The following is a 141,729-nucleotide window of genomic DNA, read 5'->3' on the forward strand; positions in this document are numbered from 1 at the left end:
TTTAGCATCCCTTGCTAACCTCAGCTCGTTCTCAGTTTTAGCCTTCCTGACGCCATCCCTGCAATTCTGTGCTATCTGCCTGTACTCTTCCTTTGTTACTTGGCCTTCTTTCCACTTCCTATATGTGTCCTTTTTTGTTTTCAGGTCATCCCTAAACTTTTTGTGAAGCCACATTGGCTTCTTCTGTTGTCTTCCACCTTTTCTTCTTGTTGGAATTGTGATTGTGCCTTGAGAATTTCCTTTTTTAAAAGATCCCACCCATCTTGGACTCCTTTTCTTGGTAGCTTCACTTGCCATGGGACCTTACTGATCATTGTTCTGAGTTTATGAAAATCAGCTTTCCTAAAATCCAGGGTACGCGTTTGACTATACTCAGCTTTTGCTTCCCTTAGAACCAAGAACTCAAGTACAACATGGTCGCTTCCCCCCAGAGTTCCTGTAACTGCTACCTTACCCACTAAGTCATCTCTGTTGGTTAGGATCAAGTCAAGGATAGCCGATCCTCTAGTTCCTTCCTCTACTTTCTGTAGGAGGAAGTTATCTGCCACACAAGTCAGGAATTTCCTGGAGGGGCCATGTTTTGCAGAATTTGTCTCCCAACAAATATTGGGGAAATTGAAGTCCCCCATTACTACTACATCATGCTTCCTTAAAACATTGGCTATTTGCTTTTCAAAAGTTTCATCCTCGTCTTCTCCTTGATTGGGTGGCCGGTAGTAGACTCCGACCACCAGGTTCCTTTTATTCTTTGCTCCATTTATTTTGATCCAGACGCTCTCGATGGGGCTACCAAGCTCCTCCTCCTGTATTTCTGTGCAGAGATATTTATGTATTTTTCACATACAGCGCAACCCCACCTCCCTTTCTGTTCCTCCTGTTCTTTTTGAACAAGTTCTATCCTTCAATTGCTGTATTCCAGTCATGAGAGTCATCCCACCAAGTCTCAGTTATACCTATCAGGTCATAATTTCCCCCTTGTATTAAGAGTTCAAGTTCGTTCTGTTTGTTTCCCATACTCTGGGCATTAGTGTATAGACATCGAAGACGATGTGCTTCATAGTCTGGCTTTCTTTCACACTGCCCAGGGGTGTGCCTTTCACTGTGACCCTGGTCAAGGGGTGTTTCCTGTGTGTTTCCCATCCCTGCACAAACCAATTAGTGTCTACTCAGAAATAACTCCCTTTGTGCTCAGTGGGCTTGTCCCCTGAATGCCCACACCAGAATTTACAGAGATCTCTTTCAATTGAAATGGCACAGTTTAAAGCACAGATTCCCTAAGTGCAGCTAAGCTTGATCTCGAGGCTCCGATCCTCCGTAGTTTGGTTTATTGCCTTAGGAAGTAAATACCTCACAGCTTCGTTATAGAGATCCTGCGCATCATCAGGTTAGAAAGGGGGCTGGTTTCCCATCTCTGTGTTCCCTCCCCCCCACTCTGTCTTTCCCAGCACAAGCATATGTGGGTCTACTCGGAAGTAACTCCCATTGTGCTCAGTGGGGCTTGTCCCCAAAATGTGCACTCCAGGGAGTCATCGGGATTCCTGTGAATCGAAATAACGCATTTAGGAGCCTTAATGTTGAAGCTTCAATTGATCCAGCATGGCAGCTAGAACACTGTTCTTTTAATGATTGTCGCTTTAAGGAAGTCCTTCATGCAGGTGCAGGGAGGGAAGGGAGAGAGAAGGAGTGATTTTTATTGAGACAAAAGGTGTTTCCCATTTCCCAGTGCAAACATATGTGTGTCTACTCGGAAGTAACTCCCAACAGGTGCTCAACAAGGCTTGCTCCTGAAATGCAGGTGCATCTGGAGCTTCAGGGGAAAGGAGAAAGGAGGGGGAGAGGGGGGGAGCCTCTCTTATTGGTTGAGCAGGCACTGTCAGTTCACGCCAGCCTCCACTCCTACCAAGAAGTATGTTCTGTGAAGCGATAATACATCCCCCAAACACCAATCATTGGGTGGTATCACGGCTTTTGTACATTATTTTGCCCCATTTTAAAAGGTTGAAACGCCTCTCTGAAGGCTCAGTTATTGGCAGTAAAAGCTTTAAGCTAAAATAGGCTGGTTGGTTTTTTTCCTTTGGCTCCACCCCTTTTTCCTTTGGCCCCGCCCACCACTGGAATGCAGCCCCCAAGAGCTTCTCCCAAATGGAATTTGGCCGTGGGGCTGTAAGAGGTTCAACACCCCTGCTGTAGATGGACCCAACTTAGTCTGATGATCCAGCAAATTTTGTATGTGTCTGCAAAGGGGGAAAGGAGGTGTGTAGCTATGGCCATAAAGCAGCTTTCCTTAGATGAAATGCGGAGCTCATTTGAAGTTTAAAGGTCGAATTCAGACAACCAGGAAAAGCTTACTTACCATGTGGGACCTGTAACAGCGAGGGAAGGTAGCTGTCTTAGATTCTGGTTCCATGTGGTTACTGGCTACTCATTCTTTGCAGCCAGTAAATCCAGAGGAGAAGAAGTAGGAATCCTGGGCTGAATCACATAACTGAAGGCCGCAGAGGGCCCCATGTGTGTAGCTCTTAAGTGGCTATCAGATGGCCCCCACTTGTTCAAACCTCCCCTTGGTGAGTACCAAACAGCCAACCATTGGAACAAAAGGAATATTGTAACTGCACAACAAATGTGGACCAAATATCCAAATAAGTATCCATTTGAAGGTGGTGTCTATATGCTGCCCGTTCAAATATTGAAAGCACTGTGAAGTCCTCAGTCCATTGCATTAGAGGAGGGGAGTGTTTATCCTTCCAATGTTGAAATATCTTTGAGCTGTCAAAAGGGTGCAGAGAATCCATTTTCACTTAATTTCCATGAAGCAGGTAAATAATTTTAAAGAGCGTGTACATCAGTGAATATTAAAGACTGTTCCAGTACAAAATTTATCTGTGTAATGTTGTTCAGTCATTAAGTTGTGTCCGACTCTTCGTGACCCCATGGACCATGGCATGCCAGGCCTTCCTGTCCTGTGCTCTCTCCCGGAGTGTGCTCAAGTCCATATTCATTGCATCCGTGATGCTATCTAGCCATCTCATCCTCTGCCGTCCCCGTCTCCTTTTGCCTTCAATCTCTAGCATCAGGGTCTTTTCCAGGGAGTTTTCTCTTTGCATTAGGTGGCCAAAATATTTGAGCTTCAGCTTCAGTATCTGTCCTTCCAATGAGCAGTCAGGGTTGATTTCCTTTAGGATTGACTGATTTGACCTCTTTGCAGTCCAAGGGACTCGTAAGAGTCTTCTCCAGCACCACAGTTCGAAAGCATCAATTCTTCGGCGCTCAGCCTTCCTTATAGTCCAGCTCTCACAGCCATACATTACTACTGGGAAAAACATAGCTTTGATTATACGAACCTTTGTCGGCAAGGAGATGTCTCTGCTTCTTACTATGCTGTCTAGGTTTGCCACAGCTTTTCTCCCAAGGAGCAAGCGTCTTTTAATTTCATGGCTGCAGTCACCGTCTGCGGTGATCTTGGAGCCCAAGAAAATAAAATCTGTCACTGCTTCCATTTCTGCCCCTTCTATATGCCAGGAAGTGATGGGGCCAGATGCCAGGATCTTAGTTTTTTTAATGTTGAGTTTCAAACCACCTTTGCATTCTCCACTCTCACCCTCAACAAGAGGCTCTTTAGATCCTCTTCGCTTTCTGCCATTAGGGTGGTATCGTCTGCGTATCTGAGGTTGTTGATAATTCTCCCGGCAATCTTAATTCCAACCTGTGATTCATCCAACCTGGCGTTTCTCATGATGTACTCTGCATATAAGTTAATTAAGCAGGGCGACAATATGCAGCCTTGCTGTACTCCTTTCCCAATTTTGAACCAATCGGTTGTTCCATGTCTGGTTCTTACTGTTGCTTCTTGGCCCTCATACAGGTTTCCCAGGAGACAGGTAAGGTGGTCTGGTACTCCCATCTCTTTAAGAATTTGCCACAGTTTGTTGTGATCCACACAATCAAAGGCTTTAGCGTAGTCAATGAAGCAGAAACAAGACTTTTTCTGGAATTCTCTTGCTTTCTCCATGATCCAGCGAAAGTTGGCGATTTGATCTCTAGTTCCTCTGCCTCTTCGAAACCAACTTGCACTTCCGGTAGTTCTCGGTTCACATACTGCTGAAGCCTAGCTTGTAGGATTTTGAGCATAACCTTGCTGGCATGTGAAATGAGCACAAGTGTACGGTAGTTTGAACACTCTTTGGCATTGCCCTTCTTTGGAACTGGAATGTAAACTGACCTTTTCCAGTCTTGTGGCCACTGTGGAGTGTTCCAAATTTGTTGGCATATTGAGTGCAGCACTTTAACAGCATCATCTTTTAGGATTTTAAATAGCTCACCTGGAAGACTGTCATCTCCGCTAGCTTTGTTGTTAGTAATGCTTCCTAAGGCCCACTTGACTTCACTCTCTAGGATGTCCGGCTCAAGTTCAGTGACCACACTGTCATGGCTATCAGGGACATTCAGATCTTTCCTGTATAGTTCTTCTGTGTATTCTTTCCACCTCTTCTTAATCTCATCTGCTTCTGTTAGGTCCCAGCCTTCTTTGTCCTTTATCATGCCCGTCTTTGCACAAAACGTTCCCTTGAGATCTCCGATTTTCTTGAAAAGATCTCTAGTCTTTCCCATTCTAGTCTTTCCCATTGTTCATTTAAGAAGGCCTTCTGGTCTCTCCTTGCTATTCTCTGGAACTCTGCATTCAGTTGGGTATATCTTCCCCTTTCACCCTTGCTTTTCGCTTCCCTTCTTTCTTCATCTACTTTTAAAGCCTCATCAGACAGCCACTTGGCTTTCTTGCATTTCTTTTTCTTTGGGATGGATTTAGTTGCTGCCTTGTGAACAATGTTACGGACCTCCGTCCATAGTTCCTCAGGCACTCTGTCTATCAGGTCTAATCCCTTAAATCTATTCCTCACCTCCACTGTATATTCATAAGGGATATGATTTAGGTCATACCTGAATGGTTTAGTGGTTTTCCCGACGTTCTTCCATTTAAGCCGAAATTTTGCAAGAAGCAGCTCATGATCTGAGCCACAGTCAGCTCCAGGTCTTGTTTTTACTGACTGTATAGAGCCTCTCCATCTTGGGCTGCAAAGGACATAATCAATCTGATTTCGATATTGACCATCTGGTGATGTCCATGTGTAGAGTCACCTCTTGTGCTGTTGGAAAAGAGTGTTTGCTATGATCAGCGTGTTCTCTTGGCAAAACTCTATTAGCCTTTGTCCTGCTTCATTTTGTACACCAAGACCGTGCCTGCCTGTTATCCCAGTGATTTCTTGACTTCCTACTTTGGCATTCCAATCCCCTATGATAAAGAGTACATCTTTTTTTGGTGTTAGTTCTAGAAGGTGTTGTAGGTCTTCATAGAACCGATCAACCTCAGCTTCTTCGGCCTCAGTGGTTGGGGCATAGACTTGAATTACTGTGATGTTGAATGGTTTGCCTTGGATTCGTACTGAGATCATTCTATCATTTTTAAGATTGTACCCCAGTACTGCTTTTCCCACCCTTTTGTTGACTATAAGTGCTACTCCATTTCTTCTATGGGATTCTTGCCCACAGTAGTAGATATGATGGTCACCTGAATTAAATGCGCCCATGCCTGTCCATTTCAGTTCGCTGATTCCCAAGATGTCGATATTCAATCTTGCCATCTCATGTTTGACCACCTCCAGCTTACCTTGATTCATTGATCTGACATTCCAGGTTCCTAAACAATATTGTTCTTTACAGTATCGGACTTTCTTTTCACCACCAGACACATCCACAGCTGAGTGTCCTTTCGGCTTTGGCCCAGCTGCTTCACTCTTTCTGGAGCTACTTGGAAATTCCCTCTGCTCTTCCCCAGTGGTATATTGGACACCTTCCGACCTGAGGGGCTCATCTTCTAGCGTCATCTCTTTTAGCCTTGTGATACGTTCCATGGGGTTTTCTTGGCAAGAATACTGGAGTGGGTTGACATTTCCTTCTCCAGTGGACCACATTTTGTCAGAACTCTCCTCCATGACCTGTCCATCTTGGGTGGCCCTGCACGGCATAGCTTATGGCTTCACTGAGTTACGCAAGCCCCTTCGCCACAACAAGGTAGTGATCCATGAAGGGGATCTGTGTAATACCCTCCCTGCAAAAAGAAGCAACTACTGGATATGGCCAAAGCAAATGTTTAAAAGAAGCATTAGCTGTATTGCACTGCCACCAATTAGCTGAATTAGACAATCCCTTATTAAAGAGACGTTGCGGTGTCCAATAGACACGAAGCAAACGTTTTTGCTGAATAAGATGCAGCCTGAGATCCATAGAGGCGACAGGTGGATGCCAAAGCAGCGATCCACTGATTAGGCATTTTGTGGTTGTGCCAAAAGCAGTTTCTCAAATTCCCAAATGCTCCCACAGCTCCAAAAAGGTTGAGGAGCCCTGATGTAACCTCTAGACCACACTGGCATACGATGATGCAAGTAACAGGTTGTTACATTCACAGTACATCAAGAAGTGGTTGATGCTAGAATGTTAGACAGGCTTTCCCTATCTGGGGAAGGTCCACGTGGAGTGCAGCCCACCGAGGTGCCAGGTTCACTCTTCCTTTGCATTCTCCACACAGGGAACATGGGGGAGGAGCTCTGTTGCCTTCTCAGGTTCGCCTGGCACCTACATTGTATTCCTTTCGGTGCCAGGTGAAGACCTTTTTATTTCCCCAGGCATTTTAGCATTTTAGCTTTCTAGACTTTTAGCTTTGCTGTTTTAAATCTGTATTTTAAATTCCTGCACTGCTAGGTTTTATTGTGGTTGTATTATTATATTATGGTTTTAATGTTCTATATATTTTATATTGTTTTATTGTATGCCATTTGGTTTTGATTTTTGTGAACCACCCAGAGAGCTTCGGCTATTGGGTAGTATAGAAATGAAATAAATAAAGAAATGGCGATGGAGGAGCAAAGCTGGCTGAGCCATGGCTCATTGGCTCCCCCACTCCCTCTCCCATCTGATGGGATGGAGCTTCAGGGAGGGAATTTGGCTCAGGCCCCGTGGGTCAGATGGGATGGGCTGGCAGGTCAAATTTGGCCAGAGGGTTGTTTGTTTGTTTGTTTTATTAGCTGCCCATCTGGCCGGCTACCCAGCCACTCTAGGCGGTGTACAATACTAATAACAAATTTACATAATCAACTGAACAACAACAACAACAAAAAACATACCAAAGCAACACTGCTGTAAAAAAACCCCTAACCCACCCCAAATCCCCACCTGAACAGCCAGGTTTTTAAAGCCCAGTGGAAGCCCATCAAAGCTTCCCCCTGCCTGGTTTAGGACATTTCTTAGTTCTCTGAGACGCGCTAGCCGATTTCAGGACAAAGTGGCTACTTTATGTTGATACGGTAGTTAAGGAGTTGTTAACCGGTTTTTAAATCATTAAGTTGGAGTCCTTTTAAATACAACTCAGTTTGTTTGGTTTTTGGTAAGCTGTGCCTATTTGGCTCCACTATTGGATGAGTGAAGTGGCGTTTTTTACGAGCATAGGCTTTTTAGCTAAGCACTTCCCCCATTTGGGGGTCATTTAGACTACTGTTCCTTCTGGCAGTGTGTCCCCCCCCCCACACACGCCCAATTCAGTGAAATTGAGATGTAAATGTGTGTTTTATTTTATGCAGATAAGGGCTATTTGCATAAAGCTCTCAACTCCTGGGGGGCGGGGATTCTCATAGCAGAAGAGATCCAACTGTTCCCATCTCTGGAGCTCGTGCAGACACTCAAGGTGGCTCCCTAAAAGGCACAACATCTGTTCTGCCATAACACCTCTTTTTCCTTCTTCTTTTCTTCCTTCCTTTTCTGATTTTGACTGCTTTTTTTTTTGCATTTATCCATTTATACCATGTAATCCAGTGCAGGGGGAAAGATAATCACTCTCTGCCATCTTTTCCAAGGACTGTTGTATGCCAGGTCTCCCTCCCAGCTGGTACAGCTCCCTGTTGTGACCTACAGCTGGTATAAACACTGTGTTAATTTGTGTCTTGGCAAGAGACCCCGACACACATGGTTCTGTCTCTTTACATTTGCGTCCTCATGACTAACCAACCCAGGGATTTGCAGCGAGTAACGTGACCTCACTGCAGGGGGCATAATTTATCTATTTTATCATTTATTTATTTACAGCATTTATATACCACTCCGCAGCTAAACAGGTTCCAGAGCGGTGAACGATAAAAGATAAAATGATAAAAAGAAAAAAGAAATAAAGCACCATATTTTAAAAAATGCTATTTTTAGAAACACAGTCCCGATTAAAAAAAAAAAAAAACTTGCCTGGTCTGTCAAGGAAGGCTTCCTGGAATAAAGATGTTGTCATAAGGTGCTGGAAACAACAGTGTTAGTCCCTGCCTGAGCTCCAGGGGCAGGGAGTTCCACAGGAAGGGGGCCACCACACGGAAGGCTTTTCTCCAGGGGGACTCCAATCGAGACTTAGGTATATGCAGAACCACCAGGAACATCCCATCTGATGACCTCAGTGACTGGGCAGATTGATATCATTATTAATATGATGATGATGAACATTGATACAGGACCTTTGAGTGTTTCAAAAGCGCTTCTGTATATTAATTATTTACCACTCATTCATTTTTAAGGGTTATAACCCATCTTTCCATCCAGTGATCTCCATTACGGTACATTGCAGTACATTACAACAACCACTGGTGTGAAGGAGTCAGGGCTCACAGAGACACAGGGCTGGTACCTGTTTATGAGCAGGGATGCTAACACCATCTGTCATCCCTCCCAGAATTCCCTCTGAAGCTTAGCTGCAACCCTCACAGTAGCTGTGGGGAAAATGAATTCCCTCAGCAAGAATAGCAAGGTTGTGAGCTATCCCTGTTGTAATGCGAAGTATGGGCGGGGGGGGGGGAGTGTCTGGTCCTCTGGTCCCAGTTCTGCTGTTTTAAATATGTCCTGATTTGTAACTTTTCCTGCCAGATGAATTATCTCTACCCGGAACCTTTCTATAACTTCACAATCCCACCACATGTGTTTAAAGATCCCTCTCTGAGCACAGTCACTCCAGCATTGGGAGCTGCTCCCCTTGTAAATATAGCTGATTTTTACAGGCGTGAGATGCCATCTATATATATTTTATTTATTATTGAATATAGAGCTGAACCAAATATTTTGGCCACCTAATGCGAAGAGAAAACTCCCTGGAAAAGACCCTGATGCTGGGAAAGACTGAAGGCAAAAGGAGAAGGGGACGGCAGAGGATGAGATGGCTAGACAGCATCACCGATGCAATGAATATGAACCTGAGCATGCTCCGGGAGAGTGCGCAGGACAGGAAGGCCTGGCGTGCTATGGTCCATGGGGTCACGAAGAGTCGGACACGACTTAACGACTGAACAACAACAACAATAAAGCTGAACTCCCTGGTGGTATTATTATTATTATTATTATTATTATTATTATTATTAACATTTCTATACCACCCCATAGCCAAAGTTCTCTGAGTGGTTTACAAAAGTTAAAACATTACAATACAATATATGACGTTTAAAAGCCATTTACCTAAAAGTACACAGACAACATACACAAACAACATATAACTAAAAACAAACCGTTTGACAAAAAAATCCAGCAATAAAACCAACACAGCTTAAAAACAACACAGCTTAAAAACAACCCAGCTTAAAAACAGCATGCAAGAGTCAGCACAAGGAACCAGAGTTCTGAAACGGGAAGGCCTGCCGGAATAACAGCGTCTTTAGTGCCGGCTCAAAGACTTCAGCGAGGCCAGCAGGCGCATTTCAACCGGCAGGCCGTTCCACAGCTGAGGGGCGGCAAAGGAGAAGGCTCACAATAGGCAGCCACAGCAGAGAGCCCGCCGAGGACCTGAGGTGGCGGACTGGGATGCAGGGGAGAAGGCGCTCCCTAAGGTATATATTGTTTTAACTGCATTTTCCCTCAGCTTAGATTAAATTGATTTGTGCAGGGATATTGCCCACAAGGAATTCCGGTGACCTTCAGTGGTGATACTGAAACCTTTTTCCCAAACCAGCCTTATGCCATTCGTGTCTCCCACTGACATTTCTATATGCATTTAGTATATTTGCGAGACCAGACCTTTTGAGATGAGGTTAATTTCTTTCAGTAGGAGTTCCAATGTGGTTAGAGGTCTTACCACCTGTGCTTTCACTTGAGGAATCAAAGTAAAATGTGTAATTTGGGCCAGTTGGGGACTGTCATGATGAACGCTGGCACTTCAGAATTAACTACTGCACTAACAAAAATACAAAAAACAATACCTAGCAGTGTCCAGCCTTTCCCCCTCTTGCAACTTCGTGTTTGAGTCGGGGGAGGCTTAACATCAGAACATCAGAAGAGCCCTTCTGGATCAGACCCAGGGTCCATCTAGTGTCAAGATTCCCTTAGCCCCCACTTCACTTCAATGCCCAAACATACACAGACGAGAGGCTTCAGTCTGCAGCTTTTACTCCATTACTTCACAGGGTCATACAGATGCAAATTCTCAGAGAAACTCTCCGTCTACCAAGGAATGCCTTCAGGGGATTCAAATGGGATTTATGAGAGTTTCCTGCTGTTTGAAGAGGGAGGCGGTCTGGCTAGCCTAACTTAAGGGGGGGAGGTCCCTCTCTTCCCGTGAGGCTTCTAAGCGCAGCTTCTCACACAAGATCAATCAGGTAGACCGTCTAAGTTCCGCCCCTGCCTTCTCTCTCTTTGGTCTGTGCCTGCGTCCGGCATCTATTAGGTCAATCTCTGTCAGGGTTGCCTCTGAGCATATAGAGTGCCACAGCAGTTAAGATTCTGAGGAAGAGCTGCAACATGTGGGGGAGGAACTTTCCCAGGCTTCAGAGGCACAGCTGGATGGAGAGGCCCTCCCTTCACACTCCCCTGTGAGTGATAGCGAATGCGGGGAGGTGAGGGAAGGACAACCTGAACTCTTAGACGCAAGGCGCAGACGCAGGCACAAGCGGGGAGTCGCAGGAGCTGAACTCAGGCGCTCTGCTCGATTGGCTCGGCTTCGACAGCTGTGTCACGGGAGAGGGGGAGATCTTCCCCTCCCACCCCTTAAGTTGAGAGTTTGCCGCCTTTTCCAAAACAGAGACCAACTTTCGTAGCTCCCCTTTGAACTCCTTGAAGACTTTTCTTTTGTAGTCTGTGAGTCTCTAGCAATTTGCATCTGTATGCCTCATTAGGGTAAATGGGATTAAAGCCTTAGAAATTAAGCCTCTTGTATGAGTGTTGATTTTGTCTATCAGAATTCTCAGCAGGGAAAAAGGGGAATCCTGACAATCTCCTGTTCGCTGCCTCTCACAGGGGTGGGTGGGTGAGGAGGGACCCTCAAGCTCAGCCATCTGGATGTTTGCAACCTGGGAAGCAAGCCTACTCATGTCTGGACTAGCCTGGGAAAACACCTCCGCCATGTCTGGCGGTTCTCCTTCAGAATCTGAACTGCTATCCCACTCCCTGCACGCAGAAACACCCCTGACATCTAGTCCCGCATTCTGTTCACTCAGTGGCCCACCAGCTGCCCACAGGAAACCCAAAAGCAGGACATGAATGCAACACCACCCTCCTGCCCATGTTCCCCAGCAACTGATGCACAGAGGCTTAGCTCATCTTAAACACAGTGCCAATCTTCCCCCTCAATTTAAACTTAGAAGAAGCCTTGTATGGGTGCCCAGAGTGGGCACAAAGCACACCTCATTTTCCCAACCCCACTCTGTTTCCTGCTCGGTGTAAGCCAGAATGCCTATGGGAACCCCTTGGCAGCATGTTTAAGTCAGCCAACCCCCACCCCAATTAAATGCTGATGGACATTTGTCCACCCCCACCCTCAAAGCAGTAGAAGCTCTCTCCTACCTTTCGCGCGGGATGAATGGTCCCCTGAAAAGAGGGTGGGTAGGTTTTGGTTCAGTGTTAGACAGTGGGGACTAGTGGCTTCAATGTCAGTGGAGCAGTGAATCTGCTCTGGGTTTTACTCAGAACCAGTCAGAACTCTAAAAGAGCTATCCAAGGTGTGGAGCACGTTGGATAGCTCTTTTAGAGTTCTTCATGAAATTTTATTTCATTTTGAAATAAGGTTAACAAAATAAAGGCAGCAAAAAGAACATATGAACTAATAAACCAAAATCACTACAGAAACAAAGGAATTCTCTAATTATCTGTCTAATGAAACTAAAAATACAAGTTCTAGAACATATAAAAGGAGTGTGCATAAGTGTATGTCATTTTGTGTGCTTGTGCATATTCATCAGAAAAAACAGAGGCAACTGTACTTGGTTGGAACTTTATCAGAAGTTTGAAGTGCCTCAACATGGGAAATGAATGGAAACTGTGGTGCCCTAATATCATTCTTCAAGTTAGGATTCCTTGCTCACCACACTTGCTGAGTAAGTTTATACATACTCGTAGCTTCCCAAGTTTTATTAATCCATGGCTCTTTAGTTGGTTGCTTTGGGGATTACCAGTTACATGCTATACATAACTTTGCAGCTGTATACAATTGCTTATCTTTATGGCAGAATCCAGGAGCATTAGGTTAAAAAAAAATGAAGCAGCATTGCTTTAGGAGTTACCAGTGGTCTTACATGAAGAAATTCCTGACGCTAATCAGCAACCATGTTCCAAAACTCCTGTACTGTAGAGCGTTCCCACCCAAGATGAAAGTATGAACCAATGTGACCACAGCCCTTCCAACAATATTGGCTATAATTTGGATGTATTAAGTGAAGCGTTGCAAGGGTAATGCCCCAGTTACTCAGAACATGGATGGCTTCTTGAATAACTTTGACTGGTTCTGACTGAAACCTGGAATAGATTTACCGCTCCACAGACATCAGAACCGCTAGCCTCCACTGGCATTAGACAATACAGACCTAGGTCTGATTCTGTATAAGGCAGCTTCCTATATTCCCCTGTCATGGTGCTTAGATTGTAAACTCTTTGGGGCAGAGACTTATCCTCCTACATTCCTAAAGTACCATGGACATCACTGGCTGTGAAAGGCCTACAGAGGCAAAGAGAAAAAAGGTCAGGCTTAGAGGCCTGGAGTTTTCTGGTGGGAAGGGATATCCCTGAGAGGAGTAGTCTCATTTCTCTGGTTAAGTGTCAGTTTCATTTCCCCAGTTAAGTTTCATTTCTTCAGGTTTGCAACTTCAGTGTTTTTGCTTTTGAGGGAGGAGGGTAAAGAGAGCAAAAGATCCAGTAATCGCAAAGACAGCCAGAGCATGAATTGGGAGCAGAGCCTGAAGAGTGAGCAGGAAGAAGCAGCTTTTCAGGGTACATAAAGAGAGCGAGAGAGCCAGTAAGAGAAGAGACAGCCAGAGCCTGAAGTGAGAGCAGAGTCTGAAGAGGGAGCAGGGAGAAGCAGCCTAGAAGTGTCTAAGAACAGCTAGGGTAAAGGAACTTGTGTTTTGCAAATTTTCTTTTCTTTTAAGGCCTCTTGTATCACTCAGCTCTATTGTGTAAATACCTTTAGTTGTGATTTGCTTATTTTAATTTACTAGTAAACTGTTGTGGTTAAACCCTGTGTCTAGAGTGTCAATCACCCCACATTTACAGCCGAAACCCCACGTTACTGGAAAGGAGAAGGTAAAAGAAGGAAGGTGGGACTCTTAAGGAGGTCAGAGATCCTTAAGGAGTTGCTCAGAGGGTCCAGGTCATAAGGGGAACTTTGACACTGGCACCGTACAAACAAACAAACAATCTTTCCCACCCTCTGCTCTCTGAGATCCTTTTAACAGGAGATGCCTAAGACTGAAGCTGGGACTGTGTACTGGGGGTGGGGGGGAGTATGTGCTCTGCCCACTCTTCTTCTTCCTCCATGTAATAAAAATGCTCCAGGCGAGGCCTTGAACCCACACAGTCTCTGCGTTAAAGCTGTAAGCACTACTTTGTCAGCATCACACTCCAGTTTGTGCCACTGAAGTGCATTGTTCTTGGGCCCTCTTCACAGGAGAGTCAAGGCTGAGCGAGAAGGAGGCTTTCAGAAAGCGGCTGTTGTGCAACTCTGAATGCATTTGAATGTCTCTGTGAAGTTTTTATTTTCATCTCTCTCTCTTCTTTTTCCCCAGAGGGATCTGGTTCAAAGCGTCAAGAATGGCAACACTTTCGGGTGCCCCAAATTGGGAGGGGGGGGTAAAACCTTTTTCACAGAGACATATGTTGTGTAAGCAATTGGTACGTCTATAAACGTTTAGATGTGACAGCTGAATGCCACTAAATCAGCAGTGCGTGGGGGGGGGCAGGGGGGCGTGTGTCAAATTAGCGTTGCAATCCTGCCAGGGTGCAATTTTTGAACTGTGCTTCCATTATGGGTGGGTGGGGGAGGTGGCAGAATGAGTTTGGCCCCTTTACCTTTTGTGCCATCCCCTTAGCAGCTGTTTTTAAAAGAGTATTGTAGTGGGGAGGTGGCAGAATGAGTTTGGCAGTGGAGTGGGGGCACGATTTAGCTAAAATTGGAAGGAGTCTGGGTTGGGTCTTGAGGATTTCAGAAAGGGCCACCTACCTTTCCCTCCATAATGTGAGCACTCAAAGAAATTGTAGGGTGCATTGAGATGTTTTTGTTATTTAGATATCTAAGAGAGCAATCCTATGGTCGCTAGCGTCTGGGGGACCTTATGGTATTTCGGATTCCTGGATCTGAGGCCAGAGACAGCGCTCGGACCTCAGACCTGGGAGTCCGAGCTCCCTGCCTCTTCCCTGTCCCAGTTGGCATGGAGAAAACTGTGCAGGCTGCCTCTAGGAGCTCGCAAATGCAAAGGGAAAGGGGGTGGTTCTGTGGGCAGGGAGGGGAGGAGACCGGGGTGGCTGGCTTATGAAGAGTCCTCTGGCTGCCCCAGCCTCCTTCCCTTCCTCTCCACAGAGCCCATTTAGCGAAAATGCAGGGCAAGGGGAGCACCGAGGTTATGATCACTTCCGTGCTCCTCCCATCCTGCATAGGATGCCGGTTAGCCTCAAGTTTGGAGGCTGATGGGCATTCGGATAGGATTGCCCCCTTAGATGCCATTCTCAAAAGAGAGTCGAGGTGACGTATAACAAAATTTAAACATACAAAATTTAAAACAGCTCAAACAACCCAGCGTGCGGCTGCTGTAAAGAAGGCAAATTCCATGTCAGGCATAATTATAAAAGGAATTGAGAATAAACCTGCCAATATCATACTGCCCCTATACAAATATAGGGTGTGGCCACACTTGGAATGTGTACAGTGCTGGTCACCACACCTAAAAAGAAATATTGTAGAGCTGAAAAAGTGCAGAAAACAGCAAGTGGCCGGAGCATCTCCCCTATGCTCCCCTATGCTCCTATCTCCCATTGTAACCTATGAGAGAAGGTTACAACAGCTGGGATTGTTGAGCTTGGAAAAAAGGAGGGTCTGGGAGACATGAGAGAGGCGTACAAAATTATGCCTGGTGTGGAGAATGTGGACAGGGAGGCATTTTTTCTCCCTCTCTCAAAATAATAGAACTCAGTGAGGTCATCCTATGAAGCTGGTGGGAGATTCAGGACAGGTAAAAGGAAGGACATCTTCACACAGTGCATAGTCAGACTATGGAATTTGCTACCATAGGATGTAGTGATGGCCACCAATTCGGATGGCTTTAAAAGGGGGCTGGACAAATTCCTGGAGGAAAAGGCTATCCATGGCTACTAGTTGTGATGGTGATGTGCTACCTCCAGTACCAGAGGCAGTGTGCCTATGTGCACCAGTTGCTGCGGAACATGGGCGGGAGGGAGCTGTTGCACTCATGTCCTGCTTGTGGGTCTCCCATCTAGAGCTGGTTGGCCGCTGTATGAACAGAATGCTAGACTAGATGGACCCTGGGTCTGATCCAGCAGGGATCTTATATAATTATCCACTAAAATACAACCACTTCATAACAAGCCAGTACAACCACCCTAGTGGTACTTGGAGTAGACCCCGTGATATAAGTGAGACTTAAGTCATGATTGCTGTGTTATCACACGTTTTCATTCACACATGCACAAACTCACACAGTTCTGGTGTCCAAACTCTGAAATACAGGGATCTTCTACAAAGGTGTGGTGCCCACACAGCAGATTGTGCCCCACACTTCAAAAAAATGAAGTGAGCTTCGGCTATTGGGTGGTATAGAAATGTAATAAATGGAACAAATCAATGATAAAAGGGGATGTTTGCTCCCTGGCAAAGCTTGCAAAGAAATAACACAGTTAGGTTTGATTACTATACCAGACCTTTAGCTCTAGACTGGCAAATTATTCATACTAGCCATAATAGAGGTTGCGAGAGTTGAGAGTTCACGAAAAGAAGAGTGGGGAGGGAGCTAGGGAAAAGGCAAGGGGTTGGGGTTGAGAGCTGATATGCAGCAGGACTTCCTTCATGTTTTGATGGCCCACATGAGGGGCAGGATGAATGGATTAAGAGCAATTTTAGGAGAAAGACAAGGAGATAAGAGTCAAAATCTGTCTATTTTCTGTATTTCAGAGTAAGGGGGACACCAAGGAACTCACTTCTTGGTTGGTCACAGATAGTTAGAAACACAGAGGGTGCAGACTACCCCCCTGGTCTACCAGGTCAGAAATTCAAAATGGGACCATCCCCTCTCCCCGGATGTTTGAAAACACATTATCAGTAAACATCAAAAAGAGAGGCTTTGGGATGGGCAATGCTGGGGGAGACTAAGCCATTATTAGGAGCCCTGGAGCCAAGCAATTTGGTTGCTAAAATAGAATTCAGAATGGAAAGCCCCAAAACAAGGTCTGTCCTTGGACCCTGAGGAAAATCGCAAGCACAGAGAGAGGGAATTGAGGGGAAGCAGGAAAGGAAAGGATGGGGGTGCACTTGAGACACTGAAACATCTTGGCACAACACCCCAAGCTCCTAGCTTGTCCACTGAAAGAGTTGGTGACTCATGAGAAGCAATGCTACTCCCTCGGCTTGGCTCCCTGGGATTTTGAGGGGGCCTCGCTGAGGTCTGTGACCAGGAGGTTCTGATCACATGCCCAGGGCAGGGGGGCCTGGAAGCGTCCAAGGCAGAAATACTGAGCTTACAGTGAGATCAGGCTGCACAATGAGAAGTCACAGTATATCTAAAAACAACTTGCTTGAAGACATTGTTAGATAGATGTTGTCTTTGTGTATATTGTGTGTTCGTGGGTTTTTTTTATGTCAAAGGTGTTTAACTTCTGTATACTGTATTTTTAATGTTTTTAATCTTTGTAAACCACCCAGAGAGCTTTATTTTTATAAACAGAAATTTATTTTTAATTTGGCTATGGGGCGGTATAGAAATGCTAATAATAATAATAACAACAACAACAACAATAACCACCACCACCACCACCAGGGAGTTGAGCTCTATGTGGACACGCAAGGCAACAAGGTGGTGCAAGCGAAAAGGGGGAGAAACTCTCTCTGGCCCTGGGAATGTGGGCTGGCAGGGTAGGAATGGGGAGAGTGCTAGGATGGATGACAAGGCATGGCCTCAGAGCCAAGTAAACCCCAGCTCATCCTTGTGCTGTGTGACAGGGAGCCTGTTCCCACCCTGTGTGTCCTATGAGTGAAGAGTTAGGCAGTAGAGAGGCCAAAGGGTGTGCAGTTTCAAAGGACGTGAGGATAGGACCAGAGAGCCCCTGACATAGGTAGCTGTCAGTCACAGAGCTGGCCAGAGAAGACAGCAGCTGGTGTGAAAAAGCAGCTCTTTAGACCAAGGGGGGTGTAGGAGGGACTGTTGTTTTATTTAAAATAAAGGCCATGGAAATCAAAAGAAAACATGTTTCATTTAATCAGATAGGGAGGAATGGTTTTCAATGGACAGGTCCCAATCCCATGCAAACTGAAGCATCCTCTGACCTTAATCCGACACAACCGTTACCACTGCTAGCTGAGAATATCTGCCAGGATCTAATGGAAAGCTAACATTTGCACATATTTACACCAGCACTGGTCTCCGGTCTTGTGTGTGCAATAGAACCCCCTCAGAATCTGACTTTGCCTAGCAACAGTGATGTCACAGGTGGGTGTGTAGGCACAATATACCTCTTCTCCAAAGATGGAATTGCTTTCTCCATGGTAACAGCAGCACTGTTGTTCTCCCCCCACCCCCACCGCACACACATCCAGATGCACCTGCCCTGTGAGCCCACAAGTGTTGCATAATGGCACCTGAAATCTTTCGACATAAAGACCGCAAGCATATTTTTTGCCTTGTTGCTAGTGAGCGCTGTGCATTCTTTTGATAACTCCTTAGCCCTTGATGGGAGTTGGGAGCTTTTTCTATCTGCTCTGAAGACTACACGGTTGTTAGAAGCAGCTGTTTCAACACTGGCAGTCTTACTCAAATGCAGTCATTTGCCAATAGACCCAGGAGTACCCTTGCCTCTTTGGTTAATTGCTTTCATCTCCGTTTGAATCCAGCAAATGGTGACTGTGATTTTCCCAGAGACCCTGCATGAAAGCTTTGGGCTGTGGGGGGCGGGGTTTTTACAATCCTGTTGCTCAGGGACTAGCACTATTTTAATATTAAAAAGCAAGGGTTGTTTTTTTTAAAGTGTAAAGCATCCCTGACTCCAGGGAAGAGATCGAAGTGTTCCCACTCGGAGTCCATGTCTCTAAAGTGCTGTATCTTAATTTTTAACCTTGGGCTGAACCCAGGGAATTCCCACGTGTAGGATCGGCACAGCGGCTTGTAGCAAGATCTCTGGGCTGTTGCTGCCAAGCGCAGCTTGTACAAGATAGCAAATATTAAAGAGCGGAACGCACATTAAAATTTCAGGAGCCCCAAACCACCATGCAACACATTTTAAGCAGCGTTTCCCAACCTCCCAGAATCAGAGGCAGGGAGGTTGTGGGTTGTGGGAGAAAGCTGGGATTTCGCTCTGTGCTTTCTTTCTCAGGGAGCCGCTAAACAAATAGAAAGCACTTACATGTAGGGAATAAGTTGGTAAAAGGCACGTTGTCCGTCTCATCCACATGTCATCCATGGTACACACATGTGCCATCGTCAGGATGTTCTTAATTTAATACCTTAAAATATCACAGTGCCATCCCAAGTGGGATTTCTCCAGCAAACTAATGAAACAACTAAATTACACACAGCAGCGATATTAAAATCAGCAGACCAGCCCAAATGCAATCAATTCAGCACGAAGGGTAACCTGATGCAGTGGCTGTCTGCACCCTGAGGAAACACGCATCCAAGCAATGTTGTTTTGGAATAAATACACAAAGGGAGGGGGTTCTCAGGGGGCAAGGAGCTCCGGAGTGGAAGGGCCACTGCTGAGAAGACTCTTTCCAGCGCTCCCATCCTCCACAACCCAGAAGATATGGAGCAGGGCCATTTCTGATGGTCACAGTACAGAGTTATGATCTACATCAGGGGTGCACAGCATATCTCCAGTGTGGGGTTAAATTGCCCCCACAAGGCCCTCTGTGGGCTGGAAGATGTCAGTGAGTGTGGCCACGCCACTAACATCATCACCCCGCCCCATATTTGCTTAATTCAGGCTGAGTTCAGTGCCTCGCTCAACATGGAGAAAGGGGCTTAGCCAGTGCTGGGAGGAGCCCCCACTTCTCCCAGCTCTGGCAGAGTCCTCCACTTTGTGCACAGCTAGTCTCTGAGGGGACCAGCTGCTTCACCAGCTGAGTCAAGTGCTTAGGCCACTCTTCCCAGGTCCAGCCGAGTCCCTCGCTGCCCACATCACCACGGTTATCTCCAATCTGAGATAACAGCAGGGGATTCCCTGAACATCTCTCCCCCAGTTGGGAGGGGGAGTGGCGCACAGAGGAATTCCCATCGTTATCTCTGATCAGAGATAACAGCAGGTAATCCTCCAGGGACTGATCAGAGGTAACAGCGGGTAATCCTCCAGGGACCGGTCAGAGGTAACAGCGGGTAATCCTCCAGGGACCGGTCAGAGGTAACAGCGGGTAATCCTCCAAGGACCGGTCAGAGGTAACAGCGGGTAATCCTCCAAGGACCGGTCAGAGGTAACAGCGGGTAATCCTCCAAGGACCGGTCAGAGGTAACAGCGGGTAATCCTCCAAGGACCGGTCAGAGGTAACAGCGGGTAATCCTCCAAGGACCGGTCAGAGGTAACAGCGGGTAATCCTCCAAGGACCGGTCAGAGGTAACAGCGGGTAATCCTCCAAGGACCGGTCAGAGGAAACAGCGGGTAATCCTCCAAGGACCGGTCAGAGGAAACAGCGGGTAATCCTCCAAGGACCGGTCAGAGGAAACAGCGGGTAATCCTCCAAGGACCGGTCAGAGGAAACAGCGGGTAATCCTCCAAGGACCGGTCAGAGGTAACAGCGGGTAATCCTCCAAGGACCGGTCAGAGGTAACAGCACGTAATCCTCCAAGGACCGGTCAGAGGTAACAGCAGGTAATCCTCCAAGGACCGGTCAGAGGTAACAGCGGATAATCCTCCAAGGACCAGTCAGAGGTAACAGTGGGTAATCCTCTGGGGACTGATCAGAGGTAACAGCGGGTAATCCTTCAGGGACTGGGGCTTGGTGGGCAAGCCCCCCCCCCGGAGGATCCAAGGAGGCTCCGCTGGTGGAATTAGGTTGGGTGGGGATTCTGCACTCTGATCTACATGCAAGTCTACCTGTTATTTCTCAAGTGGAAATGCAGTCCTCCTCACAGGAATTTCACCAAGCAGGGAAGTGTCCTTGAATGGGATGAACAGACATCTTGCCACTGAATGCACTATAAGAATCCTGCTTTTTAATTTTTAAAAGCCATGCTTCTAGCCCTCAAGGTTTGGCAGGCTTTGGAAATGTGTGGGCTGTGTCTTGTAAAGGCTCAGAAGCTGCATGGGGCCTGGGCACTTGGGTGGGTGAGTAATCAGCAACGAAAATGTTTTTTAGGACCTGTGTTTTGCTGTCGCTATAAATTACAGTGGGTGACAGAGAAAGTAGATCAAATGGCAGGTGTTCCAGGAACTGGCAAAGAGACACATGCATTATCCTTCTTGGCAGCAAATATAGTGATCAGGGTCTTGAGAAGGAACTCCCAAGGAGTGTGGAGGGAGGAAGACTGTTTGAGACACAAGAAATGTGGGGACAGGAAAAGGACTGTGAAGAGAAGACAAAAAGCTTCAATGGGTGGGAGCAAGAAAGAAATAAAGCATAAGGGCAGTGGTGTGGCGGAGGCAGGGCTCGCAGGGACGCAGCCCTGGCACTTTTTCGTTAGCAGGGGCTCTGATGTCATCTGCCACCCCCCTCAGAATGCCCTGGTCCCTCTGAGCTTAGCTGTGATCCTCGCTGCAGCTGTGAGGGAATGAATTTTCCGAGCAACAACATAGTCCATGTTGGAATACAAAGTCTTTGGGATGACTTGGTCTGGAATGGGCAGTTAAGACCTCTTCGCTTTACGAAAGATGTGCTCCTGGTAGAGATGAAAACTCCTATAACTGGTTTGTTGATATGGATCGACACAGCTGCCTGAAATTTTTGGACCGCCCTTGGAGACTGTCATGATGAGCTCCCGCATTTCCAAATTTCCCATGACACCACTGTGTGTGTGTGTGTGTGTGTGTTTCAATCCAGCTGGGTGTGTGGACATTTCTGTTGGAGGGGGAGGGGAGAGATATAATGAAGGAGCTTAGGGAAGGCTAGTGGGTACTAAGGGAGTGTGCAAGGGGGCTGTTTAAATGAGAAGGGATCTGTCCATGAGGGCTCAGTTGAGAGGGTGAAGCTTCTACAGAATATCATATTTTGAAACCTAAAATGTTTGTGTGTGAGTGAGTGAGTAAATGGGTGAAAAAGATTTTAACACCCCTGCATTTTTTCTCAGATGTCCAATTGAAATACCCCTGCCTTACTCTCAGCTGCACTATTTTTGGATCCCAGTTGAAGGTGGTATATCTTACAAGGTTGTACAATCTTAGAAGGGGGCATGGCTGTGGGGCGGGGGGGGCTGTGACTGTCACAAAGGGGCCCTGCACTTCTGAATTTGCCACTACACTACTGCATGAGGGTGTAGAGAACTTGACAACATGTGGACTAGAAACTTGAAGTTGAAGAGAGTATGACAGTGAACCAGTTCAGAGACTTTAGGCGAAGGCTGGCATGGTTGCAAGAATGAAGGGAGGAAGGTTAGTGTAGCAGAGGGCTAACCACCCTGGCCTTCTTTTATTTATTATTTGTTTATGATTTATTGTATTTCTATACTGCCTTTCTAAAGCCAACCAGGGCCAGCCACAATCAAATAAAACCATGGCCAAACATTAAAAACCATAACCACGGTTTCAAAGATGTGTCTTGACCCCCTTGCTGAATGCTGTCTTTCTTGTTCAGCAAAGACCAGAAGGTAGCCCGTTGCCCTTGGTAGCAGCCCACGTCTCAGCTGCACCTCACTATTCAGCCTTGCAAACTCCTTCTGGGCGTTTAATGGGAGCCGCCTGCAGTGGGAAGAGGCCAAATATCTCTTCCGTGCCGGCGTGCTGGTTGCTTTTAATATGACAGCCGCTGATGGCAGGCTCTACCAGTGCCAATCTGTCGAAAAGGCTGACGGGGGAGAATTTTGTGTTATGATGGCTGTCTATCTTCTTTACCCCCGGGGGCAAGAGACAGGTTTCATGGCCCCAGAGCGTGACCTGTCAAACCAGACATGTGCTGAGTCCACACTTCCAAAGAGTGAGTTCACAAGACTGTGGACCCGGTGAGACAAGAGCAACCCCCAGATAATCCAAATAATTCACTTTAATTACCATTATTTATTAAATTTCTATACTGCCCCATAGGCAAAGCTCTCTGGGCAGTTTGCAAAGATTAAAAAACAAAAATACAGTCTACAGAGGTTAAAAGCCACATACATTAAAAATAACAACAACAACAACAACACACAAACAGACAATATACACAAAGAGAACATATATCTAAAAACAACCTCAAGCTCAACCATAACCATAAGACAAATCCAGGATCAATTGGAACTCATCGTATGCTGCCAAATGCCTAGGAGAAGAGAAAGATCTTGACCTGGCACCAAAAGGATAATAATGTTTGTGCCAGGCAGGCCTCATTGGGGAAATCATTCCATAATTGGGGGCGGGGGGGCACCACTGAGAAGGCCCTCTCCCTTGTTGCTGACTTCTGAGCTTCCCTTGGAGTAGGCAGCTGGAGGAGGACCTTAGATGTCGAGCGCAGTCTACAGGTAGCTTCGTGTCAGGAGAGGCTGTCAGGTGTGGTCCCACGCTCTGTAAAGCTTTATAGGTTAAAACCAGCACCTTGAATCAAGCTCGGAAACATACAGGCAGTCATTGCAAGCGGGCCAGAGTTGGTCTTATATGTTTGGACCTTCTGGTCCCCGTTATCAATCTGGCCGCTGCATTTTGCACAGTCTTCAAAGGCAACCCCATGTACAGTAATCAAATGTGGAGATTACCAGAACATAGACAACTGAAGCTTTTGCTTTTGAGCGCTGCCTTTGTCTACCTTTTCCTTTTCTTGCTGTCCTGGAACATTTACAAGGGCCACTTGTCTCTGCTCTGGAAAACCACTGGCAGGAGGTCGGCAACAGCCAAAGTGGTTAAATTGGGAAGTTCAGAGCTGAGCCTGAAGCAAATGGGCTTGGCTTGGAAAAGCTCGACTGTATGGGCCATCGCCACCTCCGCCAGCGAATTAGCCCCACTGGTGAGTTCCTCCAAAGAGAGGCACAATGCAAAAGTAAAGCACAGCACCAACCTAACCAGGAGCAGGGTGGTTTGTGGCTCTTCAAACTGCCTGGTCTCAGATGAAGACCAAATTCCCAATAATGGTCATGGAGTATGGTGGCGACAATGGAGGGAGTTCAGCATCCCCTAAATCCCACAAATGGGGTCATGTATATGAGCTCCTTTTAGGACTTTTAAAAAAATCTCTTCCCTCCTCCCATTTTCAGAGGGTTTTGAAAAATACACATTTTGAAAGCAACATTTCTACTAAGCCTTATTCCTTTTCACATGACATTCCAGCAGTACTATGTTTCCCATGTTTTCAGGCTGCTGTGGCTAGGAGGTAATATTTTTGTGGCTAAACCAGCCTTCCCCCAGATGTGTTGGGGTGCAACCCATAGCTGGCTAGGGGATGGTTATGTGAAGGTTTGAGGCCTACAGAGGCAAACAGGAAACGGTCAGGCTTAGAGGCCTGGAATTTTCTGTTGGGAGCGGGAAACCCTGAGAGAAGTAGTTTCTTTTCTCTGGTTAAGTGTCAGTTTCATTTATCCACTTAAGTTTCATTTCATCAGGTCTGAAATTTCAGTACTTTCAGTTTTGAGGGAGGAGGGTACATAAAGAGAGCAAGAGAGCCCATAAGAGAAGAGACAGCCAGAGCCTGAAGTGAGAGCAGAGTCTGAAGAGTGAGCAGGAAGAAGCAGCCTTTCTGGGTACATAAAGAGAGCAAGAGAGTCCGTAAGAGAAGAGACAGCCAGAGCCTGAAGTGAGAGGAGAGTCTTAAGTACAGACTCCTAGAGGAGTCTTAAGTACAGCTAGGTTAAAGGAACTTGTGTTTCGCACTTTTTTCTCTCTCTCTTAATGCCTTTTGTGTCACTCAGCTCTACTGTGAAAATACCCTTAGTTGTAATTTGTTAGTTTTAATTTACCAGTAAACTATTGTGGTTAAACCATGTGTCTAGACTGTCAGTCACCCACATCTACAGCCTAAACCCCACGTTACTGGGAAGGGGAAGTTTAAAAGAAGGAAGGTGGGACTCTTAAGGAGGCAAGAGATCCTTAAGGAGTTGCTCAAGAGGTCCAGGCCATAAGGGGAACCTTGACAGATGGGAATTGCAGTTCAACACATCTGGAGGATGCCAAGTTGGGGGAGGTTGGGTGAAACAAAAGCTGCTTAGCATTCTCTGTTTGTAGTGCAGCTGTTTAAAACTGGGGAGTATCATATGTGAATCTCGGGGTGCTCACAAAGAGCAGTTTCCTTTTTATGCCTAGAAAAACTTCTTTTATGGAAGGGACTGTACTTTTTGTTGTCAGCTTATATCTGTTTGTTCATAGGTCCCTTTCTTGCCTTTGTGTGAACATGGCATTCTCTGCTTTTGGAATGGTCACTTTCCAGATTACTGGTTTCTGAAGCATGCTCTGTCATTCACCCCCACTCCCCCCAAATTAGAATTAGAGACTACTCTTATATTGGAGGTTTCCTTTAAGAATATGTGGGGGTAAAAATGACTCGCCCTCAGAGAAGGCCACCCATCATGTTGGTCCATGAATCACTGACTGGGGACAGGCTGCCTGTCTGGGAGGAATCCCAGAACAGTGATTCATGAAGAAATGCAAAGGGTAACATATTTCTTAGGGCAGAGATTCTGCTCCCTCTTTTACATCAGAATTGACTGACCCAGTTGCAGACAGAATTGCCTACCTCTACAACAGAGGATGATGATTAGAAGGAGCAGTAACTCATTCAGGGTGCAATGGGCAGCCTCCTCTGAAAGCAGGTAACTCTGCTGTGTGTCTGCATTGGGAATGACTGAATGATGCTGTCATGCAGGAACATGGCAGAATTATCTGCCCTCTCTCAGAGGAGTCTGATTAGAAGTACACATGCCTAGAACAGGGTCTCATGCAGAGATGCAGCATCAGAGGGGATTCCTTCAAACTTTATTTCTTGTGGCAGACTAGCAATTCCAGATGCTGTGATGGATCAAAAAAAGTATGAGGGAGTTCCTTTAAAGAAGGCACAGTCAGACAAAGACGCTGAAGGTGTTATGGGCGCCCCGTGTTGCATTTTAGATCCACAGCAATCTCCCTTTCCCTTTTCCCTCTCCATTTTCACTGTCCTTTTACCACCGCTGGTAAGAAATAGGCTAAACTCGAAGCTCGAAGCACGCCAAAGACACCTTGGAAAGTAGGACAAACAGTACCCTTGACCTGTTAGTGGTGGGCTAGTATTGACAGCTCTTTTTAGAAACTAATTATTTGGCACAGGGCAGATTAGCTTAATTGGGTCAGCAGGAACTGGAACAAGACGTGAACATCACAGGCCTCGTTCTGGATACCATCCTTGCCCTGTCTTGCTGAGAATCAGAAGTGCATCCTCCAAATTTGGTGACGGGAAATTTCAAGGGGCGATTTTATTTGGGGCATGAATTACTCAGCCGTTCACAAGTTTCCACATGAAGATCTCGCCATGGCTTGTGACTCAGAATCCTGAGATGCTGTTGCATGAATAGGAGGCTGGGCTTGCTGAAATTCTTGTTCCCCAAAGGCAAGGTGGGTGCTGAGACCATGGCCTCAGCGGGGCCTGTTTGAAACTACTGCCGCATGCCTTTGACCTCTGAAATGAGAACAGCAGATGCCTTCTCAAATGGGGACAGTGAGAGAAAACCCACACTGCTTCCTGAGCTTTCTTTCCTTATTGATTTATTTCATTTCCGTACCACCCAACAGCCAAATGTCTTTGGGTGGCTCACAAAAATTAAAACCCTAAAACACAGCAGGGGAAAACGTAATATAAACTCCTTGTAAGTTTGAAACAGAATGAAAACAAAGTAAAAACCAGAGTCAAGGCCAGCAGCAGGGCAAAGATCTAAAAACACAATGACTCGGTTCACACGTAATGGCAGCGAATTGCGGGTTAATTAGCCTACGATTGGCCGAGTTGCGTGCCGCGCTTGCTTTGCATAATCAAACTCCCATCAGCCCAATTGTAGGTTGAGGCGTGACGTGTGAACCCTAACCCTTTGGATTATTTGTGGGTTAACCAACCCAAGCAACTACCGGAAGTATAAGCTGGGTTTCGAAGAGGCAGAGGAACTAGAGATCAAATCGCCAACATTTGCTGCATCATGGAGAAAGCAAGAGAATTCCAGAAAAACGTCTATTTCTGCTTCATTGACTACGCTAAAGCCTTTGATTGTGTGGATCGCAACAAACTGTGGCAAATTCTTAAAGTGATGGGAGTATCAGACTACCTTACCTGTCTCCTGAGAAACCTGTACGAGGGTCAAGAAGCAACAGTAAGAACCAGACATGGAACAACCGACTGGTTCAAAATTGGGAAAGGAGTACGACAAGGCTGCATATTGTCACCCTGCTTATTTAACTTATATGCAGAGTACATCATGAGAAATGCCGGGTTGGATGAATCAGAGGTCGGAATTAAGATTGCTGGGAGAATTATCAACAACCTCCGATATGCAGACGATACCACCCTAATGGCAGAAAGCGAAGGGGATCTCAAGAGCCTCTTCTTGAGGGTGAAAGTAGAGAGTGCAGAAGCTGGTTTGAAACTCAACATTAAAAAAACTAAGATCATGTCATCTGGCCCTATCACTTCCTGGCATATAGAAGGGGAAGAAATGGAAGCAGTGACAGATTTTACTTTCTTGGGCTCCAAGATCACCGCAGACGGTGACTGTAGCCATGAAATTAAAAGACGCTTGCTCCTTGGGAGGAAAGCTATGGCCAACCTAGACAGCATAGTAAGAAGCAGAGACATCACCTTGCCGACAAAGGTCCGTCTAATCAAAGCTATGGTTTTCCCAGTAGTAATGTATGGCTGTGAGAGCTGGACTATAAGGAAGGCTGAGCACCAAAGAATTGATGCTTTCGAACTGTGGTGCTGGAGAAGACTCTTACGAGTCCCCTGGACTGCAAGGAGGTCCAATCAGTCCATCCTAAAGGAAATCAACCCTGAGTGCTCATTGGAAGGACAGATAATGAAGCTGAAGCTCCAATATTTTGGCCACCTAATGCGAAGAGAAAACTCCCTGGAAAAGACCCTGATGCTGGGAAAGCCTGAAGGCAAAAGGAGAAGGGGACGGCAGAGGATGAGATGGCTAGATAGCAACATGGATGCAATGAATATGGACTTGAGCACGCTCCGGGAGAAAGCGCAGGACAGGAAGGCCTGGCGTGCTATGGTCCATGGGGTCACGAAGAGTCGGACACGACTGAACGACTGAACAACAACAAAGCAACCCAAAGTTAACCGACGATTACTTGTTAGGCTGAGCACATAATGGCACACAGTCATTCACATTCCCACCATATATCTCACCTGGACAGGGCTTTATTATTTATTTGTTTATTTGAAGTATTTTTATGGCCGAAATGGCTCCAAGAGCAGCTTACATGCAATCAATAGAACAAGACAGACCTTGCCTGCAGGCAGGCAGGCAGGCAGGCAGGCAGGCAGGCATTTATTTAACGATACAACATTTGTATACCACTCCACATCTAAACAGAATCTGGAGCGGTGAACAACAAGAGATAACATGAACAAAAGATAAAAAGAAAAAAAACACAATATTAAGATTATTCTTCAAAAAACAGAGTGCCAATAAAATCGAGGCTGGTTAACCAAGGAAGTCTTCTTGGAAAAGAGCTGTTTTCAGGAGGTGCTGAAAATAACCTGGTGTTGGCACCTGCCTGACCTCCAGAGGCAGGGATTTCCATAGGAAGGGGGCCACCACAGTGAAGGCTCTTCTCCAGGCGGACTCAAGTTGGGCCATAGGTCCATGTGGAACTACCAGGAACATTATGCTTACACATCCCTGAGTCGGGCCCCTTACCTATGCCAGCAGACCCGCCAGGAGAAAAAGAGAAACATTCCCACCCGCCATTTGTTCCCTCAACTGTTGCAAGCCAGCAGAGGTTGGGAAGTAGAGGACCATTTGCCACAAAACTCCCCATTCCATCTTGCTCTGTAAATGACCAGAAGATGTGGTCTCTCAAGAGCTTAGAAAATAGCTGGACTGTTCTGACTGAGGGGATAAAAGGAGTTGGATTTATGGATTAAGGCTGGATTTATTATGCTATTATGGCAGCATTCCTCAACCAGGTGGCCTCCAGATGTCTTGGACTACAATTCCCAGCACCCCCCAGTGGGGAGTCCATTTATATATTTTATTTATTTAGAATATTTTTATAGCTGCTCCACATCAAAAAAATTTGGAGCAGTGAACAACAAAGATAAAATAATAAAACACCATGTTAGAACAATTAAAACATTTAAAAAGAAACACACTCTGAATTTAATAAACCGTGGCTGGTCACTCAAGGAAGGCCTCTTGAAATAGCAATGTCTTCAGGAGGTGCCAAAAGCAACACAACATTGGTGCCTGCCTGACCTCCAAGGGTGTAAGGGGGCCACCACGCTGAAGGCTCTTTTCCTGGTGGACACCAACTGGGCCAATGGTCCATGTGGAACCACCAGGAACATGTCCTCTGATGACCTCAGTGACCGGGCAAGTTGGTAAGGAAGGAGGCGCTCTCTCGGGTATCCTGGTTCCAAGTTGTTTAGGGCTTTGTACGCTAGTACTAATACCTTAAACCTGGCCCGGTAGCGAATAGGCAGCCAGTGCAGTTCCCTCAGCAAAGGAGTTGCACACTGAAAAGAGGCAGCTCCCGACAAGAGCTGAGCTGCTGCGTTCTGCACTAGCTCCAGCTTCCAGACCAGCCTCAAGGGCAGCCCCACAGAGAGCGCATTGCAGTAATCCCGTCTTGAGGTTACCAGGTTTTTCTCCAATCTAAAAAGACACGATGCACAAGGAAAAAAGGAATGAGGAAGGAAGAGGGGGGGAGAATTAAGGTCGTCTTTCAGCAGGGTTGGTGAAATGGCCCCCTTCCCCTCTCATGTCCTTCAGTTCAGCCTGCTAGCAGTGACAGAATGAGGTGGTTGTCTCAGGCAGAGGATTACTGGAGGAGCTGGCAGCTGTGTGTGCCATGTGGCTGGCGGAGGGGTGCAGTGGAGGGCATTGTCTCGCTGCCACTACTGAATGGCCAGTCAGCTTCTGTACGTGGAAATGGGTAGGGACCGTCACCATCTTGTCTTTTGCCTCAGGCAGCAAAACGTCTGGGATGGTGCTGAGTTTTCTTCTTTTTTACAATTGTCACAGCTGGTTAATGGTGCCAGCTCCAGGTTTTTGAGTGCCCTTGGCAAGACTCCCTCCCCGGGCCCCCTCCCTCAGTGGGTCTCCCTTCTCACTGCCGTGGTCACCAGCTGCCCTTGCGCCTCTTTCTCGTCATTGCCCCCACTTGCATGCCTGGCTGGCAGAGAGCCAGGGAGCAAGCGGCCCGTGGCGTCTCCTGCTCACCGCCTCCGTTGCCTGGGCCAGAGCGGGAGGCAGGGGAACAAGCCGGTTGCGACGGTGGAGAGGGGGAGCCACTCCAGAGGGCTCTTGTCAGTGGGCCCCTGCTGCGGTGTGGGCCCTTGGCAGGTGCCCGACCAGGCCTACCCTTAAAGCCAGTCCTGAGTCTTCGTGTGTTTTAATGATAACTAAGAAGGGAGCCTTTGAATCCCAGTTGCTGAGTAGCAAAGAGACAGGAAGAACTATCGCCTTTGAGTTCTTGTCTGCCTGGTGCTAGAAACAGGAGGTTAGATGGACCCTCTGTGTCTGAGCCAGTTCTGGGCACCACAGGTTAAGAAGGATCTTGACAGGTTAAGAAGGATCTACTAGGTCTTGTACCATCAACTGTATAATTGGGAAGGAGGGAGGGAGGGAGGGAGGCATCTTCTGTTGTTTAAAACACAGCCTCAGGAAAACTTGCAACGATAAATAACATCAACAGGAAGGAACGCACAGCTCTGACTGATAGTTCCCTGGGACTGCAGACTCTGGTCTCATCCATCAGCCAAAAGCCAAGGGCCACTGGGAGGGTCCCCCCTGCCCTGCCCCTGTTGCATCTCAGGATAGATATCACAGCATGGGGAAGACCATCCTGGCCCCATACGTCAGCCAGAGAAGGAGCAACTACAGGGAGCTTGTTTGGTCCTTCCCTGCCAGAAAGAACACCAACAAGAATGTTGAAACGAAGAAGTGGTATTCCTTCCGGTGCCAGGTGAGGGCCTTTTTGTTCTCCCAGTTTTAGCATTTTAGCTTCCTAGTCTTTTAGCGTTGGTGTTTTAAATCTGTATTTCAAATCTCTGCATTGCTGCTAGGTTTTATTCTGGTTATATTGTGGTTTTAATACTTTTATATTTTATATTGTTTTATCTTGCGCTTTTTGGTTTTAATTTTTGTGAACCGCCCGGAGAGCTTCAGCTATTGGGCAGTATAGGAATGAAATGAATGAATGAATGAATGAATGAATGAGTGGTGTCTGCATTCTGCATTTTTCCTCCTCCCTCCCAGCCCCTTTTCCTTTGGTGTCGTGTCTTTTACATTGTAAGCTTAAGGGCAACAAGGACTGTCTTAATATTAATTGTTGTAAGCTGCTCTGGGAGCCTGTTTTGGCTGAGGAGCTGGGTTAAAAAGATTGTAAATAACAAAAAGAAGGATTTTAGCAATCTGGAATGTATCCGGAAGAGGGTGGTGAAGATGGCGAGGGGCTCGAGACAAAGTCCTTTGAGGAAAGGTCGAAGGAACTGTGTATGTCTGGCCTGGAGAAGAGATGACGGAGAGGCCATAGGATAGCCATCTTCAAATATTTGGAGGGCTGTCCCAGAGCCAGATGATGGAGTGAGTTTGTGGGAGCCAAATCAGCAGGGTCCAATTGCAAGGAAGGAGATTTCAACAAAACATTCCAATGAACTTCCTGATGGTGCGAGCCTTGGAAATTGGTGGAGTCTCGTTTGTTGGAAGCTTTTGAACAGAAGCTGAACCACCTATCGGGGATGCTGTGGTAGTTTTCCTGCATAGCAGGGAGTTGGGCTAGGTTGCCTTTGAAGTCCCTTCCAATGTATTTATTTGTTACATTTATATTCTGCCTTTTCCTCCAAGGAGCCCAAAGTGACACACACAATCCTCCTCCACCACCTCCTCCTCCAACTCCCCATTTTATCCTCACAACAACCCTGTGAGATGGGTTAGGCTGAGCGTCAGTGCCTGGCCCCAAATCTCCCCGTGCACTTCATGGGGACTTGAACCCAGATCTTCCGAGCTCCAGCCCAGCACAGTAACCACTACACCACACTGTGCTTTCTAATGTTCTATCTTTAAGTGGCGTTTTTAGCATCTACTCTGTATCCTACGCTGCCTGGAAATACCTTTCAATTTAAAACTGGGCCCTCTGTCTTGCAGTAACTTTTGGCCCCTGGTGGTTCGACCCAGGTATCCTGAACTCCGCTTGCGAAAACGTCCAGAGCTCCTGCAAGAGGGTCTCTGTGTCTTTCAGTAGGTGGCGCCGTGGAGCTAACAAAGAAGACCCCGCTTTGGAAACAACTCAGAAGAAATGTGATCGAGAAGGAGCAGAGTTGGCAAAGGAAGGAAGAGAATTTTAAAAAATAAAAATAAAAAGGAGAACAAAGACACGGACAAAGAAAAGGAAAGAAAACCCCCACCACCACTCCACCACCTTCCACAAAGGACACAAACTGGGTAAGCAGCCCTGCTTTATTCTGATTTATTTTTAAATTTTGTTTAGGCTGTGCAGGGAAAGCTATTGGCTTGCCTGGAACAGTGGAAAGAAAGGAGAAATATTTGCACACACACACACACACACAAAACCAGCTGACAGCTTCCTCCTGTTTCCGCCCTCTTCCTAACACAAGAGGGGGAAAAGAGAAGCTGTTAGCAGGAGACCGAAAGTTCTTATCTGTGGGGTTCCCCAAGGATATGTGAAAAGGGAGACCCTCTTTTTGGGGGGCGGGGGCAGCTGTCCTAGTCTTCAACCTTCCCTTCCTGTCCCAACCCACTGGGAATGTAATGTATACATGCATTTATTTGTTTGTAATCTCTCCCTTTCTTTCAAGCACACATCCTCCCTCCTCTCTTCCTTGCCCTTAACAAACTAATGGATTTCCAAAGTGAAATTCCGGAGGAAATTTGAGGAGTATCCGGATCCGGGGAAAAAGCGAAAGAAAGGGGGGAAAAAGAGGCAACGTGGAGAGAGGATCAAAGCAAGAGCGGAAAGAAAAAGACAGGCTGGAGAAGATGGGGTGAGACACAGTTTTGACTTTTGATACTGAAGAGCCACATTTTTGCCATGTTTGGGGTGGGTTGTGTATTTGGTTTGTAACAGCATGAATGAACAGATTGTTGGCGAAGGCTGGACAGTAATGGGATTGATTTAAACACGTCCTAAAGTTTAGAAGTCCCAGGAGGAGATTTTCTGAAATTCTCTACTACAAGGTTTTCATTTGGGGAGGGAGATATTCTGGGGTGGAGGAGGGCGAGACTGGGATACTGTGTGTTAGAAAAGGGAGAATTTTCTTTTCTTTTCGGGTTTGCTCTTTGGCTGGGGTGGCCTTTAAATCTATAATGCCACATGCTTCTTCCCTCTCCCCCTGCCCCTCTGCTTCTCTGGCACACTGGTGCACCGCAGCATGCAGATAGTTTGTTTTAAAAAACAGCTGGCCAGTCAACTCAAAACAATCACCCTTTGAGTTCTTCCTTGCTGAACATCAAACCTGAAACACTCCATCACACCCCATGCATCTGATGAGGTGGGCTATAGTCCATGGAAGCTTCTGCTAGAATAAATGTGTTAGTCACGAGAGTCTCTTCTTGTTTCCGTGGGCATCATAGGGCGTGCAACCCCTGGTCGGCAACTAGTTTCCTGGGTGCCACTGCTTTGGGAAAGGGGTGGAGCTTTGTGGGCCTGGCCTCTTTCTTCCCCGCCCCCTTTCCCACTATACATTCCTTAAAGTGAGCGGCTAGCCAGGCCCACTGGTATACCTGGCCCGTCTCTCTCCAAGCCTCTCCTGACATTGGATGTGAAACTTGGCAACCCCCTGGAACCCCCAGTTGGTGACTGCTCAAAATACTAGGACATGGTCTGTGTGTGGCTCTGTGTGTCTGCATGTCATGTCTGTGTGACTCAATAAAGCTGATGGGCAGTATGTTCAAGCAGTGGCACAAGGAAGTGTGTGTATTTAACTCTTTAATTTAATGGGGCGGGCAATGTGGTGTAGTGGCTAGAGTGTTGGACCGGGAGTCGGGAGATCCGGGTTCTAGTCTCCACTTGGCCATGGAGGCTGTGTGGTGTAGTGGCTAGAGAGTCACTGGGTGACTTTGGGCCAGTCACAGACTCTCAGCCCAGCCCACCTCCCAGGGTTATTGTTGTGAGGATAAAATGGAGAGGAGGAGGATTCTGTATGCCGTCTTGGGTTCTTTAAGGAGGAAAAAGGCGGGATATAAATGCGATAAATAAATATATGAAAGACAGAAAGACTAACAACAGGGTATTCAAAAAATATATTTTAGGCTTGAACGTTTCGGCTTCTGCCCCCATCAGTAACTGTGCTGTTAAATGGATATCAGGAGTGCCAGTCTGGAATGCCTGGAGAGGAAAGTTCCTGAAAAATATATACTGTAGGCTTTAAAAAGTATGTGAGATGGGGAGAAAGTGAAGATTCACTCATAATCCGAAGAGAGAGGCCGGCAGAAGGTTCTGGGCTGGTTGAGAGAAAATAGTTCCGAACTTTACACCGTGATTAATCAACTGGCTGATGTGGCTTTGAAAGGAGATGGGGCAGATTTGTGGGGGAGGAGAGGGCTATCAAGAGTAATTTGTTGTGATGGCTCTGTGGAGCTTCCAGTTTCAGTGGTGGTCTACCACTGAATACCAAATGCTGGCAAGGAGGGCGTTGCCTTTGAGCCCCACTTGGCGGCTTCCCAGAGGCATTTGATTGGACATGTGGCGAGTATGATGTGAACTGGATCAGGGGCGTCAAAGCTCCAAATGTGAAGGGATACTGTTTCTCTGACTATATTATCCTTGCCGATAACTCAACCTTCAGAGAGGCATTTCAGCCTTTTAGAATGGAGGGAAAACTGCACAAAAGCCAAGAAACTGCCAAGCAATTAGTGATTGGGGAAAGGGGCGGGGTTAGGGAAAGGGGCGTGGTCATCTGGGGAACCCTGGAGGACCGGATTGGGACTACAGGCGGGCCAGATATGGCCCATGTGCCTGAGGTTCTGCACCCCTGAGCTAGCTGGTCTGATTTAGAAGGCTGCTTCTTGTGTTTAACTTACGGAATTCACTGCCACAAGATACCACAGTCATAGGTATTGGAGCCAAATTCATGGATGATAGGTCTATCGGTGGCTGCTGGCTGTGCTTGCAGATGAGCACGTACATGCTCAGGGGCACTCTGCCCCTGAATACCAGCCTGATGGGGGCAGATGACAGGGGAAGGCAATCCCTTCCATGTCCTGCTCCTGAGTTTCCCAGGTGCGCCTGAGGAATGTAGCCTGCATTTAAAAGCTGAACGTGTGGTTTGCCACTGAAATCTGGTGGTGCGGCCTTGGCAAAAAGGGGCCACTTTTTAAAAATATCCACTTTCCCTCCCTGTCACCACTGTGTCAGTAAACCATGCTTTTAAAAGCAGGTTATTTTCCTTACTACCATGCTGCTGAATTTCAGCAGGCCCCGAGAGGCAATGCAGCCCCTGAACCTTCAAAGTTACCCACCCTTGGACTAGATGGACCGTTTGGTCTGATCCAGCCAGGCTCTCTTGCATTCCTATTATTTGTTTATTATTGACATTTATGTATCGCCTTGTTTACTGAAAAGCCCAAGGGGGTATCCAGCCATTTAAAACAATAAAACCTTAAAATAACTTTAAAAAAACCCCAAGAACATTCAAGGCAGTGTAATGTTAAAACAATGACACCATTTAAAAGGCTAAATTAAAAAGAGGCGTCTTTGCACTCTTTTTAAAAGCCAAGAGCGTGTATGGGGATCATAGTTCTTGTGGGAGTGTTTCCCATCGTTTGGGAGCGACATGGGGAAACATGCATGCTTGGGTGCTGGATGGAAGTGTCTAAAAATGCTACAAAGGCCCAAACCTAGTCAGTTGCCTTATGTAATGTCAGTCCATCATCCCTCCAGCTAACAGAGGATTGTCTACAGTCAACTGTAACTTGATGGGCAGCAATCTGGGGGTTTAAACAGGGAGGGGTCTTTCCTAGCCAGACCTGGAGATGGGACTTTCTACGTGGAAAGCATGTGCTGTCTCTTCCTCTAAAGAGACTTCCCCTCTCTTTCGCTGGTTTATGTCTCTTCCCCTATTTTTTTTTAAAGGTACAGCCCTCTTCTCATTCTCATGGATTTGTCATAAGATCTTTTTAACCAAAATCTATCCAGCAAGGCAGTCCTCAGTGGTGGGTTGGTTTCCCCTGTAGGGGGAGGGGTGGCAAATGCGGTTCAGTGCAAGCAAGTGTAAAGTGATGCACACTGGGGCAAAGAATGCCAACTTCAAGTATAATCTGATGGGATCTGAGCTAGCAGTGACCGACCAGGAAAGAGATCTTGGGGTTGTGGTGGGCAGCTCAGTGAAGATGTCGACCCAGTGTGCGGCCGCTGTAAAAAAGGCAAATTCCATGTTCGACATAATTAGGAAAGGAATTGAAAATAAAACTGCCAATATCATACTGCTACACATCTATGGTGCAACCACACTTGGAATAGTGTGTACAGTTCTGGTCACCACACCTAAAAAAAGATATTGTAGAACTCGAAAAAGTGCAGAAAAGGGCAGCTGAAATGATCAAGGGGCTGAAGTAACTCCCTTATAAGGGAAGGTTACAACAGCTGAGATTGTCTAGCCTGGAGAAAAGGCAGGTAAGGGGAGACATGATACAGGTGTGCAAAATTATGCGTGATGTGGAGAATGCAGATAGGGGGACATTTTTCTCCCTCTGTCCTAATACTAGAACCCAATGGGGTCATCCCATGAAACTGAACAGTGGGAGGTTCCGGACAGATCAAAGGAAGGACATCTTCACACAGTGCAGAGTTAAACTATGGAATTTGCTACCACAGGAAGTAGTGATGGCCACCAGTCTGGATGGCTTAAAAAGGGGATTAGACAAATTCCTGGAGGAGAAGGCTAGCAATGGCTACTAGTCTTGATGGCCATGTTCCAGTACCAGAGGCAATAAGCCTGTGTGCACCAGTTGCAGGGGAACATGGGCGGGAGGGTGCTGTTGCACTCATGCCCTGCTTGTGGGTCCCTGGTTGACAGCTGGTTGGCCCCTGTGTGAACAGAATGCTGGACTAGATGGACCCTGGGTCTGACCCAGCAGGGCTCTTCTGACGTTCTTACAGGCTGTAGAGGTCTGCACATAGGTCTCTCCAAACAGCACATAGGTCTCTCCTCCAACACTTTGCTGCTACCTGAGGCGACAGCTTCACTCTGCCTCATGGTAGGGCCCACCCTGAGAAGGTCCCAGGTTCGATCCCTGGCATCTCCAGGTAGGGCTGGAAAAACTCCTGCTGAAACTCTGTAGAGGCATTGGTACCAGTCAACATTGACAATACTGGGCTAGATGGACCCAGGGTCCGACTCCATATGAGGCAGCTTCCTATCTTCCTTTGCCAGCTTCTCCCAGGCCAACCATATTTTGGAGGGTGTGTGTGTGTGTACATTTCTGCTTTCAAGGGTGTTTCCCACATGAGTCCACATGAGCTGGAGGAAAAGAGAGAGAGCGAAGCAAGCAAACCATCACCTTGGAGGATTCAGCCAAGCTGACTCAGCACGGCACTGGGCCGGCTGCCAGCCCTTGGCCACGTTTCCCAGGCTCAGACATGCTGCTTCTTGTCAAGGAGGCAGCCTCGGAGTGAGAAAGCAGATGTTTGAGAGTTTCAAAATACGGAAGTGAGGCTTCCCCCACTGCCTGGGGGATTCATAGGGGGCCAGGACCCAGAGATAACTACCGGCCCAGCCCCAGCTAAAGCTGAAACTGAAGGCCCAGCCCTGGCAGATTCAAATACTCTACTCTGAGCAGAGCCTTTGGGCGATGTGTGTTAGCAGAATGCGAAGGCAATGGTGAACCTTGGCTTGCACATCCAGCAGCTGCAGGCGCAACATTTCCACCAGTGAAACATTGGTGTCTGGCCTGCAAGCAGGAGACAGAACGTTGGACAAAATTGCAGAGGGAAGGCTCTGGTTTCATCCCCCCAATGGCCCCTCCCTCCCACTGGACTCTGGGCCCAGGTGAAACATCCCAGGGGCTCTTATTGTCTTTGCCACGAAATGTTAAGAGCATGAGAAGAACCCTGCTGGATCAAGCCAAGGATCCATCTAGCCCTGCATCCAGCATTTGCCCTGTGGCCAACCAAATGCCCCAATGGGAAGCCTGAAACAGAAAAGAAAAAGAGTTCTCAGGTGCCTGAAAAAAATATATTCTGCTCAACGTGTCTTGGACATTTCCTTCCGCAGGGGCCGCTTGTCGTTCTTCAGATGTACTGGAAAAAATCCTTCCAACATTTCTTCTATCTTGAAGTGCTCAAAAGCCGACAAGCAGGACATGAGCACAACAGCACCCTCCCACCCATGTTCCCCAGCAAGTGGTAGTAGTAATTCAGCCGTTTCTCACTCTGTTTGGGAAGATGGCCTTTTCTTGGGTTTTCTCACCTGAACGCCAGCTGAGAATCTCTGGCATGGCTCTGGAGGGAGCATTGTTTTCAGTGGAGGCGGGTGGGTCTGATGTTAGTGGGGTGGTGAATCCACTCCAGGTTTCAGTCAGAACTCTAAAGGAACTACCCAAGGTGTGAAGCACCTTGGATAGCTCCTTTAGGGTTCTGACTGAAACCTGGAGTGGATTCACTGCCCGAGTGACATCAGAGCCACCAGCCTCCATTGATTGTTTTGAAGAACATATTTTGGTATGATTTCAACTTTCTCAATTCTGCCTCACCTAGATGACCCAAGAGTGTCCCTTCCAACTCTGGTTTTCCTTTTAAGGCAGCTGGGGAAACACAGCCTTGCAATGCAATCTGTAGGAGGCGTGTGTTGAAAGGTGCTAATCAAATCCAGTGTGAACTGGATCCTGTAGAACATAGAGGTGGAAGGGTCCGTCAAGGCCATCTAGACCAACCCCCTGCTGTGGACATGAATCCACAGCATCCCTGACAGATGGCTGTCCAGTCTTTGCTTGAATACCTCCAGGGACGGAGAGCCCACCTAGGGCTCTCCCTAGGCAATTGGTTCCATCATCCATCTGCTCTAACCATTAGGAAGTTCTTCCTGATGTTCAGCTGAAATCTGTCATCCTGTAACTTCAACCCATTATTTTGTATTATGTATGATAGAAAACAGGTTGCAGACCTCTTCAGTGTGACAACCCTTTAGGGACTTGGAAAGTGCTATCATATCCCCCCTCCCCCCTCAGTCTTTTCAAGGAAAAACAGAGCCAGTTCCTTCCATCTTTCCACATAGGACTTAGTTTCTAGTCCCCTGATCATTTTTGTTACCCTTCTCTGAACTTGTTCCTATTTATCTGAATCCTTCTTAAAGTATGGTGTCCAGAATTGGACACAGTATTGGAGATGAGGTCTGACCAGTGTAGAGTGGAGTGGAACTATCACTTTCTGTGATTTAGAAACTGTACTTCTATTGATACAGCCTACAATTGCATGTGCCTTTTTTGCAGCCACATCACGCAGCTGGCTCATATTCAGCTTGTGATTGACTACAACACCAAGATCCTTGTCACACATATTATTGCTAAGCCAGGTATCCCCCATCTTAGACCTGTGCATTTGATTTCTTTTTCCTAAATGAAAAACTTCGTGCTTGTCTCCAGGGCCGGCCCTGCCATTAGGCAAAGCGAGGCGCTCGCAGTGAGGTGAACAATGCAGCCTGTCCTACACACCCTGAGCTAGCGTGCTATCAGCATTGAAGAAATGTTCAACTACCAGTCCATTCGGCTTTTGTATATGGAGTGGGAGGGGGCACCTCAGGCAGCAAAATGTCTTTGGCTGTCCTCACTTGTCTCTGTTAAATTTCGTTCTGTTCATTTCTGCCCAGTTTTCTAAGCTATCAAGTGCAGCCTTCTGCAGCCCAACAGCCCTCCAAATGACTCCCCAGAGAGGGCAGCAGGGCAGCAGATGCAAACTCCATTTCAGTCCCGCAGTCATGATGATGCCATGATTTTTAAGTGAGGCTAAAATACAAAACTGCACAGGCGCAGAGCATTTTTTAAAATTGGGGTTGGCAAACAGTTTTGTTATTGTAACATATCAGGAATGCAGAAGGATTGAAAAGCATGGAACTGCAGTTTGAGCAGGGGGCAGGGGAGAGAAATATTAGTTGTGTGCTTCACAACAGAAGGAATACACATGGCCATCTAAAGTCACCCCCCCCCCCATTTTACCATGAAGTCCAAGGTCTAAAATTACCTGGCCGCATCCCTGCTTCTGAGGTATTAGCTATCCCACCCAGTTTTGTATCACTTGCAAATTTGATAAGCATCCCCCTCACCTCTTCCTCCAAGTCATTAAATAAAATGTTGCAGAGTATATGGCCCAGGCCCAAGCCCTGAAGCACCCGTCTCAATACTTCCAGTTTGATGAGAAACCATTGAAACCATTGACGAGTGCTCTTAGTGTAGTTCTCCAGCCAGCTGTGGATCCACCTTGATGGCCTTTAAAGGGAGTGGGGACTGGGAGAAGTCTCTGTATGGCTCTTGGCCATGAGAGCTTAAATTGCATCCGCAATTAAACAGAAGCAGTTTATCTCTGAAAAACCAGTTGCTGGGGGATACACAAGGCACGGCTGTCTCCTTTGTGCCCTGCTCACGGGCTTCTGGCTGGCTAACAGGATGTTGGACTAGATCAGGGGTGGGCCATATGTGCCCCTTCTGCTTTTTTTTTTTTGTTTTTTGCAGCCAGTCACAACCCTCACCACCGAAACTGCTGCCCAAATTTGGTGGGGTGGCAGTGGGAGCAGCAGCGAGGAGAAATGCGCTGCTTTTAAAAGCCGAAAGTGCAGTTTGCCACTCCATTTTGGTGGTGTGGCAGTGGCAAAAAAGGTCCATTTAAAAAAATTGCCACTTCTCCTCCCTACTCCCGCTATGTTGGAAAACCACACTTTTGGCTTTTTAAAAAGCAGCCTATTTTTCCTCACTGCCATGTTGCCGAACTTTGGCGGAGGGTGGTGGCAGGGCAGGAGGGGGTCTGAGTGGGGCAATGCAGACCCCCCCCCAACCTTGGAACATACCCACCCCTGGACCACATAGACCTCTTGATCTGATCTAGCAGGGTTCTCCTGCATCCCTGTAATTTCTTTATTTTTGTCATTTATATATCGCCTTATTTTCCCAAAAGCCATCCAGGCCATTTAAAACAATACAAACTTAAAACAATGAATAAACCAAGAAAGAACATTAGAAACATTAAAAGAACTACATTATTTAAAAAGGCGAAATTAAAAAGATGCATCTTCAAACCATTTCTAAATGCCAAAAGAGAGGAGGCCAATCCTAGTTCCTGGGGGAGCAACGCAAGAGGAAGCCCTTTCACTCTGAGGGGCCATGGTGCTCTCAAAAGGGCCTCTCCTGCAGATCTTAATACCTGGTTCATAGCCAGATAGGCAATCCCTTAGATAGCCAGGTCCAAAGTTGTTTAGGGCTTTAAAGGTTAAGACATGTTGAATTGATCCCGGAAAGCAATTGGCAACCGGTGCAAACCTTTCAAGACAGGTATGGATACTGTGCACTGTTTAGCAGCCTAGCAACTGCATTTTACACCAGTTGGAGCGTGTTGCACACTGCCATACCTATAAGTAAATTTCTTTGAATATCTCAACTGTTGGCTGATACTCTTGCTTTGCACACTTCCCCCAGCAGCATCTGCTGCTGACCAGCGTCAGCAACAGGATACTGGGCTTATCTGAATGACAGGACCAAGCTGACAAAGCTGCTCTGATACCATTCTCTATAGATAGCGATTCTGTGCAGCGCTTTGGCATTTCGGCCAGGTCGAGACACCGTAAGCCTCTCCGGTGGCCCGGAAGCAGCAGCTGTGGCATCTGCAGACAGGCCTTTTGCCAAGGCTGGGATAAAATTTAGCTGTGCACTCGCTCAGCAGAGAGGGAGGGGAGGGCAGAGCAGGCACAGAAGACGTGAGCAGCAATTCAATAAACCAAACACACAGCCCACAGGACCCAAAGCGAAGTCGGCGGGGCGGGGGGAAGCAATGAGGAAAGAAAGAAAAGAGGGGTTGAATGGAGAAGGACAAGTGTGAGATCTATTTTAATCCACTGGTTCTACACACAACATGTTATCTATCTTTCTTAGCCCTCCACCCCACCCCATGCCACCCCAGCAAAGCAACCCATTGGATGGGTGAGATGGTCAATTGTAACCAATCAGAACATCCTTTCTCCCCTCACACCCCCTTTAGACTTGGCAGGGGGGCAGATTTGGAAAGGGAAGGGGGGAACTATTTTAATAAGTGATGTCTCTGTTGCCAGGGATGCTGCAGGGAGATATGGGAAGGTTGGGTTTGCAGGGCAGGGGGGAAGAAAGAGAGAGACTGGAAATGAGAGGCCAGAATTCCCCAATGGATCCCCTTCCAGCACTGGTGGAGGAGAGCAGATCAGAACAAGGCGAATGGAAAAACAGGCTTCCACTCCTCAAAAGGGATTTATGAGGGTGGTACTTCTAAAAGACAAAAGAAGATGAGATAGGGCTTCACAGCAGACACGGTTAATTTACAGAACTCACCGCTGCAAGATGAAGGATGGCTGCGAGCAATAATGCCAGTGCCAAGGGTAGGCATGGTTGGGCACTTGCCAAGGGCCCGCACCCCAGCAGGGGCCCACTGACAAGAGCCCCCTAAATTTGCTCCTCGTCTTCCGCACTGCAGCCTGCTTGTTCACCTGCCTCTCGCTCTGGCCCAGACAACGGTGGTGGTGAGAAGGAGGAGCGGGAGATGCCATGGCCTCCTGGCTCCCTGGCTCCCTGGCTCCCTGCCCATCAAGCAAGCAAGTGGGAACAATGATGAGGAAGAGGGTGAGGAGCAAAAGCAGATGGTCACCATGGTGGTGAGAAAGGAGTCCCACTGAGGGAGGGGCTCATTGAGAGGATCTCTCCCAAGCACCTTCAAAAACCTGGAGCTGGCACTGACTAGCTCAGATGGGTTTAAAGCGGGATTAGATTTCATGGAGGAAGAGCAATCTATTGATGGCTATTAGCCATGGCAGCTAAAAACCTTCATGTTCTGCCTGGGACAGTATACCACTAAGTACTGGCTGGTGCGCGGGGGAAACAATAGGGCAAGCTGATGGTATTGCTTCTATTTCTTGACTGATGTGTGACTTGTTCTTTACCTCTGTCGGCCCGCACTCCTTCTCTACCTCGCAAGGTCGTTGTGCAGACCAAACCTGAGAGCAGAGACATGTACGCTACCCTGAGTTCCTTGGATGAATCAGTTCTCAACCCTTTGCTTCCAGGGCTGCTAAGCCCAGTATTATTTTCCCCTTTCCTTAATGTGGGGTGTGTTGGTTGCTAGACAAGCAAATAGGTCTTAGATGAGGAAAGGGATCGGTGGAGCAATTGCTGAGGTCACAAGGGAAGAAGCGGGAGAGGCAAAAGTGATGGGGAGAGAGAGGTGAGGTATGAATGTGAGGAAATACAGTTGCACATCAAGGTTTTGTTGAGCTTAGAGAAGATGGCCAGACATTGACAGTTCAGCAGGGATGGGTTTTGAGGACTGGTTTGAAGGCAGAATTAATGTGCTTCCTATGCACTGCTTGTACATATCTCTTTCATGTTCCTTTTTTACTTGTTCTTTACCTCTGCTTTAAAGTTAGGCACTGGAAAAGCCAAGGGAAACGAGGACAGGGGAACTTTGCCCGTGGAGTAGCCATGTGGTGGCTTTCTGTACAAATGCCCATTTCTTTCCACGTGGCCTTGCCACATCTCTCTCTGTCTTGCATGCACACAAAATGCTCTGGCAGTCAGGCGTTGTCAGCGTCAACTGATGTGTGTATGACATTTAAGCCTCTGCGTTCAAAAACGGGGAGACGGGAGGGAAGGAGAGATCCTTGGTCTGACCTGAGAGCATCCAGAGGCTATTTTCAAATGGCTTGAAAGTTACCGTGGCAAAGGCAGGCCCAGAAAATCAGCGTGTGGATGGACAGCTGCTGAATCTTTCCACCAGGAGCAGGAATTGCCACTACATTCCCTTTCCCCCTGATTCTGTTGATTTCCTTCCCCTTGTTTTATGTTTTCTTTAAACAAATTCTCTGTCTCCTTGTTCCAGCTCCAGTTTTCTCTGTCTCAGTCAAGACTGGCTAACCTTGTAATGTAAGTTCATAAGAATTGCCTTACTGCAGGGGTGGGCAGTGTATGACTGTCCAGATGGTTTGGCCTACAACTCCCATCAGCTCCAGCCAGCATAGCCAGTGGTGAAGGATGATGGGAGCTATCAGCCCAAACATCTGGAGAGCCACAAGTTACCTACCTCTGCATTCCTGGATCAGTGATCATAATCACCTGTTTCCAACAATGCATAGCACTATAGAAAAACAAGAACACAGATCCCTGCCCCCAAGATCATACAATCTAAAATTTGGCACAACAGGAAATAAAGAGAGGGAGGAGAGGGTAAATGGGGGAAGAATATGCATTCAGTTCAGTTGCAGGCTTAGTTCCGGTACAGAGTGAGAAGTAAGGAGAGCCAGTCTGGAGTAGTGGTTAGAGTGCTGGACTGGGACTTGAGATCCGGGTTCTAGTCAAGAAGCTCATTGGGTGACTTTGGACTGGTCACTGAACTCCCAGCCTAACCTACCTCACAGGGTTGTTGTGAGGATAAAATGGAGAGGAGGGGGACCGTGTGAGCCGCCTTGGGTTCTTTGCAAGAGGGAAAACGGTGGGATATGAATGTAATAATAAGGGGTTGTGCCAAAGGTTGGTCTCTTTCTCTCTCTCTCTCTCTCTCACACACACACACACACACACATGCACACTGGAAGGGAGGGAGAGAGAGAGAGAGATGTAGTGTCATTGAGCATAAAGTATGATGACTGATTTAAATTTAGACCGAAAGCCTATCTAGCCTAGCATCCTGTTACCAACGGGTCAGCTAGAAAGGCCTCTGGAATGCTCCCAGTCAGGTCCTGATGGAGACAGTCTTCTATTTGTTTGTCCCCATTAACTGCTTATTCAGGGGTGGATTTTCTATGGATGCAGGGTGGTCCCTTTCAGCTTTTCGGTGGGGGCTCCCTGGTTGTCAACCACCCTCCCCGGAGAAGCTCGCTAGGCACCTAGGCTGGCGTGTTTTCGGCACAGGATGAAAATATTTTTAATTTCCCCAGGCTTTTCAATCTAAAATTTTCTTCAAAATAATTTTTTTTCTTCAAAATAAAAGGGTGCAATGGCATGTTTAGATAGGAAAAAAAAAGTCCTCCAGCACCCACCATTGCACCCTTGGTGCGTCTTCTTAGATATTTTGTACTAATGTTAAGTACTGCTGCTCCTGTTTACTTTGGTTTTTAGGCTGTTGCTGGTTTTTACTTTTGTTTTAGGCACCTAAAAAAGGAAATTGTAGAGTTGGAAATTTGGATGGCTTTAAAAGGGGAGTGGGCAAATTCCTGGAGGCGAAGGCCATCAATGGCTACTGGTTAAGATGGCTATATGCTACCTACACTATAAGAGGCAGTATACCACTTGGTGGGGAACAGGGGCAGGAGGGTGCTGTTGCCCTTGTGTCCTGTTGCCCTCGTGGGGTGGAGAAAGTGGACAGGGAGACATTTTTCTCCCTCTCTCAAAATACTAGAACCCAACGGGGTCATCCCATGAAGCTGACCGGTGGGAGATTCAGGACAGATCAAAGGAAGGAGTTCTTCACACAGCGCAGAGTTAAACTGTGGAATTTGCTACCACAAGATGTAGTGATGGCCACCAACTTGGATGGCTTTCAGAGGGGATTAGATAGATGCATTCTTGGAGGAGAAGGCTATCAAAGTCTACTAGTCCTGGTGTCTCTATGTTCCCTCCAGGATCAGAGGCAGTGTGCCTTTGTATTCCAGTTGCTGGGGAACATGGGCGGGAGGGTGCTGTTTCACTCATGTCCTGCTTGTGGGTTTCCTGTGGGCAGCTGGTTGGCCACTGTGTGAACACAATGCTGGACAGGATGGGCCCTCTTCTGACATTCTTATGATGATGAAAGCCAGCCACATGGGGGATGCAACGCCTTTCCTCAATGAAGAAGTAGAACCGACATCGGTAATGCAGCTATGTAATTTTGGACGTAATGGTTCTGTGGCAGCCCCTTTGAAGGCTAGGTATATCACTTCACAGGTGAAGCATGCATTTTACTTGGGAATCAGCAGCATTTTGTGGCCGAAAAAGGGAATCCATTTTCAAAGTAAAAAGAACAAAATGAACACCTGTCACCTGGTCAGCGACCCCCAGATTATAAAATGATTTTATAATCGTTTTTTTAAAATAAAAAAGACAGCTGTGGTGAGCAGCAGCATCCTTGCCATGTGCAGCCCAGGGCAGGCGCTGGGCCTGTTTCCCACTCCCTGCATCACTCTCTGGGGGTCATTTTGCTTGCCCCTGGGCTGCGGGCCCCTGGATATTGGCCCTGCTAGGCAGCCCTAGCAGGACCACTGAGCAATCAATGTAAGGATGTTGGAACTGCCTTGCTGGAGGAGATCAGTCTAGTCAAGTGTTCCCATCTCCAGTATTGGCCAACCAGTCAGGAAATACACAAGCAGGGCATGACAGAGAGTGCCATCCCCTGTCCTTTGGAGGGCCCTCCAAAAACCTGGCACAGGCACTTTGATGCAAGACAACTTGCTTTTTTCCTCTTCCCTCCCCGTCCTTTTTTCCTTGTGGCTTTTTAAATTGTAAGTCTGTGGACAGGGAGCGTCCTGTTTTACCAATTATATGGATGCCACTCCAGGAGCCTTTTCCTGGCTGACAAGCAGGATAAAAATATCTTCAATAAATAAATAAAGCCAGACAGTGAAGACAAAGACGTGATGCTCTTAGCAAAGTAGATGGAACTTAAGTCTGTTCCAGCAGGACTCTTCGACTTATGTTCTTAATTTTGTTTGTTTGTTTGTTTGTTTGCAACATTTAGATAGTGCCCAATAATGAGAGCTCTCTGGGCAGTTTGTGGTAAGTGTTTAAAGCTGTAAAATCAAATAAAAACACAAATGTCATAAGAGTATAAGAAGAGCCCTAATGGATCAGACCCAGAGTCCATCTAGTCCAGCACACAGTGGCCAACCAGCTGCCCACGAGAAACCCACAAGCAGGACATGAGTGAAACAGCACCCTCCCGCCCATGTTCCCCAGCAACTGGAGTACAAAGGCACACTGCCTCTGATCCTGGAGGGAACATAGAGACATCAGGACTAGTAGACTTTGATAGCCTTCTCCAAGAATGCATCTATCTAATCCCCTCTGAAAGCCATCCAAGTTGGTGGCCATCACTACATCTTCTGGAAGTGAATTCCACAGTTTAAGTCTGTGCTGTGTGAAGAAGTCCTTCCTTTGATCTGTCCTGAATCTCCCACCAGTCAGCTTCATGGGATGACCCCATTGGGTTCCAGTATTTTGAGAGAGGGAGAAAAATGTCTCCCTGTCCACATTCTCCACACCACGCTTAATTTTGTACACCTCTCTCATGTCTCCCCTGACCCTCCTTTTTTCCAAGCTAAACGGTCTCAGCTGTTGTAACCTTCCCTCCTAGGGGAGTTGCTCCAGCCCCTGGATCATTTCATGTGGGCTTTTCTGCACTTTTTCTGACAATCAAGAATCGTGTTTTTTCCCCTTCCCATTTCCGCCCCCTTTGTTGTCTTGCCATTTTCAGACCATTTCCTTCCTCCTTCTGTTCCTTTCCTCTTCTCCTCGCCTCCCTCCACTTTTGTTTCTGATTGCTCCGCTCCCGACACCCAGTTTTTCCTCCTTGCTCAGCGAGCAATCAACATGCAATCGTGGTCTGAGTTGTAAGACGCCTCAGAGAGCTTTGAGAAAGGGAGATTCCCATCTCCCATGACCAGCCCTTTGTCTCTGTGCCGGTGGCTGGGAGTTTTTAAAGTGACTCTTAAGCCTGCTCAAGCAGACCGTGAAGTTCTCCCGTTGCCTGTGGGCAACTGCAGGCTGCTGGCATGAACGCCACAGTGCACAAGGATGTCCGAAGCTAAGCCCATGAGACTCGATGTTGCAATCCCAGCAGCTGCTTTGAGAAACCCACATCCTCTGTGAGCCTCTCTCTGTAATACAGGGATGGAGAATACCAAGCTCCACCAGAGTCTTCACCTTTCTGGTAGGGATTAGAACAACCAGCCCCAAACCCATGCCTTCCAGATGTCTTGGACTACAATTCCCAGCATTCCAGAGAGTTATAGTCCTGCGACTACAATCCTATGTAGTCCTCTAGTCCTATGACTAGAGATCTTCAGCTATGTGGTGGTATAGAAATGTAAATAATAATAATAATAATAATAATAATAATAATAATAATCAGTAGCAGCAGCAGCAGCAGCAGCAGCAGCAGCTGGAGGGCACCAAGTTAGAAGGCTGGATTAAAACCTTTTCCTTCTCCCCTACCTACCTTGTCCAATTCTGTTCCTTTATTAATTTGTAATTTTGCTTGGTGGGCCACTCCTGATTAATATCTTTAATATCTTTAGCAGTATCCACTTCTCCTTAATTTCAGGTTATCTACAAGATTTTCTCTACAAGATTTAATTCTAGCATCGGGGGGCACTACTTGTCACAGCTTTAACTCAATTTGCATCTCCACCAGCAGAACCAACATGTATTGGATAAATAGGGTTTGCGTTTGTGAATCGCAGAAAAATGAGAAGAAAAGAGGACGCCGATTTACATAAAATTTGCACGTTTATACATGTAAATTTAGAAATAATAATTATCCTTTAAATAGAAATGCGGTACATCTTGCCATAGTGTGGAAAGTGGCGACGACATGACCTGTGTGCCTTGCTCAGATGCTGGTGATGGGCCACCTTCAAGGCCCTTCTGATGGTTTTTTAAATTTTTATACCAGACCTGGACCAGGCAGCCTTTCAAATAGAGAACGGTCCTCCATAAAAGGGGACACACGGCCACCCTAAAAAGAAAGCCAACAACCTTGATGTGGTTGTATGCACAGTTAAGAACATTAGAAGAGCCCTGCTGGATCAGACCAAGGGTCCATCCAGTCCAGCATTCTGTTCGCACAGTGGCCAACCAGCTGCCCATGGGAAACCCGCAAGCAGGACAGGAGTGAAACAGCACCCTCCCGCCCATGTTCCCCAGCAACTGGTGTACATAGGCTCAGTGCCTCTGATACTGGAGGTAGCCCATAGCTCCCCAGGACTAGTAGTCATTGATAGCCTTCTCCTCCAGGAATTTGTCCAACCCCCTTTTAAAGCCATCCAAATTGGTGACCATCACTACATCTTGTAAAAGTGAATTCCCTCTCCATTTTCTCCACACCAAGACAGCTTTGTTTTGAGATTTTCTGTTGAGTTCTGGGTTTTACTCAACCTTCGATAACTCCTTTAAAGTTCTGACTGGTTCTGACTGAAACCTGGAGCGGATTCACCGCCCCACTGACATCGGAGTGACCAGCCTCCACTGGTTTTACTCATGCGCTCCTGAGCATTGCTAAAGCACTGGAAAAGAATCTCCAGAAGGCTCGACAGAGGGAGGTGAGAGGCTGAACCAGGGCCATTCTACCAGTGCTGCTGGAAGACGCTTTTTTTCCTCTTCCCTCCAGGATCCTTTTTCCTTGTGTGTTGTGTCTTTTTAGGTTGTCTGCAAGCAGGGCCGGTCTTGGTTTATGGATGATATGTAAGCAGCTTGGGGAGCCTTTTTGGCTGAAGACTGGGGTAATAATACTTTAAATAAATAAGTCAAGTGCCTGGCTGTAATCATATGTATGATCACATCAAAGATTGCTCTGGGAGAGGGGTGTTTTACCACGTTCCTGTAGCGGACTGGAAAAGAGGCACACAAGCTGAACGCTGCAGTAAACTCCACACGTGGCACTCTCTACACAAAATTTGAAAAATGAAACAACAACCAGGAATCAGTGGAAGATTCCTAACACTTCGTTTCCACTTTGGCCAGATAATTTGAAACTCCCGAAATCTGAGGAGGGTTTTGGAGCAGCCTGGCTTCTGCAGCTTTGCCTCCCACATAGGGTTGCCAACTGACTAGCCGAAGAATGGCTGGGCCTGCTCCTGGGCCTGTTACAATCAGCTTGATCCTTCAGAAACCAGCATGCAAAGGCCAGTCCTGGCAAGACATAAGCATGACCCTCTGCAGCTCCAACCAAAAAACGGGCAGCCAGTGAACTGGGCAGCACTGGTGGCTGGGATGTCTATGTGTAATGTAGGTTGCAACGTGGGGGTCACATTGTGGGTGAAGTAGCCCACCCCACCCAATGACTGCCCTTAAAATCCTGCATGTTTTCACCCTTGGCTAGCACAGAGATGGAGCTAGGCAGTTTTAAACCATGGTCTTACAGGGTCCCCCATAGACAGCCAACAAAGTCACAAAGCACACAACTAACATTTCTCTTCTCCCTGCATTCCATGTGTGAGAGTTTGATGCCTACGGGGGCAAGGAAGAAGGTCAGGCCTAGAGGCCGGGAGTTTTTTGTTTGGAAGGGATATCCATGATAGAGCTGTGCCCAAATGGCCTCTCAAATTCTCCAGCCTCTTTGCGGGCAGAGAAACTGGGAGGACAATTTCACTGAATCTCCCCTGAGGGGAAGAGTAATTCTCCCAACAGCTTCTCACAGACAGGGCTCACTATCGGCAGGGGTTGTAGCACAGCTTTTCTCCTCAGGGTTTTTGGTTTCTTGCACTGCTGCTGTAGGTGGCAACAGCATCAACTGTGTTGAGGCTTCCACTTTTTTGAGCCAGGATTTTGAATTTCTTTTGGTGGTATGTTTGAGCTTACCTAATCACTGCATGATGGCCGAGGGCACTGGGTGTGTTTTCTCTCTCTATTACACATCTTTCCATTGCTCTGCAGCCTCCCAAACCAAAAGCCCTTTTGCAGCTTTGGTTTTTTTTTAATGCCTTTTATATCACTCAGCTGTTACAGATTAACAGCTGAGGTTGATCGGTTCTATGAAGACCTACAACACCTTCTAGAACTAACACCAAAAAAAGATGTCCTCTTCATCATAGGGGATTGGAATGCTAAAGTAGGAAGTCAAGAAATCACCGGGATAACAGGCAGGCATGGCCTTGGTGTACAAAATGAAGCAGGACAAAAGCTAATAGAGTTTTGCCAAGAGAACACGCTGATCATAGCAAACACTCTTTTCCAACAGCACAAGAGGCGACTCCACACATGGACATCACCAGATGGTCAATATCGAAATCAGATTGATTATGTCCTTTGCAGCCAAAGATGGAGAAGCTCCATACAGTCAGTAAAAACAAGACCTGGAGCTGACTGTGGCTCAGATCATGAGCTGCTTCTTGCAAAATTTCGGCTTAAATTGAAGAACGTCGGGAAAACCACTAAACCATTCAGGTATGACCTAAATCATATCCCTGATGAATATACAGTGGAGGTGAGGAATAGATTTCAGGGATTAGACCTGATAGACAGAGTGCCTGAGGAACTATGGACGGAGGTCCGTAACATTGTTCAGGAGGCAGCAACGAAATCCATCCCAAAGAAAAAGAAATGCAAGAAAGCAAAGTGGCTGTCTGATGAGGCTTTACAAGTAGCTGAGGAAAGAAGGGAAGTGAAAAGCAAGGGAGAAAGGGGAAGATATACCCAACTGAATGCAGAGTTCCAGAGAATAGCAAGGAGAGACAAGAAGGCCTTCTTAAATGAACAATGCAAGGAAATCGAGGAAAACAACAGAATGGGAAAGACTAGAGATCTCTTCAAGAAAATTGGTGATCTCAAGGGAACGTTTTGTGCAAAGACGGGCATGATAAAGGACAAAGAAGGCAGGGACCTAACAGAAGCAGATGAGATTAAGAAGAGGTGGCAAGAATACACAGAAGAACTATACAGGAAAGATCTGAATGTCCCTGATAGCCATGATAGTGCGGTCACTGAACTTGAGCCGGACATCCTAGAGAGTGAAGTCAAGTGGGCCTTAGGAAGCATTAGTAACAACAAAGCTAGCGGAGATGACAGTATTCCAGCCGAGCTATTTAAAATCCTAAAAGATGATGCTGTTAAAGTGCTGCACTCAATATGCCAACAAATTTGGAACACTCAACAGTGGCCACAAGACTGGAAAAGGTCAGTTTACATTCCAATTCCAAAGAAGGGCAACGCCAAAGAGTGTTCAAACTACCGCACAATTGCGCTCATTTCACATGCCAGCAAGGTGATGCTCAAAATCCTACAAGCTAGGCTTCAGCAGTATGCGAACCGAGAACTACCGGAAGTACAAGCTGGGTTTAGAAGAGGCAGAGGAACTAGAGATCAAATCGCCAACATTCGCTGCATCATGGAGAAAGCAAGAGAATTCCAGAAAAACGTCTATTTCTGCTTCATTGACTACACAAAAGCCTTTGATTGTGTGGATCACAACAAACTGTGGCAAATTCTGAAAGTGATGGGAGTACCAGACCACCTTACCTGTCTCCTGAGAAACCTGTACGAGGGTCAAGAAGCAACAGTAAGAACCAGACATGGAACAACCGATTGGTTCAAAATTGGGAAAGGAGTACGACAAGGCTGCATATTGTCACCCTGCTTATTTAACTTATATGCAGAGTACATCATGAGAAATGCCGGGTTGGATGAATCACAGGTCGGAATTAAGATTGCTGGGAGAATTATCAACAACCTCCGATATGCAGACGATACCACCCTAATGGCAGAAAGCGAAGAGGATCTCAAGAGCCTCTTGTTGAGGGTGAAAGAGGAGAGTGCAAAAGCTGGTTTGAAACTCAACATTAAAAAAACTAAGATCATGGCATCTGGCCCCATCACTTCCTGGCATATAGAAGGGGAAGAAATGGAAGCAGTGACAGATTTTACTTTCTTGGGCTCCAAGATCACCGCAGGCGGTGACTGCAGCCATGAAATTAAAAGACGCTTGCTCCTTGGGAGGAAAGCTATGGCCAACCTAGACAGCATAGTAAGAAGCAGAGACATCACCTTGCCGACAAAGATCCGTCTAATCAAAGCTATGGTTTTCCCAGTAGTAATGTATGGCTGTGAGAGCTGGACTATAAGGAAGGCTGAGCGCCGAAGAATTGATGCTTTCGAACTGTGGTGCTGGAGAAGACTCTTAGGAGTCCCCTGGACTGCAAGGAGGTCAGATCAGTCCATCCTAAAGGAAATCAACCCTGAGTGCTCATTGGAAGGACAGATAATGAAGCTGAAGCTCCAATATTTTGGCCACCTAATGCGAAGAGAAAACTCCCTGGAAAAGACCCTGATGCTGGGAAAGACTGAAGGCAAAAGGAGAAGGGGACGGCAGAGGATGAGATGGCTAGATAGCATCACGGATGCATATTCTTCAAGTTCAAGAATATGAACTTGAGCACGCTCCGGGAGAGAGCGCAGGACAGGAAGGCCTGGCGTGCTATGGTCCATGGGGTCACGAAGAGTCGGACACGACTGAACGACTGAACAACAACAACAACATATCACTCAGCTCTATTGTACAAATACCTTTAGTTGTGACTGGCTTGCCTTAATTTAGTAGTAAACTGTTGTGGTTAAACACTGTGCCTAGAATGTCAGTCACCCCACTTCTACAGCCGAAACGCCACGTTACTGGAAAGGGGAAGTTTAAAAGAAGGAAGGTGGGACTCTTAAGGAGGCAAGAGATCCTTTAGGAGTTGCTCAGGGGGTCCAGGTCATGAGGCAAACCCTGACACCATGCTTCACAACTGCTCCTCCATTCCTGATACATTAGAATAATAACAGCAACAAAACTGTTCGCCAACCCTGAGTTATAAGGCAAAAACTCCAGGCATGTGCAGGGCTACAGAAATAAAATGGAGTTTGCTTCTGCCCTCCTTGTCACCTGCTGCTCCCTGGGTGGTCATTTTGGGGGGGGGCCTGGACAGAGCTCGTTGCCCATACACGCTATATAGCATCTCCTACAGAAACAGTCCTTGAGAGAGCAAAACTATACCCTGAGGTGTGTTGGAATACTGGGAGATTGTGGTAGTTGTCATCCAACACATCTAAAGGGCCCCAGGTGGGAAAGGGCTGTGGTAGTGAGTCATTTTGGCACCCAGGGCAGGTTCCCAATGTATGCCTCTCCCTCCTGGAAACCGGTACCAGTACCAGTACCAGTACATATCAGGATGGTTGTGAACCTATAAGCACGCTGCTTTATCATCTCAGGCTAAGGCACACAGCCAATAAAAAAGTTGTCTGCTGTGTCTGTCCTGCTGCCCTCTCCAAGCCTCTGAATAGTTAGCTGACATCTGGGTTTTCATCTACCATTGAGGAATCATTGACTCATAACAACATTGTTTATTTTAACAACTCTCCATACATTACATCCTTTTTCCTGTTGGGTATCCATGTTGAGATGTGACAAGTGCACAGATCACGCTTCCCTAATTACGTTTCTGAAGCAAAGCTACACCAGGTGTAAAGCCGAGTGAGCGTTAATGAGATGTGGCAACCTAGCATTCTGGGACTGCGTATATTTCTTCCTCTTTTTCCTTGGTGGCCAAAAATCATTACAGATTAACAGCTTGACAATTTTTGGCCGGACCCAGCTTTGCAGTATGAAGTGTTTTCTGCCTCCTGTCTCTTTTCTCCCCTGTGTTTTGCATGTCAACTAACAGCCAACATTTTCCATTGCTAGGAAATGAATTGCCCACCAGACCCCAGCCAAAGTGGGATTTGGGCCCAGTGAGACTACTAACCTGATGGTTGATGACCGTTTAACACTCCCTCTCGCCTAACCACCTGCCTCAATCAGTATTAACCAATGTCAACGATTAGGTAATGCCGTGCCTTAAACTCTCCTGAACTTGTGCATGTGTGTTAAAATTCAAGCTATCCATCGCAAGAGTTTCTAATCCTTCTTTTGATCAGAACGTAGAGCCGCAGGATAGAAAGCACAAAAGGAACCATCTGTAAATCAAGGGTTGTTCAGCATGGGGGAAGGGTGTTTGCTGTCGTCCTGGAAAAGGAAAAAAGCTTTCTTATTTGTTTTTAGTTTGTGTGGCAGGATACAGACACAGAGACAGAGGCAGCTTTTCTGCTCATAATGAGCAGCTGACCCCTCAGAATACTTTTTGAATAATTAAGTACAGTAAGAAGGATCAGAATTAAGGGGCTTGCTCAGACGACACGCTAACCCACACTCAGTGGTTGAGTGTGGGTTGTTTTGAACTGTGGGTTGTTTGTCATGGGAGTCCAAGAAGAGGGTGGAGTCCAGCAGAGTCCCCCTGCTCAGCCCCCCAGACCCTGCTCGCCGGCCTCTGCCACTTACCAGACTTGTTTGCTGGATGGCTGCCCGTCCCCTTAGCGAGCCGCCATTTTGTGTGAAAACAGCAGCTCGGGTTTCTCCGCAAAAGTAATGTTGTGTAAATGGTGGCCATAAAGGGGCCATTTATGCAACATTACAGAAGTAGATGGACCTTGCAATGTGGCTTGTTAACCACCCTGAACAACCCAGCAACAAACCCTGGGTTCTCAAGGTGGCTTGTTCGAGAAAATAAGCCACACTGCATGGTTAACAAGCCAGCCCGGCGGCTTCGGACAGCACACTAAGCCACGGTCCAACAAACAACCGATGGTTCAAAACAACCCACACTCAACCACTGAGTGTGGGTTGTGTGGTGTGAACAGCCTCAAGGCGTCATTGGTGGTTTGTTCTTTCAGATCGATGTGTCAGATCCTGCCCTGCTCCCTCCCCGCTGACTTCATGCAGCCCTTCCTAACTCAGGGCTGTATGGGAGGTTTCCCTTCCGCCCCCACCCAGCCAAAGTGGCTGTCTGCTTCTTGTGCTCAGGACCACACAGAGGACCCCGTGGGTCCTTTAGGTGGCAGGAACAGCTGAACTCATTCTCTGCCGCTCAGTGCTTCATGCTGTGCTTCCACCCCTCTCCACTGCAGGGAGCAGCCGATCTTCAGCACCAGGGCTCACATCTTTCAGATCGATCCAGCCACCAAAAGGAACTGGATCCCAGCAAGCAAGCATGCCTTGACGGTCTCCTACTTCTTTGATGCCACCCGCAATGTCTACCGGATCATCAGTGTGGGAGGCACCAAGGTGAGAGACCCAGGAAGCAACCAGCTTCTCTCGTGCCCGTTTGTTGTTTTGAGGCAATAAGGACTAGTAACTTAATAATCCTTATTTATTACATTACCCAAGAGATTCTCTGTTGGCCAGCTCGGTTGCTGTGCTCTTCAGGAGATAACCCTCCCGACGGCACCCAAGATTTCAGGGGACTGCTCTATCATGGTTTGAAATAGGGCTTTTAGTGTCATAGCACCTACTCTCTGGAACTTCCTGCCACTACAGATTAAACAGGTGGCAAGCCTTCTGAGTTTTTGGCACCTGCTAAAAACATTCCTTTTGCAACAGCTATTCCCAGGAAGGTAATCTTGTCCTCTGTACATCACTTAGAAATTTCTTTAACATAAGCAATTCATAAATATCATTAAATAATAACAATAATTTATATCCTGCCTTTCCTCCTGCTCCCCACTCCATTTAGCCTCACAACGACCCTGTGAGGTATGTTAGGTTGAGAGATAATGACCAGAGGCTGGAGTGGTAGAGGGATTTAAACCCATGTCTCTCTGCTCCAAGAATGACACTGCAATCACTACACCACACTGGCTGTCCCAGAAGGATTTCCTTTTCGAGCAGCATTTTGTAAAAGCAGCCTGATTTAGAATCATAATCCATAGAACCATAGGGTTGGAAGGGGTCTCCAAGACCATCGAGTCCAGCCCCCTGCTCAGTGCAGGAAGCCTGATTCCCAGGCGGTCTCCCATCCAAGCACTAACCAGGGCTGACCTTGCTTAACTTACGAGATCAGATGAGATCAGGCACATCCGGCACAGTGAGGCCATGAATCCAGTCTGCCTTCCAGATCTGTTTAAGCTGTCCCCCAAATCCTTATTTGTCTTTTTTTATTTATTTAAAAAGGATAAACCGTGATATATCCTTTTTTTAAGACTCCTGGCCAGTGAACAGTAAAGAAAACAAGCAATCCACATACAAAAGAATAAAAACATTTAAAACCAAGCTATACCAGTAAAACCAAGGCTGGTTGTTCAGGAAAAGCTCAGGGCCTCACTTGACGAGAAGCCGTTTCAACAATGAGCGGTTAGCATGGACAGCTTTTAAAAAAGTAAACGGTAGACACGGGAGTCCTCATCCAGATTGGCACCCTGCCGGTAGGTGTTGTCAGGGTGGAAACTGAGCCGATAGAACCCCAGAGCAGTTCTGATTCTGAGGAGGATCAGCGACCTGTGGGAGAGGAGCCAGCTCATCTCTCACAAGTACAGCAGCTGGCAGAGATTCCTCCTGCTGGCATTCCTGAGATAGATAGTGACCCGGGCAGTGAGAGAGTGCGGGAGGGGGGCTTGCTAGATGCTCGACGCAGACGCAGGGAGCGACGAGCAATGGAGGGCGCAGAAAGGAGGCATAGCGCCCGTTTGGCATGCAAGCAAAGGCCGCGTCCCATGGACCCAAGGGAAAGAGGGAGGATCTCCCTAGCCCATAAGTTCAGGGTCTTCAAGTGATTCTCCTTCAAACGGGGACCAACTGCCTACCCAGAGCATAGGCTGCTCTGCTGTTCCTTGCTTAGTCGCTGGTGATGGGCATCGGAAAGAGTCGTGAAAGGATTAAAGCCTTGAAAAGAATAGTTTCGTCTGTGTCTTGAGTTGGCTATTGGCATCTACTGAAAGAGGCTGCCAGGGCGCTCCTGACAGGTGTGGGGGACACGGTCCTTACCCCTTTGCCGCCTGCCAATATCCCACGCTGGATTTCTCCCTGACGCACTTGCTATTTAGCTCTTAAAGGCCATTCGTACATGAATGACATCTGTCCGGGGCCGGGCCGAAATGTTTTGCTGTTTGAGGCAAAGGACAAGATGGTGCCCCACTCCATACTATGAGCAGAAGCTGACTGTGAACTGAGTGCTGGATCCAGGTTTTGGGGGGCCTTGGAGAAGACACCCTCCATGGGCCCCCTCCCTCAATGAGTCTCCCTTCTCATGCTCCTCTTCTTCATCACTGCTACCACTGTCTTCCTTGGCAGGTGGACAGCCAGAGAGCAAGCTGGCCGTGGCATCTCCTCCTCCTCCTTCTTACCGCCTCCATTGCCTGGGCCAGAGCGAGAGGCAGGGGAACAAGCCAGTTGCAATGGAGAAGAGGAGGAGCAAGTCCAGGGAGGGTTGTCAGTGGGCCCTTGCTGGGGTGTGGGCCCTTGACAAGAGCCCCATCATGCCTACCCTAGATGCTAGCCCTGTGTGCAACAGCATTCTCCCCCACACCTGAGAGTAGCAGGCTTGCTTAGGGGCGCACGTCAGGCCATAAGGTATGCACAGCTCTATTGTCCCCCAGACAGAATATCTGGGAGGACTCAGGTGGAACAGCCAGCGGGTCGCTGCTGCTGCTGCCATTCCCCCCAGCAAATGCCGCCTGAAGCAGTTGCCTCAACATGCCTCATGGTAGGGCCGGCCCTCTGTCTCATCCAGTTTGGCCCTTAGAACCTTTGCTGCTTCCCTTTCTTGGCAGGCCATCATCAACAGCACCATCACCCCCAACATGACCTTCACAAAGACCTCGCAGAAATTTGGCCAGTGGGCGGACAGCAGGGCCAACACCGTGTATGGATTGGGGTTTGCCTCCGAGCAACATCTCTCCCAGGTAAGAAGTGGCAGGAAAGACCTCTCTGAGGAAGCCAGCCCTCCAAAGGAGAAGTATCTGTGGGGTTGGTGTGTGTATATGTGTGTGTGGGGGGAGCGGGGGGTGGAAAGCTCACTTGATGGTGGTCACAGTGCCTGCATGTTCAGAGTCAGGTATGAGCGTGGGCTGGGGGGAAGATCTGTAGACATTAAAATTAAGCTGTGCAGTTCATGTGATGGTGACAGGGTTGGACATGGAGCTGCCTTTAGCGTTGCTGGCAACAGAAAGGGCCTGGAAATGGCCCCCCATTTTGGACCCTCCATGTTGGACCCCCATTTTGGAAATATAAAATCCAACTCAGATGTGTCCACAAGCTCCCTTTTACCAGTGGATCACAGAGTGAAACTAGGCCACCTTTAAATTAACCAAGCTGGAGATAATTGCAGATGCTGTACTAGTTTATTTTTTTTTAAGTCAATTGAAGCCAAATTGGGTAGCTTTACCTAGTAGCAGTTGGAGGGAAGGAACCCTGGGAGAAAAAATTCCCAGGTTCAGGGGGAGGGTGCTGTTGCGCTCCTGTCCTGCTTGTGGGATTCCCGTGGGCAGCTGGTTGGCCGCTGTGTGAACAGAATGCTGGACTGGATGGACCCTGGGTCTGATCCAGCAGGATTCTTCAGATATTCTTATGTTCTTAGGTAGTATAAAATCATCTTCCTTCAGTGTAGAGTCTCGCTGAAGAATGGCTAGATTTGGTGTTCTCCAAGTCACACAAAAACCAAACAAACCCAAAGGCAGTTGTGCTGACTGAAGAAGAATTCCAGAATCCATATTAGTATAATACCTTTATTAGGCCAACCAAAAGATCACCAAAACTGTGCAAGCTTTCGAGTTCAGCAGATCTCTTCATCAGGCACGATGTTACCAAAAAGAAAACTGGGGGGAGGGAGAAGCATGCATGTCTTTGGTGATCTTTGGGGGAAAGTCCAAAGACGAGCTGATGAAATCGAGGCTGCCTCTTCATGGCTTGCATCCCGTTTGGAAAGTCCAAGGTGGTGGATGATGCGTTATTGTTGTGTGCTGTTTTTCCCCCTGTGCTGTGGCAACGCAGTTTGCGGAGAAGTTCCAAGAGGTGAAGGAAGCCGCCCGCTTGGCAAGGGAGAAATCGCAAGACAAGACGGAGCTGACCAGCCCCGCATTCAGCTTGACTTCCCACCAGGTAAGCAGGCAGGCAGGTTTTGGGAGTCCCGGTCTCCCTCCCGCCCCTTTCACCATCTTTCAATGTTTTTTGTTCAATTCACTATGAGCTGAAATGATGCACTGAAACAGAGGAAGCTGCCTTAATGCCAAACAAACTATAGGTTGATCTAGGCTAGTGTTACCTCCTCAGATTGGCAGATGCTCTCCAAGGTTCTAGGAAGAGAAGGGTCTTGTCCCCACATCTGCTGCTGGCAGAGGTGTTGCTAGGCACTGAAGTGTGCAGTCCGATGCAAGTTTAGACACAGAAAAGTCCTACAACCCCCAGGGTGCTGGCTGGGCACTCTGGGAGTTGTAGAACTTTTTTCTGTCTAAACATTCATAGGATTGTGCCCTCAAATGATTTCTAGGCTGCTGGAACCCTCTCAAGGCGGCATACAAGATAAAAAGCACACAAAATGGGTACGATTTTTTAAAATCCATAAAAATGTGTTTCAGTAGAATCTGTAAAAACAGATCTATAAAAACAAATAATCTCAAATAAAAGACATGCTTCAATTAATTTGTACCCTGACCCTGGTCGTCCCAAATCAATGGACAAGGTGTTTTTTTTCTAAGCTTACTTGCCATGCAGGGGAAGATTTTCTTAGGGAGTGTTGCAGCGTATGGGAAGGGAAGAGGTCATCCTTCCCTCCCCTGCTGCAATCCCCTTGACAGTCCTCTCCCCTCGTGGCAATTAAGCTGAGAAATTGTAAGGAAGCATCTCGAGAGGGCGTGGGAATGGACTCATAGTCTGAGGAAGAGGGTGAAGCAGTGGGCAGGTTAGCAAGGATTCAGGAGATAGAGCGGAGAGACGGGGAAGAGAGGAATCTGTCCAGATCAGTTGGTTCAAAGCCAAACACAAACGTCTCCGTCTGTGGGGAAACCAGATCTTACGGGGAGGGAGGAGCTGGGAGTGACAGATGCCAGAATCAGATGCTGAGTCAAGGGAGAAGAGCAACTACAGAGTTGGCCCATCAAAAGAGGTCCCTAGGAGGAGACCCTCCCCGAAGGCGAGACTAGAGAAGCCGCTCAGGTTTCGTACTGTGGGCTGGTGCCGGCTTCGTTTCAACTTTCATAGCAATAGTGCATCCATCAAACAGATCTTCAGGTAGTTTATGTAGTATTGTGCAAAGCTAATTAGAGATCTTATCTCTAGGCTGCTGGAGGCTGAAGAAGTCTGTAACCTGAACTACTGTTGAGCTGACTGATTCGCATAATAAAGGCTATTTACTAAGAGATCAACTTTGTTCCCACTGCAAACACTCCGGACACTCCGGACGGTTTGGCCCCAGACAGAAATGCACCTCAGCTTAATTGCAGCAGTGGAGACTCAGGGCTCTGTGGAATAGATATGGGGCCCATGGAACTAGATTGGGGAGCAGGGCTAGCACCGCCCCTGACTACCAGAGACCCTTTTAACTAGAGATGCCGGTGACTGAACCTGGGACCTTATGTGTGCAGAGCAGGTGCTCCACCACTGAGCTATGGCCTTTTCCCTAAAAATATAGCAGGCTTCCAGTCCTCATGATTCTGAATAAAAGGCTGGTTTAAACAGGAACAAGCCGTATATGAAATCAGGCCAAGGGGGCAGCCTCAGGTTGTGAATTCACATATGCTAACTGCCCTTAGTCCCAAGATGTGCTGGGGCCAGTGCCAAGGAGATCTCATCTGGTTCTGACTCTGGGCTGGTCCCGGCAGCTAAGTGGGTGGGAAGGGAAGAATCCAGAACAGAATGACTACAGAACTCTTGGAATGTCCTTGGGACTCTCCTCCAGTCATCCATATTCATTTAACAGGCATAAATTAATTAATTAAACACATGAACTAAAAATGTCTCCCCCGCCTTTCAGCCCTCCAACGCACTTCTAGATTAAAAACACAAACATGGAACAAAAATAATGAGATTGAAAATAAGCACGTTACGTCAATTAAATCATTAAAACACCAGCAATGAGAGAGGCATAAAGAAGTAAAATAACTGGGTCGGCTTAAAAATATATTGCCACAGAAAGAGATTAAGGGCGCAATCTTATGCATGTTTAGACAGAAAAAAGTCCTACAACTCCCAGCATTCCCCAGCCAGCCATACTGGCTGGGGAAGACTGGGAGTTGTAGGACCTTTTTCTGTCTAAACATGCATAGGATTGTGTCTTAAAACAGATCAAAGGCATGGCAGAATCAAAATGTCTTTGTTGCCCTCCTAAAACTCAAGAAAGAAAGGGCTAACCAAAACTCTTTGGGGAAAGAGATCTACAGTCTGGGAGCCACCACCAAGAAGGCCCCGGAGGCACTTCTCCTTATGTGTTGAACATAGCGTAAGAGCAATTTCATGTGGGAGGAGGCATTCCTTCAGAGCAGGCCCTTGTTATTAGACCCAGTTTGGCTAACAGGCAGCCCACAGTCCAAATACGTGCACACCCCTTTCCCGTTTTTTCTGGGAGTGCCAAGTTGTTTCACATCTGGCAAGTGCCGGTCTCGCCTCCTAAGAGGGATGCCCTCAAGGTCCAAAGCGGCACTGTGTCCTGCGCTCACTATTCAGCACGGGGAGGAGAGTCAGGTACCATTTCTTGCAAACATCACTCCAAAGCAGCCTTCCCCAATCTGGGGCCCTGGGACTGCAACTCCCATCATCCCTGACCTCTGGCCATGCTAGCTGGGGCTGATGGGGGTTGGAGTCGGAACCATCCCAAGGGCACCAGGTTAGTGGCTTCTGTGATGCTTCTGTGTTGCCGGCTTTCTTATCCCTCTGGGAGACAGAGTGGCTGTTCCCGGCCTGCTGGGGTGTGATGGATCCAAATCTGACAGGTGTCCCAAAATGGGTCAGAAATGATTTTGGATTCTCTCGCTGTCCCAGCATTAGGTGCTAACTGCCTAAGAGGGGGGAAAGAAGACCCGGAGGGGACAGTTCTCAGCCAGCCCTCTGACGAGTCAAAGGATGGCTGCTTTGCTGTGATCTCCTGGGCAACAGAGACGGATGGAACTTGGGGGGTGGAGGACACTGTGTTCCTGGGGCTAGGCACAGATGGATTCACAGCACATGCAGAGGAGGGAGTGTGAACAGTCCCTTGTCCTGGAGGAGGAGGAGGAGGAGGAGGAGGAGGAAGAGGAGGAAGGGGGGGGACACTTGGCACCATGGCAGAGAGCAGGAGAGGGAGGTGAATAGAATCATTGCTGAAATACTTTTGATTTCTCATGTGCATTTGATGACTGAAGTGCTGTGTATAGTTACAGCAGAATAGTTTCTGCAGAATTTTGAATCTGTAGTGGCAAGGAGTTCCAAAGGAACTGCACCAACCTACAAAAAGGGAAGAAGAGAGACATATATGAGAGAGAGAGAGATGACACCCTGGGAATGGCGCTGGATTTTGGATAGGTTTGAAGGCCTGCCTGGTGCCAACATTGTCATCTTTTCGGTGCCAGGTTAAGCCTGCCCTCTTCTCTCAAGTACTTGGCAGCATAGAATGAGTTTTTAATCAGGTTCTGGATTGTCTTTGGTTGGTTGTTTAAAAAATTGCTTTTTTTAGATATGCGTTGTCCGTGTGTGTGCTGTCCGTTTATATGTTTTTATGGAAATGGTTTTGCGCCGTCTGTGATGTATTTTTAATGGTTTTAACCCTGGCGAGCTACCCAGAGAGTTTCGGCTGTGGGACAGGATAGAAATATAATACACAAAACGAACCTTCCAGGAGGGCGCTGGGATCAACCGCTCATGTGTATGGGAGGCTTCTGTGCATGTAGGGGCAGGACGAGGGGTCTTTTCTTCGTAGGATGCTGCCGTGGGAAAGGAGTGATGCTTGGGGGCAGCAGAGAGCAGACACCCCACGCCTCACCCATCTGACCCCTCGCTCTCCTGCCCCACAGATCCTGCCCAGCCCCATCATCAGTTCCAATGGGCCTGGAGATGACAAGCTGTTTCGTAGCCAAAGTGCTGACATGGAGATGACGACGGAAAGGGAGCGCATCAAGAAGATGCTTTCAGAAGGGTGAGCACCCGAGGGGGCTGGCCCTTGTGTTGTCTTTGCTTCTGGAGGCTGCTCAGAGAGCACCCTCAAAAACCGAGAAATAAATCAGAATTGCCAGCTGTACCTGGATGCTGGGAACATCCCTTGAAGGCAACCCTAAAACTGCCACTTGTTCAAATACAGCTGCTGGATTGTTAACTGGGACTATGGGCATATGACACCAGTGGTCTTTCAGCTGCACTGGCTTCCAGTCCATTTCTGGACTGTATTCAAAGCACTGGTTTTGACCTTTAAAGAATACCTGAAGGGCCTCCTGTCTCCATATATACCTGCTCATATCCCAAGGTCTTTGTCAAGGACCCTTCTCCGCGTTCCTCACTATCTGAGGTCCAAGAGATGGTTACTGGGGGGAAGGCCTTCTCTGTGGTGGCACCTGATTTGTGAAATGCACTTCCTGGTGAGGCTCATGTCATGTTAATGTCATTTTGGCACCAGGCAAAATTTGGGCCAGGGGTGGAGGGAATGGGCAGTATAAAACAAACTTCAGAACTTCAGAAGAGCCATGCTGTATCAGACCAAGGCTCCACCTCATCCAGCATTCTGTTCATACAGGGGCCTCACAAGCAGGACATGAACGCAATAGCTTTTGAGGTTCGATACCACTACATTTCTTTAGTGTGGTGTTCTATATATAAGCAAGGCACAAATGTATAAAGCAAAGAAATACTCATCCCACCCTGTGCATTCTCCCCACATCCCTCCAACCCACCCCAGGTCTGTCTGTGAAGTCCAGTGGGAAGCAGAATTTTTCACTCTACAAGACAACAACAACAAGCTGGTGGCTGCTTTGCACGAAGCCAACGCCAACGTGGATCAGTGGAAGAAGCAGCTGGCAGTCTATCAGGAGGAGACGGAGGTGCTGCGGCTACGAGTGAGTAGGGACGGGCTTTCTTATGCAGCTGGGGGGGCGTTGAATGGACACAATTCCTGCCTTGATCGCATGCTTCACTGCAGTGTAGTGGTTAGAGCTTTCCTATATGAGGCATTTAGCATACATGCGTCATTCCCTACTCACAGTTGTTTACGGGTTCTTTAGATGACATAGTGACCCTCCAGTTTTGCTTCTGTGTCTAACGAGCGCAGGAAAAATGCGGCATTTAATTGTGAAAGTGAAAGAAAGTGCTATTTCCTCTGGTGAGTTTGGGCTGTTCCACTATACCACAGCACAACCTAGAGGTTATGTAGTGGAAAAACAGGAAAGCAAACATTCCTCGTGTGATGGTTGGATCTCAGTTCTGTGACAAAACCAAAAGTAGATGCAGTGAATTAACAGCTGATTAACAGTCTAGTGTAGAAAAGAGTGTTGGGCTGGGACTCGGGAGACCTGGGTTCAAGTCCCCACTCGGCCAGGAAGCTCACTGGGTGACTTTGGACCAGTCATGGACTCTCAGGCTAACCTACCTCATAGGGCTGTTGTCAGGATAAAATGGAGAGGAGGGGGACCACGTGAGCCGCCTTGGGTTCTTTGCAAGAGGGGGAAAGGTGGGACAGAAATGTAATCATAAATAAATAATAAACAAACTCCCATCATCCTCGGCTGTGCTGGGTGGGTGATGGGAGTTGTAGTCCCATCACATCTGGAGGGCGCCAGGCTGGTCATATACGAACTCCACCTCATCCCTGGAGCCGGACGCAACACTGCCCCACCTGCATTGAGGTGGATGCAAGTTGGGGCCGGCCTGCCAAGACCGCTGATGCTGTTGCAGCACGAAAACACGCAAAACCCTGACCAAAAAAGAAAGAAGCCGTGCTACAAGCCCTGCCGATGGGGAGCCTGACCTGGGAGAAACGGATGAGAATTTCTCCTCCCCCTGGAGAAATTCAGCGAAATGGTCTCCCCGATTTCTCTGCCCACAAGTAAGGGGGAGAATTTCAAGAGGCCATTTGTGCACAGCTCTAGTTGCCAGCAAACCTTAGATTTTGGCCAACAGGCGCCTTCTGACCCTGGATGGGACATGGAAACTCCAGCAGAGGACCACTGAGGAGTTAAGTCAGGGAGAGCCCCATCTGAACCCTGATCATGAGAAGGTCTTCCATGTGGAGTTTTCCTGCTGGGTCTGGCCGATAATTTTGAAGGACGAGGAGCAGGAAGAAGATCCCACTTCCTCATGGTGTGAGAGTGGCTGCCTGGGGGGCAGTGTCTACCCCCGTCCTTGAGAATCCTCATAGAAGACAGGACCTGGAGGCAAAACCCCATCGCCACAGAAAAAGGCAAGAAGCCTTCTCCTCTCCACAACCAGGCCTGCCTCTGGTCCCCAACTCACAGCGAGGATGCTTTCGCTCCTGGCGTTCCTCTCGCAGCCACCGTTTTGGATGCCCTGCAGGGGTATCATCTCCTCCTCCAGACCTGCGCTCCTCCTCCAACCCTCCTTCAAAGAAGGCCAGCGAAAAGAAATGAGCTGGGAGAGTGAAGGCCGGGCTTCATCCTGCAAGCCCTCCTGGCCCAAAGTATGCACACGCGCTCTCCCCTCCTCATCTGCAGAAGCAGATTTGTCGGTGGCAAAGCCAGAACAACAGCTCATGCAAACACTTCTCTTCGGGTAGATCCTCACTGGAGGTTTTTAATTAGTGTGTTTCTCTTGGATTTCTTGCAGTTGTCTCATTGCACACCAATGCACCCCCGGCACAGAGCTATGGAACTATTTATTTACTGGTTTTTATAATCTGCTCTTCCTCCTGCCCAGCTCACAACGACAGTTAAAACCATACAGTTATACCTAAAACATGGTTAAAAGCCCACAAAATCATAGATGAGGCTTTTATTGCACACACGTGATTGGTCTCTCATGGAGGTTTGCAGGTCCTTTACATGACATCGTCAACCTCCAGGGCATCTCCCATGCTTTCTGACCTGTATCTTGCTTTTTAAAAGGTCGGAGATAAGCCGATAAGGAACGTTAATCCGATACATCGGCTGTGTGTAATTGCGCAGTTCCACTATAACCACAGCGCCATCTAGCGCCTGTATATAGAACTTGCCCAGAAAGGAATTCCCCAATTCAAAGCCCGTGTCCGCCTGTGTAAAGGAGCCAACCTTAATCCTGCAAAGAATCCAGAAGCAGAAGCCCCAGTAAGGATGCATGTTTTAGCCTCATGTGGTGAAGTTCATAGTCAGAAGAACATTCACAACACAATGACCACCACATCCCTTTTTCAACGAAGTCTTGGTGAAATAGAAATGGTTTAAGGTAGTGATGAATGGTCGCTATCCTGGGGTGCAAACGGATCTCAGTCAGGAGGGAGTTCCATAAACTAGGGGCAACCACAGAGAAGGCACTGCTTCTCCTGGATTTTGCCCATTGGTGGCACAGCAGTAGCCCTCCCTCCCCCCCACATGATCTTAATGCACAAGTTGGGATACATCAGGAGAGATGTTCCTCTGAATACTTGGGTTGTAATTCATATATGGCTTTATAGACCAATACCAAAGCCTAGAATCAGGCCTGGTGGCACCCCAGTAAGCTTTGTAAAGTTCTTACAGTTGGAGTGATAGACTCTTGCCTCACCAGCCCAGATAACAACCTGTCCTCAGCACTGAGCATTCCTTGTGGCCTCTGGTCTGTCTTCAAGGGCAGCAGCCCCATGCAGAGCACATTAGAGTACTCAAACCATGAGATTATTATAGCATGGATTACTGAGGCCAGGGTGTCGTGGTCCAGGAACAGATGAAGCACTCCTTGCCATCAAGGCCTCCAGTTACAGCTGAGAATGCAGGAGCACCCCCAAGGTACACATCTGCTCCTTCTGGGGGAGCGCTACCCTGTCCAGAACGGGACATCTATCCAATTTCTGTACCCAAGAACCAGCTATCCACAGCACCTTTGCCTTGTTGGGATTCAGCCTCCATTCATTGGCCCTCATCCAGCTCATCACCGCCTTTAGGCACTGACCCAGAACTCCGAAGCCTCTCCTGATTCAGATGGAAAGGAGAGCCAGGGTTGATTGTCATCTGCATATTGGTGTCACTGCACTCCCCCTGTCTCTCTCCCAATAAAGATTATTAGACAGGGTGACTAAGGCTGTTTTGGTGCCCTGCTCAGGCCTGAAGCCAGACTGAAAAGGGTCTAGATAATCCAGATTACGCTACTTATTCCTGGGAAGTGTTAGACTTTTGCAGAAGTGAGCAGGAGTCAGGGAGCCGTCCGCGCAATTTCTCTCCTGCTTTCATTTCCAGCGATTGCCTCTCTTGCTCCCCTGTCTCCCTGCAGCCGCTTTGCGTAGCAAAAGACACCCCGTGGCTGCTAAAATTAGCTTGCTGCCAAGGTCATCAAGTTCGACTGGGACAGCAGGGAGAGAGACAAATTGCCCCTTGTCAAGCTCCAGTAACCAGGCCCTGCCGCTGTCTCCACAGACAAAGGAGAGGTCACTGCTCAGCCCTGGCTGGTGCATCTCCTCCCTGCAGAAGGCAATAAATAGAAAACACTTAAAAAAACACACATTATGGGGAAGTCCTTGGAGCACGTGGCATGAACTTGTCATTCTTGGAGCATGGGGCAGGGAAGCTGGTCTCTATCTCCACACACCACACACACACAATTTCAAAACGTTAACCATGAAAATCTGTCTTCATCTACAAGTGTGAGCCACCTTGACCCACTGTAGATAAGTGAGCAGCCAGTGTTTGAAAACAATCCATTTAGGGCACAATCTTATGCATGTTTAGCCAGAAAAATGTCCTATAACTCCCAGCATTCCCCAGCCAGCATGGCTAGCTGTGGAAGGCTGGGAGCTGTAGGACTTTTTTTCTGCTGGCCGGGGAATGCTGGGAGCTGTAGGACTTTTTTTCTGCCGGCCAGGGAATGCTGGGAGTTGTAGGACTTTTTTCTGCTGGCCGGGGAATGTGGGAGTTGTGAGACTTTTTTTTCTGCTGGCCGAGGAATGCGGGGAGTTGTAGGACTTTTTTCTGTCTAAACATGCATAGGATTGTGCCCTTACATAGATAAACTGGAGCTGAAGCTATTTGTAGGTTGGGTGAAGTGTTTCTAAGAAAATTCTCTTAACATGAGGGTTTATAACTTTCAAAAAATTCAGATTCATATATTTTTGTTGTTTTGCCTCGTTATGTTTTGTTTTTAACTTTCCCAGTCACAGGAGCCTTTGGAGCAAGGTGTGTTTTGATTATTTCTTTCTTTGTGCAATACATGTCTGCCCCAAAGGATAAAAACACATCAAGGAAAAAAACACAGCATAAGGATAAAAACGCAGCATAATATTGGCAAACCTTCCAAGGCTAAAAACACAGCATAATGTTGGCAAACACCAATAGAACAAGAAAAACTAACAGAAAAACAAAGGGGGGAAAAAGCCAACAGAAAACGCACATTTGCAGAAGTCTTGAATGCCCTCCAAAACAGAACTGTTTTGACATGACAGCATTAGGGGGAGGAAACCTTCAGGGGATAAAAGTATTCAGTGGCACACATTGATTCTGAACATTATGCCTTTAAAATTCCTTAACAGGCATTAAGATTTTGCATGCAGTCCAAACCCCCAGAATTCCTGGCTGGAGCAGGCTGGGATAGGGCAGAAGTACCCTTAAGAACATCAGGAGAGCCCTACTGGATCAGACCAATGGACCATCCAGTCCAGCATCCTGTTCACACAGCAGCCAACCAGCTGCCCACGGAAAACCCACAAGCAGGACAGGAGCGCAACGGCACCCTCTAGCCCATGTTCCCCAGCAGTACTGATGGTAGCACAGAGCCATCGGGACTAGTAGCCACTGATAGCCTTCTCCTCCAGGAATTTCTCCAACCCCCTTTTAAAGCCATCCAAGTTGGTGGCCATCACCACATCTTGTGGTAGCAAATTCTATAGTTTAACTTCTACTGGTAGAGAACAGCTCTCCCAGCAGGGAAGAGTTCTGTCCTACTGAGGTCCCTGTAAAGCTCATGGGGCATAAATCTGGTCGGCCCCCAAGCAGGGTGTTCTAGGAGAGGAGGCACCCTTAAATAGATTGGATCCAAGGCCCCTGTGGTCCACCATGAAGTGCCAGAATTCAGTCCTTCACCTATGCCAGTCCCAGGCTGGTGTGGCAGAAACATCCAAGGGCAAGAAAAAGGTGCATCGATCACACAAGCACAGTGCTCATCCTGGAAAGGGCCTTGGGAGTGCTGGACAATCCGCTACTTCACTCCCTTCCTTGACTTACTTACATTTGTGCAGAGAGTTGTTTAAAAACAAAACAACAATCAAGCTGGAAAACCTGGCAATCCTATGTCTGCCTAGTAGAGGAAAGCCCAACTGAGTTCAAAGGACGTATCCCCAGATAAGTGTATATACTGGGAGTGCGCAACCTTTTCACCCCCCACAGCTGCTTGGGATGCTTGCTTGGGGCCGAGGACTACACATATCCCAGCAATCCTGTAGGAGGATCTATGCGGGATAGTACAGGCAGTGGGGAAATTGGTGGGAGGGAATTTGGCAGAGGCAGCCTTGAGGGGTTGTGCCCTCTGGTGTAAAGCATTAAGGTATAAAAAGAGAGACAAGCTCTGATGCTTGTAAAAAAAAGATTATTTAATAAACTCTTCTTAAATAAGCTCAGTTTATTAAAGAATCTTTTTTTATAAGCACCAGAGCTTGACTCTCTTTTTGTGCCTTCACTGTGGGGCTGTTTCCCTCTTTTTTCTACATATAGCATTAAGGCCTGAGGCTGTAGTCCTATACACACTTACCTGGGAGTGAATCCCATTGAACTCAGAGGAATATTTCTGAGTAAGAGTGCCCTATTAGTGCAGAACTTCAACATGGTTAATGCAGAAAATAACTAGGAATTTTTTTTTTTATCTTTCACTCTACCCCCCACCCTGCAAAGCCAAGTTCCTAGTCCTCATGGCTAGGAAAGATATGCTTAAAAGCACATGGACAGTGCCTGCTGAAATCTCTAAAACCAGAGAGGGTGGCTGGACAGGATTTGCATAGGTTTTGTGGAAGAGGAGCCCCATGACTAAGAAAACCAGAATAAATTTTGGGAGAAGAGGAACAATGCAAATTTGCAGGACAAATAGCAGGTCACTAAATTTGCTTTTCTTTGGACTAATCAAGAGCAGAATTTTACAAGTGTAAAATACACTTGTCCCAGTCCATAGCTCTCAGAGCGCACACCTATTTGTAACGGAGTGCCTAATCTCCTTGAAACCCTTGATGAGGAAAGGGTGCAGCCTTCAGTGGTTACAGAGAGCCCCAGCAAATTAATTCTAGGCTTGCCAGCTTTTCCCCCCTGGCTTTGTTTCACTTTAACTGCAACCTACTAATGCCAAAATGTAACAGAGATTTAATAAAAGTCACCCCCCACACACACACACTGGCCCTCTTCCAGCCCTCATTCACATCTTTCATCTGCTGCAGCAATTTCATTGTGGTCATCATCCAAGAACCTCTGTGTTTTTCCCCCTCTATGGGGGATCTAACCTGGAGATCAAAACCATGTCCAAATCTGCCCAATTTTGCTTGAGGTTCGAACCCATTTGGCAAGAAGAGAAGCCACAGTTTGAGATTAGGGGAGCTTCTGAACTTCTCCTCATCAGAATTTCTTCCTGGAACTTGGAGTTCCGAATTACCTGAGCTTTCTTTCTGAAGAGGAACCGATTTCCATTTTCAAAAGGCCTTTTTCAACTGAGCACTGCGTGTATGCCGTTTGCTACAGCTTTCAGGCCCTCCGTGTGCGTCTTTTGCCCTCTGCACTATTGATGTACATGCATTAATAAAACAGCAGACACACACACCCAAAAAAGTGATTGGTCTTCATTAGATCATATGTATACATATATCAATAACCTCTTTGCATGGTGCTTTCCCAACACCAAGAGCACATGTATGCATAAATTTAAAAAACGCTGCCGAAATTGCACCCCACTTCCTCAGCTGCATGGGAGTCTCGGAGCAGCAGTGCCTCTCCAGGTATCCTGCTTCACCGAAGACAGAGAAGCTAAAAACCAGCAAGGGTCAGCACCAACCCAAAGGTCTGAGTGCACAGGGTCCTGCAGAGAGCAAGTTAGCCAAGGAAGACTTCCAGCAACTGTCTGCCTGGAACAGAAGGCCTTTAAGGCTGAGCCTTCAGAGCCCCACCCAGGACACAGTTGCAGGCCATCACTCACTTGAGGAAAGGCGTAGTCATGAGGAGTCTTACTCATGAGTAACCCTTTACCCACAAGGAGTCTTTATTCCTTAGGCAGGAACTTCTTCATCTGGTGACCACCTTTAGGCACTTACGGTCCTTTAGAGCAGGTGGTCGCTCAGCTTCTACCTCTGAACCCTTCTACCTCTGAACCATACAGGGGGCTCTCTGCATCTTAAGGGGAAAGATTCAGATGCCCAGGACCTTATCAAGGCCCCGGGAAACAGGCTTCTCCCCTGAGATGTGAGGAGAATCCAAAAATCCACAGGGGACATGACATGTTGGGTTTGGTTTCCCTTTTGACAAAGAGATCACTGGAAACTTAGGATATTTGTGTTGATTTACAAATATACACAGTGAGCATAGGTGTATATTAAATATACAGTCAGGGCTAGAAATATTGGAGCAAGGATCACTGTTTTGGCAGTTGGCCTCTGTACACCACCACATTGAAATTCAAAGGAAACACACCCAGATGGGAGCGAAGTCAGGACTTCCAGCTGTAATTCAAGGGGTTTGGCAAAAGTGGGGCACTAGCCATTCAGGAAGGACAGCCAGTGGCACGCACACACACACACCCATCGTTGGTGGCTCATAAGTAATGGAACAAACCAACATCATTTCAAACTTAAGGATCGCCTTTAATACCTGGATGAAAATCCTTTGCAGTCACTGACTGCCTGAAGTCTGGAACCCATGGACAGAACCAAATTTCCTCCCTCGAGATGCTTTGACAGGCCTTTACTGCAGCTGCCTTTAGCTGCTGCTTGTTTGTGGGTCTTTCTGCCTTCAGTCTTGTCTTCAGTAAGTGAAAAGCATGCTCTTTTGGGTGGAGATCAGGTGACTGACTTGGCCATTGAAGAACATCCCACTTCTTTGCCTGGAGAAACTCCTGGGTAGCTTTTGCTGTATGTTTTGGGTCATTATCCATCTGCAATATGAAGCGGCGTCCTATCAGCTTGGCAGCATTCGGCTGAATCTGAGCAGAAAGTATAGCCCTATACACTTCAGGATTCGTCCTGCTGCTTTTATCAGCAGTCAGGTCATCACTAAACACCAGTGACCCGGTTCCATTGGCAGCCATACATGCCCAAGCCATAACACTGCCTCCACCACGTTTGACAGATGATGTGGTATGCTTTGGATCATGAGCTGTGCCTTTCCTTCACCATACTTTTCTCTTCCCATCATTCTGGTACAGGTTAATCTTGGTTTCATCAGTCCAAAGAACCTTATTCCAGAACTGGGCAGGCTTTTTTAGGTGTTTGCTGGCTCTTGAGCGTTACCAGTGGTTTGCACCGTGTTGTGAAACCTCTGTATTAACATTCATAAAGCTGTCTCTTGACTGTAGATGTTGACAATGACATGCCTACCTCCATAAGAGCATTCTTGACCTGGCTAGATGTTGTGAAAGGGTTCCTCTTCACCATGAGCAGAATTCTGCGGTCATCCACTTTAGTTGTCTTCCGTGGTCTTCCAGGTAGGGGTGTACGAAACCACGCTTACCTGGCTCCGCCAGGTTCCACCGGGGGGGGGAGGCGCTCCGTGCCTCCCCCTGGAATCCTGGTCGGCCGGCTCCGCTCCGCAGGGATTCCGTGGAGCCGCTGGCCGGCTCTGCCAGCAGCCAAACATCTGGCCGCTGGCTGGCAGGGACACAAATGGCGGCTGTCGTAGCCGCCGCCGTTTGTGACCCTGTATTCAGCCATGATAGGCTACGTAAAGACTTACGTAGCCTATCACGTCTGGGTTTTAAAAAAAACACCCGCGTATGCAAATGGCGGTGGCTATGGCCGCCGCCATTTGCGTTCCTTATTTTTGGCCATCTTAGTCTACATAAATATTTACGTAGACTAAGACAGCGAAAATAAGGGGGAATGCAAATAGCGTAGCGGGTGCTATTTGCGTTCCCCTTTATTTTCACCATCTTAGCCTATGTAAATATTTACGTAGACTAAGACGGCCAAAAATAAGGAACGCAAATGGCGGCAGCCATAGCCGCTGCCATTTGCGTGTTTTGGGTTTTTTTTAAAATCCAGACATGATAGGCTACGTAAGTCTTTACGCAGCCTATCACGAATGGGGGGGGGAACAGACTGCAAATGGCAGTGGTGGCAGCAGCCGTTCGGAAGACCAGCCGCCGCCGCCACTGGAGCCGCCGGCGGAGCCGCCACCGTCTGGAACATCCGCCCCAGATAAGTCTCATCCCGGGGGGGATCCGTGGGGGCCGGGATGCAAATGTAACACTCAGAACCACCTCCAGGCCTTTTATCTGCTTGATTGGTCATGGGGCACCCAGGAAGCAGGCCACCCCTGGCCATGCAGCTGCTTGTCAGCCATTCGTTCCATTACTTATAAGCCACCAACGATGGGTGTGTGTGCATGCCACTGGCTGTCCTTCCTGAATGGTTAGTGCCCCACTTTTGTCCAACCCCTTGAATTACAGCTGAAAGTCCTGACTTCGCTCCCATCTGGGTGTGTTTCCTTTCAACTTCAGTGTGGAGGTGTACAGAGGCCAACTGCCAAAACAGTTATCCTTGTTCCAATATTTCTGGCCCTGACTGTAGGTGTATATTTACACTTACACTTACAGATGCACATAGTTTAATAGAAGACACAATATTGGATTGCAATTAAACTGAAGCCGAGCCCTGGCAAGATGGAAGCCCTGTGAGTGAATGGTTCCCAGGTCTGGGAGACAGGTGCATTGCCTGTTCTGGGTGGGGTTGCACTCCCTCTGAAAGATCAGGTCCGTAGTCTGGGGGTACTCCTAGATCCATCATTGTTGCTGGTTCAAGTGGTCGGGGCGGCTCAGAGCACCTTTTACCAGCTTCAACTGGTTCACCAGCTATGGCCTCTCCTGGACAGGGATAGCTTGACCACGGTGGTGCAGGCACTAGTAACCTCAAGACTGGATTACTGCAATGCGCTCTATGTGGGGCTGCTCTAAAGGCTGCTCCAGGAGCTGAAGCTAGTGCAGAATGCAGCAGCTCGGCTGTTGTCGGGAGCTGCCCCCTTTCAGCATGCAACTCCTTTGCTGAGGGAACTGCACTGGCTGCCTATCCGCTACCAGGCCAAGTTTAAGGTTTGGGTACTAGTGTAGAAAACCCTAAACAACTTGGGACCAGGATACCTAAGAAAGCACCTTCTTTACCAACCTGCTCAGTCACTGAGGTTATCAGAGGGCATGTCCCTGGTGGTTCCACATGGACCCATGGCCCGATTGGTGTCCACCAGGAAAAGAGGCTTCAGCGTGGTGGCCCCCTTCTGCCTTTGGAGGTCAGGCAGGCGCCAATGTTGTGTTGCTTTTGGCACCTACTGAAGACATTGCTATTTTGAGAGGCCTTCCTTGAGTGACCAGCTGCGGTTTATTAAATTCAGAGTGTGTTTCTTTTTAAATGTTTTAATTGTTCTAACATGGTGTTTTATTCTTTTATCTTTGTTGTTCACCGCTCCAATTTTTTTTTGATGTGGAGCAGCTATAAAAATATTCTAAATAAAATAAATAAATGGACTCCCTGCTGGGGGATGCTGGGAATTGTAGTCCAAGACATCTGGAGGCCACCTGGTTGAGGAATGCTGCTGTAATAGCATAATAAATCCAGTCTTAATCCATAAATCCAACTCCTTTTATCCCTTCAGTCAGAACAATCCAGCTATTTTCTAAGCTCTTGAGTGACCACATCTCCTGGTCATTTACAGGGCAAGATGGAATGGGGAGTTTCGTGGCAAATGGTCCTCTACTTCCCAACCTCTGCTGGCTTGCAACAGTTGAGGGAACAAATGGTGGGTGGGAATGTTTCTCTCTTTTTCTCCTGGCGGGACTGCTGGCATAGGTAAGGGGCCCAACTCAGGAATGTGTTAGAGGAGCAAGGTGTCAGGAGCGCCCTTGCTGCCTTCTGAAATCCTCAAGTAGCCAGAATCAACACACAGACGATAGGGCTCTTTTCCAAGGCTTTGTTTCCATTCAACCTAATGATGCTTACAGATGCTAATTGCATGAGCCTAATGAGGGAAACTTGAGAGAGCTGCCTACTTGGGGTTTCTAGCCTTAGTGAATCAGTTGATCTCCGTTTAGAGGGTAAAGGTGGGAAGCCTCTGAACTTAAGGTCTAGGAGGCGAAAGTCCACCCCTTTCTCCTGGGGCATCGGGGTGCAGTGGTTGAGGTTGCGCAAAGTGGGCTGAGCGCCTCCTGTCGGCACCCACCATCTCCTGCTTGTCCCTGCGCCGGCGCCTAGCATCCTGAAGCTCCAGTTGTCCCTCACCCTGCCTGCCAGGGTCGCCACCACCCTCAGGAATGTGAGCAGGGAGGGGCTGTCCCTCCGGCAGCGCCTCTGAACAGCGCGTGGGTTCCTCTCCCATGGTTCCTATCTCTTTCTCAGAATCGGAACTGCTTTGGGGCTCTATGGGCTCTGATCCAACCCTGACACAGGGGGACTATGGATCTAGTGAAGCCAAGGTTGCCCCTGGCTCCTGTGCCGGTACTGGCTGGTGGGTCTGGGAGTTGTAATACAACATATCAAGAGGACACCAAGTTGGGCAAGGCTGCATAACTTATGACCTGTCCTAATCCTCCTTGGATGGCCAAATAAGGGGGTTAAGATAGCTCCATTAGTCAGCCAGCATCTAACGAGAAGAAAGTGTAGCTAGATCCGACCAACAGGTTTCACACAGACATGGTAGACATTAAAACACAGAACATTGCAAACTGACAGTTCTGGGAACAGAAAGCTGGACTTGAGGAACCTTTTGGGTTTGCTCTAGCAAGACGTTCTTGACTCCTTCAGCTGATCTTCAGCGTTCTGAAGGCTAGAATATTTCATGTGTATTTAAAAAAAAATACATCTGAGACTCTGAATTTATATCAGGAGGATGCACATGGAGACCTTAGCTATCTTTTCCCCTGTCCCACAACCATTTGAGAGGCTCCTTCTTGAAGGCTGCACCAGATTCTGCAGTCGGCCTCCCCACTGCTCCTGGCCTTCCCAAGCAGCTGATGCAGGCTTGACGAATGAGCTCCTAAAAATGCATCCTCTCTCTCTCTCTCTCTCTCTCTCTCTGAATAATTGACATTCTCTCCCCGACCCTGTTCTCTGCAAAGCGATGTTTGGAACAGGAGAGCTGCCAGCAATCTCAGGGGTGGGCTTGCAACAGTTTTAGTCTGTGGCAGCACCTCTGCTTAGCTTCCACAGGCAGGAACGGGCAGCATAATGGGCTGCGGATCCATTATTGAGCTTTGCATCGGCTGACTTTCCTTTGCAAGGGAGTGTGGAAAGAGGAAACGGGGACATGTAAGGTCAGCTTCTTTGCCCTGATGAAAGGAGGCATCAGGGCAGGGAGTCCTGATAGCTGGAGTTTGTTTTCATGTTTCACAGATATATGTGAAGCTCACTTGTCTTGTATCAGACCATTTGCCTAGAAACTGTCTACGCCACCCGGCAGTATCTGTCTGCCATCTTGGTCCTGCTGAAACCCTTTTATTTCTTTAACTGGAGATGCCAGTTGTTGTACCTTCTGTAGGCAAAACAGGTGCTCTAGCCACTGAGCCAATGTTCCTCTTCTGGCAGCTGTGCAATGCAGGACCTCGGTTCTGGCACAAAGAGCAGACTTCAGTGGATGAAAAGAGCAAGTTTTTGGTTCTTAAGAAAGCTTGAAAATGTAGTATGTGCATGTGTGTGTGAGAGAGAGTGAATAAAAAGCATTGATGGGACCAGAAAATAATGTGTGTGGGGGGAAGAGAGACAGAAAGGGAAAAGTGCATTTCAGGGTGTATTTGTATTTCAAAGTAACACTCCCATCCTCAATATATTTTATTTCCAGCAAGCCCTATTGATTTGGATGGATTTAAGAGCCTGGGGTTGGCTGGGGATAACAGCTGAGTATCACTGTCTTGCAAGGGAACCTTTTGGTGTCATGACGCCCAGCCCTCAGGCCTTCTAGTGTGCAACAGAGGATTTTGACAAGGATGAGGCACAATCTATGTCCATGGAGGTAGGACAGTCAGTGCCTTATTTAGGGCCCTTCCAGCCAGAGGGCACAGCCCTACCATCTGGCTCAGAGGATGAGTCTTTGGCAGAACTGATAGGTCCTCAGCCTCACAGAAAATTAAGTGAGGGCCTTTTAACAATTCATTCAGCTCCTCCAGGAGGGGCAGAGCTGAACACACTACAGGTCTAGATAAGGCTTCAGTTGGCTTTAGCTCCCTACTGAGACAACATCCTCCTATTGTCCTAGTAGGAAAGAGCTGCAGCCAGCAGGACCCACTTGGAACTCTCCAAGGTCCTGTTTTCTTCCTGCCTTGATCTGACTGCCCAGCTTCCCCCTGTGAGCCTCAACCTCAACGGGCCACAGAATGGGGCAGTTGTCTATCTCAGGGTGCAATCCTATGCATGCTTAGACAGAAAATTGACCTATAACTCCCAGAGTTCCCTGGCCTGCCATGCTGGGAATTTTAGGACTTTATCTCTAAATTTGCATAGGATTGCACCCTTTCTTTCTTTCTTTCTTTCTTTCTTTCTTTCTTTCTTTCTTTCTTTCATTTCTATACCACCCAGTAGCCAAAGCTCTCTTTAAGTAACCACAAAGTCCAGCCATGTGGTGGGCTGAGGAACTACTTGTCTGGGGAGCCCTCCCCCCATGCTTTCTAGCACCGTCTATGGAGAACAGAACTTCCAGTAGCCCACATTTGGGGCAGACAGCAACGACATGAAATAAAAAAGCGGATGGGGCAAATATTGTGTCCCCGTCCCTCCTGCCCACCCCAGAGCAGAGTATGAGGCATTGGTGGATGTAGGACATGGGTCCGCAACACCTGTGAGGATCTCCAATGGCACCCATAAAGCTCTCCATGCCCTGCCCACTTCAGAAGTTGGTTTTTAATTAAAACAAATCTTCAAAAGTGTTAGGGCGCCAGGTTCTTCTTCCTGTTCCTGAGCATGCTGCTGATTAGCTGTTCAGTGGACAGAAAGAGAAGGAAAGAGTTGTTTCCTGGCCCCGCCCAATCTTCTTCTGCCCACACAGACCTTTCCCCTTTTCTCTCTCTCTCTCTCTCCCCCCCACTCCCAGCCTCTAGCCTACTGTAGGTCTTTCTCTCCCTTCCTTGTCCCTAGCCTTCTTCTTTCTCTCCCTTCCTAGCCCCTGGCCTTGCTGTTCCTCTTCCACTCACCCCTTTATCATGCTGTTTCTCTCCACTCCCAGCCTCCAACCTCGCTGTTTCTCCCCCTTTCCTCTTTGCCTCACTGTTTCTCCCCCTCCCAGCCCCTAGCCTCAGTCTTTCACTCCCTCCCACCCTCTCTTGCACTTTCTTCCTCCTCCCAGCCGCTAACCTTGCGCGCTATCTCTCTCTCTCTCTCTCTCTCTCTCTCTCTCATCCTTTCATCTTATTGTTTCTTCCTCCACCCAGTCACTAACTTTCCTTTTTTCTCTCTCCCTTCCCAGCCCCTTCACTCATTTGTTGCCTCCCCCCCCCCCAGACACACACACACCCAACACATACACACAGCACCTTTCTGGGTAGTGGCTCTGATGGTAAAGAAGGAGGTAAGAGTCTCAGGTAGGTAATGGAGTCGCTGAGCCTGGGATCGAGGTAAAGAAAACTTTGTATTTCCTCTGGGGGCTGGGGGCATTTTCCTTTCCTTTGGTGATGGGGAAAGTGTGTGTGTGCATAGGATGAGCAGAGCAATCCTATGTAGGCCTACTCAGAAGTAATTCCCACTGGGTTCCATGTAAGCATGCATAGGGCTTAAATGTGTATTTGTTGCGCTTCTGTGGGGTCAAATCTGAGGATTGGCTTTGGACTTCATATATTCCCTCTGCTTATACTCAGTTACTTGGGTGAATTGTATTCATTCATTAATTCATTCAATTTGTACCCAGCCTTTCTGCCAAGAAAAATGGCACTCAAGGCTGCCATTCCAATCCAGTTTCAGACAAGAATTACTTGTCTTTTGACTAGTGAGGCCCCCACTGCAGCCATTACATGACTAGCCACATCCTCCATGGGAGTCATTTTGTGGTGGTGCCCACAGCAGTTTCTCAAATCCCCAGATGTGCCCAAGGATCCATAAAGGTTGGGGATTAGTCCTAGTTGGCTAGTAACACTACCATTTTCTTGTCTTTACATCTCTGTGTTTGGAACGTGGGTGTGACTTACAACCACTGACCTTTTTCTCATGAAGACCACTCCACCCAGGGCAAGAACGTCCTTTCTAGACACGAGGCTGGCTTGCCAGCCTGTTCCTTCCATAGCCTCACCTGTGCTAAGTAACCCCATCCATTCTCTGACCTCTTCCCCTTGCCCCCATCCGCAATCTCCGACAGGTGGCTGAGCTGGAAGCCGAAAGAGGACGTGATACCGCGAGCAAAGCCAAAGAAGAGTTGGAGCAGCTGGTGAAAGCCAAAGATGAGGTAAGTCACCATCCTGGCTGGGACAGCATGGTGGCTAAGAGACAGGGCTACAAAGGAAGAAGCCCGCAGTTAAGGGGAGCCCCTTAACTAACTTGAGAGCCTAAGGAAGCACCTCTCTTTCAGCCTCTGTCTGCAGGTGACAGGCAGCAATACTGAGCTACCTTGCAGGGTTGTGGTGAGGATTGCAACAAGATCCTGTATTTCAAAGCACTTACTGAAAGGAACCAAAATATTATTGCAGTTTCCGCAGTTAAAGAAATCTTGCTCATTTCATCATATGAGTTTTTCTTGATCAGAGTTGTTGTTTCCCCATTGCCTATTTTAGATTGTAAGCTCCTTGGGAACAGGTTCCTGCCATCTCGGGGGGGGGGGCTATAAAACTCTACAGAAGTGGCATTGGACCTCAGGGCTGTAGGCCAAATCCAGCCCTCCTGGGGTCTCAATCCCCAGATGGCCACGGCCCTTTCTCCCAGCCACCAATTGTTTGGTCATTTCTCAACTCTGGTGCAGCTTTTTACCCAGTTCTAAAAGGCTGAAATGCCTCTCCAAAAAAGCTTAGTTACTGGCAGTACGAGCTTTCAGTTAATACATGCTGGTATATTTGGCCCTGCCCCTTTTTCCCTCAGCCCTGCCCATCACTGGAATGTGGCCCCCAAGAGCTTCTCTGAAATGAAATTCGGCCCCCGGCTGAAAGGGATTCTGCACAACTGGTCTACAAGCCGTCCTGTACATTGAGGGTGCAGGAAGGAAAGATGGAAGATAACCTGAAGCAGCTTTTCCCACTCTGGTGCCCTCCAGATCTTTTGGACTACAGTTCCCATCAGCACCAGCTAATAGTGCCACTGCTGCAGGATCATGGGAGTTGAAGTCCAAGACATCTGGAGGGCACAAGGTTCAAGAAGGCCGACCTAAAAAGCAAAGGAGCATGAGACTCCCATTTGAAGAGTTGTACAGAAGAGGGGGAATTTTCACAGATTTTCTTAACTGAAGCATAGAGTTGGGAGGGACCTTTGAGGTCATCTAGTCCAGCCCTGTGCTGATGCAGGAAAACCACTACTACAGCATGCTCAAGAGGTGGCCATCCAGCTTCTGCTTAAAGGAGGAGAGCCCAGTGCCTTCTGAGGCAGACTGTCCCGCTGTCAAAGAGTGTGTCCCATCAGGACAGCTTTCTGAATGTTCAGTCAAAATCCTCTTTCTTGTCATTGGAACTTGTTGGTCCAGGTCCAGTTCTGGAGCAACAGAAAACAAATTGGCTCCATCATCCTCTCCATGTGCTAGCCCTTGATATGTCTGAAGATGGCTACCTTGTCGCCTCTTCATCGTCTCTTCTCCAGGCTGACACTCGCAAGATAGGAGCTCTCTTGTCTTCTGCACCTCTGGGTGCCTAGAGAGCCGGAAGGAGAGCAAGGGCATTTCTACACCAGCCTAAATTCCTGCATTTAAAATGGGGCTTTCCGCTTCCTTTTTAAATGTAGGATCACCACTGATTCCCTTTACACACGCTTCCTTCTCCATAGATGGCCGTTCCCATAGCCTTATGTTTCCGTGAAGAGGCATTGCACACGCTCCAGGTTCAGCGATACTCGCTCCTGGGTTCCTGCCCCTTTCCCTCCCCTTGCACATTACTGGTGGATGGGGACTGACACACAGACAGCCCCTCCACCAATCTCCCCAGGGCCCGCCTCCCTCTACCATGCTTTTGGCCAGCCCCTGCCGCTCAGCCCCTCTGCCGCCTCCCCTCGCTGCCGCTCCGCCACTCTGTTTTGAACAGGCAGGCTGAAAACGGTGAGGAGCCAAAATGGCACAGGAGCAGGAAGGCTGAACACCCATCAGACCTTCGTCACCACCTTCGACGTCATGACCACGCCCCCAGCAACCACACTCAGTGCTTCATTCACGCTAGGGGAGAAATACACGGGGAGGACGTGGCGCTCCATTTGCGCATATCTGGAAAAATACCCCATTTTTCCCGTTTGAGGAAAACACGGGAGAGGTGGGAGGAAATGGTGGAATAATGACTGGACAACGACGACATCATGTAATGGACCTGTGCAATTCAGTGAATGAGCAGCCATGAATGAGATCCCCTCAAAGCTGGGGACTGAGTTTTAAGAACAGAAGGACCTAAGAGCAGCCCGAGTGGGTGAGACCCTTGGTCAATCGCCCAGCATCCTGTTTGGAAGAGTGGCTGACCTTTGGGGAGTGTGCAAGCAGGGAGCAAAGGCAGATGCTCCCCAGTGGCTGGGATATGGTGGCCCAGACTGCCTCTGGACACAGAGATTCCACTGAGCACTGTGACTAGTTGCCAGTGCTGGATTTCCTCCTCCATTCATTTGTCTAATCCAGGAGTGGGCAACTTTGGGAGGTCCAGGGGACATTTTTTGCCCCAGACCTGCAGGCCTCACTTCGTGGGGCGCCCCTCCAAAAAACCGAAAATAAACCAGCGATTAACTGCTCTGTAGCACTCCATAGCACTAAAAAGGTTAAACTTGGCTTGCTCTCAAGCTAAATTAGTCTCTTTCAGTGCTCTGTAGTGGTGGTGTTGCTTTTGTTTTTGCCACTGTGGCACAGGGTGGCATGGGCTGCACCAGGGTGTGACAGGGGACGCAGGCAGCCTGTGTGTTTGCCTGTTGTGTGATCTCTTAAGGCCCATCTATCTAACTGAGATTCTCATAAAAGGCCCAGGATGCTAAGTACCCACGCTGCCCTGATCACAGTAGCAAAGATGTCTGTAGGTCTGGAACATGCTGAACTGGTTTAGCCAAGAGCTGAGCAAAATGGGGGGGGGGGGTAGGATAGATCCCTTTTTCCTTAGAGACAGTGCCTCAGAACTACACACACACACACACCCTCCCCAGCCCCCTTGTGCCTGCATTGCACCCCTTTTCCCATCAGCAGCTGTCACCAGCCTCTGCTTCATCTCCCCTCTCACAGGGGCGCCAATTAAATTAACAGTTTTAAACAGAGGTTTAATTACAGGGCAAGTGCCAACTCATTTGCATACCACTTCCAGGAATGCTGTGCAAGCCAAAAATCCAAGTTGAGGAAATGCAGTATTCCTTGTTCCCCATCTTTTCCTTTTCTCCCTTTTTTCCTGTTCCTTTTCTACCTTTTCTCCTTTTCCTTTTCTTCTCCCTCCTTCCTAGTAATAAGAACTAACATTTACCTAAAGTGGGGGGGGAGACTCGTGACCCTCCAGATGTTTTGGCCCACCACTCCCAGCAGCCCTCACCAGCATAGCCAATGCTGAGGGATGCTGGGAGTGGTAAGCCAAAAGATCTGGAGGGCTGTAAGTGACCCGCCCTGATCTAAAGCTTGGGGATGTTCCAAGAGCTTTCTGGTACATCGCCTGTGTAATCCTTGCAACACTCCTGTAAGGTGTGTTTGTATTAACCTCACGTTGTGGATATAGGCAGGGGAATGAATGCCCTTCCTAAACATAAGGAGGTTTATAGCCAAGGCAAGTGGTTTTGACCCCAGGACTTCCTAATTCATAGCTCAGGCTTATAGCTGGTATACTCCACTTAGCCTTTCAGTAGCAAAGGACTCTTCTGGCAACTTAACAATAAACACACTCTGCTTCTTTTGCCTACATTTAACTTTTATTTGTATTGTCTCAGGCTATACTTTCTCCATTTGACTGCTGTTTGACTCCACAGTTTCCAATTGCTGTATTTGGGGATAACCCTTCATGCATCTGATGAAATGGACTGTAGTCCACGAAAGCTTATGCTTTAATATGTTTGTTCATCTTTAAGGTAGTACCCTTCCCAGGGAGGGAAACTCTTTTGCCAAGCAAAAGCCCCAGGATTTTTTTTTATTAGTGGGGATGCTGATGTCATTTCCCCCCAACCGCCAAACTTCCCTGTTCACCCTGAGCATAGCTGCAGTCCTCACTGTAGCTGAGGGGGAAATGAATATTCCCAGCAACAAAAGATTGTTCTGTCTTATAATGCAAAGCATTTTGGGGGTGGGTTGGTCCTGAGCATGCATATAAGACCCAGGGGCCGCGGTGGCGTAGTGGTTAAGACGCTGGCTCTTCGGCTCAGAAATGGAGATGAGCGCCACACCCTAGAGTCGGACACGACTGGTTGGGGACACCTTTTACCTTTTTAGCTTGACCAAAGACCTGCTTCTAGCAGATGAAACCTCCTGGATCTGGTGGATCAACAGAGCTGCTTGCCATGTTGGACGCTGCTGGGGGGCATGGCTACGGCGGCTGTCACAAGCAGCACCTGGGCTTCCAAAGTGACTACAACACCACAGACCATGGGGAAGGGGAGAACGTACCCAGGTGGCTTTTGCATGCCTGGGGGAGGAAGAAAAAAACGGTCATGTCATGGGCAAAAGAACAGAGTCCCAGGACGAGAACCCCAGGCTGCCAGCTCCACAGAGCAGTTTCCTAGCCACTGAGCCATAGCAGCAGAGAGGAATCTGACGCATTATGGGGCATTTGTCTTCCCACCCCCAGCCTCAACAGAGGCAAGGAACTGCAGGACGAGCCCTTGCCAGGAGAGGAGGGTCCAAATCCATTCTTTTTTTAAAAACAACAACAGCAGTTGTTTCGAAAGTTTGAACAAATCTCTTTCTAACGACAAAGAAATATGGGGCAGGGTTGTTTGGCCTTTTTTCGCTATCACACTTTACCAAAAGATCTTTCCTGACTCCTTTCATGATTCCCCTGTGGTTCAGGAACTGCAGCAGCTCAAGAGCCAGAAAGGGGGCCGCTGGGAAGCGGATGACGACTGTGAGGAAACCCACCAGAAGGTGCAGGTAACGGAGACGCGGGGGCGGGGAAGCACTTTGGGGAGGTTGCAGTGGGGACGTCTCAAAATCTGTCTGGAGAATCATCTTTTGGGGGGTCGTGCGTGTCCCCAAGGAAGCACTTATTATTTCTTTGCTGCCAAAGCACCTTGGGCGGTGTCCAGTTCCTGTAGAAAGTTGTGTTGGGGCTTTGTTTTGACTTTGCCCTGCAGCATCTGCCCTGACTGGCTTCTTTGAGTTGCCTAAAGCCAAACATGTGAAGCTGCCTTATTGGAGCTCAGATTCACCTAACCCAGCAGGGTGCCTCCCCAGGCCCAGTGGCAGCGCCTTTCCAGAACCTCCAGCAAGGAGAGTCTACCTGGTCCTGCATCTCTTTTGGGGATTGCAGGGATTGAACCTGAGACCTCCTGAATGCAAAGCAGAAGCTCTACCCAGCATGCACTGGTCCCCCCAGCCAGACAGGAAGCCACAGAGTCCCACTAGACTTCCGCCCAGCCCTGTAGCTCCTGAGACCCCCCCACTCCTTTCTTTCCTTCTCCTCAGGACCTGGAGAGACGGAACACGGAGCTGGAACAGCGTTTGCACCTTGCCGAGCAGTCGCTGTCACAGACGCTGTCTGAGCGGGAGAAGATGTACCACGAGGTGGCCAAAGTGGCCGAGATCATGGACATGAAGATCTTTGAGCTGAGCGAGCTGCGGCAGGACTTGGCCAAGCTGGTGGAGAGCAACTGAGGCTGGGAATGAAGCGGTGACGGAGCCAGGACTGCTGGTCATCCTAAAACACTGCCCTGGTGGAAGCGGTCTGACGACACAGGTGGCAAGAGGGTGACCAGTGAGCTTTGCGCTGTGGTCTCACCTTCAGACCGGTCTCCCTGGCCTTTGTTTCCTTTCGGATGCTTCCATTTCTACAAACAACAGCGTGTCCTTTTTTCTAGCCCACGGCAGTACAATAGGTTTTTCCACTCCAGTAGTTTTTGATAGAGAACTCTTCCCCCAACCCCCAGCCATCCTTACCGGAACCTGCAATGGAGTCAACATTCCCCCCTCTTTCCTGTAACCCTCTTGCTGTGTCTTTTTAACAAGATTGCTTTTTATAGATTACCAGAGACTTCCAAACACAGCCAAACAAACACCCAGAGGGAAGCTTGAATCTCTTTCGGGAAGAAAACGGGGCACTCTATTATTTTCCCTCCCTCCCGCACCCACCCACCCACCCCACTTTCATTGTATGTTCTTTCAAAGCAAGCAATACCTTAGGCTTAGCAGGTTAGGCGAATCTGTGAATGTGGTATTCGGTGTGGAAAAGCAGGCAGGGGCGGGGGAGGAAGGGAGGTTGGGAATGTCACAGAAGAAAGGCTATCTCTGTGGGGTGGGGGGGGGCGAGCTTGAACCAGCTGCCAATTTAGTACCTTGCCGAGTTGCAATTAATTAGTGCTAGACGAAGAAAAGTACCCTCTCCTGGCTTGATAATATAAGGAAACACAACTCACTCAGCAGCGGTGAGGAATACTCCTAGAAGTGTAGGGGTGTGTGTGTGGGGCAGGGGGGTTGGCAGGAGCACAAGACCCAGCATGCTTTGCTCTAGCTTGACCCATCGCCTTCCCAGGAAAGAGACCTTCTCTCTATCCATGATACAAGAAGGGCATTTGAGCTAGAGGGACATCCGCATTTTGTGGCAGATGTGTGAAAGGACCCTTAAACCAGCGGCCAAGGGATAAGCTGGAGCAATGCATTCTGGGACACTGCCTCCAGGGAGAAAAGGATCTCTTACTGCCCACCCACCCCCCTTTCCCCCTCAGCTCTCAGCTACAGCTGTCCAGTAGACTCAAGACCTACAACACGGAGACAGCTACGGCGTTCAAAGTGGGGCTACGTGGGGCTGAGCCAGGACAGTTAGTGAGGTTTGGTGCGCGTTTTGCTGACATGGCTTCTCGCACCTTGGCTAAGTGCTAAATGGCAGCCCCAGCAGATGGCTGAATGGATTTGGGTCTCTTTTGCATTCTGCAATTGCACCAGACACAGCGATGCCCAGTCAGCGTAAAACTTGGCAGCCTCAATCTCCGCTTTTCTTTTAAGCTTCTAGCCCTCTTGACTTTGGCTTTCTTCACACAGAGCTTTTATCCTGCTATTGGGATGGCTCTTCACATGACGCCTTGATCGTTCAAGCCATCTCCTGCACTAAATGCCCTTTGCTCCGTTTTTAAATAGTTCGCAGGTAATGAGCTATCAAATTGCCGCCACCCCTTGTGTTCCGCTTCAGTTTCCTCTGTGAAAAGAGGGAGAGCAGCCAGAAGAGGAGCGAGATCAATGAAAAATAATGGAAGAGTCAGATGCGGGGAGGAGGAGGGGGAAAGGGGAGGAGGAAAAGGAAGAGGGTGAAAAAGGGAGCCGTCGTGATCCTGCATTTAAAATGGAAGCAGAAAGCCCCGTTTTAAATGCAGGATTTTAGGCTGGTGTAGAGGCTCTTTGAAGTTAAGCCTAACAACACAAGAAGAGCCCTGCTGGATCATACCCCAAAGTCTGCCTAGCACCCTGTTTTCAACGGCAGTTAGTCGAATCTCACAACCAGGCTGGGTGGCCCCTGTAGTTTGCCCCCCACCACATCCCACAATGAGGCATGTGGCCCTTAAGAATGCAGGCTCGGTTTGACTTGCCATGGCTGGTGTGTGCCAGTCGGTTTATTTCCCACACACTGTTCCTAATCCTTTTGAAAACAGTAACAGCTGGTGGCTCTTGTCACACTGCATTTGTGAACTGGTCGTGTGTTGTGTGAAGAAATGAGCTTGCGTGAATTTAGGCAATAGCCAGTGAGATCTCCTAAGCGGCCAACGGGAGCCGGTGCAAGATATTCGGCAGTCCAGGGCTGGGACTGCAGCGCCCCGTGGCCGCCACACACCCCATCGCTCGCAAAAGCAGAACAGGATGACCTCTGGGTGAGCCAATGCCGACCCTGGAACGTTTCCCATCGTATACAGCAGAACCAGTGTTTCAGCATCCTGGTGAATGTTGGGTGGAGGGTTTAATAAGACAGAAATGATTGTTGTTGTTGTTCAGTCGTTCAGTCGTGTCCGACTCTTCGTGACCCCATGGACCATAGCACGCCAGGCCTTCCTGTCCTGCACTCTCTCCCGGAGCGTGCTCAAGTTCATATTCATTGCATCCGTGATGCTATCTAGCCATCTCATCCTCTGCCGTCCCCTTCTCCTTTTGCCTTCAGTCTTTCCCAGCATCAGGGTCTTTTCCAGGGAGTTTTCTCTTCGCATTAGGTGGCCAAAATATTGGAGCTTAATAAGACAGAAATGATGGCAGCCTCCAAATTCCAGCTTGGCTTGGCTTTTCATTGGGCACCTTTTAATCAGGAACAGAACTTCAAGAGGAGCTTTGGCAGCAACTTAAGAACACAAGAGGAGCCCAAAGCTGGATGAGACCAAGGGTCCATCCAGTCCAGCATGCTGTTCACATAGCAGCCAACCAGCTGCTCATGGGAAACCCACGAGCAGGACAGCAGTGCAACAGCACCCTCCAGCCCATGTTCCCCAGCTACTGGTGTACATACTGTCTCTGATACCGGAGGTAGCAAACCTTCTGTTTGTTAAAACAACGGGTTCATCTTTATATAATCTAGGGGAGCCTTTCCCAACCTGGGACAGATCGGTGGGACTACAATCCCATCATTCCCAGGCAATGATGGGGGTTGCGGTCCAAGACGTCTGGAGGGCACCAGGTTGCGGAAGGCTGTTCTGGAAGATGGATGGGCAACTTGTGGTTTACAGCCCCCAGCGTCCCTCACCACTGGCTATCCTGGCCAGGGCGGATGGTCAAAACAGCCGCAGTCTGCCCACTCTGGGCAGAGAACAATCACTCCCGACACACACACAATTTCCAGAAAATGTCTTGTCTTTTCCTTCCCACCCCGCTAATCATTTTCTCCTCCCCCTTTCCCATACCTTTGAAAGCAAAAAGATGTTTCGACACAAAGGAAATCCTTGCTGGGGGAGGAAAAAAACCACACTGCTGACACCATTTGTAGCCAGGCCCCGAGGTAATGAGGAGTGTGGTAGCCGTGGCAGCTTTCACATGGAATCCTTTCCCAGAAAACCCATCCCTTCACCAGCAAAGCATGGAGTGCATTTTCTTTCTCCCTCCCCCTTGCCATGACAGTTTTGAGCCGGCAAAGGTGAAGGAGTGGGACTTCCTTGGCAGTACTTTCGGACGTGAGCTTGCTGGGAAAAGGGAGAAGAAGGAATCTGCTGAGAATGTAAATTGTTCAATTATTGATTGAGAAACTCAGCAGCTGAAACAGCAGGCAGAAAACAGCCGCAGACCATCCCAACATCTGAGTCACCCCTGGAGGCAAAGGGTGGAGCGTCAGCCCTGAACTCCCGCTTAGAGATTGGGGGTGGGGGGTGAAAGAAGGCAGCCATCTCCACAAAGTGTGTCTTTTGTGTCTGAAAAATGCACCACAGTTCAAGTTGCCCAAGCAGAGAGATCTTAGAGATGTAAGCCACCCCCTGCTTTCTTCTCCAGGCTTAACATAGCCAGTTCCTTCAGCCTTTCATAGCACTTGTTTTCCATACCTCTGACCATCTGCATTGTCCTCTGAACCCATTCCAATCCTTCTTAAAGTGTCCGAACTGGACATAGTACAACAGATGAGGTTGAGCTACTGTAGAAGAAAGAGGGATGATCATTTCTCATGACTGGGAAATTATGGTGTGTGTATATATATATATATATATATATATATATATATATATATATATATATATATATAATCACATTGGCCTTTTTTGCAGCTGCATCACACTGCTGGCTTATGATTCAGCTTGTGATGGACTACAATCCTGGCATCCTTTTTCACATGTACTACTGCCAAGCCAGGTTTTCCCATCCTATACCTGTGTATTTTTAATGGCCCAAATGCAGAACTTTGTGCTGATATGTTGAATTTCATTGCGTTACTTTCGACTGAGTTTTCATTCTCTCTCAAGGTCATTTTGAATTTTATTCCTGTATTCTGAGGTGTTAGCTACTCCTGGTTTTGTGTCATCCACAAATATGATAAGGCTTCCCTTCGCCCCTTCATCTAAGATACTGATAAAAATGTTGAAGAGTACCAGACCCAGGACAAAGTGTTGCAGCACTCCACTCCAGACCTCCCTCCAGCCAGTAGAGTTTTCCAAATGGCTATGAATCTACCTGATGGTATTTTTAATGTCTAGCTTGCATTTAACTGGTTTGTTCACTAAAATATCATGGGGAACTTTTAAACTGCTTTGCTAAAACCAAGATCTATTATGTCCACAGCATTCCCACAATCTACCAAGCTGGTGATTCAATCAAAATAGAGAGGGTTAATCTGGAAGGAAGAATTTTTTCTTGATAAATCCAGGCTGGCTTTTTTTTTTACTAATCATTCATACTCTTATCAGGATGCTGACAAACAGACTCCTTTATTGTCTCTTCTAGTATCTTCCCTGGTATCGGAAGTCATAGTCACCCATCTGTAGCTTCCTTGATCCTCTTTTTCTCCCTTTTTGAAGACCTGTCCAGCATTTCCATACCTTTAACAATTCCAGCATCACTTCGACGCTTATCCCCACTCCCAAAGGTTCCCGCTAATTTCATCTCATTGAACAACTTTTCCCTATTGCTTAGGATTAAGTCAAGGAGGGGAAATCCCTTAATTGGAGGACAGAACCTTTTTAAGGTGCTAAGCCAAACTTGCCCCCACCAAGCCCACTGCAGGCTGGATAACATCAGTGGGTGGCACCGCCCCTGGGTGTCACATCAGGGGTGGCCACGCCCACTGGAATAATTGCCCCACCCCTTTCCCCCCTGCCTCTCCCAGCATGGAGAAAGGACCTCAGCTACTTGTCCCAGCAATGGCTGAGTTCCTGGATTCGCCTGGCACCCCTGTGGATGCTGCGTATCGTGCAAACCTACTCCACCGATGCCAGCAAGAACAGCCGTGATTTCCTCCACTTGTACCCTCTTTGAGATCAGAAATAATAGCGGGGCTTCAGCCCCCTGGAGGTTCCACTAGCCAGACTGAAGATCCCAGCAGGCTAGATCAGGTCTACTGGTGAGGGGTCCGTACCCTTGCCTTAGTTCCTTGCTTCACCTTCTAAAAGCAGACGTTGGCAACTAGAAGCCCGAAGGGGACAAATCGCCCCATGGAGAAATACCAGCAGCAGTGGCAGTCAGCCTTTGGGGGAACTCTGGGGGAGAGCCCTGCCCAATCCCTTTCTGTCCGCTTCTCAAAGCGGGACTTTGCAAAAATGGCACTCTTGCACAAGCAGAGCTCCAGATGATGGAAGCAAGTGGGCCAGGCCAGATCTCAACAGGAGGGAGGCAATTCCCCCACTGCACTTCCTGGACCAACCACCTCTTCAAACCTGCCTCAAAGAGACTCTGCATGTGAACACCAGTTTATTGTTATTATCATGGTCACCATCATCCAAGAATTTATATGGTGCTTTAATCTATTCCAAGAATGTTGCATGGATGACCTGGCAACAGATCATAAAGCAAGTCTGTTTTTGTCTCCATCATGCAGCTGGGAAGGGTGAGGCCTTGCTTAAGATCACTGGTAAACATGTGGATGAGGCCGAGGGTTCAATCGGGAACTTCTCCACTCCCTTAGTCATGACACGGGTTGCCCCCAAACAAATGCAGCCATATCAGGGTACACACCCTCGAACACCTTTGACCCTGCTTCAGTTCTTGCTGTGAGTAACATGGCGATGGAAGTACAGTGAGTGGCCCCCGAGAGAGTGGGTTGGATTCAGATTGATGCTGGATCAACTGCACTGGTGGAAGGGGAACTCCCTGCTCCCTCCTTCCCAGGGTAGTCCCTCCAGCCCCTTGGAAATGCTACACAGAGCCTGGGTTCACACAACATAGCAGCCCACTCTCAAGGTCAAGTGTGGGCTGTCTTGAACTGTGGGTTGTGTGAACCCAGGCAGGTTAACAAACCATGGTTTGTTAACCACAATCAACCCACAAAGAGACCCATGGTTTGTTGTTGGGTTGTGAACTGTGGGATGGTCATGGTTAACAAACCATGGTTCGTTAGTGCAACTGGGCTCACACAACACAACCACCCATGGTTCACGACAACCCACAATCAACCTGTACTCAATCCTGAGCATGGCTTGTCATGTGTGAACCCAGTCAGTCAGGAGACGTGGCTGAATGGGGTGACCTGTGGTATGATGACAGAAAGGGGGGATTCCCAAAAATTGGGTGAAGGGGCCTTCCTCTTGAGGAAAGCAGATCATGGAACCAACCCAATGGATAAGAATGGACTCTTGTGATTGTTGCCTTGCAGACTACAGAAGGATCAGGCTTGAGTGCTTTATCTCCGTTACTGGCTGGGTTCATACCACACGCTAACCCACACTCAGTGGTTGAGTGTGGTTTGTTGTTGAACCGTGGGTTATTGTGTTGTTTGAATGCAGCACATTTTCCACAGGGTGGCTTGTTAACCATGCAGTGCGGCTTACTTTTCTTGGGCAAGCCACCTTGAGAACCCAGAGTTTGTTCTTGGGTTGTTCAGGGTGGTTAACCAGCCACACTGCATGGTCAACAAGCCACCCTGCCGAAAACGTCCTGCGTTCAGACAACACGATAACCCATAGCTCAACAGAAACTCACACTCAACCACTGAGTGTGGGTTAGCGTCTTTTCTGAATCCATCCAGCCTCTGTATTCTGGGGATCCTGCTTGCTAGATTGGAGTCAGTGCCAACTCCAGGTTTTTGAGTGCCCTTGGCAAGACTCCCTCCCCGGGCCACCTCCCTCAGTGGGTCTCCCTTCTCACTGCCCCGGTTACCAGCTGCTCTTGCACCTCCTCCTCTTCCTCATCATGGCTCCCACTTGCTTGCTCAACAGGCAGAGAGCCAGGGAGCAAGCAGGCCATGGCATCTCCTGCGCCTCCTTCTCACCACCACCGTTGTCTGGGCCAGAGCGAGAGGCAGGTGAGCAAGCAGGTTGCAGTGCAGAAGACGAGGAGCAACTCCAGGGGGCTCTTGCCAGTGGGACCCTGCTGAGTGTGGGCCCTTGCCAGGGGCCGAACCATGCCTACCCTTGACACCGGCTCCGATTAGAGTACCCCTCTACAAAAGAAGGGCATCTGTCCCCTGCCCACTCAAAAACTCCCAAAATGAGCTGAGTCGAGGAATCTGTCTGCAAGAAAAGAGATGGGTCCTCCTCCTTTGGCTAAGTGGTTAAGAGCACTTAATGCAATCCAGCAGCTGTCAGGCTGGGTTCTGCCAGAACTGAGCTGGGCACATGCCAACAGCTTGATTTGGGGGTTAACCTTTGCTGGCGTTTCTTCCTCCTTGTTCCCTGCCAGTTGTCAGGGAGCCCAGAGGGGGAAGGTGTGGAGGCAAGAGCTTTGATAACTGAAATAAAAGAGGCAGCCCTCTTTGTCGAGGGTCTCCCATAGAACTTCAGTCTGCATGCTTTCTTGCAGGGGAAAAATGTGGCAATAGTCTCTTTTTGCATCCTGTCTTCGGGAGCTGAGAAAGAACAGGGCCCTTGGTCAGTATGAATCCTTCCATGCTCTCCCAGACTCTGCAGAAAGCCCAGTGGTGGATGTGTCATGCGCAGCTGAGAAGAGGCGGGCTGATGTTCGCTTGGTGACAATACAAACCAAACCCTAAATCAACTTGACGCTGCTTTGTAATTAACTTGGCTGCTTATTCCTGGCAACCCAAAAGGCCTGGTGTTGCCATACTGCGTCCTTGGACAGCTACTGGGGACCCCAAAACATGGGCAGGTCCTGCTAGCAATGCTCGCTGCGGTTCCCCCTTTAAAACCATAGTTTTCCAACTGCTTGGTGCTGCGTGCCGTTCATTTTTTTTAAAAAAATTTCATACAATGCCATAGAGCAACACAACAGTTAGGGGGGGAAAAATTAGTCTAGCTGAGCAATTTTTTATTCTGTTCATATTTATCTAAAGCAATATCCAAAACTGTTTAACTCCAGTGCTACCATTTCCTAAGCATAGTTACTGTTAAAATGCAGCCCTGCCAACAATAACCTTGAAACAGAGTCATCGACCTAAGATGCCCCACAGGTGCACAATCCAGCAGCCCTGGAGGCCAAAGAAAAGGCGTTTTTGCTATCTATCTATCTATCTATCTATCTATCTATCTATCTATCTATCTATCTATAGTATTTGTATCCTGCTCCTTGGCCAAAAAGGCTCCCAAACTGGCTTAACATGCAATCAGTACAACAGGGCAGACCCTGCCTGCAGGCTCCCAATCTAAAAAAAAAAAAGACACGACACACAAGGAAAAAGGGATGCAGAGGGAAGAGGAAAAAATTAAGTAGATTTTCAGCAGGGCTGGTAGAATGTTCTTGCTTCCCCTCTCATCTTCCGGGGATGGGGACCGTCCAACTGAAGCAAACACTGATGTTCCCACTGCCTCTCTTGTCTCCCTCCTTCTTTCCACACAGAACAGCTGATGTCAGGTAGCTTGGGGGCGGGGGGGCGTCGAAATGTCTGTTTGGATGAGACATTTGAGAATGGGGCACGTTACCTTGGCAGGCCAAAAAAATGCTCTTTACTCTTCCTTTCACAGCTTCCGAAGTTGAACTCACCCACAGAACGTGGCTCTGAGAAGGCCCGTTGGATCTGATGTAGTGAGGCTTTTCTTATCCAAGGCGTGGTGTTGAGCCCTGGCTTGGAGGGCTTTCAGAGGTGAAGGCGAGAAATCCTTGCAGGTGGAGCCCATCTCCTAGCTGGGCTAACATAATAGAACCTCCATGTTAAGCAGAAGTCTAGCTGAGAACAGAAGTGCCCGGAGATGAGCGACGGGGAAGTGCTGTCACTTTCATGCTTTCCCTCCCAAAGGCATCTCGCTTGGCACAGTTGGGAACAAGACGCAGGTCAAGCCTTTGGTCTGATCCAGCAGGGCTACCTTTACATCAAGGGTGCTGATTCTCTTTCAGAGTCTGCATCCCAGTAATGGGCAGTGCCAAAGGCAAAGGGGGTGGAGTCCTATTTTAGCTTGAAGCTCTTCCTGCCAGTAAATAAGCCTTAAGAGAGGCATTCCGACCTTTTAGAATGGGGAAAACCCCACACATCCTTACCCAAGTGAAGCTGCAAGGTCGCCAGGTCGAAACCCGCTCTGTGAGATGCAGTTCCATTGAGCTGTCATGGCTGACAACTCTTGGTAGACCTCTCACCTTAAGAAACTACTTCAGCACTCTAGTTCTTTTAAATTGTTTTAAGTTTTAATTGCAAGTTGCCTTGAGGTGGGGGGGTCTATTTGGGCTGGAAGGTTTATAAATAATTTATTTAAAATCAGAACCATATGAGGAGAGACTGAAAGAACTGGGCATGTTGAGCCTTGAGAAGAGTAGACCAAGGGGAGATAGGATAGTGCTCTTCAAGGACTTGAAAGGCTGTCACAGAGAGGAGGGCCAGGATCTCTTCTCGATCCTCCCAGAGTGCAGGACATGAAATAATGGGCTCAAGCTACAGGAACCAAACTCAGGCTGAACATCAGGAAAAACTTCCTGGCTGTTAGAACAATATGACAATGGAGCCCATTACCTAGGGAGGCGGTGGGCTCTCCCACATTGGAGGTATTCAAGGCGAAGCTGGACAGCCACCTGTCATGGATGCTCTGATTTGGATTCCTGCATTGAGCAGGGGGTGGACTAGATGGTCTTACAAGCACCTTCCGACCCTACGATTCTATGAAATCAATCAATAAGCCAGCTGATCATGCATTCCGCAGCTGTGAGTTCCATAAGTGAATTATACACTGTGAAAAGAAGAAACAGAAGAAGAGGAAGGTGGCAGCACCTTTCTTTCGCTATGTTCCTACTCCGTCAATCCTGGATTCAGCTATTGCTGGAGCGGTTTCTCTGTCAATGGCTGATGCTAAGGCATCCCTTCCTCTCGCTCTCCCTGCTGTTAATTAAGATCCATCTGGGCCATTTTTGCCCTGGGAAAGCAATCATCTGGCATGGCTGGGATTGCGCAGGCTGTCTGCACTCCCAGGGGAGAGGCTGAGCTTCGTGTGTGCAGCGGGAGTCAAGCAGCTCTCTGTCCCCTTCCTGCAGAAGCAAAGAGCCTTGCCCCCTATAAGGATAGTGGAGCATAAGCCAGAGAGTAAGCACAAGTCGTCTGTGTGAGCATCACATCTGAAACCGAAGGAAGGTCACTCTTGAAGTTCCTGTGGTGACAGCTGCCAGTGAGCTGCACACGCCAAATGAAAGGGGGGGACTTGAGGCCAAGCCTTCCTGGAGCAGATGCCATCACACAGGCCAAGGAAAAATCCCACCTCTACCACCGGACTGTCCTTCTGGGGCCAGGGCTCTTCGCATAAGGAATAGACATATCTGGCCTCTCAGCATGAAGATGGAGAGTGAGTGCTGGAATGAAGGAAGGAAAGTTCTCTTTCTCCTGCTCAAGTAGTTTTCCTATTTCTAGCAAGGATATGCATGTACCATTTGGTTTATTCATGTCTCATGTTTGGCAGGCCCTGAGTGGTGCAGGGACAGTGCTAGCAGGCTTTGTTCCTTCTCAGTGAGACAGCCCTGAAAACTTTGGGTGTCATAATATCAGAACTGCCAGGCTGGATCAGACCAGTTGGAATGTCTGAAGCTGTTGAGCTTAGGAAAAAGGCGAGTGAGGGGAGACATAATAGGGCTGAACAAAATTATGCCTGGGCTGGAGAAATTGGAAAGGGAGACATTTTTCTCCCTCTCTCCTAATACTAGAACCCAATGGGTTCATCCCATGAAGAGGATTGGTGGGAGATTCCGGACAGATCAGAGAAGGTCCTGCTTCACACAGCGAATAGTTAAACTATGGAACTCGCTACCACAGGATGTAGTGATGGCCACAAGTTTAGATGTCTTTAAAAGGGGATTGGGCAAATTCTTGGAGGAGAAGGCAATCAATGGCTACTAGTCCTGATGGCTCTATGTTACCCCCCAGTATCAGAGGCAGTATGCCTGTGTACACCAGTCGCTGGGGAACATGGGCAGGAGGGTGCTGTTGCACTCGTGTTCTGCTTCTGGGTTTCCTGTGGGCAGCTGGTTGGCCACTGTGCAAACAGAATGCTGGACTGGATGGAACTTGGTCTGATGCAGCAGGGCTCTTCATATGTTCTCATGGGTGTGCAACTGAAAAACACAGAACCCCAGCTAACAAGACACCATCTCCAGAAAACATTGGGTTGAAGTTGAAAGACCTTCTAGGTTCGCTGCCTTTTGCTCCCTGCACTGCTGCAGGACTCTATTCTCAATCTCTCTCTCAACTCCATTGCACACAAACTCTTTTTAGCTGCATCCCAGGTGAACGGGGAAATGGGGAAGGCTTCTGGGGGTCAAGGCAGCAGCGGTGCACCTCAGAAACCGAATCAAAAGTGTATGAAAAGAGGTGAGATTTGAACCGTGAGATTGTCCGGCTGCCACTCGTAGCCACAAAGCCATGTCGGCTGTCAGATCATTTAATCCCACTGGGTCGCTGGGTAGTTTAACAGCGCGTTAAAGACACCGTCAGCTGCTGGCATCAGTTACGGCAAACATCTCGGGGGCAATTTCTCCACTAATATTCCATTTGCTGCATATGGCTATCAGATACATGAGCCCCCCTCAAGCTGACGGCCTCGAGATGTTGTTGTTGTTCAGTCGTTAAGTCGTGTCCGCCTCTTCATGACCCCATGGACCATAGCACGCCAGGCCTTCCTGTCCCCCGCTCTCTCCTGGAGTGTGCTCAAGTCCATATTTGTTGCATCGGTGATGCTATCCAGCCATCTCATCCTCTGTTGTCCCCTTCTCCTTTTGCCTTCAATCTTTCCCAGCATCAGGGTCTTTTCCAGGGAGTTTTCTCTTTGCATTAGGTGGCCAAAATATTTGAGCTTCAGCTTCAAAATCTGTCCTTCCAATGAGCACTCAGGGTTGATTTCCTTTAGGATGGACTGATTTGACCACCTTGCAGTCCAGGGGACTTGTAAGAGTCTTCTCCAGCACCACAGTTCGAAAGCATGAATTCTTCGGCGCTCAGCCTTCCTTATAGTCCAGCTCTCACAGCCATACATTACTACTGGGAAAACCATAGCTTTGATTATACGGACCTTTGCCGGCAAGGTGATGTCTCTGCTTCTTACTATGCTGTCTAGGTTTGCCATAGCTTTCCTCCCAAGGAGCAAGCGTCTTTTAATTTCATGGCTACAGTCACCGTCTGCGGTGATCTTGGAGCCCAAGAGAATAAAATCTGTCACTGCTTTCATTTCCTCCCCTTCTATATACCAGGAAGTGATGGGGCCAGATGCCATGATCTTCGTTTTTTTAATGTTGAGTTTCAAACCAGCTTTTGCACTCTCCTCTTTCACCCTCAACAAGAGGCTCTTGAGATCCTCTTCGCTTTCTGCCATTAGGGTGGTATCATCTGTGTATCTGAGGTTGTTGATAATTCTCCCAGCAATCTTAATTCTGACCTGTGATTCATCCAACCCGGTGTTTCTCATGATATATTGTGCATATAAATTAAATAAGCAGGGTGACAATATGCAGCCTTGTCGTACTCCTTTCCCAATTTTGAACCAATCGGTTGTTCCATGTCTGGTTCTTACTGTTGCTTCTTGACCCTCGTACAGGTTTCTCAGGAGACAGGTAAGGTGGTCTGGTTTTCTAAGGCTCAAATCCTGTGGTCCTGGGAGGGCATCCTGGGGGCCATAGGACAGAGCAGATCTCCCTCTCAGAGGTTGATCTGGTGAGATGTACGGTGGCTTAGTGGTTAAGATGCTGAACTGCAGACTGGAAGGTCGGCAGGTCAGCAGTTCGAGACCCGGGTGCCGCGTGACGGAGTGAGCTCCTGTCTTCAGTCCCAGCTCCTGCCAACCTAGCAGTTCGAAAGCAAGAAATTGCAAGTAAATAGGTACCGCCTCGGCGGGAAAGGAAACAGCGTTCCGTGCACCTCGGTGTTCAGTCATGCCGGCCACATGACCACGGAAGCGTCTTCGGACAGCGCTGGCTCTTTGGCTTAGAAACGGGGATGAGCACCGCACCCTAGAGTCGGACACGACTGGTTGGGGACACCTTTACCTTTACCTTTTTAAGGTGGTCTGGTACTCCCATCACTTTCAGAATAAGCTAGTTTGTTGTGATCCACACAATCAAAGGCTTTAGCATAGTCAATGAAGCAGAAATAGACGTTTTTCTGGAATTCTCTTGCTTTCTCCATGATCCAGCGAATGTTGGCGATTTGATCTCTAGTTCCTCTGCCTCTTTGAAACCCAGCTTTTACTTCCGGTAGTTCTCGGTTCACATATAGTTTGAACACTCCTTGGCATCGCAAACCCTCCTTTCTCTTGAGGAGAGGCTCCTACATGCAAAGCAGGGGTTCTACCACAGAGCTACAGTCCTTCTCCCTGAGTCTGGGAGACCCAACCTGGGATTGGCTCTCTGCAATCAGCTGGTCCCCAGGCAGATGAGGATTCTGGTATACCACCAAGGCTCAAGCAGCTTTCCTCCAGCTAGCAACCCTGGTGGCATGCAAAGTAAAGGATGCAGGGCTAATTTATCTGTATCCAAATTCAAAATGGGCAGCAGGAGTTGGTCATCAAGTGTCTTTGATAAATAGACTGGTGTTGTTCCCATGCCAAACAGAGAGGGAAATGGAATGGAGAGCAATAGCCAAGGCCTCTGCTAGGATCAGAAGTCCGACCGTTCTGGATGCCCTTTCCCATGCAGTGGGATCCAGGAATGAAAACAGCCAAAGGTGCTGCCACACAGTGGCCGCCGAGAAACGTCCTCTATGCTGCTAAGGAAAGACCACTTTGGAACATGAGCAAAACCTCCACGGCTCTGTGGTTGAGGCAGAGGTCCAACCCATCAGTGCGTCACAGCACACCGAGGATGGACAATTCTGTCAGTTTTGCTTTCCCCCCACATTCCATTTTTTAAAAATTACAAGCTCTTTCCGTCCCATTGACAAAGGGATTTGTGAATTTTGGCCAGTTCTTTGAAAAGGAAAATGGATTTAAAATTTAAAATCTCAAGTCTTTCTGTCCTGTGAATACATTTGCAAATTTTGGGAAGTCCTTCACAACCCCACCTCCCAACCAAACGAAGTACTCATGCATCCCATCCTATATGCCTGGCTGGCTGTATCACACCAGACATGGTCATGTGTGAGCCTTACCTGTGGGCTACAGGCTAATTTCTTACATGGAAGACACGGCTGTGGGTAGGAATTGTGTCAAGTGTAATGTGGAAAACTGGGAGTGCAAGACTGTCAAACTTTTTTTTAAAAATCAATGAATTGATCAAATGTCTGGCATTGGACCAGTTTGTCATGCAGGGATGTAGAGTGCAGGGTTGCCTCATAAAGCCCACTGACAGGTATCCCTCCCTTCTCATCCATGTGGGAACAAACGATACCGCCAAGCGGAGCTACGAAGAAATCATGTCAGACTCATGACCCAGGCTCAGTCCTGGGCCCAGTGCTCTTCAACATTTTTATGAATGACTTGGAGGAGGAGGTGCAGGGAATGCTGATCAAATTTGCAGATGACACAAAATTGGGCGGGTTAGCTAATACTTTGGAAGACAGAAACAAAATTCAAAGTGATCTGGATAGACTGGAGCGTTGGGCAGAAAACAAAAGAATGAAATTTAATAGGGATAAATGCCAAGTTCTGCACCTAGGAAAAAGGAACCAGATGCACAGTTACAAGATGGGGGATACGTGGCTCAACAACACCACAAGCGAGAAGGATCTTGGAATTGTTGTCGATCACAAGCTGAATATGAGCCAACAATGTGATGTGGCTGCAAAAAAGGCCAATGCTCTTTTGGGAGAAAGCGAAGAGGATCTAAAGAGCCTCTTCTTGAGGGTGAAAGTAGAGAGTGCAAAAGCTGGTTTGAAACTCAACATTAAAAAAAACTAAGATCATGGCATCTGGCCCCATCACTTCCTGGCATATAGAAGGGGAAGAAATGGAAGCAGTGACAGATTTTATTATCTTGAGCTCCAAGATCACCACAGACAGTGACTGTAGCCATGAAGTTAAAAGACACTTGCTCCTTGGGAGGAAAGCTATGGCAAACCTAGACAGCATAGTAAGAAGCGGAGACATCACCTTGCCAACAAAGATTCGTATAATCAAAGCTATGGTTTTCCCAGTAGCAGCGTATGGCTGTGAGAGCTGGACTATAAGGAAGGCTGAGCGCCGAAGAATTGATGCCTTCGAACTGTGGTGCTGGAGAAGACTCTTACGAGTCCCCTGGACTGCAAGGAGGTCAAATCAGTCCATCCTAAAGGAAATCAACCCTGAGTGCTCATTGGAAGGACAGATCCTGAAGCTGAAGCTCAAATATTTTGGCCACCTAATGCGAAGAGAAAAGTCACTGGAAAAGACCCTGATGCTAGGAAAGATTGAAGGCAAAAGGAGAAGGGGACGGCAGAGGATGAGATGGCTAGATAGCATCACCGATGCAATGAATATGAACTTGAGCACGCTCCGGGAAAGAGTGGAGGACAGGAAGGCCTGGCGTGCTCTGGTCCATGGGGTCACGAAGAGTCGGACACGACTGAATGACTGAACAACAAACAATAGAAGCATAGCTTCCAAATCCCAGGAAGTCCTAGTTCCCCTCTACTCAGCACTGGTTAGGCCGTATCTGGAGTACTGTGTCCAGTTCTGGGCACCACACTTTAAGAAGGATGCAGACAAACTGGAGATGGTTCAGAGGAGGGCAACCAAGATGATCAGGGGACTGGAAACAAGGCCCTATGAAGAGAGACTGAAAGAACTGGGCATGTTTAGCCTTAAGAGAAGACTGAGGGGAGATGTGATAGCGCTCTTCAAGTACCTAAAAGGTTGTCACAGAGAAGAAGGCCAGCATCTCTTCTCGATCATCCCAGAGTGCAGGACACGGAATAATGGGCTCAAGTGACAGGAAGCCAGATTCCGGCTGAACATCAGGAAAAACATCCCGACTGTCAGAGCAATGCGACAATGGAACCAATGACCTAGGGAGGCGGTGGGCTCTCCCACACTGGAGGCCTTCAAGACGAGGCTCGACAGCCATCTGTCAGGGATGCTCTGACTTGGATTCTTGCACTGAGCAGGGGGTTGGACTCCATGGCCTTGTAGGCCCCTTCCAACCCTACTATTCTATGATTCACATCTTGCAAAAGCTCAAATGAACATTCCTGGAAGAGAGGAGGGACTCTTTGAAGGATGTAATGTCATTCACCACCCTTGCCCCCTGCCCCCCAATCCAAAGAAAGATGCCAACACACCTCTGTGGTGAGAATTAGCATCATCCGTCCTGGGAGCTATTTCTGCTCACTCAGCCCTACCCTTTTAATAGCACAGTAGGAGCCCTTTTTCCCACCTGCTGATTGATTGCACCAGTGTAGAGGATTCTGGGGTCACACAGTGTGGGTTGCAGGTTTGTGTGCCCTTCTGGGGAACTTAGGTAGGATGTTCTCAGTCCGCCTGCCACCTCATCACTGTTGCCAGATGCTGCACTCCCCCTTGCCCCCCCCCCGGCCCAATCTGCGCCACCCCCAAGGGGAAAGGATAAGGCACAGAGATGACCGCTTCGCTCTTCTCGCTTGGAGAGGCCAGGTGATCAGACAAGCTACAGTGGGGACGTCATTTCAGGAATGGGCAGCAGGCCCTGGGAGGGGCCAGGCAGCACTGGCTCTTAATTCCCTGTGGCTGCATGTGCAACTATTGCAGAGCATAAGAATTTTGCAAGCACCCTGCTGGATCAGACCCAGGATCCATCCAGTCCAGCATTCTGTTCGCACAGAGGCCAACCAGCTGCCCACGGGAAACCCACAAGCAGGACATGAGTACAACAGCACCCCCCGCCCATGTTCCCCAGCAACTGGTGCACATAGGCATGCTACCTCTGATGCTGGAGACATCAGGACAAGGGCTGGATGCATCTGATCTCATCTGATCTTGGCAGCTAAGCAGGGGCAGCCCTGGTTAGTACTTGGACGGGAGACCGCCTGGGAATCAGGCTTGCTGCATTGAGCAGGGGGTTGGACTCGATGGTCTTGTAGGCCCCTTCCAACCCTAAGATTCCATGACTATTAGCCATTGACAGCCTTCTCCTCCAGGAATTTGTGTAACCCCTTTTATAGCCATCCAAATCGGTGGTCATCGCTACATCTTGTGGAAGCAAGTTCCAGTTTTATCTCTGCGGTGTGTGAAGAAGCCTTTCCTTTGATCTCTCCTGAATCTCCCACCCATCACCTTCATGGGAGGACCCCACTGGGTTCTAGTATTATCTAGTAGTATCTAGTAGGAGGGAGAAAAAGGTCTCCCACTCCACTTTCTCCACTCCATGCATAATTTTGTACACCTCCGTCATGTCTCTGCTTGCCTTTTCTTATTGAACAGTACATGACGTCGCAACCTTTCCTCCTCAAGGCTCCAGCCCCTTCATCATTTCAGTTGCCCTTTCAGCCCCTTTCCTGGCACCACCACACAGGAGCCCAGCCCAGCCTGGCTCAAGAGCACAGGAGTGAGCCTTAAGCCAAAGCCCCCCACAGCAAACTGCAGGCAGCGTGGGGATTGAGCACAATGCAACACCAGCTAAACAAGGGGAGGAGAATTGTTGGCATCCAGGCTCAGCAGCTGAGTCACTTGACTTGCCAAACGGAAGCCAGCAAAGCGGCAAAAAGCTGTTGAAAGGGCCCTGATTTGACATCTGTGCCCAGGGTGCGCAGGACTGTCAGGGGCCCAGAGGTACCACCTGGCCTGTAGGACAGACTTGCAGCCAGATGCTGTTGCTTCCGCTTAAGGAGCTGAAACGAGAGCAGAGGCAAGCCAGGAGGCCTCGGGCTGAAGACACGAGTTGCATGCTCTCTCTCTTCCCCCTGCCCCTGCTTTCCTGCCTCCCTGCTCATCAAGAGGGATAATGAACAGGACTATGTGTAATCTGCATTTTTTTAAAAAAAGAAACACATCAGCACAAATTTGACCATGTTTACTAATTAGTTGCTATTCTGTTGAAAGTCTTTACTGAGCCATACACTCCCAAATATATCTTTGCCAGCATGAGGTCTAGCAACTTGATTTTTTTTGGTTAAAAAGAATGCTTGTTAGGCATATGAATTCTGTGGCCTATCCTGCATTGTGCTTCTATGGAATGGCAGTGTATGGACTACCTTGATGTTTGTATGTGGTGTTCTCTTGTTTGTGGTATGAAATCATTAAAAAAAATAGCTGGGGGAAAGAAAGCCTGGCTGGGATTCACCCTGCGATGGCCGAAGTACCACAAAAGCAAACAAGGCCACCATGGTGTGGTTGTTTTAAATCTTGAAAAGCAAGCTTCTAGCCCCTATGACTATAAAGATATACTTGAAGGAGCAGTGCCCGTCAAGATCTCAGAAACCAGAGGGAGTGCTGAACAGCTTCAACGTCCTTGCCTGTGCCTGCAACGAGAAGTCTTTTGGCACGGCAAGAATGCCGGAATCGCAGCAGGCCACGACTGGTGTTTCAAGCAGCTGCTTGCACCATTCCTTGCATACACACGCATCTCCCAACCTCCACCAGTTGTTTGCACTCTTCCTCCATCGCGGTTGCATTTTTTTCACCCCCGTATTTTTACGGCTGCCTTTTTCCTGGCACTACCCTCTCGACGCTGTCTCTGCAGTGAGAAAGGGGCTGGTGCGCACTGTTGGGGGGGAGGGGCATGCACGGGGCTGAGATGCTGCCTTGGGAATGGTTTCCATGGCAAACAAACCAGGGAACCCCTCCAAGCGCCTCAGCTGAAAGAGAGCTCAGAAAGCAGCTGGACACATGGCGCGGAGAGGAGAGATGGCAGAAATTCAGCAGAGACCCAGCCTAACTTCACAGTGTGCAATAAATGCGCAATCGTTTGTATCAATGGGGATTTTCTACCTTATTTCTATAAGTGGGGGAAAGACAAAATGTTAAAAGATGCCCATGCTCCCATCTTCTTAAAGACCTGAGCCCAAAAGCGGTCCATAGAGAACCCGCTGAACGCAGAGATGAAAAGCCCATGATCAAATGCCTATGCTAGGATCTGTCAGTCAGAACAGGTATAGGACTCCCTCCCCACCTTTCTGCCTTACCTCTCTCCCCCCACACCCACTTACTTATTCCTGAAGAGCATGTGGGAGGGGGACGAGACGGTGGCAGGCTTCAAAAGACAGAGGGAGAATAACATTACACGAGAAACAGAACTCAGAAAGAGAAAAACGAGTGCAGCCTGTCAGGAACTGTCTCTTTAATTCCTGAAACAGCAGGCGCACGCCAAGCGCGAGTGAGATCAGAAGGGCATTTTGGCATCCAAAACGAGTAAGACTTTTAAAAGAGAACCAAGCTCATCTGCAAGGCCATCTGCTTATTTAGCAAGAGAATTCCTCCCTCTCACCTGGCAGCCCTCAGCGCTACTCCCAGGAATGCAGAGACAGCAGGATTGTCTGCCAAATGAAGCTGCACCAAGCGGGCAGAGCAAGGCCGAAGGTCAGCCCGGAGACGTGGATTTAAAATTGCAGGAGAGCAGATGCATTAAATCTAGCGTGGCATCAACACCGACAAGGGCCCCCAGTCCCCTTTGAGGAGGGCTGTGTGGGGCTCCGTGCTGGAAAGGAAGAGCGGTGACATTCGAAGCTAAGAAAAAAAGGGGTTGGCACTCGCAGTGACCTACAAATTATTCAAGTTTGCACAGACTTATTTTGCAGAACTCAGGCTGATCTTGATTGTAGGAAAAAAAACTCACAGTGCTTACACTTGCATCTTCACAGGCATGAGAGCTAGAGACTTGTCTGAGTCTTATTTTAAAGGAAGAGTGGGTGCTGAGGGCTGCACAGGCACACACATACACCTCAGCACAGAGGGAGAGGAGGTTTAAATCTCCTTGCCCTTCCAGCTGAGATTGGGGGTGGGATCACTGGGGTGAGGGAATCTCACACCTCAGCAATTCGGAGCTAAAGTGCAGTTTCCTCACTGCTATTAGCGGCAAGGAAACTGTGACTTCTGCATTGGAGGAGGCAAGCTTAAAGCCTCCCCACCCACTGTAATCCTGAGCCAACAGTGAGAAAACACCAGCCTCTGTGTGGGGTTTGCTCAAAGGGGTATGAAGTTAAAGCCTCTTCTCCCCCACCATTGATCCCAATCCAAACCCGTTTCCTGCTGTGATTAGCAGCGGGGAAACCATGATCAGGGGAAACCAGAGCAGAGACTCACACAGAGATGCAACTGAGTCTCTCCTCTGTGTGTGGATTCTATGAGCGCACAGAAATCTATACTGGTGCACACTTTGGGAATTACTTGCCTAAATAATCAGGGCTTCAGAGGCCTGTTGGGCTTGCTGTGAATCTTTACACCGGCTTCGTGATGGACTGCCTTTTGCCGCTGCATTAGAGCCCTGAGCCTGTGAAGAGTTTGCATAAAAAATTACAGAATCAAAATTTTCCTGGGGCAGAATAAAACAAAACAAAAATCTCTCAAGCACACCAGATGACAGATCTAGACAGAATGACCTCTCAAACACCAATCTTTTTTTCCCCCACAGTGGAAAATTTATTGAGGGCACACGTTACGTCTTTTTTCCATAGGAAACATCCCCAGCTGCCAGCTTTCTGGCACTACGAAGGGTGGGGCAGCTCAGCCTAAGGATCTAAGCCACAAAAACCTTGGCTGGGTGGCACAATTGCTTTGAGAAACTTCAAGGGTGGTGGGGAAGAGTCAAGGAGGAGGCTCTTGTAAGGCTCTTGCTTTGAAACAACAAACTTGTCTCCAGGGGCCCAAAGAATGGAAGGTCTTCAAACTTCCCTGTCCCGCTGCAAGCATGGCTTCTGTGGTTAGTTTGGTCCTGCCAGGCTGCAGGGCTTCTCCTTCCTGGCTTGGGGCTCATACTGGTTGGAGTAGAGGTGGGAATGCATCTTTCTTCCCCCTCCCGACAAAAGCCATCAGATCGAAAGCATCACTCGCCCCTGTGGGCAGGAGGGGTCTCCGCAGTCACTTCTCCGCTGCCACCGGCTGCTTCTGCCGCCGCCGCGCTCGCTTCTGCAGCTTCCGCTGCAGCTGCTGTTGCTGCTTCTCCTGCAGTGTCTGCTGGACTCGGCTGCGGAACTCTATGTTTTTCTTCTTGATCTTGGCCAGCTCAGCCTTCCGCTGCACCTCCAGATCCGGATCCTGCCAAAGGAGGGAAGGGAGGAAAGGAAGAGAGGCTGGAACACCAAGAAGCAACTCCACTTTGCTAAAGGCACACGAAGCACCTGACCTGCCCAGTTCCCCCAATCTTGGCTTCACTTCAATACCAGCCCACTCTATGCTCTTACCTTACTCCTAACCACGTCAAGATGGGAACCATGGTCTCACCTGGATACCTACGCCGACACTAACCACGGCTCCCTCATCAACCAGACTTGTGGGTTTGCAAGCCAGCATGACAAGCGACTGTGTTTGGGGTAACCATGCTTTCTGTCGGTTACTATTTATCACGTGATAGCGATTAAGGGAGGGAGGGGAAACTTCCGGCCCACAGGCTGTATTCAGACTACCAGGCCTCCCCATTTGGCCCACAAGATCCTGAGATGAGGCCCCCCTCTCCAGGAAGGGAGAGGGGTGAGAGAGCAGCTCCCGACTAAGGCAGGGCCTCAAGAAACGTTCCTTGAGGCACAACTTAGTGGGTTTCACTCCCACCTCCCCGACTGGAAATGGCAAGGAGGGAGCGAAGCCAGGTCTGGACTGAGCCCAGTCATCACCTTCCCTGATCTGCTCCCAACTCAGCCACCAGTGCGAGGAACACTCCTGGAGCAACAGGTTGAGCCAGGAGGTGCATCGGCCCCTCTTTACTCCTCAGCTGAGATCAAGGAGGGGCAATCTCCGACCCCATCAAGCTACGCTGAATGAGGAGGTTTAAACTCTCCTCACACAGATCTGGAGGCAAAAGGACTCCTCACCCCACAGAACCCCCCATACCTTTCCTTCTAGGATCATCTGCTTTCGTTTGTTTATTTCCTTCTTCTCGTCAAAATCGGTTGCCTCCAGTCTCTGAGGGGAGAAAAAATGCCATCAAGCCTTTTGGCAGCTTGTATTCATTGATGTGCTCACACCCTGCCTTGCCCCGATGAGGAACAAGAACCACAGAGGACACAAAGAAAGCAGTGGGCCCAGGACCAGGGAGATCCGGGTTCAATCCTCACTTCCTTTGCCAAGTTCAGAGGGTGACTTCGGGCCAATTACTCCCAGCCCACAGAGAAGCATCTTTGCTGTCCCCTCCCACCACCGCAACACTTACAATCTCGCATTCTCGGCGCACCACGTTCACTTGGGTGAGGATGTTCAGCACGGCTTGTTCTTCCACAGAAAACTCCTGAAGCTTCATCCCTGAAGCACAGAGAAGCAGGAGGAATCCTGAGGACTAGAACCGCTGGTTTACAGCTACCGGGAAGCCCCGCATCCCCTCTTCAACCAACTCCCGCAGACACACGATCCATCTTAACATTCCGCACGCCTCAGAATGGGGCCTTCTATTGATCTGAGTAATCGTCTTGCCACAAGCGTAGACCGCTAGGTGCAAAAGTGTCCCACAGCTAGGTGTGTGCCCTTCTTCGATTGTGTGTGTGGTGCAGGTGGGGAGGGGAAGAGAAAGGGGTGCCCAGCGCTACATTAATTATTTTGGGATACCCTCCAAAGGAGAAATGCACAAATGTCCCACATTTTTCCTTTTTTTTTAAAAAAAAAACTTTTTATTCTATTTTTATCTTTATAAATGAAATAAACAGTACCAACAACCTAATCAGTATCTACAGTTTCCCAACAATACAGTACTCTTAGGAGGACACAGCAATAACGAAGAGGGGGAAAAAATGAAAACAGAAAACAGAAGGAGAAGGAAGAAGAAAGCAAGAAAGAAAATGAAAAAATATAAAAAAGTTACTTAAAATGATTAAATCTAAACTCCATTACACACAAACTTCAAATACCATTCTACTTAAAAGTTATACCTATAATACTGGCAATATTACAATTCAGTACAGCATAGATAATCAGCCTTACATTTCAATATCATATCATCAGTCTTATAGCAAGGGAGCAGGCCTACAATTCATTTCCAGTAACCATATATTGCCCTTCAGTTAACATATACTAGTAGAGCTTAACAGTTTAACCAGCCTGAAATATTACTAACCAGTCTCATAATGATAGTAATAATAAAAAGGAAGGCAATTAAAAAGGATAAAACGCCCCACATTTTTCTGATAGGGTCTTTTGGATCAGCCTTCTCCAACCAGGTGCCCTTCAAATGTGTTAGAGTGCAACACTCATCAGTTGCAGTCTGACTGGAGGGCACCTCACTGGGGAAGTCTGCCTCAGCCTAAGCGTAGACTACATTTCAGTCGTGGCGGAAGACCCCTGAACGCTGCGAGGTTCATGCAAGCGAGTGCCAGTCAGAGCTTCTTCTCTGCATCAGACGGGTGCGCGCATGTGTGCATGTATGTGTGTGTGTGCACAAGCAATCCCCTCCACAACTTCCCATTCCCAACTTACGGATCTGCTCCTCAATTGCATGGACCAGGTGGATGTCATACTGTGTCACCAGCGTGATGGCGATCCCATGCCGCCCTGGCAAGTAGAGCAAAAAGGACATAGCAGGGCATGCACTGACCATTCTCCCTTCTCCTTCCCCTCTGGGGACACCCCCCATGAGCCAAACAGCCATGAGTTCAGGACAGAAGGGTGTTTTCATGTGTAGCAGGACTGACTTGCGTATACTCATATGCCGCCTCATCAAAACTTTTCCGAGGTGGCTTACAATTCGTACAGACAACGGCCAAACAACAAAGATACAAAACGCACACACACGCACAGCCTACAACAGAATAAAAATGAGGCACAGCACTGCAGGAGGGAAAAACAGTCCAGCTGAAAACTCTCAAATGCACTGGCCGATTAAGAAGAGGAAGAAGAAACCTGGCCCATGAGTGTTGCTGAAACACTAGCTCTGTTTGGCTCCTCCTCCTCACCTTGAAATATTTCCTTTTGAACTGGCCATTAGAAGAACTATTTAAGAACCAGTGCCTGGGTTCCTCTGATTTTCCTCTACCCTCCCCATCTTCCTTTTGTGCTGTGTCTTTTAGATTTTAAGGCCTGCCTTTTTATTGATCTGATATGTAAGGTGCTGTTAGAACTTTTTCAGTTGAAGAGTGAGTTTCAAAATGAATATATAACAAACAAACAGAAAATGCCCAGGGAAATAAGATTGTGCTTAAATGTTCAAGAGGAGAGGGACAAGCCCCCCAAAAATAGTTGTCCAAAGGACAGGATGTTAACCACAGAAAAGGCCTGTTCTCCGGCAGGCGGTGGAAATCGCCTTTACACAGGCGGTCCTGAGGTTGCCAGAATTTACAGTTCTAGGATGGTTTCGGAATAGGACTATTCCCACGCTAGCTGGGAATGATGGGAGTTGCAATCCAACACATCGGGAGAGCCCCAGGTTGAGGAAGGCAGGTCTGTAATGACAGCTGTAACGGAGCCACTCTTACCTGCCCGGGCAGTCCGTCCCACACGGTGGACATAGATTTTCGGGAGGCCTGGTGTGTTGTGGTTGATGACGACTTGGACCGTGGGGATGTCAAGCCCCCTAAATCCAAAAGGAACATGTGGAGGACAGGGGTTAGGTGCAGAGGGCTGGCCACATCACCCCCTCTGCCAAAAAGTATTCGGGGGTGAGAAACACCTCCAGCAGGCGTTTGAGTTAGCCACGGACAGCCCTCACCTGGCAGCCACGTCAGTGGCGATGAGGATCTTAAAGACGCTAGATTTGAACTTGGCCAGCGCAGCGAAGCGTTGTTTCTGCCAGCAAGAACAAAAGGAGGGGAGATGAAACAGTCAAAGCAGGTCATGTCAGAAGACCGCAGAAGCGTGTGGGGTTGGCGGTTCCCACAATGCCTCTCGCTCCAAGGGGAGGCCGAATGTGGGCCCTTGGTGCAAGGGAAATCTCGCCTCCTGCTGGGAGCAAAGCGCCTTCCTCTGTTTTGCTCACCTGCTTCATGTTGGAGTGCAGGGCCACCGAGGGGAAGTTGAACTTCTTGAGCATCATATTCAGGATCTGACAGTTCCTGCAAAACCCGAAAGGCGGCTGTTCTGTTATGGTCTGGAGCGGGAGAGCACCAACCTAGAATAACACTTGGGGGCAGGGAGGGGCGGCTGCTCAGAAACACCCTTGCCACACCCTTGCTGCCCCACTGAGAGGAAACTCTGCAGGCAGGCGTTCAAACCCCCGTTTGCAGCCCTGACCCACCTCTCACAGGGCTGTTGCGAGGATAAAATCTTCATCAGCAACAGGTACAGCTAAAGGCATTTTGCTGCCTGAGGCAAAGGACAAGGAAGTGTCATCCCCCCGCCCCCGACCATGTTCAAAAGCAGACTGGCAAGGCCGATGAATCTGTTGTTAACACTGGTGAGGAGAGAGCACCCTCCTCACAGCAGCAGGCTAACTTAGGGGTTGCAGAGCAAGCTGAGTGGCGCACAAGTCTCTCCTGCAACACTTTGCTGTTGCCTTCCAGCACCTGCCACTTGAGGCCGCAGCTTCACTCTGCCTCATGATAGGGCTGGCCCTGATCATCGGCATTTCTTGTACAAACTGGTAAAAATTGTATGTATACGACCTGGACCTCCAGGATAGAAATGAGATTGGCATAAATGTCTCTGTTTGTCCTGACACCCTTTCCCTGCCCCCGAGAACAATATGTTTATGGCTGCAAGGGACTAGATTTCTAGTCTACACATTAAGAGCTTGTACAGGCTGGCTACCAGGAAAGAGAGCTATGGAGCATAAGAACGTAATATCAGAAGAGCCCTGCTGGATCAAACCAGGGGTCCATCTAGTCCAGCATTCTGTTCACACAGTAGCCAACCAGCTGCCCACGGGAAACCCACAGGCAGGACAGGAGTGCAACAGCACCCTCCTGTCCATGTTCCCCAGCAACGGGCATACATAGGTGTGCTGCCTCTGATACTGGAAGTAGCACATAGCTATCAGGACTAATAGCCATTGATAGATAAATTCCTGGAGGAGGAGGTTAACCCCCTTTTAAAGCCATCCAAATTGGTGGCCATCACTACATCTTCTGGAAGTGAATTCCACAGTTTAACTATGCACTGAGTGAAAAAATCCTTCCTTTTATCTGCTTAAACCTCCCACCAATCAGCTTCATGGGAGGACCCCACTGGGTTCTAGTACTAGGAGAGAGGAAGAAAAATGGCTCCCTATCCACTTTCTCCACCCCAGGCTTAATTCTGCGCACCCCTATCATGCGCAAGCTACCCTCCTATCATCACCAAGACAGCACCCCGTTCAAAGGGGATGAGGATCTCAGACTGAGTCTCGTGCCGATCCCTCCTCTAGGGGTTGATTTGTAGTTCCATGTTGCCTAAAAGCAGGTCTCAAGCTCCAGCTTTAAGAACTCAACGATGGAAGTCAGTGCTCAGCCACAAGAGAGGGACAGCTGGCAGAGAGTGAGAGAGAAAGAGAGACAGACGGATGGGCAGAGGGTTGAGGCTGAAGCCAGACTGACTTGCAGGTGTTGGTGAAAATGATGACAGACCAATCTTCGTGTTCGTCCTGGAACGTCTGGACCAGGTGGACAAGGTAGGCATCCTTGACCTTCTCAGGCACCAGCAGGTAACGCTGGTCCAGCTCTTCCACTGTCTGCACTCTAGTGGGGGAAGAAACCCGAGTGGAATTAGTGGCAGATGTGGTAACAGCAGAAGACGCCTTACACTGAGTTGGACTCTTTGTCCCAATGCATCTGGAGGCTGCTGGGCTGGGGGAAGGCTGGCCTACCATGTGACAACACTCATCACCTTACAACTCCTTCTATCGCCAGTGCCTAAGACACTGGGCTGCTTTCTTAAAGGAACAGTGACGGCAGAGAGGAACAGACATCGGACCAGCTGCTGAGAGGCTGCTTCCAACGGACGCCGGGAGTCGTCAGAGCCAAGCCGAGTGGGGAAGCCATCAGCGCCACAGCCTGCCACCATACGTGTGGCTAGCTATTTGGGGGCATCAATCAAATAAGAAAAAAACCAATCAGACGTGACACATTCATTGCAAGGACCAAGATATTCCAGCCCATCAAACCGGAATCCGTCACAAGCAATTCATTAAATAGAAATTAAAAAGCATGTGGGGGGATATTAAATATACACAATCAATTCGTTGAAGAGGAGGACGGAAATTGGTTTTAAACGGAGATATTTAAACTGATTATATATGCTAAATCAATTATAAGTGACTTGTTGAAGGATTCATAACAACTGAAATAAGAGTGTGATTGGGATCCCCTTCCATATCTAATCCAGGGAAGGGAAGGCAAAAAATATGATTTATGGACTCTATTTTTATCATGTCCTTCCTCCAAGGAGCTCAGACTGGCGTACATGGCTTCTCTCACCCACACTTGGTTTTACCCTCACAACCCTGGGAGGCAGCTTAGGCTGAGATGCAGCAACTGGCCCACGGTCCCCCCGTGAGCTCCATGGCTGACTGGCAGGATTCGAACAAGGCTCTCCCCAGTCCTAGGCTGATGCTCTAGAAGAACTCTGCTGCTGTGGAGCAAACCAGACCCAAATCTTGGTAGGGCCTCCTCTAATGGAAGAGTAAGATCCCACTTTGTTTGACTGCTCCTACCTATGGAGTGAGCGGGAGGAAAAACCTGTGAAAGATCAGAGACAGGGGCACCATGAAACAGGCCGCTGTCCTCAATCTCTCAGCTATGATGTTGCGGTCATCACCTTGGCTCCTGTCAAAAATGCCAACTATCCTCTTTCCTTGCCGAAGGCAGAGAGCACGACCCACAGCCCTGCAGCTTCACAGCCCTGTCAAGCCCAGTCATCTGCCCTGAAAAGATGCATGGAATACTCTTCCTCGATGCCCCTGGACAGCTCACAAGAGGCCTCACAACTGTCCTGTAAAGCCGTCTCTCCCTCACCAGAGGCCTCATCCAACCTCTAGAGGTCCATGGGGTACTGTTCTGTTCCCTGCAACTCTCACATGTGCTGGCTGGAAACTGTAGTCCAATACGTCTGGACGGCCAAATCTAGGGAAGCCTGGTGTACGCAGAATGGACTGGTGGGCTAACTCAAGCCGCTTCCGACATTCCTACGAAGCCATTTCTTTGCTCGGTTCTAAAGCTAATTGTCTCTGAAATTTCATTGGATGACCAAAAGATCTAGTATTAGAGGAAGAGAAACTTCTGTCTCTACACCATACCTAATTTTATACCCCTTTGTCTTTTAGTCATCCTCCCCCCCCCCCCCCCCGCAACCTAACATGTATTTGCCTTTCCGTGTCAGACGGAGGAGGCCAAAACACTCACTCCGATGCAGACTCCCAGAAGAAAGGCCGGTTCATGGCGATCTGCTTGAGCTCGTTCAGGGTGTCTGTCAGCGTCGCACTGAAGAGCATCGTTTGCCGGCTGGCCGGCAATGCTGTAAGAATCACTTCCAGATCTTGGGTGAAGTCGGTGCAGCCCTGCTCCAGCAGCCTGTCAGCTTCATCCAGGACCTGAGCCAAAATGAGGAGGGAGGGGAAAGGGAGTTACAACAGAACCACTGAGGACGGACAAGGACTAACGATTGACCAGTTGCAGTCTGGATGAGGTCTTTCTCGGTAGCAGCCCCCGGAGAAGCCAAGCTGACCGTCTCACACCACATCTTTAGAAAACTGACTTGCAACACCATTCTATGGGTGTCTGCTCAGAAGTCAGTCCAACTGTGATCATCGGGGCTAAGTACGTACAGCTGCAGTCTAGAACTTAAGGGATGTATTTGTCCTGTTAGACTTAGTAGGGGTTTTCTTACTTGTTGGAAAGTCTGGTGTGACTTACAGCAGAGTTGCTTTATAGAAAGTGTGGCAACACAGCATTTAGTATTGGAGGCTAGAGACAGTTTAAAAGAAGTTCAAATCAACTTACTTTATTAGTGCTTTTATACACATTGTCAGAAAAGGAGATCAAACACTGTTTAACTACAAGCACCCCCTAAAGCTGGATGCATGAGTGTAAGTAGACAAAGGCGTGAGAAATGGTTACTTGCTTCCTCTCTAGAGAGACTGCATGATCCATGTTGTACAGGCAAGAGGAAGAGGAAGAAGAGGGAGCAGGGAAATGGAACTGATCAAGTTACAGGACATTCTCTATCGCCCCCTAGTGTCTGGAAGCATGCGGAGTTGTTCCTATTATCCAACATTATTGACATGTTTTTAAAATGCAGCCAAGCAAGCAAGCATGGAGCTGCGCCCTGCGGCTACAAGGGGAAACCCAAGATAGCATATAGCCTGCATCATCCCCTCTGACTAGCAGCAGCAATCCAAGCTTTTGGGCAGACAAACACCTTTCCCAGTGTTACTACCGCAATACCTGGAGACGCTGAGGCTTCATCCTGGGATCTCCTGAACACAAGGGATACACCCAAGCATTGATCTATGCCTCTTCTCTAAAATTAAGGCAAGCATATGCACAACGGCCTTACCAGAAACTTAATCTTTTGAAGGCTGAAGGTGCTGGAACTCCGGAGGTGATCGGCCAGCCGGCCTGGGGTGGCAATGACAACATGGGGCTTCCGGGATAACTCCAGGGCCTGAGCAACCATATCTGCAACGCAACCGAGGCAAAGAGTCTCAGCTCCTACTGAAGGGGGCAGCCTCAAAAGATTCACACGTTCCCACCCCACCATATGCAGATTTGCCAAGGAGAAATTCTTTTTAGCTGCTTGATAGACCTTCAGGCAAGTTTTCTTAACCGGGGTGTGTGTGTGTGTGTGTGTGTGTGTGTGGAGTGGGGAGCTCCCCAGTTCCCAAATACAGCTTACATACCCATTCCGCCAACAATGATGCAATCCTTTAAGCCCAGTGGCTTCCCGAGGACACGGAACTGCTCGGCGATCTGGTAGGCCAGTTCTCTATATACAAAAAGAAAGGAAAAAAAGATGGACAGGGAAGAGGGGAAAAAGAGAAAATTATCAAAGGAATGCTTTAAAACCATGGTTTTGCATCACTTATTTGGGCATGGATCAAACAAAGGATACACCCACCTACACCTTATATCTCTTGAGAACGAAGGCCTCTTCCTGAGCGAAACCCGAAAGGAATGGATGTGCCCTTACCTCGTTGGCGTCAGGACTAGGCAGAAGACACCGTAAGGATCTTCAGAAAGTTTCTGCAGGATCGGCAGCACAAATGCAGCTGTTTTGCCACTTCCTGTCTTGGCGCAGCCCATGCAGTCACGGCCTGCAAAAACAAAACGGAGGAGGTATTGCTCTGTGAGAGAAATAAACAAAATCCATTCCTTCGTTCAAGATGGAGGAGAAGCAGCTAAGTGAGTCGTTTTATACATGGCAAAAAACAGAGGTGGACTTTGTCCGTGTCCAGCAGTGCTCTTTATGGCCTGCTGGTGCAGCAGCTCCAAGGCATAAGAATGATCAAGGAACCCCCTGGAGGAACAATGCAAGAATGGGGGGTTGGGAAGTTAGGGTGGCAACAGATTGCAGGAAGGACTTCAAGTGCTATTGAGAGGTGGCGCCTTGGAGGGCTCGGCCACCGATAGATGGGGCTGGAAGAAAAATCAAATCAAAAACTCTCTCCTAATACTAGATCCCAAAAGGGTCAATCCCATGAAACTGAGCAATGGGAGACTCAGGACAGGTCAAAGAAGGGACTTCCTCGCGCAGCACATAGTTAAGCTATGGAATCTGCTACCACAGGAAGCAGTGGTGGCCACCCATTTGGATGGCTTTACAAGGGGGCTGGACAAATTCCTGGAGAAGAAGGCTATTCATGGCTACTAGTCCTGATGGCAATGTGCTACCTCCAGTACCAGAGGCAGTGAGCCTCTGTGCACCAGTTGCTGGGGAACATGGGCGGGAGGGTGCAGTTGCACTTGTGTCCTGCTTGTGGGTTCCTGGTCGACAGCTGGTTGGCCACTGTGTGAACAGAATGCTGGACCGGATGGACCCCTGGTCTCATCCAGCAGGGCTCTGCTGATGTTCTTACAGCCTTATGAGAGGAGAGGCTTAGCAGCCTGTGGAGTGATCAGACTCGAGAGATGGGACCTGAGGAATCATGGAGCAGCACGGATTCCAGCAGGCTGCAGCACAAGGAGATGAGAGAGGAAAAGCAGAGCCATTCCATCAGCCATGCTGAAAGACCACCTACATTCTTTTCCTCCTCCCACCTGTTTTTCCATTCATTCGTTATATTTCTATACCACCCCATAGTCAAAGCTTTCTGGGTGGTTCACAAAAATTAAAAACCATTAAAACACATTATATAAAATATAAAACCATTCATGTAATGACATAGGACAAATAACAAGACAACAACAACAACAACATATATCTAAAACAATTTAAAACCATCAGCCAGAGACAATCAAGAGATTCATTATAAGTCGAGAAGCGGGCAGTTTTAACCTGGCACCAAAAAGATGACAATGGAGCCACCACCGAGAAGGCCCTCCCCCTTTCATGTGGCATCTTTTTATATTGTACGCTAACAGAAATAGGGGCCACTTCATTTTTGCTGATTGTACGTAAGCCCTCCACCCCCCCCCCACAAAATTCTGTTTTGTCAGCTGAGAAGCAGAATTAAAATGCCTGGCATAAATAAAGGCTCTCTGGAAAAACGGGGGGGGGGGGCTTGTCTGTCAGGGCTGTTAATGGGCGTGGCTTCAAAAACCAAGGAGGCGGGGATTTAGAAAGGGGCGCGGCCCCTAGGGCCACTCGGGGGCGTGGCTCCGTGAGGCGTAGCTCAAGGGCAAGGCATGTCTGCGGATGGGTGGGCGCGGCTCAAAGAACTGCTGAGAGGCGGGGCTTCGGAGCTGTTGGAGGGCGTGGCTTCAGAGCGGCAGGGCTCCAACGAGCGTTGGGGTGGGCGGGGCTCGGGGAGCCGTTGGCGGAGGGGTGGGCGGGGCTCGGGGAGGGGTGGGCGGGGCTCGGGGAGCCGTTGGCGGGGGGTCAGCGGGAGCTTACCTTGGAGCGCGGGCGGGATACAGGCCTCCTGCACCGGGGTGGGCCTCGTCAGGCCCAGCTGCTCCGCCTGCGCCGCCAACCAGGGCGCCAAGCCCAGCGCGCGGAAGCCGGCCATGGCCAGAGCGAGACAGACACCGCTGGGAAGCAAACGGGAGGAAACGGACGCGGGAGTCGCGTCATCCCAAAATGCACCGCGGCGGCGGCGCGCTGGTCACGCGCCCCTCCCGTTCGCTTTCATGGAGCGCCTCTGGTGACGTCAGTCTCGGGCGCCGGCCCGCATAGACTTCTAAGGCTGAGGCGCGTCGTTCGACTACGACTCCCAGCATCCCTGGCGCCGCCGCCGCGTCTGAGCGTCCAAGAGCCGAATTATTTCCTGGAGAAGGAGGGACGGTGGTGCCCTACAGTTGTTAAAGTGGACTCATACGCGGAGCCCACATCCCGGGGCTGCCTTTGAAACATTCAGCCGTAGTTCATGGTGGGAAATGTCATTCCTTCGTTAGGACTGTGTTGCTCTGCGGGCTTGGTTCTGTCAGGTCGCGGCCAAGGGGCTGGGCCTGGCCGGGGGCTTGACAGAGTCCGGCCTACAGTTCGATAAAGGACCAAAGGGGAGAAAGGCTATACTTTTGTTAGGACCAACAAAAACTCCCCAGAGGAGGTTTGAAATTAATAACAATAATAATAATAATAATAATAATAATAATATTTCGGCTTTCCACTTAAAATGGCGCTCAACAAGCACCGGAAAGTCCCGTTAGCGCTCGGGACAGATTGCCACTCTAATTTTCTATCTCTATGTGTCTTACGCAGTGCGGTCCTTTAGAACGTTACCGGTCGCTTCCCTAAAAAACTACAACTCCCAGCAAGCTTTCCGCCAAACGTGGGCACCCCCTCCGTCTCTGATTGGCCGGCCTCGGGAGAAAGTAGCGAGCCGGCCAGTCGGCGCTTCCCGGCGTGCCTTGCGCCCCGGCTGCGGGCGGGGGGGGAGAAGGCGAAGACGTGTCAGGTCCGGACGGCGACGGGCAGCGATGGCGGCCACGGGGGCACCGAGCGAGGCCGACGAGCTCTTCGACGTGAGGAACAACTTCTACATCGGCGCCTCGCAGGCCGCCATTAACGAGGCGCAGCGGGTCAAGGTGAGGCGAGAGGGTCGGGGCCGAGACAGGCCACGCCCTCCTTGCCGCCAGGGGGCCACGCCACGCCCCCTCGGGGTCCCTGCCCCGAGGGGCGCCCAAAGTGCCCTTATGGCGGTGGACTCTGCGAAACAGGAGTTTAACATGGGAGAAGAGGGGGGCTGTGTGCGTGCGTGTGTGTGTGAGAGAGAGATGCCGTGGGGCAGGCAGAGATTCAACAGGTGCCCCCCGAGGAGGTGGAGGCAAAGCAACACCTGTTGAATCACTTCCTGTCACCAGTGGGGCAGCCATTCCAGCAGGCTGTGCCGAGGGAGATGAGAGGGGGAAGCAGGGCTATTGCACCAGCCCTGCTAAAAAAGTTAGGGTGCAACCCTATGTACATTTAAGGCAGAAAAAAGCGCCACAACTCCCGGCATTCACCTGCCAGCATATGGTGAGGGAATGTTGGGAGTTGTAGGACTCTTTTCTGCCTACACATGCATAGGATTGTGCCCATAGGCTGCAATCCTTGACCAAATTAACTGAGAGCAAGTCTTGTTCAACACAGTGGGGTTTACTTCTGACTAGGCATGTGTAGGATTGCACCATTTGGGTTTTCATTTCCTTTTCCCTCCCCATTCTTTTTTCCGTTCTGTGCCTTCTTAGATTGTATGCCTCTGGGGGCAGGGACTGTCTGCTTTAAGTGATCATACGTAAGCCACACTGGGAGCCTTTTTGGCTGAGGAGTGGGATAAAAATACTTCAAGGGTGCAATCCTAGGCATGTTCAGACAGAAATAAAGCCCTATAACTTTCCAGCATTCTTCAGCCAGCAGTGCTAGCTGAGAAATGTCTGGAGTTGTAGGACTTTTTTCTATCTAAACATGCCTAGGATTATGCTGTAAATAAACTGTAGACCCTGGAATTAATGGTCTTATGGAGTGGGGGGCTTTACGTGACCATGTATATTACTTCCCCCTTCATGGATCACTGCCTTTTTGTGGCGAAAGGGCTTGCGTAACTCAGTGAAGCCATAAGCTATGCTGTGCAGGGCCACCCAAGATGGACAGGTCATGGCGGAGAGTTCTGACAAAATGTGGTCCACTGGAGAAGGAAATGGCAACCCACTCCAGTATTCCTGCCAAGAAAACCCCTGGAACGTATCACAAGGCTAAAAGAGATGACGCCGGAAGATGAGCCCCTCAGGTCGGAAGGTGTCCAATATACCACTGAGGAAGAGCAGAGGGAATTTCCAAGTAGTGCCAGAAAGAGTGAAGCGGCTGGGCCAAAGCCGAAAGGACACTCAGCTGTGGATGTGTCTGGTGGTGAAAAGAAAGTCCAATGCTGTAAAGAACAATATTGTTTAGCAACCTGGAATGTAAGATCATGAATCAAGGTAAGCTGGAGGTGGTCAAACATGAGATGGCAAGATTGAACATTGACATCTTGGGAATCAGCGAACTAAAATGGACAAGCATGGGTGAATTTAATTCAGGTGACTATCATATCTACTACTGTGGGCAAGAATCCCTTAGAAGAAATGGAGTAGCACTCATAGTCAATAAAAGGGTGGGAAAAGCAGTACCGGGGTACAATCTCAAAAACAACAGAATGATCTCAGTACGAATCCAAGGCAAACCATTCAGCATCACAGTAATTCAAGTCTATGCCCCAACCACTCAGGCCGAAGAAGCTGAGATTGTTCGGTTCTATGAAGACCTACAACACCTTCTAGAACTAACACCAAAAAAAGATGTCCTTTTCATCATAGGGGATTGGAATGCCAAAGTAGGAAGTCAAGAAATCACCAGGATAACAGGCAAGCATGGCCTTGGTGTACAAAATGAAGCAGGACAAAGGCTAATAGAGTTTTGCCAAGAGAACACGCTGATCATAGCAAACACTCTTTTCCAACAGCACAAGAGGCGACTCTACACATGGACATCACCAGATGGTCAATATCGAAATCAGATTATGTCCTTTGCAGCCAAAGATGGAGCAGCTCTATACAGTCAGTAAAAACAAGACCTGGAGCTGACTGTGGCTCAGATCATGAGCTTCTTGTTGCAAAATTTCAGCTTAAATTGAAGAATGTAGGGAAAACCACTAAACCATTCAGGTATGACCTAAATCATATCCCTTGTGAAGATACAGTGGAGGTGAGGAATAGATTTAAGGGATTAGACCTGATAGACAGAGTGCCTGAGGAACTATGGATGGAGGTCCGTAACATTGTTCAGGAGGCAGCAACGAACTCCATCCCAAAGAAAAAGAAATGCAAGAAAGCCAAGTGGCTGTCTGATGAGGCTTTACAAGTAGCTGAGGAAAGAAGGGAAGCGAAAAGCAAGGGCGAAAGGGGAAGATCTATCCAACTGAATGCAGAGTTCCAGAGAATAGCCAGGAGAGACGAGAAGGCCTTCTTAAATGAACAATGCAAAGAAATCGAGGAAAACAATAGAATGGGAAAGACTAGAGATCTTTTCAAGAAAATCGGAGATCTCAAGGGAATGTTTTGTGCAAAGACAGGCATGATAAAGAACAAAGAAGGCAGGGACCTCACAGAAGCAGATGAGATTAAGAGGAGGTCGAAAGAATACACAGAAGAACTATACAGGAAAGATCTGAATGTCCCTGATAGCCATGATAGTGCGGTCACTGAACTTGAGCCAGACATCCTAGAGAGTGAAGTCAAGTGGGCCTTAGGAAGCATTACTAACAACAAAGCTAGTGGAGATGACAGTATTCCAGCTGAGCTATTTAAGATCCCAAAAGATGATGCTGTTAAAGTGCTGCACTCAATATGCCAACAAATTTGGAACACTCCACAGTGGCCACAAGACTGGAAAAGGTCAGTTTACATTCCAATTCCAAAGAAGGGCAATGCCAAAGAGTGTTCAAACTACCGTACAATTGCGCTCATTTCACATGCCAGCAAGGTTATGCTCAAAATCCTACAAGCTGGGCTTCAGCAGCATGTGAACCGAGAACTACCGGAAGTACAAGTGGGGTTTCGAAGAGGCAGAGGAACTAGAGATCAAATCGCCAACATTCGCTGGATCCTGGAGAAAGCAAGAGAATTCCAGAAAAATGTCTATTTCTGCTTCATTGACTACGCTAAAGCCTTTGATTGTGTGGATCACAACAAACTGTGGCAAATTCTGAAAGAGATGGGGGTACCAGACCACCTTACCTGTCTCCTGGGAAACCTGTATGAGGGCCAAGAAGCAACAGTAAGAACCAGACATGGAACAACCGATTGGTTCAAAATTGGGAAAGGAGTACAGCAAGGCTGCATATTGTCGCCCTGCTTAATTAACTTATATGCAGAGTACATCATGAGAAACGCCGGGTTGGATGAATCACAGGTCGGAATTAAGATTGCTGGGAGAATTATCAACAACCTCAGATACGCAGACGATACCACCCTAATGGCAGAAAGTGAAGAGGATCTAAAGAGCCTCTTGTGGAGGGTGAAAGAGGAGAGTACAAAAGCTGGTTTGAAACTCAACATTAAAAAAACTAAGATCATGGCATCTGGCCCCATCACTTCCTGGCATATAGAAGGGGAAGAAACGGAAGCAGTGACAGATTTTATTTTCTTGGGCTCCAAGATCCCCGCAGACGGTGACTGCAGCCATGAAATTAAAAGACGCTTGCTCCTTGGGAGGAAAGCTATGGCAAACCTAGACGGCATAGTAAAGAAGCAGATACATCACCTTGCCAACAAAGGTCCGCATAATCAAAGCTATGGTTTTCCCAGTAGCAATGTATGGCTGTGAGAGCTGGACTATAAGGAAGGCTGAGCGCCGAAGAATCGATGCTTTCGAACTGTGGTGCTGGGAAAGACTCTTACGAGTCCCCTGGACTGCAAGGAGGTCAAATCAGTCCATCCTAAAGGAAATCAACCGTGAGTGCTCATTGGAAGGACAGATACTGAAGCTGAAGCTCAAATATTTTGGCCACCAAATGCGAAGAGAAAACTCCCTGGAAAAGGCCCTGATGCTGGGAAAGACTGAAGGCAAAAGAAGGGGACGGCAGAGGATGAGATGGCTAGGCAGCATCTCTGATGCAATGAATATGAACTTGAGCATGCTCCGGGAGAGAGTGAAGGACAGGAAGGCCTGGCGTGCTGTGGTCCATGGGGTCACGAAGAGTCAGACACAACAACTGAACAACAACAATATTACTTCAGCTCTGAAGCATATGACTAACGTTTCTCTTCTCCTCCCTCCGCGCTTTACAGTTGCGTTTACGTTTCTGATACCGTAGAGCAAAATACAAATGCACATGCACACACAAACACTTTGCCAACACTGATTAAAAAGAAAGAACTACTCTCTCCATTTTAAACTCGCTCAAAACCATAGCCCTATCGTGACCGCAGAAATAAAATGGGGTTTGTGTGCTGCCATAATAAGAATAAGCATCATTTTGGTGTAGAAATGAATACTATATTTTAAAAGTCAAAATAGCAAAAACAGCAGCTCTAATCATGTATATGCCCAGCCAACCACTTGCTGACTACAAAACCTTTTTTTAAAAAGAAATCTGTTCCCTAGTGGCACCGCTGTCTCATGAGGGTTTTGTGCTCGCTCGCTCTCTTTTTTCTCCCACCTTGTTGGATATTCTATAGAAAGTCAGGGTAGGAATCTTGAAGAGCAACACTTCCCATCTCTGTATTTCATTACTGGGGGCTGCACCTGTTGAATTATTGCCTGTCACGAGGCTTTTCTACCCACAAACTCTTATCTCTTCTCTCCTGTGGGATTGGTTCTCTGAACTTCTTCCATGGGAGAGAGCTGCACCTGTTGAATCTCTGATGTGATGGATTGATAGGCCATTGCTCTGATCCACCAGGGCTCTTGTGCTCTTAAGGTAGCACTTGTTGAATTGTCGCAAGCTTTTCCTCCTCTGTCCCTGCCCCGTTGAATCTCTGCCATGAAACAGCTACAGAACCTTCCACGCTTTAAAGGCAGAAATTAAACAAGCGAGGAGGGCAAAATGAGAGATCTGTTTTCCAAATGAATCCAGAATATTCCAGAATAAGATAGAATAAAGATTCACCTCTTCAATAGAGCTCTGTGAGGCAAGGTATATTTTAGGGCAGGGCTTCCAAACCCTGTTCAGCCTGAGGGCCAAATTCCATTTCGGAGAAGCTGTTGGGGGCCTTCTCCCAGTGCTGGGCAGGGCTGAAGGCAAAATGGGGCCAAAAACGACTGCTTAGTTTAGCTTCAAGCTTTTACTACCAGTAATTAAGCCTTAGGAGAGGCATTTCTACCATTATAGAATGGGGGGGAAAACTACACAAAAGCCAGGAAACAGTCGGGGACGGGACGGGATGGGGTCATGAGAAGGGGCGTGGTCATCTGGGGGATTCTTGGGGGCAGGACTCGAGCCCCAGGAGGGCCAAATTTGGCCTGCAGGCATGAGGTTCGACATCCCTGTTTTAGGTTACAGATTTTAGAAATACATGTAATGCTGGTTGGATTCCTCACCACATTCCCATACACCTTGTTAGAGAAGACCCCAGCCCCCAGCATTTTCTGTTGGAGTGGGGGCGTTGCTTCTTGCCTTAAAGACCTATTGGCTCAGTAGGGTGGTGGGTGCTGGTGCCCCCTGGTAAAGAAAGGGGGAAAAGCGGTGACCATAAGCCAGAACTCAAGACAGTGGTTTGTCTTTCAAGAGACGCATCTCAGCAATCTTCCCTTTCCAGTTTATTGCAACAAGAGCAGTGAAATTGCCTTCTCACAGTCTGATGCCCTTCCAACATTGTTGGACTATAGTTCCCAACACTCTGGGCCATGCTGGCTGGGGCTGATGGGAGTTGAAGTCTGAAGGAGGGGTCCAGGTTCGGAAAGGCTACAGCCAAGAGTCTTGAGTCACCTTGTAAGAAGAACAAATTAATTTTAGTTGGATCTTTTGTGAGCTACCGCTTGCTGCATCCGATGACATCAGTTTCATCTGTTTAAGTTTACACTGTGATAATTGTGTTGGTGTTCAAGTGCCATGAGGCTCTTTTGCAGTTTGTTTTTCTATAATTTATATATTTATAACATTTTTACCCTGCTCTTCAGCCCCAAAGGCTCCTAGAGTGGCTTGCAAAGATTAATAATGAGATGCTTCCTGCCCTTAGGCTTACAATCTAAAACACATGACACAAAAGGAAAAGGGATTGGGAGGGAAGAGGGGGGCAAAAAGGAGCAAAATTCGGGCGCCCATTCTTTGTTTCAAAGTTCTTATCGGTGTTCTTTCTGGCAGGGAAGGATGAAACAAGTTCCCTGCAGCTGCTCTTTCTCTGGCTGATGTTTGGGGCCAGGTTGGTCGTCTCCTTGCTTTGATGTCTATCCTGAGAGGCAAAGGGGTACAACATCCCAGTGGCCGTTGGATCTCTGGCTGATGGATGAGACCAGGGTCTGCAGTCCCAGGGGGCTTATAAGAGGATGATGTGTTGTCGTTGTTCTGCTGCTGTGGAAACGATTCTGTTTTCTTGTCTCTTTAGCCACCAAATCCTGAGAAAGAAGTGGAGAGGGACATTTTCTTGTATCGTGCCTACATCGCCCAGGTGAGGCTAACAGACTGATTTAAGAAAGCATGACTCAGAGTGCTGCTTCCAAGCCCATCAGACGCTCCTGCATCTGTAATGTTGGTTTTGTATGTGTCATTTCTTTATTTAAGATCAGTGTACCGTAATTTTTCAGCAGGATTGGCTCCCAAAATGATTTATGATTAACATCCGTGCAAAAGATTAATATGTTATTTATTCTTAACACTTAAACACTGCATTATTTGATAAAAAGCCATTGAGATGGTGAACAACAATTTAATGCAATTAAACCTTAACGCAATTTGAAAAAACAGGAACATAAATATATGGGTTTCTGGGTACATAGAGATGTTTATGCCACTCTGTTCTGACCTTTGGCAGTTGATGCTGCGGGCCAGGTCTAGAACAGCTTTCCCACATTTGGTTTCTTACTAGATGTGTTGGACTCCAACTCCCATCTGCCCCAGCTAGTATGGTCAGTGGTCTGGCATGATGGGAATTTGAGTCCAACGACATCTATAGTACTGCAGGTTCCTCTCCCCTGCTCCAGAGTAAGGGGGCAAAAAGGGTTTCAGGTGGACTCATGGGCTGGCCGATGCAGCCCTGTTTGCTTTCCATTTTTGCGAATTCATTTTTGAGATTGGTAGAAACAGGATCGCCTTTTCCCCTCCCTCTTTTTTTTTTTGTAGCGAAAATACGGTGTGGTGCTGGATGAAATCAAGCCCAGCGCGTGTCCAGAACTCCAAGCTGTGCGGATGTTTGCAGAATACCTTTCCAGCGAGAGCCAAAGGTGAGTGGAGCTCCATCACCTCTCTTGCAGAAATGCAGATTCTGTTGGCCTGGAAATGAGACTGTTGGTGGCCAAGGCCAAGGTCATGGTTATATCATAATTGCCAGACTTTAAAATTCCAGTGGCGTCTACACATGGACTGATCTTGGAGATGGTTTGAAGTCTCTGAAACTGGTTTGGGAGTAGCCACCTAGCTTCTGACTGGAATTGGCGAGGAGAGACATTCTGCCCCAGTGTTAAAACTGCTGCAGCGGTTATCAGCTTGTTTTTCAGCACAGTTTGTGGAGCTGATTCTATGCCTGTGGGACCTACTTAGTTGTCTGTTTGTTTGTTTTTTTAAAGAGATCCAGCGGCATACCCCCCCTAAGGAGACTCATTGAAATAAATCCCTGCAGGTGTTAGACAGGAAAGGCTTATTTCTTTTCCTGCAAGCATTGAAAAGCGGTTTGAGGCATCAGTGTCTACTTCAGAAAAGATATTACCGCAAAAGTACCAACTGGGATTATTAAGTCGATGCTGTTCTCCTCTTTGGAGTTCTTAAAGAAACCACTTCCCTAATAACACAGATTATTTTTTTTGAAAAATGCATCCTGCATGCTATTAACTACTGGCTGTGTCATATTTCTGCATTTATCATGACTTAAACCCAGCATTCATGAAACACTGCTGAACCAGGTCTTTGCTTCCATCTTCCCAATTTTCATTTATTTCTTAAGATTTTTATGAATTATTTTTAACTGGGAGGCCGGCAGGCTGCAAAGCAAAGTTCTGCCCTCTAGCGCCTCCTTTAATTGGATTCCAGAGAGAGATCTTATGTTTTAGAGCTCAGACACCACCCCCAGCCCACCTTTGCCTTGGACTTAGGTTCCTGAGCAAATTAATTTTCTTTTAGTCTCACCCGTTTGGCTTCTGGGAAATGGGTGTTCTGCGACCAGCCATGCCTACCATGGCAGCCATTTTTTATGACTAGGCACAGCAGCCATTTTGTGAGAGGGCCCATGGCACTTTCACCATTCCAAGCCGCTGACCTAAAAAATTTGGAGAGCCCTGGAGGAGGCAGCAGTTAGTCCTCTGGGGAGTTGCTAGCAAGACGGTTCTGGGTTGCTTCCGTTTCCTGACACTGACGTTTGTGGGGGTTTCCCTTTCCCTCCCTTAAAGGGATGCGATTGTGGCCGAGCTGGACAAGAAGATGGCCAAGAGCATGGACATCACCAACACAACGTTCCTGCTGATGGCAGCTTCTGTCTACTTCCATGACCACAACCCGGATGCAGCGCTGCGTACTTTGCACCAAGGGGAAAGTTTGGAGTGGTGAGTGGATCCACCTCCATCTTTCTCGGCTATATCATGAACCAACCATTGACCATCACCACACCTACCTTCCCCAGCCTTGTCTGCGGAATATCTTCTTCCCTAAGAGAGGGAGGGGAGAGAGAATTAGTTTTAGTGACGCCTTACTTATTTAATGGATCTGTTAGCCCACCCCTTCTGGACAGTTCAGGTTGGATAACAAAGCAGTAATTATTCTACCCCTGGGGTAACCAATCTAGTTCCCACCAGATGTTTATGTCTAAAAGGTTGAAATGCTTCTCCAAAGGCTGAGTTACTGGCAGAAAACTAAAAGCTAAAATATGCTGGTTGTTCTGGCTACACCCCTTTTGCCTTCATAGAATCATAGAATAGTAGGGTTGGAAGGGGCCTACAAGGCCATCGAGTCCAACCCCCTGCTCAATGCAGGAATCCAAGTCAGAGCATTCCTGACAAATGGCTGTCCAGCCTCGTCTTAAAGGCCTCCAGTGTGGGAGAGCCCACCACCTCCCCAGGTAATTGGTTCCATTGCCGTATTGCTCTGACACTCAGGAAGTTTTTCCTGATGTTCAGCCGGAATCTGGCTTCCTGTAACTTGAGCCCATTATTCCGTGTCCTGCACTCTGGGATGATCAAGAAGAGATCCTGGCCTTCTTCTCTGTGACAACCTTTCAAGTACTTGAAGAGTGCTATCATATCTCCCCTCAGTCTTCTCTTCTCAAGGCTAAACATGCCCAGTTCTTTCAGTCTCTCTTCATAGGGCTTTGTTTCCAGTCCCCTGATCATCTTTGTTGCCCTCCTTTGAACCCTCTCCAGCTTGTCTGCATCCTTCTTAAAGTGTGGTGCCCAGAACTGGACACAGTACTCCAGATGAGGCCTAACCAGTGCTGAGTAGAGGGGAACTAGTACTTCCCGGGATTTGGAAGCGATGCTTCTATTAATGCAGCCCAAAATAGCATTTGCCTTTTTTGCAGCCACATCACATTGTTGGCTCATATTCAGCTTGTGATCGACGACAATTCCAAGATCCTTCTCGCTCGTAGTGTGGTTGAGCCACGTATCCCCCATCTTGTAACAGTGCATTTGGTTTCTTTTTCCTAGGTGCAGAACTTGGCATTTGTCCCTATTAAATGCCATTCTGTTGTTTTCTGCCCAGCACTCCAGTCTATCCAGATCACTTTGAATTTTGTTTCTGTCTTCCAAAGTATTAGCTATCCCTCCCAATTTTGTGTCATCTGCAAATTTGATCAGCATTCCCTGCACCTCCTCCTCCAAGTCATTCATAAAAATGTTGAAGAGCACTGGGCCCAGGACTGAGCCCTGCGGTACCCCAGTCGTTACCTCTCCCCAGCTTGAGAAGGTCCCATTGATAAGCACTCTTTGAGTCCGATTCTGTAGCCAACTGTGGATCCACATGATCGTTGCTTCATCTAGCCCACTTCGAGCAAGTTTGCTCATCAGGAGATCATGGGGCACTTTGTCGAAAGCTTTGCTGAAGTCGAGGTATATGATGTCTACAGCATTCCCACGGTCTACAAGGGAGGTGACTTGATCAAAAAATGAGATCAGATTTGTCTGGCAGGACTTGTTTTTGACAAATCCATGTTGGCTTCGAGTAATCACGGCATTGTTGTCAAGGTGCTTCCAGATGGATTGCTTTATGATCTGCTCCAGAATTTTCCCAGGGATTGATGTCAGACTGACTGGTCTGTAGTTCCCAGGTTCCTCCTTTTTACCCTTTTTGAAGATAGGGACAACGTTAGCCCTCCTCCAGTCATCTGGCACTTCCCCGGTCCTCCATGATTTCTCAAAGAGAATAGACAGCGGTTCTGAGAGTTCTTCTGCCAGTTCCTTTATTACTCTAGGATGCAGTTCATCTGGCCCTGGAGATTTGAACTCATTCAAAGTAATGAGGTGTTCCTTGACCATATGCCTGTCGATCTCAAGCTGCAATCCTGCCCCTTCAGCCTGTACTTCGCCTTTGCCAGGGGGGTCATAGACCCTCTTTTGGGAGAAGACTGAGCCAAAGTAGGAATTGAGCACTTCTGCCTTTTCTTTGTCATCTGTTATCATTTTGCCATCCTTATTTAATAGCTGAACAACCATTTCTTTCCTCTGCCTTTTACTATGCACGTAGCTGAAGAAAGCCTTTTTGTTGTTTTTAGCATCCCTCGCTAACCTCACCTCGTTCTCCGCTTTAGCCTTCCTGACGCCATCCCTGCAATTCTGTGCTACCTGCCTGTACTCTTCCTTTGTTACTTGGCCTTCTTTCCACTTCCTATATGTGTCCTTTTTTGTTTTCAGGTCATCCCTAAGCTTTTTGTGAAGCCACATTGGCTTCTTCTGTTGTCTTCTACCTTTTCTTCTTGTTGGAATTGTTTGTGATTGTGCCTTGAGAATTTCCTTTTTTAAAAGTTCCCACCCATCTTGGACTCCTTTTCTCGCTAGCATTGTTTGCCATGGGACCTTACTGATCATTGTTCTGAGTTTATTAAAATCAGCTTTCCTAAAATCCAGGGTACGCGTTTGAGTACACTCGGCTTTTGCTTCCCTTAGAACCAAGAACTCAAGTACAACATGGTCGCTTTCCCCCAGAGTTCCTGTAACTGCTACTTTATCCACTAAGTCATCTCTGTTGGTTAGGATCAAGTCAAGGATAGCCGATCCTCTAGTTCCTTCCTCTACTTTCTGTAGGAGGAAGTTATCCGCCACACAAGTCAGGAATTTCCTGGAGGGGCCATGTTTTGCAGAATTTGTCTCCCAACAAATATCGGGGAAATTGAAGTCCCCCATTACTACTACATCATGCTTCCTTAAAACATTGGCTATTTGCTTTTCAAAAGTTTCATCCTTGGCTTCTCCTTGATTGGGTGGCCGGTAGTAGACTCCGACCACCAGGTTCCTTTTATTCTTTGCTCCATTTATTTCAACCCAGATGCTCTCGATGGGGCTACCAAGCTCCTCCTCCTGTATTTCTGTGCAGAGATATGTATTTTTCACATACAGTGCAACCCCGCCTCCCTTTCTGTTCCTCCTGTTCTTTTTGAACAAGTTATATCCTTCAACTGCTGTATTCCAGTCATGAGAGTCATCCCACCAAGTCTCAGTTATACCTATCAAGTCATAATTTCCCTCCTGTATTAAGAGTTCAAGTTCGTTCTGTTTGTTTCCCATACTCTGGGCATTAGTATATAGACATCGAAGACCATGTGCTTCATAGTCTGGCTTTCTTCCTACATGTGTCTGAAGACTATTATTGGGCGCTATCAGCGCTGTTCTCTCCATTGCAGTGCATGCGCCTACGTCCATTGTTACCCCCAACATTACATCTCCCTTCCCCGTAGGATTCAGTTTAAAGCCCTCCTGATGAAGTTCTTCATGCTGTGGCCAAACACATTCTTCCTAGCCTTTGTGAGGTGCAACCCATCCCTAGCCAACAGCCCATCTTCCAGGAAGTATAGCCCGTGGTCCCAGAATCCAAATCTCTCTCGTCGGCACCACCTTCGTAGCCAGTCATTCACCCGGAGTATTTTTCGTTCCCTTTCTATCCCTCTTCTAACTACTGGAAGGATGGATGAGAAAACTATCTGGGCCCCAAAGTTCTTGAGTTTCCTTCCCAAAGCTTCAAAGTCTGACGTGATTTCTTCGTAGCTCCGCTTGGCGGTATCATTTGTTCCCACATGGATGAGAAGAAAGGGATACCTGTCAGTGGGCTTTATGAGTGCAGGCAACCTTTCAGTCACGTCTCTAATCTGTCCTCCCGGGAGACAACATACCTGGCGAGTCCACGGGTCTTCGCGACATACTTGGGTCTCGATCCCACGCAGCAAGGAGTCTCCCACTACTACTACTCTTCTCTTCTTCTTCTTGTAGGCCTGGGTTTCATCGCCTCTGTTTGACTGACCTTTAGCCTCTTGCTCACTCTCATGTAGGTTCCCCTGTGATTCTTCCTCTGCAGGCTGTCCTCCAGTCTCATCTGCAAGTACCTGGAATCGGTTCCACAGCTCCACCGCTTCCACTGGTGCAGAGTGGCGTCTAGTTCTTCTTCTCCTAACTGTCACCGTTTTCCAAGGAGTATCCTCTACTCCATTTTTCTTCTCCTCAGCATTTCCCACTTCTGCCTCATCTTGCTGTTGCTCTTCAAGCTTCTGGTCTGCCCTTTGCTGCTGTAGTTCCCCCATTCTGTCCAAGAACTCTTCGTGTTCTCTTATTCCCCGGAGGGTTGACAGTCGCCGCTCCAGTCCACTTACTTTTTCCTCCAGCAGCGTGATCAACTTGCACTTGTTGCAGGTGTAGGCCATGTTGTTCTCAGGCAAGAAAGCAAACATTGCACACACCTTGCAGGTCACCACCACTGGAGAGTCTTGTCCTTCCATAGCCCCTTTTCCCTTTTTGTGTCTAGCTTTGTGATTGTTCTAGACTAGCCTGTGCCTGCTCCTCTACTCAGTAGAGGTTAAAAGCAGAGTCCCACTGGTGTGGAAGTGTGTGTTACAAGACAAATAAATGGGAAAAAGTTAGTTAAAAAAAAATGTTAGGGGCCTCCCCCTTGACCTCCCCTGCCGAACTCCCCTGGCCAACTCCTGTTTGCTCCCCCTGTTCGCTCACTCTGTTCGCTCGCTGTCTGGGAGCTTGCCTGCTTCTGTAGTCCCTGGACCAGCTGGAGCAGCTTGCTCTGCTCTGCTCTGCTCAGCTGGGAGGCGGGAAACAGACTGAAGCTTCCCGCCCAGTCAGCTGCTGGGAGTACTCAGGCCACACCCCTCCAATTCAGTTGGAGCTCTCAGAAGCTCCTGGTGAGCTCACAGCCAGTCAGAAGGATAAAGGGCAGCGCCCTGGGCTTCCTGCAACCCACTTACCTCTTAGCCTCTGTCTCCTTTGTCTCCTTTGTCTCTTCAACCACTGCAACTCCCCTGGCCAACTCCTGTTTGCTCCCCCTGTTCGCTCGCTCTGTTCGCTCGCTCTCTGGGAGCTTGCCTGCTTCTGTAGTCCCTGGACCAGCTGGAGCAGCTTGCTCTGCTCTGCTCTGCTCAGCTGGGAGGCGGGAAACAGACGCATCCATCACTGGAATGCAGCCCCTGAGAGTTTCTCTGAAATGGAATTCAGCCCTCGGGCTAAAAGCGGTTCAGCACCCCTGCTTTAAGCCTTTTGTGGTCACAGTTTGCACCTTGAGACTCCATGAGTCTTGAGCAGCAAAGAACCTTGCTGTGTCCGGCCAGAGGCCCACAACCAGGAGATCCTAGCATCCTCATATGGGAAGGGATCTCGGAGGACATCTAGCCCAACCCTTGCCAGAAATCCACCCCTACAGCCACCAGTGGCTTCTCCACCATATGGTCCTAAAACTCTGCTTCTGCTCTTGTTCCCTTCAGCATGGCAATGACCATCCAGATCCTGCTGAAACTGGACCGTCTGGATTTGGCCCGGTAAGTTCTGCCATGGGCACGTCTGTCCAGCCTCTTGTCCATGTCCTTCCACTCTGCTGTACTTCCTGCACGCACACCAACGTGGCCATAAAATGCTGTGCTTTGTTTGAAAGGGTTGTCGCTCCGATCTGTAGTCTCATGAGAACCTTGGTTCTCAGATAGGTTCTGTTGAGCAGCAGCAACTCAGAGGAGTAGGACTGATTATTTTTAAGAAAAAAACATTTTTGATGGGCTGGAAAAACTTCCCACAGGGCCGGCTTTCCCTGTTCTCCTCCCACTGTGGGAAGATTTTGGAAAGCGTTCCAGGCGCATGCTCACCTGTGCTGCAGAATCCATCTGTTGCTGGACTCGAACTCCCGTCAGGCCCAGGCAGCATGGCCAATGGGAGCCCAGCACCATCTGGAGGGCTACCCCTTTACCACTGCTGGTTTGAAAGCATTTGTACCCCTCCTGTCACCCGAAACAGGCTCCCCAAGCAGTTCATAAAGATCAGTAAAAAACAAGGCAGTCCACAAGGCAACCACAGTTTACAGTCTGAAAAGACAGGGCAGAAAAGGCAAAAAGGATGGGGAGGGAAGAGCAAACGTGGCACTGGTTCTTAGGTGCACAGTTATCCCCCCCAACTTGTGAACTGATTGCTGAACTGAGCCGCGTGCCCATGAGTTTGGGGAGCTTGCCATTTGTGTGACTCCGAAACCAAACCGAGGGAGCTCACCAAAGGACGTTACGATGAAAGGTCCTTTGCAGGGGAGAGGCCACAGGGAGACCCCCCCTTTTAATGAGGAAGCCACTCACGCTCACCTTCTTGCACAACGGTCACAAAGGGGTGGCTCTCTCCTGTGGGCCTTCCCCCTTTGTGGGGTGGGTAGAGGCCCTGCTTTTCTTGTGCAAGGGCTCTGGTTCACTTCCCTGCGTTTCCACATAAAAGAATCTGGTCAGAGGTAGTGGGGAAAGACCCTTGTCTCAATATAAAGCAGTTTCCTATGTTCCTATGGATGGACCCATGTTGAATCAGTGAAGTTCCTGTATCATGTTAGTCTTGGCTCCCCCAATGCCTGTGCTGCTTTCCCTCACATGTTCTCCCTCTTTCTCTGCCTCTTTAGAAAGGAGCTGAAGAAGATGCAGGAGCAAGATGAAGATGCCACCCTGACCCAGCTGGCCACCGCCTGGGTGAACCTGGCTATGGTGGGTACCATCTTCCGCGATTGAGGGGCAAGGGAGAAGACAAACTTGGCATTTAAAAAGCAGGGGGCCTGGTTTCCAGTAGCCTCCCCCAACCAGGTGCCCTCCAGATATGTTGGACTACAACTCCCATCATCCACTGCTAGTGTGGCCATTTGGCCTACGACTGAAGGCAAGAGCCAGCTGGCACAGTGGTGAGAGCAGGAGTTGGCAACCTGTAGTCCTGATGGTCTGTGGCTCCCATCATCCCTGACCATTGGCTGAGTTGCCAGGGGCTAATGGGACTTGGAACCCAAAACATTGGGAGGGTGCCCCCAGGGTTAGAGTATCAGTCGAGAACTAGGGAGCAAAACCAGGTTCAAATCCCCACTCACCCAAGAAGCTCTCGGCCTGTCACCTTCTCTCAGCCTAACCTACCTTTCAGGATTGTTGTGAGGACGAAATGGAGGAGAAGCTTGAGCTCCTTGGAGGATAGATGGGATATAAATTAATAAATCTGGGACCTTCTGCATGCAAAACTGGTGCTCAGCCACTGAGCAAAAATCCCTCCCCAGGGAATACAGGAAACAGCTATGTACTAGGTCACTCTAATTTAATTTCCTTTATCATAGATTATGTAACCCACTCCACATCAAGAGATATTGGACCAGTGTAAAACAAATTAAAATACAAATACAACTTTTTTTTTTTTTACAACACAAACAACAACCCAGAGTATCGGTTGTCATTGAATTGTGAGTTGTTGTGTTGTCTGAACTCAGCTGTGCTTGCTAACCAAGAACAACCCAGAGTTCATGACCCAACAACAAACCGTGGTTCTCATTGTGGATTATTCATGGTTAACAAACCATGGTTTGTTTGCACAGCTGGTTTCACAGAACATGACAACCCACAATTCAACGACAACCCATACTCTGGGTTGTCATGTTGTGCAAACAGCCTCAGTAGCTGGAATTTAGTCATTCCTCAGGAAATGTGTGCCTGAAAAGTCTTCTGCAAACACCGAAAACAAGGTAGTGTGGGGGCCATGCTTGTTCTCGATTGGAAGGGCATCCCATAGGGGGTGGGAGCCAGCACGCTGAAGACCCCACTCCAAGTAGTTTCCAAGTGGATCTCTGACTTCTGTGGCATCACCAGGGGTGCCTCTTCAGAAGACCTCTGTGATCAGGCAGGATGATCAGGGAGAAGGCATGTCCTCAAGTCCCAAGTTGATCAGGGCTGGGAAAGATTGAAGGCAAAAGGAGAAGGGGACGGCAGAGGATGAGATGACGAGATAGCATCACCGATGCAATGAATATGAACCTGAGCCCACTCCGGGAGAGAGCGGAGGACAGGAAGGCCTGGCGTGCTCTGATCCGTGGGGTAACGAAGAGTCGGACACGACTGAACGACTGAACAACAACAGCAAACCAGAACCTTAAACCCGGTAGGAGATGGGCAGCCAGTGTAGAGCGTTCAGCGGAGGGGTTACATGCCAATATATAGATCAGCACTTGATGACAGCTGGGCAGCGACATTCTGCGCTAGCAGCAGCTTCCAGACCAGCCTCAAGGGCAGCCCCACATAGAGCACATTGCAGTAGTCCAGTCTTGAGGTGGGCTGTTTGTCCATCTAGGCCAGAACTGTCTACTCTTGACCGCCAGCGGCACTCCAGGGCTCCTAATTCACTTGCTACCTGATCCTTTTTTTAAAAAAAAAATGGAGATGCTGGGGATTGCACCTGGAAGCCCCTTTCTTGTGGAGCCTGTGCCTAATTTTTCCTCCTCCCTCGCAGTCCCCCTTTCCTTTTGTATTGTGTCTTTTAGATTGTAAGCCTGAGGGCAGCAGGTGCTGTCTTATTTCTTATCTTTGTAAGCCGCCTTAGGAGACGTTTTGGGTGAAGGGCGGAATAAAAATGCTTTGAATAAATAAATAACATGGCTCCCAACCCCCCCCCGCCCCAAAAACCCCCTGTGATGGGCAGTGAGTATCTTATCACGGTGCAGCTTCTCTTTTTCTGATTCTCTGGCTTTTTCTTTCCTTTTTCAGGGGGGCGAGAAATTGCAGGATGCCTATTACATCTTCCAGGAGATGTCGGAGAAGTGGTCGCCCACCCTCCTGTTGCTGAATGGCCAGGCCGCTTGCTACATGGCCCAGGGCAAGTGGGAAGACGCCGAAGGGGTGCTCCAAGAGGCCCTCGACAAGGTGGGTCATGTCCTCCCAAGCGGCCTAGACAGGAGCCTCGCGTGGGAGAAGAGGGCCTGGCTCGTGGGGTGTCTCTGCCTGCATTTGCCAGCGGCAGAGGAGACGCTCAGCCTGTCTCTTGGACTGCAGGAACGGTCCAGTCCAGTTTCTGCAGTCCAGCCTGACTCTTCTCATGAAGGGTGGGACCAGAGTTTGGCATCAGAGCACCTACTTCGCCTACAGAGGGTCCCAGGTTCAATTCCCGGCTTCTCAGGGTGCGGGTGGCGGTCCCTGCTCAGCCCTGAAGTTTGCTTCTGTTCTCTGAGGCTTACCTACCACCCAGGGTTGTTTTTAGGCTTAAATTGGGTGGGGGAGAGAGAGAATTCCTAAATACAACCCCTGTTTTGGAAAAAGGATAGGGGATACAAATGTGAAAGAATAAATGCATCTTGAAGTTTGTAGTACAGATGCATTATAGAAAGAGGTGAGATATGGACCCTGTCCCCCTCGTCCTTTTGCATCATGGGGTGGGACTGACTCTGCCTGACGTCAGTTGCCCGTTGGAATGGGCCCTCGGCCAGATGGCCCGATTCAGTTTAAGGCAGCTCTGTGCACAGAACTGGCAGGAGGAGCTCAAATGGTCCATCCCACGCAGAAGGTCCTGGGTGCAAACCCTGCATCGCCAGTTGAAAGGGGCTCAGATGAGCTTGAGTACGACTCATTCCCAGCTACTGGTGAGGGATGATAGGAGCTGCTGTACAGCACATCTGGAGGGTGCTGGGTTGCAGACCGTTGGAGGCGGAGGAACGAGTAGGAAATCCAGGAAACTTGGCCAATTTCAACCCTAGCATTAATTAAAATAATTTATCAAATAAAGACCAGAAGTTCACAACATTGCTTTGGAACAAGACTATTAGCTTAGGTTGACATATTTTACTAGTCTCACAGTATGTTTTGTATATTGTCTGACTGTTGTTTTGAACAAACTCATCTCATGTTTCTTGAGTTTTATATGACTGTATTCTTTGTTGTGAATGTTTAGTTTTTATTTAATAAATTATTTTAATTAACTCTAGGGAGTGAAATTGACCAAGCTTTCCTGATCTCCTGTTCATTCTTGATTCATATTGTTCAAGACATTATTCCCCCCTGGTTTTGACGCTGGAGTAGGCGGTGCTGGGCTGGATGGTATGACGCAGCATCCTATTTATTTAGAACCATGAGGACTGGAACCTTCCTTCATTTTTAGGGGAGGGACCACTGTTCGGTGGTAGAGCACACACTTTGCATGCAGCTAGCAGCTGAGGGGAAAATACCCTAGAGAGCTGCCACAGGTCAGAATAGACCATAGTGGGCTTGGTGGAGAAACAGTCAAGTCTGGTAGAAGGCAGGCATCTTAGAATCATAAGAGTTGGCAATGACCTCAGAGATCATCTAGTCCAGCCCCCTGCTCAGTGCAGGTTGTGCACTGCAGGGTGCAGCTACAGCACGCCTTAGAGATGGCTGCCCAGCCTCTGCTTAAATTCCTCCAATGAAGGACAACCCACCACCTCCCTGTTCCACTGCTGAACAGTTCTCACTGTTAGGAAGTTTCTCCTAATGTTTAGCTGAAATTGGCTTCCCTGCAATATCCACCCGTTGGATCTCGTTCTGCCCTCTGGAGCAGCAAGGAACAAGCCTACTCCATCTTCTGTGGGGCAGCCTTTCGGGTCTCTGAAGGCCACGTTCCTCTCTCAGTCTGACTTCTCTGCCTCGTTTCCTACAGGACAGCAGCCATCCGGAGACCCTGATCAACTTTGTGGTCCTCTCACAACACCTGGGGAAGCCCCCGGAGGTGAGCCTGGCTTCTCCTTGCCCAGCGGTTGGGTGGAAGGGCAAAGGGGGTCTGATTTCAACCGGCCCACTGGACTCTTGGCATTTCCAGCCCAAATAGAGGGCCCCTGCTTCGCCTGGCTGATCACAGCTCAGGCTGTTCTCCAGCCCTGCCCCCCACTTCTGAGGAAGGGCAGCAGCTCAGCAGCAGGGCTCTTGGTTTGTTTGCAGAAGGCCCTGGGTTCGATCCCCACTAGGCCTGGGGAAGACCCACAGCCGATCACTACCGAGTGGGATGCACCAATCGCCTGATTCAGTAGAAGGCAGCTAGCCTTGAGTCCAAAGTCTCTCTGCTCGTGAGTCACTCTTGGCTGTTCCAGAAGCCATCCTGTGCAGAACACACATGCAGACCCCATGGGCTGCCCCGTCAGACCCCACCCCCCCGTGGGTGTCCCCAGTTCTGCAGCAGGAGATGGCCGCTCAGTTCACATTCCATTGTTGGCGACCTCTCCTGCCAATCTGTGACCCTTTTTCTTGTGTTTTTAACATGCAGTATGGCTTTTCAGGGTAGGCTGCTTCAAAAGCTGTAAAAAAAACACAGAACGGTTGTTTCAAAAACACACTGAGCATCTACCATAAAATCGGCACTTGGACCAAGCGGACTTGCCTCCCCCCACCCTTGTATTATGTGCCATTTCTGTTTCTATCATGTTTCTTTCTACAAAACCTTTTTTACGCCTGAGTTTTCTTAAAGGTTTTAAAAAAAAATTGGTACATTCAGCTACTGTAATAATGGCTTGGATGTTGTCAGTTCCCCCACCCCATCCCCAGCAGCAGTTTTCTGCATTTCTGCTGTTCTTTAGCTATAAACTGGAGGCCCTTCTCTCCCCGTTGCTTTCCCTTCTTGCTTCCCCCAGATCCTTGCTTCCTTGGCTTCTGTCCAACCTACAGAGGAGGTGAAAGTCCCAAGTGAGAAGCTTGCATTAAAAAGGCCTGGGAACGGTCTTCCTTTAATTTTGCTCTGGCAATTGTTCCCCGCTCGATCACCTGGGAAGCTGATCCCGCCCCCTTTTCAAAATCCTTTCTGGAACTCAGTGTTCTTGGGTGACTTTCCTGAAATCCTCTGCTTCCATGATTGCAGGAAGCGGGATTCTCAACACCAGGTGAAAGAGGTCAGAGGTTGTTCAGGTCACAGTTGGTCCCCTGCTGGAACAGCAAACTTTTAGGGGGGAGGGTGTTATTTCTCCCCCCTTTTTCCCTCTCCTCCCTGATCTCCTTTCTTTTTGGGAGCTGAAACAACCCTCTCCCTTGCCTTTTTAAAAAATAATAGGATTCTTCATCATAGAACCTTGTACTTCTTTCTTTTGCACTCTCTCTGCCACCCTGTTCTTTCTCTTTTTTTCTCTCTCCCTCTTTTTCTGCTTTTTCCCATTGTGTTTACTCTACATCTGTTTTTGTTTCCCTTTGTGAAGACACTTTCTTGTTTTTGTCCCTCCACCCTCCTCACTCTCTCTCTCTTTAAGGTCACCAACCGATACCTATCGCAACTGAAAGATGCCCACCGAACCCACCCTTTCATCAAGGAATACCAGGCCAAGGTAATGCCTTTTCTTCCATCTCTCAGTTGAGGCTGCTTCTTCAGTTTTTCTGCCCAATCACTGACTGAAGAAAGCTGCGTTCACTTTGAACGTAATGCAAACACCCTGGCACTAGGTAAGCCAGTTAAGACATGGAGTGTTACAAAATCCTTTCTCGTTGAACACACTACATGTGTTAATTGGCTTTCCTCCTGCCGGGGTGTTTGTGTTATCAGCAAGAACTGCTCTGTGAATGACCGCTGTTTGTAAAGTGATTATCACTTTCTGCATTTAATTTCCTTCTTACCTCTATTTACAATTCTTTCCAGCACCATATGCATCTGATGAAGTGGGTTATAGTCCACAAAAGCTTATGCCAGATTAATTTTTTTAGTCTTTAAGGTGCTAAAAGACTCTTGGTTGTTTCTGCTGCAATAGACTGACACTGTTACCCTCCGGGCCTCTTTAAAATTGCATCATGTTAAGTTAATTGTAGTAAACCACTGAGAGATGCTGATGAATGGTACTATCGCGTTTTTTGGGGGGGGAAATACTGAAGTGAGGGATGACCAATAGGAAATAAATAAATAAATTTTATTTCAATAAATAAAGGAAATAAGAACTGCCATCTTTGGTGGTACTCACGCTGTGATTCGGTGAGTCTCTGATCTGTGCATACAGAGAGGCGATGGGCAGCCTCCTTTTGATGAAGGTAGTTCTGCTGCATAGCTGCATCAGAAGCGACTGAGTGAGCCAGCCTCACAGAGGCTCAGTAGAATTACTCACTGTGCAGCTGCGGCTGAAAGAGAGGCCAGAGCAGTGGATGAGGCAGAGACCCAGTGGGTGGCACTGTCCCTTGGGTGCATTTCAGTTACTTTTTTATTTCTTGCAGCACACCAGTTGGTGATTAAGAGATGTTCTTGCTGGATCTGATTCAGTCAGTGTTTTTTGTTCCTTCTCCTTAAAATTAAAACTGCCTCTCTCTCTTTCCTCCTCTCTCTCTCTCTTCTCCCCCGCCCCCATCCTCTCTTTTGGTTTAAAGGAGAACGAATTTGACCGCCTGGCCTTACAGTTTGCTCCCTGCGCATGAGGCTTGCTGAACAGGAGCACCCCTTGACCGGCGGCGTCCTTGCAAAGTGGGATTCTGTGCGAGTGGCACGCAGGAATCGGTTTTTCTCCCGTACAGCAAACTGCTGCTGGTTTTCTCCTGTATGCATCAGGCGCTGTAGAATTCGGTTCTTTTCGCCTGCAATGTCTTTTGAAGTCCCAGTTATAAGAGAACGCAGTGGGGAGTAAAAACTTCTCAATGGCCTACCTTTAAACATTCCCAATAAAACCTCTGCTAGGTTTACCTCCCTGCCTATTTCTGATTGTGAATCTGTTAACTGCCTGACGTGAACCTGGCACCTTCTGCATGCAACACATCTACTCTACTTATGGTCCTTCCCCTAAAGGCAAAGTAAGATTCCAGGCCTCATGGCTCTGAATAAAGGACCGGGTGCCTCTGCTAACCCAAAAGTTTATAATAAGAAAATAATCCCCCCTCCCATTTTGTAATTGGAGCCCAGTGTTATGCAGGAATCATAGAATCATAGAATAGCAGGGTTGGAAGGGGCCTGCAAGGCCATTGAGTCCAACCCCATGCTCCATGCAGGAATCCAAGTCAGAGCATCCCTGACAGGTGGCTGTCCAGCCTCCTCTTGAATGCCTCCGGTGTGGGAGAGCCCACCACCTCCCTAGGGAATCAGTTCCATTGTCGTATTGCTCCAACAGTCCAGACGTTTCTCCTGGTGTTCAGCCGGAATCTGGCTTCCTGTCACTTGAGCCCATTCTTCCATGTCCTGCACTCTGGGAGGATCGAGAAGAGATCCTGGCCTTCCTCTCTGTGACAATCCCA

General features: G+C 48.3%; 3 protein-coding genes across 8 annotated transcripts; 2 read left to right on the forward strand and 1 right to left on the reverse strand.

Moving 5' to 3' along the window:
- The first annotated feature begins 32,061 nt into the window (after nt 1–32,061).
- HOMER3 (homer scaffold protein 3) lies at nt 32,062–87,669 on the forward strand. Of its 6 annotated transcripts, XM_084826307.1 has the most exons (12): nt 32,076–32,228; nt 32,603–32,788; nt 50,893–51,072; nt 54,370–54,509; nt 55,629–55,785; nt 58,266–58,397; nt 59,485–59,592; nt 63,474–63,595; nt 64,349–64,505; nt 80,067–80,153; nt 84,846–84,926; nt 85,461–87,655. In XM_084826307.1, exons 4-12 carry the CDS (start codon nt 54,496–54,498, stop codon nt 85,647–85,649), a joined length of 1,047 nt encoding a protein of 348 aa, XP_084682433.1. In that variant the 5' UTR covers nt 32,076–32,228; nt 32,603–32,788; nt 50,893–51,072; nt 54,370–54,495; the 3' UTR covers nt 85,650–87,655. The 6 variants fall into 6 exon arrangements, with proteins under 6 accessions (XP_084682431.1, XP_084682435.1, XP_084682433.1 ...); XM_084826305.1 differs by lacking the exon at nt 50,893–51,072 and having other exon boundaries at nt 32,062–32,228; nt 32,658–32,788; XM_084826306.1 differs by lacking the exon at nt 50,893–51,072.
- Nucleotides 87,670–103,920: 16,251 nt separating this feature from the next.
- Nucleotides 103,921–118,118, reverse strand: DDX49 (DEAD-box helicase 49). Its single transcript, XM_084826079.1, has 13 exons — nt 117,929–118,118; nt 116,066–116,189; nt 115,776–115,861; nt 115,433–115,554; nt 114,280–114,467; nt 112,477–112,617; nt 110,943–111,018; nt 110,676–110,752; nt 110,443–110,540; nt 109,448–109,522; nt 108,195–108,283; nt 107,876–107,947; nt 103,921–107,086 (listed from the first exon to the last, which is right to left on the reverse strand). The coding sequence occupies exons 1-13, from the start codon at nt 118,041–118,043 to the stop codon at nt 106,910–106,912; spliced, it is 1,440 nt and encodes a 479-aa protein (XP_084682205.1). The 5' UTR covers nt 118,044–118,118; the 3' UTR covers nt 103,921–106,909.
- A 779-nt stretch (nt 118,119–118,897) lies between these two features.
- COPE (coat protein complex I subunit epsilon) lies at nt 118,898–141,188 on the forward strand. The gene is made up of 10 exons (XM_084826080.1): nt 118,898–119,061; nt 125,536–125,598; nt 126,270–126,370; nt 127,529–127,681; nt 133,045–133,098; nt 134,202–134,283; nt 136,309–136,464; nt 138,209–138,277; nt 139,779–139,853; nt 140,875–141,188. The coding sequence occupies exons 1-10, from the start codon at nt 118,954–118,956 to the stop codon at nt 140,920–140,922; spliced, it is 909 nt and encodes a 302-aa protein (XP_084682206.1). The 5' UTR covers nt 118,898–118,953; the 3' UTR covers nt 140,923–141,188.
- The last annotated feature ends 541 nt before the right edge of the window (nt 141,189–141,729 follow it).

This window comes from Heloderma suspectum, chromosome Z (assembly GCF_057233095.1).
Source record: "Heloderma suspectum isolate Gila_16-S chromosome Z, 16-S_ref, whole genome shotgun sequence".
NCBI classification, from domain to species: Eukaryota; Metazoa; Chordata; class Lepidosauria; order Squamata; family Helodermatidae; genus Heloderma; species Heloderma suspectum.

Excerpts from the sequence above, each read along its gene's own strand:
- COPE (XM_084826080.1), top strand. The coding sequence starts at position 118,954 with ATGGCGGCCACGGGGGCACCGAGCGAGGCCGACGAGCTCTTCGACGTG. Across the intron at positions 127,682-133,044 it reads CAAGGGGAAAGTTTGGAGTG|CATGGCAATGACCATCCAGA; the intron begins GTGAGTGGATCC and ends TGTTCCCTTCAG. Across the intron at positions 136,465-138,208 it reads TCCAAGAGGCCCTCGACAAG|GACAGCAGCCATCCGGAGAC; the intron begins GTGGGTCATGTC and ends CGTTTCCTACAG.
- DDX49 (XM_084826079.1), bottom strand. The coding sequence starts at position 118,043 with ATGGCCGGCTTCCGCGCGCTGGGCTTGGCGCCCTGGTTGGCGGCGCAG. Across the intron at positions 116,190-117,928 it reads TATCCCGCCCGCGCTCCAAG|GCCGTGACTGCATGGGCTGC; the intron begins GTAAGCTCCCGC and ends TTGTTTTTGCAG. Across the intron at positions 114,468-115,432 it reads TTCAAAAGATTAAGTTTCTG|GTCCTGGATGAAGCTGACAG; the intron begins GTAAGGCCGTTG and ends ATTTTGGCTCAG.
- HOMER3 (XM_084826305.1), top strand. Across the intron at positions 80,154-84,845 it reads TGGTGAAAGCCAAAGATGAG|GAACTGCAGCAGCTCAAGAG; the intron begins GTAAGTCACCAT and ends CCTGTGGTTCAG. Across the intron at positions 84,927-85,460 it reads AAACCCACCAGAAGGTGCAG|GACCTGGAGAGACGGAACAC; the intron begins GTAACGGAGACG and ends CCTTCTCCTCAG.